The 117624-nt window shown below is 35.5% G+C and overlaps 2 protein-coding genes across 4 annotated transcripts in view; both read right to left on the reverse strand.

The window, feature by feature from the left end:
- The window catches only part of CCDC110 (coiled-coil domain containing 110), a 12919-nt gene extending 1287 nt beyond the window's left edge, over nucleotides 1–11632 (reverse strand). The window contains exons 1-7 of the mRNA XM_031943524.1: nucleotides 11190–11632; nucleotides 10507–10721; nucleotides 6089–6144; nucleotides 4465–4530; nucleotides 3585–3692; nucleotides 3417–3476; nucleotides 1–1417 (exon numbers count right to left, since the gene is read on the reverse strand). The exon at nucleotides 1–1417 is cut by the window's left edge and continues 576 nt beyond it. Of these exons, the coding sequence (XP_031799384.1) occupies nucleotides 1–1417; nucleotides 3417–3476; nucleotides 3585–3692; nucleotides 4465–4530; nucleotides 6089–6144; nucleotides 10507–10721; nucleotides 11190–11632 (2365 nt within the window). The remainder of the gene's footprint in view (nucleotides 1418–3416; nucleotides 3477–3584; nucleotides 3693–4464; nucleotides 4531–6088; nucleotides 6145–10506; nucleotides 10722–11189) is intronic.
- A 28293-nt stretch (nucleotides 11633–39925) lies between these two features.
- Nucleotides 39926–85811, reverse strand: PDLIM3 (PDZ and LIM domain 3). 3 transcript variants are annotated; one of them, XM_003773008.4, is made up of 8 exons: nucleotides 85517–85811; nucleotides 73964–74115; nucleotides 69733–69817; nucleotides 56419–56486; nucleotides 49401–49664; nucleotides 45829–45956; nucleotides 42974–43085; nucleotides 39926–40558 (listed from the first exon to the last, which is right to left on the reverse strand). In XM_003773008.4, the coding sequence occupies exons 1-8, from the start codon at nucleotides 85607–85609 to the stop codon at nucleotides 40369–40371; spliced, it is 1092 nt and encodes a 363-aa protein (XP_003773056.1). In that variant the 5' UTR covers nucleotides 85610–85811; the 3' UTR covers nucleotides 39926–40368. The 3 variants fall into 3 exon arrangements, with proteins under 3 accessions (XP_003773056.1, XP_031799719.1, XP_003773057.1); XM_031943859.1 differs by lacking the exon at nucleotides 49401–49664 and having other exon boundaries at nucleotides 85517–85808; XM_003773009.4 differs by lacking the exons at nucleotides 49401–49664; nucleotides 56419–56486 and adding an exon at nucleotides 56896–57083 and having other exon boundaries at nucleotides 85517–85807.
- Between the last annotated feature and the right edge of the window lie 31813 nt (nucleotides 85812–117624).

Consider the following 117624-nt stretch of genomic DNA (forward strand, 5'->3'; position numbering starts at 1 on the left):
GTAACACTGAATTACTTGTTTTCAGAGATTCCAGTTCCACTGTCAATCGAGTCATTTCATGATTGACAAGAATCATATCATTTTGAGTTTTCTCCTCTTTAATTTTTAACTGATTTATTAATTCAACCATATGTTGTATCTCCAAACAGAGTTGACCATTTTTTTCTTCTAGAATTTTATTGACATTTTGGAGTTCACTATACTTCCGTATTATTCTTTTCAGTTCAACAATACATTCTTTATTATCTTCTTCTGCTTTACTTAATTTAGCCTGAATGGTTTTCTTGTCTTCAACTAAATCCCTAAATTGATTTTGATAAGTTGAATTTTTTTGCATCAGGGACTGTATGGTATAAACCATGGGTTTTATTTTTGTCTTTAGGTCAAGATTTTCATTTTCCAGTCCTAGTACTTTCTTCTGTACTTCCACAGATTCTTTAAGATAATTCTGTAAATACTGAATTTTTGCAACATATTGGTCAGTTACTGGATTGATTTTTAATGACTTCTCATTTTCAAGCTTTAGTGATCCTTGATATAACTCAAACAGTTGCTTTTCTTTATCTTTCATTTCACGTTCTGTTTGGTCAATTAATGATGATGTATCTTTTAGATTGCTAGAATCCAATTGTGAATATTTAATTATGTCAGTGTTAGAAATTTCCTTATTTTTTTTCTCACTCTTTACTTCACTTTGTATAGCAATGGAGTTAAAATTTGCTGTAGTCTCATTCTCAGATAAGTTTTGACAATTCTGACAATAATTAGTACAAAATTTTGACATTGTTTCCCCTAGTGGAATCAATTTGTTTACTAATGCCTCCAACTCCGAAATTCTGCTTGATTTTATGTCCTCATTTACTTCGCCACCTATATTTTCTTTCTTAATAGATTCATTTTTTTCCAATTTTGTAGAAAATGGAATATTTGAACCATTACTCTGAACATCTGTACCAATCTTTAGCTTATGAAGTTCCTTTGCAAGAGTTAGTTCCCTTTCATGTGATCTTTGAAGCTCATCTTTCATTTTTTTGATTGCATAGCAAACATCATCTAAGTTTCCACCATAGTCTTCTTTGAGGAGAGGCATAGTACATTTAGATTCAGTTGGAAAAGCTGTATTGACAGAAGACAGACTTTGATTTATGTAAGATAGGAAACTATAAAAGTCATTGCAATTCTTGAGTAAGTTTGATTTTTCCAAGGTATTCATGTTTGGGCTTACAGTTGATCTATTTGTTTGGTTTGTCAAAGTTGATATGTTCTTAGAAATGACCTGAGATGGAGTAGTTACACCATGGGAGACACTATTGCCAGTGACAGAACTGGATTTTTCCCCTACAGAATGAATAGTACTGGACTCCTCAAAAAGATTAATTTTCTTCTTCGGGAGGATTTCTTCTGTATTCTCTGTAGGCTGATAGAAAAAGCATGCTATAAAGGTCCATTCGATATAGCTTCCCACTTTATATCAGCCAGACTATCTCCCTTTCATTCAAAATACCCTGCACATTTTTCTATTTACTATAAAATATCCTCCATTAACAAGGGGGAACAGAAAACAGAAAAATGTCAAACATTTCCTTAAAGCAACAGAAACTCTCCTTACTCTGGCTTCCTGGAAAATCCTAAAGCATAGAAGGGTAAGTTGATTGTTGCCTGATTTAATTTTATTGTCTTTCATATCATCTTATTGTTTGCTTTTGGTGTTACATTTTAAAAAGACATGAGTAATATGAGTGTAAAGAAGAGCAATGGGAACAATTACTTGACTAGGAAAAAGGGATGTTTAGTGTCAATTATATGATATTTGTTACTAGATGATGACAACCACAAGAAATAGCATATGGTAAGCAGAGTACCATTTTGAAGCTGTGTTCATTTTATGCATTATACTAGTTCTGAGCAAGTCACATATTTTTCCTGAGCCTCAGTTCTCTTTAAAGTGGAGATAAGAATTATTAATATGTTCCAGGGTTGTTGCCAGGATGCTTTGCAAACCTTAATGCACTATGTAAATGTGAGTGATGGAAAAAAAGAGGTGGTTTTCTTCACCTATAAAAAATTCCCTTAAAGGAGAATAATTTTTATTTTACCTGAAACTAAAGCAAGAAGAAACTAATTTAAATTGAACTATTAGAGTTGGATTTAAATAAAGATTTTTGGTCAGTAAAAATTTTAAAATATTAGGAATCTGAAAAATGATGTGGAATATGTAATTTTTGCAGAATTGAAAAGCTTTGCATCTCTAATTGCCTGATATCCTGCTGGCACTTTCAATTCAATTTGTTCAAAATTATCTTCCCTAAACCTTTCAGGTTTCCCAGTTTGGTTGATAGCTTCATCTAGGCTTGAAATCTCTTAGTGATACTTTTCCTTCTCCCTCATTGAACCCTCTTTTGAATCAGATATCAAATCATTCAATTTCTCCATATTTCTTTTATCCATTCTACCCACCATTAATAATATTACCACTTTAGCTTAAAGTTGATTTCTTATATTATCTAGATTCCTATAATAGCTTCCTGACTGGTATCCCTGCTTCTAGGTTCTTCCCTTTCTAATCTTTCACATAGCTACAAAATATTCTAAGGCTGATCACATTACTCCCCTCCTCAAAAATGTTCAGTAGTTCACTATTTCCCATAGAATACAAATTCTCAACTCCTATCCACAGTCTTCCCTCAATATCCCTTCGTATTCCAGCCAAACTGCACTACTTGTACTCATGCAGGGTATCCATTCATCCCTGAAATTCATTGTCTATTCATATCTCCCTTTCAGGAGTCTTAACACCTCCAACTCCATGAAGCTCTGCCTGATTGTATAGGTGAAAACATTCTTACTTTTCCCTCATAGTGTCCCCAAATATTCTGTCTCAATCATTTCTTTATTATTTTTATTTGTATATGTGTAATTTCCTTGAAGCAGAATGGAGTCATGGAGAGTTGGAAACCACTGAGATGACTCAACAACCACAGTCATAAAAGGTTATTTCTTCATGAAGACAGTTAAGTTAGAACTGTCCTCAGTATTGACTCATGGCCTAAATTCTTATCAGCCTCAGTAACATATCTGGTAAGCTGTTTCCTTACCTATATGCCAAGATATAACAAAGACGATGGCCTTAAGAATATGCTAATGTCATATTTCTTAATTTGGATGAAGTTAAGACTTCCAAAAGGAATATAGAAGGATTTGTAAATAAGCCTTCAGATTGGTTAAACTCTCAAAAGAGAGCCTTCAATGGATTGTAAACTCCTTGAAGACAAGAACTGTTTTGTCTTTATATCTCTAGCATGCTTTACATCTCTAGCACAGTTATGTTGCACAAAATAAGATTGTTAGGAACTCCTATTCACTCAGCTCAAAACCAAGTCTATGCACAGGGAAGGTTTACCTAACAATGGACTCACCTGCTTTAACATCTTTTGGCCTTGACTGTCCTTATATAATGTTCTGACAGTTTGTTCTTCCTATTAAGAAGAGGAAAATCAAGGTGAAAGTGAACAGTGAAACTATATTGGCAGACAATTCTCTGAAATTCCAATAAGCTTACAGAAATTATTCAAAGAAAAACTTACCATAAATTTCTCAACAGGTTTCTTGTTTGTCTTTTCTGTACCAAATTGTGGCGGACTCTCTACATCAATAATACTTTTATTCAGAATTTCACTAATTTCAGATTGTACCTTTAAAAGGAAATAAAAAATATCAAGAGTTTTCAGATTCAGAAAATTATATATATGCAAGAATACTGCTTATAATGACAGATTTGAAAGGTATATAAAATTATAGTTCATAAACATTCATTCCTTTTATATGAAAGAACATAAATTGCAAAGCAATTTCCAAGTTACTTTTCTCTTGAATAATTTCTTTATAAATTATAAAATTTTAATTTATACAATGTGAAATTTTTATTAAGTCAAATATTTTCTGGAAGTTCAATTTTTAGAAAATGTTCTTATTACTTTAGAATAAATATATTAAAGGCATAATGTAGCATTGGCTTGAACTAAGAAATCTTCTATCCTTTATCTTTGATGCCCTTTTTAATGAAATCTAAGGACCAAGATAGCATCATGAACATACTTTAAGAAAACAACATTGGAATATCTATATCCTCAATTCAAAAATGACAGAAAAAGCTGTTTCATTTAACCAAGAAAGTTTAAGAATTGTCATGTAGGCTCCAGATGCCCTAGTTTATTCTGGACATTCATTTTCAACTTAATTATTCCATTAAGAAATTAGAAATGTCTCATATGTGCTCAGAAAATTAAGAGGACATTTTTAGAGGTTACCTAGTCTATACTACCTCCACATTGTAAAGATGAGTGAGATGATTTGCCCAAGGTCATACAAGCTGTAAAAGGGAGAGTCAGACTCATCTTCCCACTAATGGTGTTTTATATCTGAACATAATACAGAACTTAGAAAATTAGAAAAAATACAACATACCATACTAACATTTTGTAAAGTTTGCATGCGGAGAGCCTGAAATGATTCCAGTTGGTGTTGCAGGGCCTGTAATTAATATGAGTATCAAAATTACATTTCTTCTAGATATAAATACAGACGAAGTTAGAGGAAGGCTTTGAGGTGATCTAGTAAAAGCTCTTCACTTAACAAGGAAACTGTATATCTCATGGAGGGTAAATGAAAGCTCCAGGTCAACTGGGAATGAGGAGCAGAGCTAAAATTTAAATCCACAGTCTCTGATTCCAAGCCTAGTACACTTTTCAGGGCCTAAAGTGATTTATTTATACTGATTATATATTTGTAGTTTATGCAGAATTATTTATGCTGATAAATGAGCAAAGACTGAAAGTTGTCTATCAGGGACAATAGCACTCTGGCCACTAGGACAATACTATAACCATGATAAATTGATTTGTTAAAGGCTGACTTTATGTCATGTCCTATGGGATATAAGAACACAAAACATCCCTCCCTAAGGAATTTACACCATACAAAATATAATACAAATAAAATACTGCACAAAATAACCTCGGAGGGAGCCACTAGGAAAGGCCTTCTACTCTAAGTAGAATTTAAGCTGAGTCTCAGAGACAACCAAGGACTCCAAGAGGCAGAAGTAATGAGCAGGACCGTTCTAGAATGGAAGGCAGCCAATGAAAAGGGTTGGAGACAGGTAGGTGATGGAGTGTTGTGCCAGACTGATGACTTGAGAGCTGACACCCCCCAAAGGAGGCTAATAGAACCTAAATGAAGGTGGTGGCTTTATAAATAGAAGAAGATGTATTAGATATTGTGGAGATGTAAATAACAAGATTTGGCAATTGATTAACTGAGGTGAATGAGAATTCCATACTCAAAAGATGACATCAAGTTTGTATACCTAAGTTCCAGTTGGTTTGTGTTTGTGAAGAGGGACTGTATCTCAGGATACACAGTACTAGATATATAAATCTGAGAATCATCTGCTTCAGATAATAAATGAACCCATAGATGCTGAAGAGATCAACAAGTGAAAAAAATACAGAGAAAAGAGAGCCTAGGACAGAACTCAACCACAACATAAGAAAATGGGAGTTTGGAACAAAGTGTCTGAAAAGACTAGTAAATGGGATAGGGATCAATTAGAGAAGAACAAAAAAATTGCTTTGCTACAATGAAGGCACACAGTCTTGATATAGAATAATAAATTTATGATGGACTTAATGAGCACAGCTGCACAGTAAGAGAAGGCAAATAGTGGAGGTATTATTGAGTTGTGATTGGCAATAGGAGAGTGCAGCAAGTGATTTGAGAATGGAATATAGCATAGAATTTAACTGATTCACTAAATAAGATTAGTAAAGATAGAGAGTATAGCCAGAATAGGGGTCCTAGCCCGTGCTAGGATTAGAGCTCATTGTAAGGACAAAGGATAAGTTTAGGAGTAAAGAAAATGGAGAAATAAGAGATGATTAAATAAAGTTCAGTATACACAATCAAAAGTGGAACATTTATTCTAAACATTTTTATCTAAAGCAAAAAAAAAAAAGGTACAAATAGAGCTATCTAGAAACTAATGCAAATCTTGAAAAAAATTGCGTTTTGAAATATGAAATTGACTCACTTTTAACGCTGATTGTGGCTGGTTTTGATTTTCTGTTTCTGGTGTAGAGACATGTTCTACAAAGCAAAAATGACAAACTCTGTAATCTAGCTAATATACTGAATTTTTATTGCATGGGTGACAAGGAATAGTCTAATTACCTAAGAATCATAATAAACTCGAATTGAGGATAAAGAACCCATAATATACTTGTGGCATGACAGCTTTATTTAAAAGAGAAAACAAGGAAAAACTACTTTTTTAGTAGCATTTTTACTTAGACAATAAATTGTTAACATGTATACGTTAGCTATATTACAAAAACAAAAACAATTTGGGAACTCAAACATTAAAAAATTTCTTCTGGTATATTTAAAATATTCTAAATAGTTTACATCTTTTCATTGATTTCAAGAGCTCTCCCCCACATTGTAGAAATACTAACCACCTACTTCTGCCTAGAAAAAGCAAATCTGTTTTCAGGAATACATATAACAGTCAGACCTTTGGAGCTAAAAGAGCCTTTGGAGATCAAACAGTATCTCAGAGTCCTAGGTCATTATTTAAGCAATATTCATTATTAGTCATGTATACAATGCCATACTAGGCATTAGACACAGTCTCCACCTACAAGCAGCTTATAATCTAGTTAGCAAACAAGTGATTTATTAAGTTAATATACCAGGCACCGTGCTAAATGCTGGAAATATAAATAAAGGCTACTTCTCCCACAACTTCCTTAAGGAGTTCATAATAAACTGGGGAAGACATGCACACAAACAAAATGTAAAGTTATATACACATATATGTACATAATCTCTTTAATTAATTTATGTACATATGAATTAATATTTTAAAAACATACTTTGAGAAAATATTGTAAACAAAATGAAATTTAAGGTGTTGGTGTGAATTGTACAGGGAGGATTTTGAGAAAATGAAAATATTTTGAAGTGTTCAGAAAGTCCAAAGATCTGTGCCTATGAAAAGGAGATTCCCATAGATGCAGATCAGTTTGTGGGTGTCAGATCAGTTTTGTTCCAGTCACATAGACTGATAAAATTTTAAACTGAATAAACATTGCTTCTTCTGTACAATTCAACAACTTGGGCTCCTTGCCACTTGCCACTACCTATGTCTATTCCCAAGCTCTGGTGTATTGATTTCTTTCTCCCCCTGAGGAGACTCAGGGGACTCAGAAAACTATCAGAAAACTCTCTCAAGATGTCAGACTGTCAGCAGGCTCCCTACATGCTAAACTTGTACCTGTTAAGATTTAGCACTAGCCCTCTCTCTTGTAATTTCTTCAGCCAGCTGAACAGGCAGGGGACATCTGCCTTTTTTCAAGACCTGAAACACACTCTTAGATGTCCTTACTCTCTTAACACCCATGAAAGGAGAGATAGTGAATTAACATGCCAAACAATGATCATCATTAAGTTCTTGATATCCTTTCATGACTATGGATTCTACTTACCTTTATTCTGCTACGATTCTAAATATGAACAGAAAATACTGAGATGGAGAATTTTTGTGCCTAAAACAACCTAGAATATATAGTTTTTAAGTTAATGATTTATAATGACACAGGATAGTGTACAGGAAACCCTCCATGTATATTGCATCGGTGATTTGAAGTTTCATTTACCTGAGGTTTGTTCTACTGACCCAAACTTCTTTAGAATTAACTTTTATTGAACCTTTGTGGTATATTTATAGCACCTGACAAACATGAAGTAGATAAGTGGATAGTGTATGTTAACATTGCTGGCTGAGTCCATTTATTATGTTTCCTTCTAAACTAGGCAAGGGTAGAAAGATGGATTATATGGCCTACAGACAAGTGAAATGAGTTGTCCAGCCTAGCAAAGTTAGAGAGAAAAAAATCTACCAATTAGATTCCTTGGAGTTTAAAAACAAAACAAAACAAACTCTTTTGAAATAAAAATTCCTTAAGGGTAATAAGCCTTATACACACCTTGGCATAAGGTAATTTAACTAAATTACTTTGGGAGTCAGTACAGAATGAAAATATTGTTTGAATGATGGAACAGGGTACTTAGGTAGTCAAAGGACAGGATAAAGGCACAGATGATTGCAGTCTGGGAAACTTGCAAACCTCAATTTTTCCCAGGCCAATTCAGTTTCCCCAGTTTAAGCTAGTCCAGTCCAGCCATGTCTCTCCATCTATTACCTGCATTTATTCTAATGGGAAAAAAGGAAGGGAAGAGAAAGAAAAAGAAAAATGAAATACATATATACACACTATCCTTCTACTTCTCCTTTATAATCAACATTTGATGGAAAATCTGACAAATGCTGTTCTGAATGTTGAAAGTCTGTTTTTATTTAATATTATCTTACTTTAAGGGGAAGGCAGAAGGAATTAAGAATTTATATAGTGGCTACTATTAGACTGATAATTGCTTTTACAAATATCTCATTTTATCCTCACAATAATTACATTGTTGCATTTCACAGGTTTTACTCCATTTTACAGTTGTGGAAATTGATGCAGATAAAGATTAACTGAATTGCCCAGGGTCACACAAATAGTAAATGGGGAAGCTGGATTTTGAAATCAGGTCTTCCTGAATCCAGGCCCAGCACTCTACCATGATGCCTAATATTTCAATCCTTATATTAAAAGCAATTTAGGAAGGACTAATTCAAAGTAGTTAAATCTGAAAAAATTTTACTTTGTAAAATCGGATAAATTCTTGAATAATAATTTGCAAATTTAAGTTAGGCCAATTAAATTATATTTTAAATAAAATATTTTTTTAAAAAAGAAAATCATTGTAAATTTATAAACTCAAGTATAAGTTAATTACATTTTAATTTGTCTTTTAGATTTATTTATGGTAAGGAACACTTCTATTTCATAGAATCAGAGTCAGGGACCTTGGAGAACATCATCTAGTTCTTAATCTTTGTCATAAACTCCTTCGGCAAGGAGCCTGTGGGCTCCTTGTGTATATACACATGTACTTACAAAAAATAAAATATCTGGTTATAATGGAAACCAAAGGTTTGTGAAAACAAAATTTTTCCTGTCCAAGTTCTCAAAGCCCCCTGAAATCTTTCCACACACCTGTGGGCCCCAGATTGAGAATCTCTGATATAGACTGTTCTTCAAGTGTATCACAAAGCAATCTAGACATCAGGATATAAATGCAGATGCCTTGACCCTAAAGCCATTATTATTTTTGTGTGCTTATGTGTGCTTTTCCAATTACTGCATAATATTTCAAGGGAAGTAAAAATGTGTTAGGTAGGAATGAATGAAAAAATAAAACTTTGCAACTATGATATTGAGGACTATCTTGGCTTTTGCCTTTAGGATGCTCTACATTTGCCTATGGGGCATTTTGGATTTTACACACATGTAAAGCGATTTTTTTTATCTATGGTTCTCAATGCAAAAGCTGACTATATTAATAACAGTAACTGAGAAGAAAAATATTTACAGAAATACACAGATCTCTTTGACTGCCTCTCATTGAGCCCAGGAATAATTCCGATTTCTGCTTTCTGCTCTTTACTAGTATCTCAGAAACTAGCACTCCAGAAAAAGTGAATTTAAACCCTCTAAAGGTATGCCATAAGGAGCCCATAGCCTATACTATATGTATGTGTATGTGCCCTGTGCAGCCTTAAGGATTCCTTAGTTTGTACAGTGTAGTCAACTTCTAGGATCCCTACTCAGGCATTCAAGGCATTTAATTTACCACAGATAGCAAATTTCATGATAATTAAAGGGAATAGAGTGAGTTGTATATCATCTAGGACTTTAGGAAAGCTATATTTGGAAAGATGTCACTGAAATCTTTTCAGTGACGCAAGGCCACTTATTTCACTTTAATTCAACTATAATGCATTTTTATAAAACCTTCCTGGGGATACAAAGAAAAAAAAGGGGGGGACAAGATTGCTGCATAATGCTTCCTGTGAAATGGAAGGGCTGGAGTGAGATGGAGAAGAAAAGTTGTATTTTACCTAAAGACTTTAGAAATTAGAAAGCGGCATCAGGAAAGATGTTACAGAGATCCTCCCAAGAATGCAAAAGAGGTGGGTTACGTAATTCTGCTTTACTCAAAAACCACTTAAGCATATACTTATAAAGATCTACACGTGTAAGAGGTACTGGGGGTATCAAGGTGGGAAATAATTACTCTGCCATGGCCTATTAGTCTAATTACTTTTGGAGGGAGGTGGGCGGGAAATCCACTAAGTCCTCCTAATGTAAAGTGGTGCAAATATTCAGTCTTCATGCTTAAGGAAAATTTGTTTTAAGTTCAGTGCTGTAAATTGCTGTTTTCTGACAAAATTCATCAAAGGAATTAGGCTGCTTGATGAAAAGACATCTTATTCGATGCAAAGACAAGTTAAGGAGGAGGGAGGGACTCATAATACCTTCTATTGTTGCCCATTCCTACCTGGCTTCGGGGTGGATCTATTGGGGATTCCCAAGAAATCCGGGTGGAAAGGATGCATGGCATCCGTCCCAGAACTGGGAGGCTCATGGCGGCTCCTGACCCCTTGGCAAGACATTGGGGGAGGGGGCGTGGCCTCAAACAAGCCCGGGCAGGGCTGACTTTTACCTTTTTTTGGTGCGCTGTTCTCCTTTACCCCCTCAGAATGATTTAGGAGCCTAGACACAGAAAGGAGAAGAGACGCAGCTTCCCTTTTCCGTAACAGAACTGCAGTCCGTGGCACGATTTACGGAAACGAGACCATCTTTCACTGCGGGGAGGGGGCGGGGGAGGGGAGGGGAATCCCTGCAGCCAGCATGCTAAACCGTCAGCCGCTGTGGGGCCGGCGGGCAGCACTGGCCGAGGCGGCCGCAGCCCCGGCGGGCTGGCGGCTCACGCTCTCCTAAGGGGCCAGGGGGGCGACGCCGAGCCCGGAAGTGCCCCCCCCAAGTCCAGGACGCCGGCGGGGTCCTCGAGGGTGTCCCGGGGTTGGGCGAAGACGGTCAGATTCCCACTACGGCCCCTTCTCGCGGAGACCCCTGGGAGGCTGGGGTCGGGGGGAGGAAGGGGGAGTGGGGGGGTGCTCACTTAGTCCTCATTGCCCCTCGGCCCGCCCCGCCCCAGCCTCCCTTTCTCAGCCCTCTCACCCGGCGACATCTCTGTCACCCCCGGCCCAACCCCATAACTGCCTATCCCCGCGCATTCCCTCTTCTCCGGGTCTCCCCCGCGGCTTGTTGCCAGGCAACGAAGCCTCAGCTCTCGCGATGGTGGGTAAGGCGGATATTGCGTGCGGGGCTTTCGCCCTGGGCACGCGCCGTGCCACGGGGGAGCTGCGGGCGTGGGGCGTGGGCTCCGCTCCTAGGCCTTGCGTCCTCCCTGGCGCCTCCCCCGAGAGCTTCCTCCCCGTGGGGCCGGCGGGGGCAGGCGCGGGGTGAGGACTGAGGCGCAGGGCCAGTTTGTGCGCGCTTCCACAACGGTGGTCTTGCACCCCCTGGGCGAGCACGGCTTCCGGGGGAGGGGAGGACGGGGACTCAGCCAGCGCCCCGCTCGTTCTCCCCCCTCCCCCCGCTTCTTCCCCTGGGCTTAACATGCATTGAACAGTTCTGAGTTTAACAAAGGGAGGGATTTCCTGCGCGCCCTGGGGCTCAGCTTGGAGGGCACGCGCGGGGTGGGGCTGGTGCTTTGCATCCCAAATCAGCAGTGATCCCACACTGGATCTGGTCAAGGAACCTCGCCTCTGGGGACCTCCATCACCCCGCTGGGGAGATGCGTCCTCAGGGAGCACCCACTTCCGGTGTGAGGACTTCCCTTTTCCGGCCCGCTCATCCTCCTTGGCGCTGAGCTCTCACAGGCGGCTCCTTAGCATTCCAAGTAGCCGCGCTCTGGCTGCTGACGAGATTCAAGTAAACCAGCAGCCCTCCAAGGCACTTGCGAATCCCGACCGCCCCAGTCGGGTGACGACGTCCACATCTGCTGGGCTGGTTGGGCGAGACCCCTGAAGCACGGGCCGTAGCGCCTGCAGCTTGCTTAGATATAGTGAAGACACCGAGGTGGTCCGCTGTTCTGGGCCATTGGTAGTTATCCTGACGCAGTCCTGCTACTAGAATTCAATGACTGGGAGAGAGAGTGAGTCTGAGGACTTTGTATTGAAGCGGGCTGTATTTCCTATCGATCTGTGGTTCCTTTCAGATTCCCAGCCGCTCCTGGCTGAGGCATAGCCTCCCCAGACAAGTTGTCTTTCCAGGATGCCGGAGCCTTTGATTCAGTTACAAATCTTGGTCAAAAAGCATCCCTTGTCCCAGTCCCCACTGGGTCTGAGCCAACTTGGGCTCTCCCAACCCCCTAGGACACTCGATATAAAAGAGCCAAATTAAAATCCTCGTTGCAGAGGTTCCAAACGCGCCAGCTCCTTGCTTGGAATGCCACAGCGCCCACTGGAATATTCTTTTCCAGTGCCACCCTCTCTTTACCCTCACCTATTTCCCTAACCAGACTCTATGCCTCTCTGTCAGGATTTCTAACCTTACTTCCAATGCCCATAATAAACCCTTTTATCAATCTAGTTTTTTGGGTCTGTAAATTCCTTTACAGAGAACTAATGCACCGCCAGAAGGGAGTCCCCCAAGCTCCCTATCCTTGTGCCAAATCCCAAGGGGTTGCAGGGGAGCCAAACTTCTTCCTTTGGTTCCCTGAACCCCAAATCTGCCACTGGACCTTATCATTTAACTCCCTGATCACCAGAAACCCTAATCTCATTTTGGTTCCCTGATTGGGAACTCAGAAAAACTAAACATCATTTGGCGAGCAAACAGAACCCCAAAACTCTGGACACTCAGAACCAATTTGGGTTTTGAGCTATTGGAGCAGTATTCTCTCTGGGGGAGAATATCTGCATTTTCCTTTTGTCTCAGTCTTTTCTCTAAAAGGTAATGGGCACCCAGACCGGGTCTGGGCTGTGGGCAGTATTCTCCCGGGGAAAGTATCTGCATTTTCTGGCAAAAGACAGCCTAAGGGAGAATCTCTAGGAATGGAGGAAGGAAGTGACCTATCCTGCCACAAGCCCCAAGCTTTCCAATTCTATAGCTCTCTTCTGCTCTAGGCATCCCCAGAGAGACAGAAAGATTTGACAAAAGCTCTCCTCAGGAATATATTATCACCCTGCAGGAGTTTGTTCCAAGTCCTCAGAGAGACAAATATGCATGAGTGCAAGGCTCCAGACAGCTCCATGTGTGTGCCCTGGGCAATTTGATCTGTCCCCCTGCTATAGAAGGGTGATATGGTGGGCTTACCTCAGTTGGAAAAAGCCTCATGGATGAAAACCTCCCGGAAGGGCCACCAAAATAATGAGGGCAGGATACCGAAGGAGAGATGTGATAGGAATGGGTGTGTGTTCCTTGTTCTCCAAGGCGTGAGTTCGAAGCAAAGAAAATTAGCTAAACTCAAAGGCTGTGACAAAAAGCTTTTATTGTTAAAGAGGTACCAAGAGAAAGACTTCCTTGGCGGGCAATATCATTCTCAAGAGAGAAGTGATTTGCAAAGAGATATTTTCTGAAGACCCATTTTATACCGAGTCTAAGAATGGACATTCTGTATGCAAGACCATTTGAGTTTGTATATGAAAGGAGACATTTTCTGAAGACTCATCTTCCTGTCTCCAGAGGATGTAAGACCATTTGAGCTTGTATAACTTTTTGTTGGTGATTTTACAAACTATATAGGGCTATCTCAGGTCAAACAGAGTTTTACTCTCATCAGTATGACTCTGCTTCACTTAAATCCAATTCAAGAACATCAAGAACAAACAAGAATATCACCAGGGAATGGACCTGTTAGAAACATGTTTGATATTGAAATTCAGTTATTGAGGATAATTTACCAAAAAAGAATCTAACTTTCTAGCTAGAAGCGAGCTGTACTCCTCTTCAGGAAAAAGGAGCAGTGAGCACAAATTGAGAGAAATTTATACTTGTTAGTTCACTGTGTTATGCCTCAGGTTCCCTGCCTCAGTTTCCCTGAATTGTTCTGTCTCGGTTTCCCTGGTGGCAATCCCTTCCCACCTTCCTGGCCATTAGGACTGAGATAATTAGGGCTGTGGAGCCCTGACTACTTTGGCATGCCAAAAAATCATAAAACTCCAGATGGTTTATCTTAAATACTTAGATGGGACTCTATTTTTCTGGCTCAGACTTATTGTCTCCTAAATTCTTTACTCCCAACTTATCAGAATTTATGTTCCTTCCTTCTTCACCCCCTCAACCTGTCAGAATTAAAAAGTTATGGTCTGTCTACCAATGCTCTGTCCACCCCACCCTTTGTTTCCCTGATCACTAGAGCCCTATAAGTCTCTGGAATTTCTCAATCGTTGCTGGATGCTTTGAGACAAGAGTCCCATCCAGCTAGCTGGCTATAGTCATGGCTAGTATAGCCGCAGTTCAAACTCTCCACTATTAAAATATTAAAACCCTCTCATCTCTGTCTTGCCTTAGTTTCTCTGGCATTACAACTGCAGTCCAGGTCCCTTTCCAGTTACAATCTTCCTGATATGCCCACTGCATGTTTCTCCCAAATATGTATACGCACATATCCCTGTCTTGACACACATCCCATGTTCAAAAATGGTGGAAAACTCTTATGGGGTGTTTTATTAAACAGGGGTTTTATGGAGTGTTTTTATTAAAAATTATTAAATGATTAAAAAATTATTAAAGAAAAACAAATTGTTGCCTATCAGGGCAGATGGAGGGGCTTGAGTTCTTGTAAAGAAGCTTGGATCCTGCTACAAGTTTCCATTCCTTGTTTTTCTCAAGATTTGGCCAATGGTTAAGAAATAAACATCTCCTTTTGAGAAGGGTCTAACCAATAAGCAAAGACTAAACATCTCCCCCTCCAGCTTTCTCTTTTCCTATAAAATATTCATCTTGATGTATTCCCTTAGACCACCCAGTCCCCTAATGCTGCTTGATTATCTCCACCTACTCCAACTGTCCCTCCTCCTACATTTATTTGTGTTTAATGGCACCACTAACTCCTTCAACTCATCCTTCCGATACAGCCTGAGTAATCTTCCTATTGGGGCTTCCTATTCCCTACTGATTAAAGTCTGAACTGCTGATCCTGGCTTTCAAAACCTTCCTCAGTCTGGCGCCATCATCTTTACAATCTTATATTTTTTTTCCCTTCAAATGCTCTGCCTTTGAGCCAAAGTGAATTACACTGATTATCCCACCCTCTCCTGTCTTATTTTACTTTCCCTTCTCTTCATCTTCAGAAATCTTTGCCCTACTTTTCAAGGCTCAGCTCAGGTGCTACCACCTCTGAATCCTTCTTTATCAATGCTTCCTTTGTGCCCTGTTATGAACCAGAACTTGAAACAAGGTGATAACTCAAGGGAGATGTTAGAATCCTAGGGTTAACTCAATGGAATTGATACAATGCTTATTGGTTCACACCTTAGAGTGAATCCTTACAAAATGATAAGTCAGTTGCCTAATTTAGCATGGTACTTAGCAAATTCTCTAGCTCACTAATGTATTTAAGTACTCATTGGAGTTCACACTTTTGGGAGATTCACAAGTCAGTATTCAGTATAAGATTCACTAGTCAGAAACCCACAATCCCACTCTCTCAGAGGAGGAGTCAACCTTTGGATTCACACCTTTAAGAGATCAAATATAAGGAAGTTCTTAGAGCTTCAGTAAGTTAGTTAGTTCAGAAGAAGCCACAGTCGGAGGTGAGCTAGAGCCAGAAGTCACTTCAGAAGATTGACAGAGTGACAGAGCACTCTGGGAGGAAACCCACAAGCCCACTCTCAGAGGCGGAGTCAGATTCATTCCATCTTCCACCTTTTTTGTGCTGGCTGGAGGCTGAAGAAAGCAGAGGCAGAAGCAAAGGACAAAGCTGCAAGAGCTCTTGGAGAAATAAACGCTTGGATTTTATCAGCGGGCTGTAGTTAAAGTGATTATTACTCTGAACCTACTACTCTAAGGCTGCCTCCAGAAAACCTCCCCAAGAAACCTGCTCCCAGAGAGACCGATTATATTATACAAAAGAAGAGAAGACCACAGTGTCCCCTTTGTTTTATTATTATTATTATAGCTTTTTATTTACAAAACATATGCATGGAGAATTTTTCAACATTGAACCTTGCAAAACCTTCTGTCCCAACTTTTCCCCTCCTTGCCTCACCCCTTCCCCTAGATGGCAGGTAGTCCAATACATGTTAATAACGTTAAAGTATATGTAAAATACAATATATGTATACATATTTATACAGTTATCTTGCTGCACAAAAAAAAAATTGGATCTGGAAAGAAAATTAAAAAAAATCTGAGAAGGAAAACAAAAATGCAAGCAAACAATAACAGAGAGAGTAGAAATGCTATGTTGTGGTCCACGCTCATTTCCCATAGTTCTTTCTCTGGGTGTAGCTGATTTCTCTTCATTACTGAGCAAATGGAACTAGTTTGAATCACCTCATTGTTGAAGAGAGCCATGTCCATCAGAATTGATCATCATATAGTATTGTTGTTGAAGTATGTAATGATCTTCTGGTTCTGCACATTTTACTTGACATCAGTTCATGTAAGTCTCTCCAGGCCTTTCTGAAATCATCTTTATGCTCCTTTGTTATACCACAAAGGCAGTGCTTCATTTATTTCTATCAGAAAATCCATCCTTCCTTCCTTTCTTCTTTCCTTCCTTTCTTTCTCTCTTCTCTCTCCCTTCCTTCCCCTGTCCACATAGGCTATCATACCCTTATCTATAGATGCTTTTAAAAGCATCTTTACTTTTTACATCTCAAAGCTTCCCAAGATATCTTGGTTTACTGACTAGATTTCTTTCTTAAGGAGTATGCCTTAAGACTCAGGGGTCCTCAAACTTTTTAAATAGGGGGCCAGTTCACTGATCCTCAGACTGTTGGAGGGCGAGACTATAGTGAAAACAAAAACTTTGTTTTGTGGGCCTTTAAATAAAGAAACTTCAAAGCCCTGGGTGAGGGGGATAAATGTCCTCAGCTGCTGCATCTGGTCCTTGGGCCTTAGTTTGAGGAGCCCTGCAAAACTAATCTGATTTTCATTGGCCACCCATAGGTCCTAGGACAAGGTCATTGTTTAGGTACTAATTGATTTAGATTGAATGTAAATAGCAATCACTTCTGCTTTGGCCAGAGATTTTGAACCCTCCAAGATTTAGTTATTTATTTAATTTTTTGGGGGGTAGAGGGAGGACTAGGTGAAAGAGGAGATTCTTTGCCTCAATTATCACCTATGCTTAATCACTGAATGAGTGCCACCTCAATCAAACTGAAACCTGTTGAAGACTTTAGCTTAAAAAGGCCAAGGTCTCCTATTTCATCCAGGGCCATCTCTAGTCGTCTAGATCTACCCTCCCTCATTTAAATCCAATTCACTTGCATGCATGATATTACCTCCCTGATGTCATGGTCCTCTTGGAGAACTAAGTACAAACAACAACGGCAAAGGAATTCAGAAAATTGCTTCCTGAACCCAATCTTCTTTGAAGAAGAATGAGATTTCTGAATTTCCTAGAGAATGTGATCCCAGAATCTAATTTTCTAGCTGAGAAAAGATAAGTTTCTGGCTCAGCAGCACAAGCTTTCAGAATTTTTTCATGGGAAATTGAATTCAGGAGTTCTTGAATTTGAGTTTCAGCCACTGAATTTTCTTCCTGCTTCATGGGGAAAAAAAGAAGTCAATCCACATTTCCTGAATAGTATCTTGCTTTTAAGGCAAAACTACTAGAATTTTAGCAGAACCAGAGAATAGAAGTAGTAGGGAATTCAGTGAAGCAGTTTCCTCCAGGTTAAGGTGAAATGTATTTTGTTGCTTTTCTTATTATGCAATTCTAGTAAAATGCATTTATTACCACTATTAAAGGGTAAAATTGGTAGAAATTCATTGGTGGAAACTCATGAACTTTATTTTTGTAGTACAGCTCCACATACTCAAGAAAAACTGTCTTAGGGAGTTGGAGGAGAAGGGTCTTTGAAGAGGGATTATACCAGACACTTTATGAATAACTATCCTTTTAATTAGCTTGTCAACACTTTTTGTAAAACTTTGTAATGCCAGAGAAACTGAGGCAAGGCAGAGATTGGTTTTTAATCTTTTAATGTGGAGACTTTAGGCTAGCTGACCGAATCAAACTCATTCAAAAATATTCAGCCCAGATTGACTGGGAAATAGCATTTATATAGCAAAGTAAGCAGGTAATACAGAAGCAAAAAGAATGCAGTTAGGTCATCAGGCAGCTGTTATACAAAAAAATTATATTTCTCATAGCCAATAACAATAACCGGTGCACACAATGATGGGAATGGGTTTGGGATGTATACAATAGTGGGAGTAACAGGATGCATACCATGATGCTAAGAGGACCTTCCAGGATCAGTATTTTTGGGAAAAATAACTGATCTTATCTGTAGAAGCACTTCACAAGTGTGATGCCCAAGTAAGCAGAAGAACAGAAATAGCCAAGGTCATTCTATGGTCATGCTTGTCACTTTGATCTAGTGTGGGAGGCTAAGTTCAGGTTCTCATGAGAAACAAGGTCCTTTTTGATTCAGCAACCTGTGTTGTTTCTGTTTTTGTTTCCCTGGCACTTAACACAGCACCTTAAATTTGTATTAAAGATTCTTAACTTTATTAAAAAGGTGAGAATTTTTTCCACCCGCACAACATACAACCTGTCCACAAATCTTACGGAGTTGATAGTCTCAGAAATTAATAATAATGACTAACATTTATATGAAGCTTTGGGATTTACAAAGAGCTTTATACAATTTACCTCATTTGATCCTTCCAACAACCCTCTGAGGTAGATTCTATTATTATTTTCATTTTGTAGAGGAAACTGAGACCAAGGGAGCTTAAGTGACACTAATGTATGTTGGGGGAGTATTTGACCTCACTTCTCCATCAGGTCTAACATTCAAAAAGACCTAGGATCCCAAGTTAGTGACATACCCATGGTCCTCTTACCATCTGTAAGAGACAGAGGGGGGAATTGAATCCAAGTCCCTAACTATAAATTTTGTACACCATCCAATACACCTCACTGCCTTTCAAGCCTTGCAATCAATCAATCAATCAATAAACATTTATTAAACACTTATTATGCTCTAGGCATAATACAAAAGGTTTTTATGAAGATGTATCGAATTGAATTAAAAGAACTTAAGTTTTCTAGCTCACCATCTCTCTGCCTCCGCACCCCCCTTTTCTTCTACTTGTGAATTCTACCAGGAACCTTCAACCAGGAATATTTTATAGCTTTTCTGGTTCTGCTTTTGTCTCTGAATTCTGCCATCATTCAACTATAGGTACCTTTCCTATACCATTTTCAGCTCCCTTTTATGTAATCTTTTGGAGGACTTTCTCAATCCAGAGGTATTAATATTCTCCAGAATAATCCTTCCCATATTGGTCCATTTGACAAAATGTCAGTAAATCAAGAGGCAAGGACAGGAGATTTAATTAGTTCCAGCTGATGAGGACTGCCAGATGGCTAACAATTCCAAGGAGTAAAAGGAGATAGATCTATTCAGACTTTAGCAGAGTTGAGAAAGACATTCCTGGTGGCAAAAGAAACATATGGTGATGTTGTTTGGTCACTCGGAATAGAATGTCTATACCTTGAGGTTTTAGGAGTTGCAAAGATCAGATCTGTTCCAGTGGGAGATATTTTCTCTGTAGTTATTACAATCAAAATATCTTGGTGAGGCAGGAGGTATCTAAATTAGTGGAAACTGCCTTCAAAATAGAGTCAGTAGGTTTAATTTTGCTGAAAAAAATACTGACTAAAGCTCTGTCACTATTTGCACAACACAGTTCCATTTCTATGATTACTTTTTCTTTTTTATTATTATTATTATTATTATTTTTTATTTAATAGCCTTTTATTTACAGGATATATACATGGGTAACTTTACAGCATTAACAATTGCCAAACCTCTTGTTCCAATTTTTCACCTCTTACCCCCCCACCCCCTCCCCTAGATGGCAGGATGACCAGTAGATGTTAAATATATTAAAATATAACTTAGATACACAATAAGTATACATGACCAAAACATTATTTTGCTGTACAAAAAGAATCAGACTCTGAATTATTGTACAATTAGCTTGTGAAGGAAATCAAAAATGCAGGTGTGCATAAATATAGGGATTGGGAATTCAATGTAATGGTTTTTAGTCATCTCCCAGAGTTCTTTTTCTGGGTATAGCTAGTTCAGTTCATTACTGCTCCATTAGAAATGATTTGGTTGATCTCGTTGCTGAGGATGGCCTGATCCATCAGAACTGGTCATCATCAAGTATTGTTGTTGAAGTATATAATGATCTCCTGGTCCTGCTCATTTCACTCAGCATCAGTTCGTGTAAGTCTCTCCAGGCCTTTCTGAAATCATCCTGTTGGTCATTTCTTACAGAACAGTAATATTCCATAATTTTCATATACCACAATTTATTCAGCCATTCTCCAACTGATGGACATCCATTCAGTTTCCAGTTTCTAGCCACTACAAAAAGGGCTGCCACAAACATTCGTGCACATACAGGTCCCTTTCCCTTCTTTATAATCTCTTTGGGATATAATCCCAGTAGTAACACTGCTGGATCAAAGGGTATGCACAGTTTGATAACTTTTTGAGCATAGTTCCAAACTACTCTCCAAAATGATTGGATTCGTTCACAACTCCACCAACAATGAATCAATGTCCCAGTTTTCCCACATCCCCTCCAACAATCATATGATTACTTTTTCTAGGGAGAAAATACTTTCTCCAACTTGCAGCACACAAATTTTCTCCATTGTTTCAGACTCCCTTTTTTTCCCTCAGAAGGATATAGACTCCTTGAGTGCAAGAATTCTTTTTGTTTTTGTATCTCCAGTATTTAACAACAGTACCTGGGATCTTATCAAATGCTTAATAAATGTTTGTTGGCTTACAGAGACATCTGGATAATTGGAAAATGCTTAGGAATTTGCTATAGTATTGTATTGTCTGAATTTATCTTCTTACTATCTTGGTTGGTGTTCAGTCATTTCAGTAATGTCAGACTCTTTATGACCTCATTTGGGTTCTCCTAACTTCAGACCCAGTGGTCTAAATATAGTACCAAATAGCTGCCCCTATCATCATATATTAATATTAATAACTTTTGTTAATTGAACCTTTACAATCCCTCTGTGCATGTAAAATATTTTATAGAAATTGAAATTTTCCATCAGCCTTCTTTTTTATCTATCAGTGTTACAGAAACGACAAACTTGAGTTAAATGAGCTTCAGTTTTCCCCAAATACAATTAGTCTTGAAACACTGTGCAATATATGACTCACCCATAAAATGATTCCTTTTGGGCTAGTCCCAAAAGTTCTAGTCTGGGTTATGTTCCAGTTCAAGATTTATGCTACAGTTATCCAGGGAACAGTTTACTTTCAACTTTCAACTAATCCAAACCATCTTTATATCATTTTAAATTAATTCACTAAAGGGAGAAAGTGCTATTATTTTGTTAATCCAACTATGTGTCCTAAGTGAGCAGAATAAAAAAAATTCCTATTTGTCTTTTCTGGGGTCTCCAAATCATCCTTTCTGTTCTCCAAAAATTGGCTCCACGACAGAGGGTAGGATAGGGTTGATGTGAGGCTTTGTGGGAGGATGGTATAAGTAAGAATGATTGGAGTATGTTGGACCATTGGGTTTATTATGACAAATTTTGATTTCCTCCCTACATCATCTCCCTTTCCATTTTAAAATAACCACTCAACATCAGCTTCAATGACTTTGGATATTTTTTTGGTAATATTTTGAATCAGCCCTTCTTTCAGGTTATGTAACATTTCTGTCCTTTAAAAAATTATGATCTAGTCATTCTGTTTCACATGGGTCAGACTGGCTTCTGAGTAGAGAGCTGGTCATATTCAAGGATTTATGAGATCATTGATGTGGGCATTGCCTCTACCAACACAAGTTGCAAACATTATATACCTCAGCAGATTGTGAAACAGTGCCCTACTCTATTTTCTAAATGTATAAGAATTAATTTTGGGAAGATTTTACTACAGAATGTCATTGAAAAGAGTCTTGTTCACATTACTTCATTTAGCAGCAATTACTCTTAAATAATTTTGTGATTAACTTGTCAAATCCAAAAAAAGAAAGAATAAGGCCATAACACAGAATTTAAGTATTCTAATGAAGTTTAATGAAGGGTGTTCTTTGTAGCCAGTACAAATTTCCTAAGGGAGGTCTGGAAATTAGACAAAATTATTTTTCAGATCTCTGTTCCAAGTTGAATCTTCATAAGTTAATTAAACAGTACGGAGGTCTATTACCCAAGTAGGTAGTGCAGTAAATATGGATCTGGAGTCAGAAAGACTCATCTTTCTGAATTCAATAGGATTTTAGACACTTACTAGCTGTATGAGTTTGGCAAGTCACTTAATTCTGTTTAGCTCTGTTTTGTCATCTGTAAAATGAGCTAGAAAAGGAAATAGTAAACTATTCCAGTATATTTGCTGAGAAAATCCTAAATGGGGTCACAGAGTCAGATATGACCAAAACAACTGAACAACAACAAAAAATTAATGAGCAATGGGAGAAAAGTTCCTCAAATGACTAGTTGGGGTGACAACACCTCATTGTCACCAGTCCTAGTTTTTCATTGTCTACTGGGGAATAGGGTGGCATCTTTGAGAGTTCTGTTTCCATAGGAAAAGAAAAGTAACAACAGGAAGCTGACTGTTGATAAATGAATAGATGAATGAATAAATGGAAAAAGCACTTTTTAAGTGCCTTTAAGCCAAAAATAAGTTCTGTATCTGATGGCTGAAGTACCCAATATGACTCAACAAACTTTCCTTTTTATTTAGAACCCATAAAGTCCATTAGTATTTCAATTTTTTAGCTCCAAAGTATTCTAGGGCTATAATAGGGTGGATATGAATAGGATTTATATAATTTATATAGTAGATTATCTTTCTTATTTTGGTTAAGCATAAATGTCTGTCAGCAAGAGAATGAAACAAAAAAATTCTTCATTTGGGCTTTATTTTCATAGTAACAGGGAAAGATACCAACAATTTAGTGAAGTCATACAAGAGCAGTGGATTGTCATAAATTGTAAGATAAAGGAAACAATCAAAGTATTCTAAGGATTTTTCCTTAGACTTAAAAAAGAGCTTTGTTTTTTCCTTCCTCAAGGAAAATTTACTTTGAGGTTGCTCTTAGGAAGAGATTGTGCAAAACTGTTCACAAATTTCCCATTATATTCTACATATAAATAGTGAAGAGAGAGTGAACATATAGAGGTGTATGCATTCTCCAGGAAGCAATATAGATTAGCATTCATAGAGGAAGGACTGCATTTACAATTATGAAAACCTTAAATGGCAAATCTCTCTCTCTTTCTCTGTTTATCTATCTAGCTGTCTATCTTTATCGCTATGTCTATGTATCTATATCCAATGTATCTATAAATTATCTATTATCCATCTATCTAGTGAAAAGTGTAATAAAACCAAATATTATGGAAACCTCAGCAGCAGTCATAGTTTTTTGTTAACATCAGTGCAGATAGTTTCAAATTTCTATGACAAAATACTAATTATCTAGAAGATGACTTTCTGAAGTACAGCCTCTTTGAACTTAGAGAAACCATTCTTCCAAACATAATTTATCCCTTCAAGCTATCATAGTCAGGATGTACCAAAAGCAGCTGGTAGTGCAATGGTGGAGTCAAGGAAAACTGTATTCAGATCTAGTCTCAGATACTTGCTAGCTGTGTGATCTTGGATAAATCATTTAACCTCTGTTTACTTGTTGTAAAATGCAAATAATAATAGCACCTATCTCCCAAGGTTATTGTGAAATTGTTGTGAGAATTATATGAGCTGATATTATCTTTTTTTAAAATTTATTTATTTAATAGCCTTTTATTTACAGGTTATATGCTTGGGTAACTTTACAGCATTAACAATTGCCAAACCTCTTGTTCCAATTTTTCACCTCTTACCCCCCACCCCCTCCCCCAGATGGCAGGATGACCAGTAGATGTTTAATATATTAAAATATAAATTAGATACACAATAAGTATATGACCAAACCGTTATTTTGCTGTACAAAAAGAATCAGACTCTGAAATATTGTACAATTAGCTTGTGAAGGAAATCAAAAATGCAGGTGGGCATAAATATAGGGATTGGGAGTTCAATGTAATGGTTTTTAGTCATCACCCAGAGTTCTTTCTCTGGGCGTAGCTGGTTCAATTCTTACTGCTCCATTGGAAATGATTTGATTGATCTCCTTGCTGAGGATGGCCAGGTCCATCAGAACTGGTCATCATATAGTATTGTTGTTGAAGTATATAATGATCTTTTTCATTCAATAAATTCAGTGTTCTTTCTTTGGGTGTAGCTGCTTCTGTCCATCCTTGATCAATTGAAACTGAGTTGGATCTTCTCTTTGTCGAAGTAATCCACTTCCATCAGAATACATCCTCATACAGTATTGTTGTTGAGGTATATAATGATCTCCTGGTTCTGCTCATTTCACTTAGCATCAGTTCATGTAAGTCTCTCCAAGCCTCTCTGTATTCATCCTGCTGGTCATTTCTTACAGAACAATAATATTCCATAACATTCATATACCACAATTTACCCAACTATTCTTCAATTGATGGGCATCCATTCATTTTCCAGCTTCTAGCCACTACAAACAGGGCTGCCACAAACATTTTGGCATTTCCCTTCTTTAGTATTTTTCCTTGGGCTATAAGCCCAGTAGAAACACTCCTGGATCAAAGGGTATGCACAGTTTGATAAATCTTTGAACTTAGTTCCAAATTGCTCTCCAGAATGGCTGGATGTATTCATAGTTCCACCAACAATGTATCAATGTCCCAGGTTTCCCACATCCCCTCCAACATTCCAAATTATCCTTTCCTGTCATCCTAGCCAATCTGACAGGTGTGTAGTGGTATCTCAGAGTTGTCTTAATTTGCATTTCTCTGATTAATAATAACTTGGAGCATCTTTTCATATGACTAGAAATAGTTTCAATTTCTTCATCTGAGAATTGTTTGTTCATATCCTTTGACCATTTATCAATTAGAGAATGGCTTGATTTCTTATAAATTAGTCAATTCTCTCTATATTTTGGAAATGAGGCCTTTATCAGAACCTTTGACTGTAAAAATGTTTTCCCAGTTTATTGTTTCTTATGGGAACCTTTCCATCTTGGTAAGACTTGGCCATAGCTTGCATCTTTCTATGTAGCCTATATTTCATATATATTATGGATAAATCAACAAGCATTTCTTAAATGCATATTATGTGTCAGGCACTATGACAGTTCTTGCACTTTATGAGATTATGTTCTAATGGTGGAAGATGATGGCGAGATGAAATCAATCAGGGTGAAGTATTAAAACAAAGTATTTTACAATATTTTTTACAATACTCTTAAAAGAGTACTTCAATATTTTAGAAAGACACATGGTAGTTATATGGATATTCCTTCGTCCAATACAGATTATAGTTCTTCCATATTTTAGTAAATGGTTTTAGTAATTAAATGTGAATGAAAAAATTCATCACTTGGTGACGTGGTACTTTGAATATAGCTAGGCTAGTTCCTGAATGACAAAACACAATCATTCTACTGCTGGGTCTAAATTCAAGCTCTCTTCATGTCAGGAGGATCTACCAGTGCTTATGTTATGATGGTAGACCCTTTAGGAATCCCTTGATCCTCAAAATCATGATGAGTTCTCACAGGAAGATGTTAGAGACTTTCTAAATTATTTTGTGTACAATACTCATTTAAAGTTTTCTCTACCATTTTATTGAACTTAGATAATCAACAAAGCAATAAGTCCAATTCTGATTTATAGGATTTGCTGTTGCTAATACTGAAAGTCTAGCAAATGTTTTTCAAAAGCCAGTATGAAACTGGCTTCAGCTATACCACTAACTAAAATCCAATCTGGTTTCTGTGAGTTTGTAACAAATATGGTGATGTGGGACAGGAGAATTCCAGGTTATTTATGGAAGAACAAATTGGGCTAACTTGGAAACAGAGCAGGTCAAAGCTTCCTTGATGATCAACAGTGGGCTTTAAGTAGCCAGTGGCCAAGATAATAGGGAGACCCGATTTTTAAGAATGGTGTCAATCTGCACTGGTTCCTTGCCATGAGCTTCCTGTAGTCTGATCAAAACAAATGAATACAGTTTTACAAAGCCATAAGGAACATACCTAATACAGCAAAACTAAGTCTAGATTTAGGCTTAAAGCCCAGGATTCCTATATTTCAGGGGTAGCTTCCCATTACGTCCCTGTTGCCTCGACAAAATTTCTATTTCTTTTGAAGTAACATGGAATAAGCAGACAGGGGAACAAATTCTGCCAGGGAATCTCACTCTTTTCAGTTCACATACAACTAATGTTTGAAAAGTTCACTTCTAAAGTATGGTAGAATTAAAGTTTTAGCTCCTAGTTCTACACTGAGTCACTAAGTGCCAGCAGGAATTTTTAGATAATCTCTTTTTAAGTAATGATCTCAAGGAAGCTTTTTCTTCACCTATCCAAAGACAGCTGAATATTTTAAAATGTGGACCAAGTCCCAGAGCATTACTCAATCTACACGCAGACCACATTCTTAGTAACTTACTCCTCATACAAAAATAAATGTTTCTGACCTTATTAACCTGGTAACATTTTTACATCAAGCTACAAGTCATGATTGCGACTTCTAAGATGGCATCCTCCCAATTACATGTAAAAACAATTTTTAACATTTTAAAAATTTTTGAATTGAATGTTCTTTTTCTCAATTCCATCGCTCCTCCATCCTTGAGAACACAAAGAATTTGATATCAATTATACATGTGCAATCCTGCAAAATATATTTCTACATGTTACAAAAGAAAACATAAGCCAAAAAGTGAAAAATAAAATGAAAGAAAATTATGCTTTGATCTACATCCAGATTCTATCATTTCTTTCTCTGGAAATGTATGGAATTTTTCATCATTTGGAATTGTCTTGGCTAATTGTATTGCTGAGAATAGCTTAGTCATTCACAGTTGATTATAATACAATATTGCTGTTACCTTGCTATTTTCCTGATTTATCTCTCCTCCAGCATCTTCTTCTTTTTAATACTTTATTGCTTCTGTGCTGAGTCCTGGCACAGAAATTGAAGGCTCTTCTCATTTTATTCTGTTTCCAGAGGAAAGAGGGAGAACATTCAAAGAAAGATCTGAATGAGAAGCCTTTAGAATTGAACCAGCCCTACATAAACCCAGAGTTTCCGGTTCCAAGTGACTATACTAGATATAATAATGATTTTATACTAGGTATAAAAAATGGTTAAATATCAAATAGATGTTTAGAGGTAGGTAGTATTGGGAAGAATCATTGTCCATTCTATCTGAATTTAAATAATTAACCACTGTCAAGGAGAAAAAATTTTAATGGAACTCCTTGAGCCTGGTCAGTTTTGATGTGAAATGTCAACTCTCCAGGGATTTTCTAGGAGAGGAATCTAGTTTTGTGACCTTAAAGAAGGATCTTGATTACAGACAATACTGCTCATTAAATTTGCCCTTACCCTTCAATACCATAGAGAGAATATTATAAATAGCAATGGATACAGGGGTATATATGATCCTGCTTATTGCATAAGCTATGTACAAATATCTAACAATTAAATTTGGGAGGTCATTAAAAAATTAAAAAAAAACTTTATTGAAGTCTTATTTCTTTTAATGTTTGATTCAAAAGGATTAAGGAAATTGTGTTTTTGAGCAAAAATGGATTGACTCTATAGTTTTAGGAGGAAAAAAATCCCTGCAAATAACAAAGAGGAAACTTCACTATATAAGACCAAAAAGAAATTGAAGGGACCCAGGGGTTTAGGACAGCAAATGGGTTAATTGTCAGAATTGAGTGAACATCACTGATTCCATCTTGTATTCAATTCTGGAGGTAGCTCAATTCTCTTTCTGTTCTATGGATCTAGTCCAACTTCAGTCTTTGGAGAAAACTTTATTCAATTGTAGGAATTAGGAGAAAGTCTTATTATATTGTATGTATATGATACGTGTGTGTGGCCTGAATAAGAGTGATATAATATACCAATGTCCAAGCAGTCCTGAAGCAGCCAACTCTAAACTCAAAATCTCTCATTTGTACCTTAGGATTGAAAATTAAATACTGGCTCAACTAGGGAGTACAAGGTAATATTCTGAAAACAGATCTGAATTTGAAGTCAGAGGACATAGGTTTTAATCTTACTCTAATCAAAATCAATCAATCATTTATTAAATGTATCTTTTATGTGTTAGATAATAAAGATTCAAGTACAAAGAATGAAACAAGCAATGAATTTACATTCTATTGGGGGAGATGACTAAGTCAACAAATCTGAGTTTTGACATTTGTCAAATGAAGAAATTGGGATGATTTCTGGGGTCTTTCCAGCTCTTAATTTATATTCTTCCCATGTTAATTCCAGAGCCCTCTCTGAATTAACAAGATTTCTTTCTTCTGTTGGGAAGCAATGACTGTTTAGAGGAAGGAATAGAGAACTGAAGAGTCGATGTGATTCTGATTCTTCTAGAAAGGTAATGGGGGAGTAGAAGCTCAGACTTGTTCAATATTTCCTAAATTATATTTTGTGGAATATTTATGATCTGTAATATCTGAAGTTTAGGTTTGAAGGAAAATTTAAATGCTGGTGATAATTTTTTTAGGGGGATGGTTCTGGATCTTTTATTTCACTGGCACTAAAGGGAGGAAGCTCCCTCCCTCTCCCAATCCAAAATAACATTTGTGTGCAATTTATAGTCTTAAAGAGTTACCTGATAGAATGAAAGACTGATTCATCTTTCAAAGACTTGACTAGGTCCACAAGCCAATATGTATCAGAGACTGAAATTGAACCCAGGTCATTTTGACTCAAGGCTTTCTCTCTAATTCTTCACATTAATAAAATATTAAATGTAAAATTATACTTGTATCAAAAATCCCTTCTTTCATTCTTTTTAGAAATTTGGCATGAAAATGTTCCCAAATGTTCCCTTTTTGTTCCCAAACCCAAGTTCCTTTTTCTCCATTCCTATTTATCTGGAGGGGGCAGTATTCCATACCCTTGACCTTTTGGGGTTGTCTCTATATTCTTTATACTTTATATCTTCCATTACCAAATTAGCTTGGAAAATAGTATTCATTTCTTACAGTGATTCTTCCTTTATATAGACTTAGAATTTATTCAATAGTAGATGAAGCCAAAAGGATGGTTTTACTTGTGAATTGAATGTTTTTAGTATCCAATTGAATTCTCAGTAGAACTGATAGATGGTGCTAGAACTCAAGAGAATAGATAAGCAATTGCAGTTATGAAACAACTAAAGAAAATGTAACAATTTCTGCTTCATTTTCTGATTTCAAAAGAAGTACTGTGGTTAATGATGAAAGAGCAAGAGAAAAAAGAGAAAATCATGATTTTCCTGCATGAGATACTTAGATCTCAGTTATTATTCAGTCACTTCAGTTGTATCTGACTCATCATGACCACATTTGAATTTTTCTTGGCAAGGAATCTGGAGTGCTTTGCCATTTCTTTTTCCTGCTCATTTTACAGATGAGAAAACAGACAAACAGGGTTAAATATCAAACAAATGCCTAACATCATACCGGTAGTGTGTAAGGCTGGAAATGAATTCAGAAAGATGAACTTTAGAGATCACATAGTACAGTAAATATAAAAATATAGTAAAATGTAATAAATTAGAAATGGTGTTGGCTGATCAGGAATATAGTGAAATAAAACAATTTGTGGCTAGGAAGGATTCAAATGCTTTAAAATATCTCTGATCTAATTGATATGAATATTCCTGTTACTAATAATCAATAAACACTTATTAAGTACCTAGTATGTGACAGGCACTGTACTAAGTGTTAGGGATACAAATAAAATAGAGAAAAACTGTCCCTGCTGTCAAGATGTTTATGGAATAAAAACCATGCAGAAGAACTGATGGAAAATAGAGATTTACCTGGAAAATTCTGAGCCTTCTATAAAGGAAATCTTTGTTTATTGCTACACCTTCTAGCTCTGTAGGAAGAAGGAAGAGATAAATAAGGGTTCTTAGGAGGTGTAGAGTATCAAAGTTGAATGGTTCCATGATAGTGAGATTTATTATTATGGATGGAGGCATGATCTCCATGAAGTGGGAACCACGACTGCAAATAGTAATCTTTCTAAGCCTTAGCAGAAACCCTTCATATTCCTTAGTCAAACAAAAAAAATTATCAATGTCTATCTTCTGATTTAAAAAAATTCATTACTGTCCAGCATCTGGGTCTTGGAAGATAGATAGTGTCTTGGATATCTTCAGGGTTCTACTAAAAACCTTTTGACCTTCAAAGGTTCTTCCATGATCCTCAAGAATCAGAGTTACTCTGAGTATAAGTAACAGTACAGATGATCAAATAGGGGTCTGAGTGACCACTTCTCTCTATTGTCAGAAGGATTTATGTTCCAGGTAGAAAGAGGAATTAGATAATATTGGAGGCCGTTTGCATTTTTAAAATTCTGTTACTCTGCAAATAGCATCTTCTCAAAGATAGCATCTTGTGAAATTTCAGGGAAAGGAAGAAATTAGAAAAGGAAGAATTTGGTACTTTGCAATTTTCAAGTATGAAGGAAGTTTCTATATTACATAAAACAAAATTGGAAATAAATGCTAAAATATAAAGGCTCAAGTTATTGAATAGTTAGGATTCTTGTTATCACATGACATTGGCTTTGGCAATTCTTGTAAACCCTGATACAACATTAAGAAACTCAGACATTAAGGAAAAAGCAATCACAAAACCTCAAACATTAAACTTAGAATGTATATAGAATGGAAACTGAAAGAAACAAAATAAGAAACCATCCATATGTTCCAATGGCTAGTAATCATTGTGAATAAATTATCTCCTGGATAGTTATGATCAGAGAGGCAAATTCTATCATTTGGAGGAAAAAATAAGTTTCCTATATTATATATAATCTGTTCTCAACATTCATCCATTTAACTCTGACAACTTTAAACATCCATATGATTTTATTAGTAACCTCATTTTTACTTTCACGTTGCCAATCTTGCACATTCATGATTGTGCCCAGTAGATTCAGGTAAGTTTGTGGACTAGTTGGTATCCTACTACAACATTGGTCCTGTTCACCCTGTCTTTGTAAATAACTCCTTATGCATTCATTGAATATTTTCATTGTTTGCTTTTAAAAGTCAAGTTTTATGTTGCAATTATACCCCCAAAACATAGTTCAAGTTCTTTTGGCTCTGCAAAGTCAGTGATGAGGATTAGTGAGAAAATGAAGTTATTAGATAAACTTCTTGCTGGAATGTCTACAACCACTGCAGGCAGCAAGTTTGATGTCAACAAATCAAAGATCTGTAATATCCGCAAAATGGAGGAAAGTATTCATAAAATTATTTGTAAATCTGCCCCAGAAATGTTAAAGTAACCTCTCAGAAGCTTGATGAAGAAATTGAAAAAAATGAAAAAAAATACTGTTTTTGGGTAACTGAAAGGGCGGTCATCCCTTGCTCTTGCAGGTACTAACATGACCTGTTGAACATCTTGCCACTTTCCATGCAAGTGCAGTTAGACTGCTGGGCAGAAAAATCTAATTCTAGTGCAGGGCTGAGTTTGACCAAGTCTCTTGTGCTTTTCACTGGAGAATAGTTCAACCACAGAGTGAAAAGGGAGATTAGAGATAGCAGGTTGCCTGCCCCCTTTCTCTTTTTCATCTCTTGATGCTTCCGACACCCTGCCAATCCTGTCTAGTGTTGACTCCTCTCCTCTACATTTTATGGGTTATTTCCTAGTTACTGTATTAGAAAAAAGTACATGTTATCAGAAGTAATGTTTTATTATAAAGAATTATAGGCAGAAAAAAGATATTTTTAGAAATCTTTAGAGAAAAATTAGTTTTTGGTAGTCTTGGGAACCCAACCACCTATTTCCCATAGGTTTAATGTATCAACATTTGTGGTTTTGACTTTTGCACCATTTTCTAGGAATGTTACCCCCATGAAAGTTGAAGATTGATTGTGTTGCTCAATAAAGACAAATTGGTTTTGAGTCATTTCAGAAACTTTTGTGTGGGATGTAGAAGACCCTTACCCAAAATGACTACTCAGAGATCACTCAAAATAGAAAGCAGAAAGGGCGTTTATTACACCTCTGGAGGGTGAGCCCTTCTATCACGAGATTAGGAAAAGAGAAAGCTCATGGTAGGAGGGCTAAAAAAGTAGTAAAGATACACAGTTTTATATAAGAGATTACATCACAAGTAAGAGAGCATTGAGAAGGGGAGGGAGAGGCATCTAATTGGTTGTTGCTATTCGGAGAGATTGGAATGGAAGGTTTCTGTTTCCCTGAAATCACCTGATTTCTAGGAAACAGAAAATCAGGCCTTCAGGATTCAGATATAGCTGGCCAAGGCTCAAGTACAAATGGACCTGCACATATTATACAGGTCATAGGGGAAACACAGAAATAATGAAAATAAAATACAGAAAAAGAATTCACATATTTCTGTAAGTTCTTCACCTTATCTCTCTATTCCATTCACTTTTTTCCTTTATAGAATGATAAGGTTAGAGAGAGTAAGTTAAGCGCAGACCTTGCCTGAGTTATTTTGGAGGTGACAAGGGTGAAATAGGATAATGAATGAAAGAGCAGCTAAGTGGCATTGTAGATAGAGTGCTAGGCCCAGAGTCAAGAAGGTAAGTCTTCCTAAATTCAAATCTGATCTCAGACATTTCCTAGATGTGTGTCCCTAGGCAAGTTATTTAATCCTGTTTGCCTTAGTTCCTTATCTGTAAAATGATCTGGAGAAGGAAATGGGAAACCATTCCAGAATCTTTGTCAAGATAACTCAAATAGGATAATGATGGATAAGACATGACTGAACAACAAAGTTGCACAGCCAAATCAATATCTTCAGTCTAAGAAGCAGTCATGGTCTGCTGAAAGGTAGGCACTTATTTGCCTAAGTGTAATTTTGCCCATGTATTATACCCTGTGTCCAAAGATTATAACTGCCACTGCCTCAATGACTTATGTTGTAATATTCTTCACTGAGATCCATTTCTCTTGAAACTCCTATTACCTCTAGCTAGACAAACACTTATGTACACTCTGCCTCCAGTTGTGTGAAGGTAAGACCCATTTGTTTTTATTTTTCTGTCACTGTCTCCAGTGACCAACACAGTGTTTAGAGCATAATGGATATTTAATAAATGCTTTCTGGTAACTGAAAAGATAACAGCAGTTTCATTGTTTGTATATATTCTATAATATGCAATTGCATCTATTTTAGTTCTCATTAGCTATTATATATTCATTAATACCCAGTGTCAAAATCATAAGTCTTTTCCCCAGCTAATCTTAGGCTTTATTTATAATCAATCAAGTGACTGATATGTAATCAGGTATTTATGAAACATTATATGCTAGGCATTATCAATACAAACACAAATCATGAAACAATCCATATTCACAATGAACTTATATTTACTGGAATATGATTAAACACTTCAAAACAGTTTTCTGAATTATCTGTGTTTGACATAAAAGATGAAACTGGACCAGGAGAATTATCCAAAAAAGGAGACTGAGGAATGGCTAGATAGGAAAAGAACTAGCTGAGAGCAGCACCACACAATCCAGGGAGCAGAATATTCAAGAGAAGACAGAATGGTCAGTAGTGCTTGGGGAGGTCAAGACTGATAAGTATGGATAAAAGACTATTGAGTTTGATAATAAAGAGATCATTAGCACTTAACATATAGTGGAGTCTTAATAAATACTCGTGGACATGAATTAAGTTATTGGTAGACTTTGAGAGCATAATTCAGGCAAGTGGTAGGGATAGAAGCCAGATTTCAAAAGACTGAGAAATGAGTGAGAAGTGAAGACATAGAAGCAAAGAGTATTTTTCTAGGAGTGTGATAGGAACCATATCTACCAGAAGATTATGCTCTTTCTTCTCCTCTTCCTCCTCCTCCTCCCAAACATGATTTAGGAAGGTAACAAAACTAGAACTTGCTTGAGCTAGGGCCCAACACTCAAACTAGGCCTCCTTCAATTTCTTGATAGCTCTGACTTCTTGGTCACCTCAGGGCATGATAGTTTCCAGCCATATGGTACTGGGATGCCTCTGGCTGTCTGAAGACCTGAAGTCACCAAATTCTGCACATTTGAACCCAATCATTTCCAATTAAAGATGAAATGAAACGCCAAGACATACACACAACAATATGCATTGTTGTATATATGTGCTATGTTAGAACTCAATAAACCTCTTATGGTTAACTGTACAATGACTTGAGTGTCTCATTTTGATCCAATATCAAACTTAAGCTAGCAGGGTGCTGGTATCAGGCCTTTCTCTAACTTCCACCATAAATAGGGTATATATCTTGAATTGTTTTTGATAGTGGTAATGAATTCATAATGATTTCCTTGTGACTTATTTTTTGGGTGACTAGCCTGGGTTTAGAGTATAGTTCTGTGATCATGGAACAGAGAGAAGCTTAGTGTTCTATACGTATAGTAAATAATGGATTGATGTTTGTTAAATTAAACTGAATTAAATGACTTCTGTAAGAATTGGGTCTATAGTGAGACCTATTCAGATGAATTGATGAAGTTTAGTGAGTTGTACCAAATGACCTCCATTTCTCCTACTACCTTGTCTACAATTTTTGCCTACTATCTTTAAAATTCCTGACAATAAAATCACTCCTTAGGGACAAGTGAGAACAGGACACAGAATATATAACTGCTGATTTGGGATGGGGGTGGGGAAGTTCTAGAAAACTGAGGCAAGGAGCACAGTTTGAAAGGATAGTCCCACGTGTGGGGAAATAGTGGAGAATTTAGGGAAGTCAAGATGCATAAAGATACTGGCTGCATTAGGGGCTTAGAGAAGAAAAATGGGAATGCTGAAATGAGAGACAAAGGAACATTGTTGATCAACCTCATCTACTTTATAAGTTTTTTAGACTTGCCACTGTGACCTGTTTTATTTATTGTTTATATATATATATATATCATTTAGAGCAAACGATCGCAGATAAACTATATTGAATGTATTTAAAATATTTCTGTCTGGATATTTTTATATAGCTTCATATTTTGTCCTTGGTTCCGTACCTTGGTTAGAAAGTAATGAGAAGTAAGACTATAGACTGGGGAGAAATACAGCTTTCACAGATACAATCTATCAAAATAATTTTGCTATTAAAGCAGAAATTGATGGCATGGGTACACTTTTTACACCTGTTCAACAGCTGAAGGATCAAAGAAATAAATAAATAAACTCTATACTTAGTACCAGATCCTTCATCTAAAAATAAGTACTTAGCACTCTATACCTGAGTCACTTGAAAAATATGTAAACCCAAGAGCTATGATGAAATAGGATTTTATCTATCAAAATGGATACATATATTATTCTTTTTAAAACAAATTATTTATTTTATTTTTCCTCAATTGTCTATAATATAATTATAATATTCTTTTTTCATATTTATGTATATTATTTTTGAGCCAAAATTTAGCCAAATTTTGCTTTGAGTATTTCATAAGTGGAAATGGCTTGGTGTCTATGGTTGTTTTAGAGAATTTAACTCTTAAAACTTTCAAGCTTGCCTACTTAGCCATCTTTAGCAATGTCATCATTAATAATTGAACACGGTTATCTTAAAGCTGTGTGAAATGAGGGAAGGGAGATAACATTTCACCCATTCCTTCCCTCAGGTTTTAGCCAGAAAAATGTATTGTAGGAAATACTAGTCTTCAATATTTCAGGTTGACTACATTGACGAGGCAAGTTTCTTTTTATAAATAGGGCAGGATTTTGTTGATCTAAAACTGATTCCTTAAAAGCCATATTTATGAGATCAAAGAGAGTTTTAATTGGTAAATAGGACAGGACTCTCTCGACTTACAACTTTCATTTCAATTTTTCACTGGAAAAATATGCATATGTGTAAGTTCTGTATATATGTATAATTCCTTAATTTTCAAATTTTTAGAGCTTAGAATGTTGAGCAATAAGATGATACAGTGGATAGAGCATGGAATCTGGAGTGAAGAAGATCTAAGTTCAGATTTGATCTCAGACATTTGTGTGACCCTGAGCAAGTCACTTAATTCATATTTGCCTCAGTTCCTCATCTATAAAATGGGGACAAAATGAAGAAGGAAATGGCAAACCACCCCTGTATCTTTGCCAAGAAAATCCTAAATGGAATCATGAAGAGTTAGACAACTAAAATAACTGAATAACAACAACAATAAGAGGAACTTAGAATATAAGTAAATTAAGAAATTTCCTCTAAACTTAAGGAGAAAGTGGCTAAAGAATATATAAGGAACATGACTGGAAGTGGTTGCCCTGATTGACTGGAAACAAACCTTCAAGACATGAGTCTTCTGAGCTCTCTTCTTTTTTACTTTGTTCTTCTTTTGTTTCCATTTGCTCAGTGATCAAATTATATTTGTCAGTTCTTTCTAATAAATCTTCCTTGCTTGCTTTATTTTTATTTATCACAAGCCTGGCACCCAGAAGACACTTAATAAATATATGCTTCTATGCTCCCTTCCTTCTTTCCTTTGAGAAGGTAATAATATTGTTTTATATTTTTTAAATTTCTTAAAGGCAGCCAAGACCTGGTCTTAGTAAAAGATTATTGATTATCTTGGTACAAAGATTTATAGTGAATAAAGATCCACTATAAATAATGAGCTTACCTGAGCCACCAATTAAATATACAAACACATTAGAAAATGTGTGATTATTATTCCATTCCGTGTTTCAGGGTCGGGATAAGAATGAAATGAAACTTTCATAGACCATTTATCATTTAACAAAACAAGGTCAGTCAACAGTAAAACGGAAAAGATTTTCATCAAAGATCTGTTCTATGGCTATTCAGTTAGAGATAGATCTATTTGCCTCTTTGTTTGCCAAAACGGTGTTCCTAATTGGAAAGATGTGTTGATTTAAATGAAAATCAGAAGTTCTTCAAATTTGAAGAAAAAGCTGATTTTTTATGCCTTGAATGACCACAGAGCGACTTCAACAGCTCACCTTTCATGCACTAGACTTAGAGGTCTCAAACAGTCCCCTTTCCCCTCCCACACAAATACACTGAAGCCTTAACCTTTCTAAGCAGCAGAAAAACAGATTCAAATTTGAATTCAAATAGGAAAATATTCAAGAAAATAAATTAAAATACAATAGAATATAGATAAAGCTAATGTGAGGGTTTTTAAGTCAATATGCTGGTTGTGGAGATCCTTATATGTTGCTTAGTGGTCATTTTCTATTTGAGTTTGATATCTCTGATCTAGATCATTTAAGTTTCAAAGATGATATAATTTTTTTTGAGGGGGTTATTTTTGTATAACTCAGATTTCCAACTTTGGGCATTATGATGAATATGCTGAGTAGGAATTGATAGTTTGCACTTGACCTTTGTGTGAGGGACAGAATTTTGGAAAGCAATTTTTTTTTCTTTTGAGAGTTACATGAGGTTTTATGAAAGTTACATGAGATTTTCTCGGGGAGTGACTTCAGACATGGGGTGGAGGAGGAGAGAGAGAGGAAGAAGGAGAGGGAGGGAGGGGAAAGGAAGGAAAGAGGAAGAGAAGGGGAGGGAGGAGAGAGATGGAGAGAGAGAGACAGAGGAGGAGAGAGAGAGAGAGAGAGAGAGAGAGAGAGAGAGAGAGAGAGAGAGAGAGAGAGAGAGAGAGAGAGAGAGAGTTGGTTAAAGGGAGGGAGGGGAAAGAGAGGGAGAGGGAGAAGGAGAGACAGGGAGGCAGAGAGACACAGACACAGACAGAGAGACAGAAACAGACTGACAGATGGGGGTGGGGAGTGTGAAGGGAGTGGGAGAGGGAGAGAGAATTGTAGACATGTAGGGGATGGTTTCTCCATGACTAGAGGCAGTTTGCCTCGAGAGATTTGGGGAAATTTCCCATTGGGTGAAAACAGGGATTTTCTCTTTTTTGAGCTAAAATCTTATTTCACTCCTATCTAATGAGCTCATTCACTCTATGTATTTTCTGTTATATCTTAACCTGTATAATGTTTCTAACTTCTTTTTGCTATTTATTTAAAGGATTTTATTCAATATTTGTAATTTATGATGATCTTTTGTGTAAACAATATTTAGTGAAGAAAAAAAAGCCTATATATATGAGTTTAGGATAACTCCTCTTAAGAACAATTAAGGAAATAACTTTATTGTTTTGAACCTATTTTATGCAGACCAGTAATATTCAGGGAACAGATAGATGTATTCTAGTACATTACCCATGCAAAGAATGGGAAAAATTACTAGCTTTTTACTCTGAGGGTAAGGTGAGACTTATCATTCCCTCTTGGCTGGCTTTTCTCCTCTCTGAAGGGAGAAGTCCAGACTTCAGATCACATCTATCACTGAGGAACTGCAATTAGACAACCTATGTGGACACATATGTCTTTCATGAATAGCACAAACCTACAATTGCAATATGTGTTTTTCAGACTTTATTATTTTAAAATTCTAATATTTTGTGTGACAATTTATTTTAATTCCTTTATTGAAAATGAGCATTTTATATACAGGGAGCTTAGTTTTGATACCATTTACTGAAGGAGTTCCTAAGCTGCATTGTATAGTATAACATTGCATAGTATAACAAATTAATTGTAAACTCACTAAATATATAAATTACAGACTCTGTTCTATGCATTTGAATGAATGTTCATTGTAGTTATAAATGCTGTTTTAATTCATGAATGCATATATATATTATACATAGTTTTTGGCAAATGAATCAATTTTAGAAGTTAAAAAGAAGTAGTTGGCATTTCCTTCCAGTCCCACCCACTTGAATATTGTTAACTGTTGGAATCTTTACAAATTGTTACGCCATTAGAGTTGATAGAGAAAATCTAATTTAGATGGTTAAATTGATTATTTGATCTTAGAAGGAATATTTGGGGGGAACTTAAACAAGGTACTAAGTACAACATAGAAAAAAGCTTGTGTTCACATTTTTAGAGAGCTATAATATCTGTACCAATGGAGTTCAACGCTTGGGAGATTTCAGGCTTAGTATGAGATATCCACCATACTCCCTTTAGGTCCAGAGAGCATCTGGGAGAAACCCAGAATCCCTCTCCAGAAGGAGGAGTTAACCTTGGGAGATTTAATATATATATATATATATATATATATATATATATATATATATATATATATATATATATACACAGGAAGCTCTTAGAGCTGGACGGAGTTTACTTGGGAACATTCCCAGGAGTTGGAGAGGAGCACTCTGGAAGAAAGCCTACAAGCCCTATCTTCGAGGCAAGAGAGATTCATTGTATCTTCTACCTTGGTGCTGGCTGAATTCGGAAGGACAAACCTTGGATTTGGAGACATTCTGGCGGAGCTCTTAGAACCAAGCGGAGAGATAGGCCTCTGAGCTAACCGGACTATATTGAAGGACACAGTTAACTAATGTCAAGTGTGACCAAATTCTTGGGGAGGCATTAATTATATTATTATATTTATATGTATATATATATATACATATATAATTATACCAGAGTTCAATGAAAATGCACCCTACTTCTTTAGTTATTTTAAACATATTTATATGGGTTTATTATGCATATTTAACTGACCTAATTTTCAAATTTCAAAAACCTAAAGAAATCTAGTCTTTTCCCCCCTAGATGTGTCATAATAATTGAAAAAAGACAAACAAAAGTTCAGATAGCACTATAAAGCAAGGTTATTATTACAATCTACTGATTTGTAATAGTCTTAAGGAAACAAAATTTGAATAGACATGTTATCTTGATTATATTTTTACATGTAACATCATTCTAAAAACAATTTTAAATAGGATAGTAAAGCATATAAAGTATTACTGCTTTAAATGCCATCAAGTTACTTTGTTAGCTTCAAAGATAACATACTTGCAAAATGTAACTAAATATATGCATTACTTTTCTCCCCTTCCACCCTCCCACTCAGCTGAATTTGCTTCCTTAATGCAATTCTTCAATTGGTAATAAAATCAACTCTCAAAATCCATTATTTTTGATTTAGAATAGACATTTCACTATGACTGCCCAAAGCTATTAATGTCTTCCTGTGTACATGCCTGAGGGTGAGTGTGTGTGTGCTCCCTAAGCATCCACAGGAGACACTTAAGCTTTTGGATAAATAGTAATTGCGTCATATCCTTCTGGCGGGCTTGTTCGGGCTCTTGCATGGGTTTCACAGTACAGTTGTCCTTCCACAAAGAAGTAACCTTTCTGTTTGAGATTAAGGTTACAGTCAGCACACACAAAGCACTCTGGATGTCTATACTTATCACGTGCCTTCACAACAGCCCCACTGTTAATAAAAACAAACAAACAAAAAAAACAAAAATAAATAAATAAATAAATAAACATTACAGGATAGGGAGTACCCTACAATTAGGCTGGGTTCTCTTTTTATTATAAGAGAAACAATTAACCTCCAGCTGTAAAGATAATCTTACACAACTGTGAAATTGGAAACAGTTGTATGAAAAGACTAAGATAACTGTAGCAAATTATTAATCCCCACCCAGGTTAAGGTTTCTGGTTGATGTGATCTTTGGAATTAATTATGCTCAACAGGGGTCAACTTTAATTTTTTTTAAATAGCTGTATCTCAGATAGCCTAAAGAAATGATTTCTGGAGAGACTGAAAGGATACATTGTGAGATTTCCCAAACCCCAGTTCTTTTGAAAGTGAGACATTGATAAGAAAAACACTTAAATATCTTTGGATGAGATTCTAATTCTGGCTAAGGGTGTGTCTATAAAACATAAATCTTTCCAATTATACTGTATGGGGTGGAGGGAAGGTACTAAACGATTTTCTTTCTCTCTTTCCACATAAAATGTATAGACCATACTAATGCAACAAAAAGTATTGCTCATGAGTGATCTTTTTTCTCCTGTGCAAACAAGTTGCTAAGGTATTCAGAATAAACATGTTTTTGGTGCTGCCCTGGGAGTAATCTCTGCCTGTGTTACCTATCTACCTCTGCTCTTCTTTCTCCCATTTTTGGTTACTTTAATTCGCCATCCAGTGATGGATGGATGGCAGGATGGTTAAATGAGTGAAGTAATAGATATCATGTCTGAGAGAGAAACTATTAGATTTTGTTTGATATGTTATTTAGAGTATTAGAAATCCATGGGAGAAAATGAACATTCCTGATGAAACCTAAATCGACTGCTACATTTTAATATATGTGTTCCTTACATGCCTCTGCAAAGCATAATTTGCCTAACTTTTCTTACAGAGTTTATGCAGGAAAATTAAAAAAGACTCTAGACTATATTAACAAAAACAGAGTGCTACTTGAAGTAAATTTTGTGATTATGAAACATGAGGCTAAAAATTCTTTGGAACCAACTTTTAAAATGAGACTGCATCTCTGAAAACAGTGGAAGTCATAACGACTGCTAGACAAATATTTCTTTTACATTTTTTCAGCAATGCAATACACATAGAATTAAGGTTATATTCATTTCTTTTTTGGTACAGTGATTTTAGAGTGGATAGAGCCCATCTTGGAGTTAAAAAAAAATAACAATGTTAAAGTCCCATATTTGATACCTACTGGCCACGAAACCCACTTAGTCCCTTAGGGTTTCCAAACAGTCTTTAAGATTAGAAGTAAAACAGTTTAGGATCTACTTTGGTAGAGGCAATTTCCTCAAAAAGAACTCTCTACATTAGGCATCTAGACTAAAGTAAAATAAAATAAAGCATAAAAACCAAAATAAAACCCGACCCAAACCAACTTTACAAATCTAATTAAATGTTACTTATTTCCTTTCATACTTGCATATATTTGGACACTTTGAATGAGCTGAAATTTCACTGGTAACTATGGCCTCATCTACTGATGTAGGTAGAAAATGTCAAATTTCTTATAAATTGTCATAGCCAAAACCAAAACCAACAAATCAATCAACCAACCAACAAACCCCCTCCTGCTAACCCTTGATGGGTAGCCCTTAGGGGACGGATCAGTTTTATAGAACGTGGCCAGGTTGCTCTTCAGATGTGTACATTTTTCATTCTGAACTTGATATTAATCTTGTCATAGCTTCTCTTTTGCTGGTGTATACCTTTCTAGAACCAATGGTTACCTCCATGACAAGGATGAACCATTAGAGGAGGGTTACCATGAGGATACTTAGATATATATATATATATATTATAGGGGCAGTTAGGTGGCACAGTGGATAGAGCACCAGCCCTGAAGTCAGAAGGACCTGAGTTCAAATCTGGTCTCAAATACTTAACCATGTGTTATGTGTGACCTGGCTATGTGACCCTGGGCAAGTCACTTAATCCCAATTGCCTCAGCCCTCCCCCCCTAAAAAAGATATATACATTATAAATTCATAAAGCAGCTGGGTGCTGCAGTAGATAGAATGCATAAAATGTCAGACAGGGAGACTGGGTTCAAATCCAGCCTCAGCTACTTCCTATCTATCTGACTTTGGGGGAATCACCTAACCTCTGCCGCAGTTTCCTTAACTATAAAATTAGGATAATAGTACTTACCTCTCAGAGTTGTTATGAGGATAAACTAAGATAATAATTGTGAAGTACTTTGTATACCTTCAAATATTATGTAGATATTAATGATCATTATTATTATATGAAACAGAAGAAAGTAAGAATTTCTCTGAAACTCAAAAAAGTCCTTCCTTGGTGAAGATTTATAGTAAACATACAAGTCAAAAAAGGGAGACTTACACAATGCCACTTCCACATTTGTCACACAGTGGCAGCTTTTGTCCACTCCCAGCACCAGCATGAGCTTTTGTGACAGGGGCTCTTACACTTCTTGTCCCAGCAGGACGGTCATCTGAAAAATCAAAGCATATCCATTTATGGCATAGAAGTAGCTCTGCAAATTCTTTGGGGAAAACACTAGTTGCTATTTTAAAAAGATTTTTTTGGTTCTAAATTTTCTCTCTTCTTCTAGCCCTTTCCCCACCCACTGAGAAACTGAGAAATACAATACCCATTATACACTTATTTTCACATTAGCTTTGTTGTGGGTGAAAGTCAAGAAAAATAAAGTCAAAGAAAACATGCTTCAATATGTGCTCAGTGTTCATCAGTTCTCTCTGGAGGTGTATAGCATTTTACATCTTGGGTCTTTTGGAATTATTTTGATTTATTGTCTTGATCAGAGTAGCTGAGTCTTTTATAGTTGATTATCATTACATTTTTGCTGTTCCTGTGTACAGTGTTCTAGTTCTGCTCACTGTACTTTACATTAGTTCATACAAGTTTTTCCAGGTTTTTCTGAAACTATCCCCTTCATAAGTTCTTATTATACAATAATATTTTTTAATCACAATCATGTATCACTTGATGAATAGCCCTTCAATTTCTAATTCTTTGCTTCCATTAGAAGAGGTGCTATAAATATTTTTGTGCATGTGTGTCCTTTCCCCTTTTTCTTTGCTATTTTTGACATACTGATCAAGTATTAGTATTATTGGGTCAAAGGACATGCACTGTTTATATAGACCTTTGAGTAGTTCTGAATTGTTCTCCAGAATGATTGAACCAATTCATAGCCAGCTGCTATTTTTGAGGTATTTTAACCTAAAGAATTCCTGTTTTGTGCATAGACTCTTATTTCTAAATAATTCCATGCAAAATAGCTTGTTTTTTAAATTTAGGAAGAGAGACAGACAAATATACAGATCTAGAGAATTAATTTAATCTGCATTAGTAGAAGATGTGGGGGAGAAAGTGAGGCGTTTACCCAATAAGGATATTGGAGACCAGAGAAAATCAGGGAGAGTGTTGGCTTAGTCTTTCTTCATGGACTTTTAAAAACTGTATTGTCAATATGATTGAGTCACAAATCATCCTTTTAATTAATCTTTTTCTGTTTTTGTATCCCTAATTGAGGGTCCATTTCGCAGCTAGCTGACTTTTGGAAAGGATCTAATATTACAATTTGTATGTTAATAAATTAAGGCATTGTGTAGCCTCAAAATGACTCCTCCAAAAAAAAAAAGGATAGATCTCTAATTTTGGAAATTCAAGTATTGTGGAAGACAGGGGTCTTCCCTTTTATTTCAGGGCAGGGACTTCATCAATACATCTTACATTTTGTGTTCTCACCGAATTTGTCTTTTTTACAGATACTGAGAACAGACTTATTGCAATACTTTTATTTTTTAAAAACATGAACCTGATCATTCTCTTACCATCCCTTTGTTAAAGTAGGCTTTCCATAACCATCCATTGATTGTGGATACCATTATCCATGAGAATAGATTTATAAATATATCTGAGCTTTACCATTTTAATAAAATTTTTTGGCTTTATACCTATTGGATTTCTATACAAGACATTTTAGAACAGTCAAAAAATCACTTACATCTTTGTATTTTTAAATAATTATTATTTGAGGTCTTATGAAGCATAATATCCCCCTCTAATAGCTGAAAGCCTTTTATATAGACAGAAAACTGATCTTTTGGAATATGATTCTGAATTTTACAGAATTTGTTATTCACAGTTAGCTAAAATTGAAAAATTTGACAAATAATTATAAAATGAAAGATATCATGCTAGACTCTAGGGACTTAAAATTAAAAAAAAAATCCCACCATCATTAATTTATAGTAGTTTACTATTTTTTAGAGGAAATATATAAAGACACCAAAACTATAGTGTAGAATGATTGGAACAAAAGACATCTTAATGAAATGTTCCAGGAACATAATTTTCACCTGGGAGCATCAGAAGATGCTTCATGGTGGAGGAAGCATCTAAGATGAGCCTCTAGGAAAGAGATCTTTGTCCAATGAAGATAAAGACCTTGGGAGCAGGAGAGTTCAGGGAAAGATCCAGAAACACTTATTGTTCAGTCTGATTAGAATATAGAAATAGTGGGACACAATAATGTGACAAGAGGATTGAAAGCAAGTTAGGGACAGGTAGCAGAGGGCTTTAAATGTCATATCTTATTCTACAGGCCAGAGGTTCTTAAACTGTAAATTATAACTATTTTAATACAATTGTTTCCCAGGTAATAGTATAGAATGATTATATTTAAATTACATCATTATGTTTAATATTTAAAAACATTATTCTGAAAAAGGGTCCATAGAGTTGGAGTCTGCAGACTACCAAAGAGTCTCTGAACTAGAGGGTCCCTGGTCCCTCAACTAAAGAGCCTGGTTGAGAGTCAGGAAGATATGGCTTCAGGTTCTATCTGTGAGACATACTGGCTTGTGATTTTGAGGAAGTCATTTAGACTCTGAGAACCTTAGACAACTCTTTTAAGACAACTCTCTCTGTAAATTATAGAATAGTTGCAGAACTAAATAAAAAAAAAGTTTCCTTACCCATTATATTGAAATCATAGGTTTGGCCAAAAAAAAAAAAAAGTAGAGTTACTCTAATCTTTTTAAGCAGTGAAATTACATAATCAAAGAAATAATGTCTTGGTCAGAAAAAAAATCAGATGTTGATTTTCTTTAGTTGTTGCGTGAGATGGATTTTTAAAAAAATTGTTGCCTATATACTTTTTATTCTCTTGTTTTCTTTTCCTATGACCAATGCTACCAATTGCTCACCAGGGTCATCCACTAAATCCTGGAGTACCCTAAAAGAACCTGATTGGCGTGGCTGAGTAGGTCCATCTCGATTGTCATGAAGCATCCTATATACATCTGACTGGGGAGGCACAGAGGCTGTTGATTCACTAAGAGGGAAAAAAAGGAATTGAAGTAAAGAAAGGCATTAGACATCTCAAGCAGTGCACCTTCATTAAGAAATGACTACAACACTCATAATCCCTGAGTAGCATATATTGATCATTATCTTCCGAGTGATCCCACATCAGCAGCAAAATGTCATGTGATCTCATCTATCTTACCTTAATAATGTCATCCAATAAAACTTATTCATTCTCCCCCAAAGCTTTGGAGATTAGACATTGTCAGAGTAGTTTTGTTACTGATAAATATCATGATGGAGGCAGCAACATTACAAAATTTTCAGCAAAATTCTGTCCATGTTTCAGAACATGATGAAAATAAATGGAAGCTCTCAAAACTGACAGAATCTGAGCTCTGAAAAGACCTTAGAAGTTATCTAGTTCCTCCAATTAGGAGAAAGGATGATGTAATAGAGAAAATGATGGATTGGATGTCAGAATGTCTAAGTTTGGAGCTACTATTTAGCCGATATTACCTTAGGCAAAATAACAGCCTCTTTTGGTCATAGAATAATCTATTTAAGTTGAAGTGAATTAGACTAGATGATTTCTAAGATCACTTTCAACTTAATAAGACCTATTGATCCTTTTTACAACATCCTTGACAGAAGACATCCATTATCTTACAAAATTGCCAATTCAGGATAGTTTCAATTGTTAGAAAATTTTTTCTTATGATAAACTAAAAATTGCCTCATATAACTTTAATTTCATAAACATTCATTAGTATGTGTAGGTCACTGTGCCAGGTATCTGGGATATAACCAGGGTATCCTATTAAATATTTAACACTCAGCTTTCTGAAGTTAAAAAAAAGTGCCTGCAACATACTTTAAAGTTTAATCTTCATAATTATCATGTTCTCCATTGTTTTCTTAAGTCTAGACAATCAACATGACAATAAATCAAGTCCTGATTTGTCCTTTGAGTTATAAAATGTTAACTTTGAAATAGAAATGTCTCCTGCATACTTCTTGATATAAAGATGAAATCAGGCACAGTTCCCAACCTAAAAGAGCTTAAAAATCTAGTAGAGAAAATAAGCCATGCACAAAAATAGCTACAAATCAAATGGCAAAGTGAGGTCAAAAGTGAATTTAAGTACCATCAAATTTTTTTTTTAAAGGATATCATTTGGGGGAACTGGGAATGTTTCTTGCAGATAGTGGGTTATGAGTTGGGCACTGTAGGAAAGGGAAAGATGTCAACAAGAAGAGAGAGAGTAGGGGAGGGAGTGTCTTTCAGGTATATGGGAGAATATGAGTGTAGAAATAGGAGAAGGAAGAGTAGTCCAGTTGATGGGATGTGAGATATGTGAAGGAAAATGGCATGAGTTAATTTTACAAGGTAGGTTCAAGCCAAACTACAGAGGGCATCTTAGGCAAGACTAAGCATTTTAAACTTTGTTTAGGCAACGAGTTAAACCTTTAGAGCAGGGCAGTGATGTTATCAAAATAGTCCTTTAGAAAGGTAACCTAGGCAGAAGTATGGAAGATGGATTGAATAGAAGAAAAACTGAAACATGAAGAAGCTTGAGGACATTATTTGAATCATTCCAAAAGAGAAATGATGAGGAACTACTTTGGAATAGAGGCAGTGGAGGGGAGGAAGGAATGGATTTGAAAGAGAGATCTAAAGTGGGGGCAATAGCTTTTGGAAACTTGAGTTTGAGTGGGTATGAGTGGGGTGGAGTTGGTTAGAGAGAAGGAGAAATCATTCACTAGTCCTAGTTTTGTCTTCTAGAACAACACAGTATAAGCCCCTCTCCGTCTTACATGCGGTTTTAAGCTAAACATCCCTAGTCTCCTCAGTTATTCATCAAGAAAGGTAATTATATTTTATATTATATTGTCACAATTGGACTTCATATTTCAGATGGAGTTTACCCATCAAAGAATGCATTTGAATTTGCTTAATCTATACTGGAGCTAGAGATTTCATTGGTTTTCTTTTTCCCTCCCTTCCTCCTTTCCCTCTTTTCCCTCTCTCCTTCTCTCTTCCCTCCTTTCCTCCCTTTCTTCCCTCCTTTCCCTCCTTTCCTTCCTCCCTCTCCCTTCCCCCTCCCCCCTTTCTGCCCCTATCTTTCTCTATGTTTTTGTCCTAAATTAATCAGGTGTATCCCTACCATTGTGCCAATGAACAAAGGGAGCCTTGGTTGAATTGACACTAGGACAATTGCCAGATTTGCCTTATTTGTCCCCATTCTCTTTTTCATTTGCTCTCTTTTTTGTTGTCCTTTAAAAAAGAAACTGAATTCTAATTCCACATTCAAGTCCTCAGTTTCTCCTTACTATTACTTTGCTGATAGTCATAAGAACTATCTTCTAATACTACTTCATGTTTAATCTTTTTTATTTTTTCTTCTGGAAGCTCAGAAATGTTGATGATCAGCTAGCCTAAGAAGTAGCCAAGGAAGAGCCAGTGTAGGAGCCAAGAAAGGCTAGTAGTGAGTATCCAAAAACAGTTTGTCAGTTGTATGACTTCATAAGCACTCAAATTCATTACAATTCTGGATGTGACTATTACTGAAGTGGTTGGTTTTTCTACTATCTAGTTCTGATGCAAATTAATATGTTTGCTGCCTCCCTGAAGGTATCCTTGAAGAAAAGTGACTCTATTCATCTATGGCATCATGGCCTTATCCAAATCCCAAGACTATAGAGCTCATATGGCTATCACAAAATAATTACAACCCTTTGTGACAGAATAATTATGTGCCAAAGAATATTAATTAATATTTTAGGTTTGTAATCTCAGGGCTGTTAGGAAGAAAAATCAAGTATATTTAATTTCCCAGTTTTTCAAAAAAATTCTCCTGATATCTCCTCAAAGTATAACTTTCTAAGATTTTTTATATTAGAGATATATTTTACAGTAATACAGCTTTTATTTTTTGAATATTCACACTTTGGACCATGGGTATCCATGACAATGTTATTTAGAATTCTATTTGTAAATAGTTCTGTGACAAGCAAAAATGAGGGAAAAAAATGCAGCATTGATGATTGTTTCAAGAAAGTTTGACTAGCTGTACATTTAAAAAAAAATTATGCCTTTCATTGATTACAGTACTTTGTAAAATGACCAAATTCCTAGTCTGATTAGGGTCACTTGCCATTAGAAACAGCAGCATCCTATAGAGGCAATGAAGCTATTATCTAGAAAAATATTGTCAAAGGATTTTATTTTGAAATAGTCAAAAAGCTCTTAACTAAAAAGCCAGGCAGCTGGTACAGGGGTAAGCAGGACAATGTATTGACTCTGATTGCCTTTCACTCATTGGCTTTATCTTTATTACTTCTCACAATTATCTTTCAATTTTGAGAAACTCATATAAGTCAATGTGAAAACACATCATCACATATGACATCCTTCATGCATTTTAGTCAGTGTGCATGCAGCCAGTCAGTCCATGCAGCCAGTGATTACCTCATTGGGGGTGTTTCCCCTAGGGCTGTAGAAACCTGACCCTGCAGGGTTTCCATAATATTGTCATCTGAGTACAATTGCATGGGTGTATTAAATTGAGCATGAACAATCTTCACACCTGGAAGTTCCATTTCCAAGGGAATGTTAGGGGCCATCTTGGCAGCAACTTTCAAGTCACCTGGGCAAATAGTGCTAACAGTACTGATAGATGAAGGGGTGCTACGTCCGCTGCCACAATCAATGCCGGAGGGAGTGCTGCATCCACTGTGTTAATAGTAACCGGTTATAGAAAGATGACCCAGAAAATCAGAGTATACAGACACAAAGTAGAAGAAAGAACATATGCAAAGACGTTAAACAGAATTGAAAAAAGAATGGAAGAAGTTAATTACAGCAAAAACAGTAAAGCAAAAGAATATTGATTCCAGCCCAATCTGAAATTTTTTTCTTAAAGGACAGGAACAATAAAAGGAATAATGGGGGGAAAAAACCTAAAACTAAGGTTTTACTTTAAGATTGAAAACTGAAAGTAAATTAAATCAGAGGAAACTACTAGCACTCTTTTTACATTGCTTTGCTATGAAGTATTGGTTGAAAATTCCAGGAATTTAGAAGAATTATTTTTTTTGGGGGGGGGAAATAGAATAGAATGGGATTTCTTCAGTTTGAGGCATTTCCAGTGTGGAAATTCCTTTCATTGATGTAGATCTTTCTCATCTGTGAATTATGGACTTAGAAAATTAACTGGCACTGAGAGATTATAACTTGCCCACATTCACAGAACTAGTATATATCCGAAGCAGAATTTGAACCCAGATTTTCTGAACAAAGTTCTCAAAAAGAAATGCACACTTCTATTCAGTGAAAAGACTAAGCAAAAGCAACAGAAATAAATGGCTTCAAACTGCTTTTTCCATTGAGGATGAATATTTTAAATGATCCTTTGATGAAAATTAAACTAAAGAGGGATTATGAACTAGCTTTCTTTTAGGCTGGGCATTCTTTTGCAATTCTGAATTGCCACACTTAAGAAACAAACAAATAATCTTTCACAAATGGTTACTAAGCATAGCAGGCAAGAAAACCTGTTTAAATATTTTGTATTTTCATCTGTGATTAAAAAAAAAAAAAAAAAAGAAAAGAAAGTTTGGACTCCAGTTGGGCAAGTCTCTGGTGCAATTAAGTTGTTAGTGGTTGAATTTTGAGATGTTCTGAAAAAAGATATTTTTAAAATCTTCTGTCTCTGATAGAGCTATATTTTTAAATTTACCGAATATAGTTTTACTTGCTGTTATTTTACAATTTTAGGTTCACTAAAGAAGGGCAATGTCAACAATTTTGTAACAATACAGTTTTTTTTGGTGGCCCTTTGCATTTTTTTTAAAGGTCTTTAAACAAAGTCTTGATGTACCAATAGCTTAAGCTTCATGTCCCAACAAACACAAACTGTGTTTAAGAAATTACCCTGAAGAATCTTTAGAAAATTCAGATAACTGGCTAAATTCACTAAGTTTCATGTAGGTTGCCAATTTTATAACATCAGACCATGCATTTAATCCAAAAGCTGCTTCTGCCAATTTTAACATTTTGCAGTTACTTCTAAGCATTAGGGACTTGTGTAGAAGAAACTTTCTATTCCTACAGAATGTCAGCAGGCTCCTCCTATGTTCTAACTTCTAATAGAGAGCCAAAAGGTCCAGTCTGAATGATCCAAACTTTCTTTTCCCATGTTTGGAGTCCCATGCGTGAATTTTGGGAAGATGTAACATGAGATATTACCATCCTAAACCATGGAAATAATTTGAAGACTTTTCTACTGAAGCTACAGAGTCATTTCATAGACAGTCTTACCATCAGAATCAGAACGTTTAGTTTTGGTAGAGGCTTTAAAGAGATTAGGCAAGTAACTCCAAGGGAAGTAAAGGAATTTGCTTAGGATCACAGTGGTAATAAGTGGTACAACCCAATTTTAAATTCAGGTCTTCTAATTCAAAAATATAAGCTTTTTTGCCATATCACATTTTTGAGAACTCATATCATAGAATCATAAATTTAAAACTAGAAGGAACTTAAAAGCCATCTAGTTCAATTTCCTCCTTTTACAAATAAAGGATTAGAGCATAGAGAGGTTACATGATCACTTGGTTGAAAGTCAGAATTTGAACCCAGAGCCTCTGACTCTCAATATTGTACTCTCCCCATTGAACTATGCTGAATGGTTTCCTTTATACATGTACTCCCTCCCCCACCCTGATATTTATTTTCAAACAAAACATATCTCAAAACAAATGCGAAGTTAGCTATTAACTCAATTTCCATTCAATAAGCAATGATAATTGTGTACTACCAGAAAAATTCTAGCAAATTTGAAAACAAGGAGCCAGTGCCACATCCAGTCAATAATTAATCAATCAACATTTATTAGTCATCTACTATGTGTCAGATTCTGAGCTAAGCATTGGTTGTTTTCCAGAGCCAGGCAATAAGTGAATCGATAAGTCACCCCAAACCTGTATACTGCTGGCAGAAAGCAAAATGATAGATGATTTTTGAAAGAAAACATTGATGAGTACATTTTATGAGGAAAAAAGATCCTATTGAAGGATTTTTTTAAATAATAACATAATTATATAATAAAAAGAAATCTATTCACAGAACTACCTAGCAATGAATAGTACAATTTTAATATAAGTATTTCTGTGCTTAATGAAATGTATGTCTCAAGTATCTCACAATCAACATTCTCTTGGGAACTATATTAGAAGCTTTTGCTATCTCTCTTCTCTCTAGAACTATTAGGCTACTGCTTAATCTTAGCCAACAAACCATAAACTGCAAAAGATATGTTTAGCCTCATTTGATAAATGTCGATAATTTGGAAACTTAATTTAGATTTGTTCATTGTATAAAAATGTTAAATTTTGTAGTGGAATGAAGTATGTTGGGGGTTCACAGAATGAGGTTTTAGTTTCAGTTATAATATTTATTAGTTGTGTAACTTTAAGGAAGTCATTTAAATGCTCCATGCCCCATTTTCTCATCTGTAAAAAGAGGATAATTATATTTTTGAAAGCATCAGTAATATGGCAATTAATATTAACAGAGAGGTGGTATGGCATAGTGCATGGATAGCTAGTCTTGTCTGTAGCATATACTGTTGAGTGACCTTGAATGGACAAATCATTTAATTTCTCAGTACTCCAGACAATTTTCTAAGGATATGAGTTGTGGAACACTTGTTGATCTACATTGGGAGGGAAGATTTCCTCTCTGATCCTTCCTTTTACTGTTAAAATCACAGGTGCTATGCAAAAATATATATATAATTAATAATAATCATAATTCTTAAGTGTTTATCATGAGCAAGATAATGTACTATAGTATAAAGAAACATAATATAAATAATTTGGGGATTATAAATATAAATAAATTGGGAATCTTCATCTCAATTTTCTCTTCTTTGTAGCTTAAATTAGAAAGATAACAATTAATTCTTTCATTTATTCTATATAGGGACAGCTTAAAATTAGGATAACAAAACTGTTGTTGAAAGTGATAGACCCGCCCCAAACCCAACTGGTTCTCTGTACCCAGAGCTGTCTCAATACTGAATAGATAATAGGACTTGTATTGCTAACCTCCTACAACTTGAGTTGACTTGCTAGAGGAGCTGGAGTAGATTTTCTATGTGGTCTGCTTTGATCATGGCTGTGTTGATTTGCCATCACAAAGTGAAACTATAGCTTATGAAATTGTTAGCTAAGGCTAGCTGAACCAGTTGCTTTTAACCCTGGGAAGATCTCTGAACTAATTATACTTTTACCAAGAGTACTTTGGGATGATAGCTCTGTTAGCTTCTTATAAACTGAAAAGGCTGTGAAGGGTCTTTAAAGTCATAGCTACATGAACCAAACAATCTAGGAAGTGAACAGATGTATTCCAAAATTTATGGCTTTTCAAAGACTATCCTCCAATGTACCTCTTCCTTTTCATTTCTGCCTTCTGGATTCCTTTAAATTTTAACTAAAATTCCACCTATTACAAGAAGCCTTTCCAGATCCCTTGTTAATTTCAGCACCTTCCTCTGTTATTTCCAATCTATCCTATACATAGCTTATTTCTATACAATTGTTTGAATGTTGTCTCTTCCATTACATTGAGAGCTTCTTGAAAGCTGGGACTAATTTTTTGCCTTTCTTTGTATCCCAGCACCATGGTTGGCACATAATAGGTGTTTAATTTATTGCCTGATTGATTTATATGAGGTGATATGGAAATGGAATAGGTATCAGGATAATAATTCATTGGATATAGATGTGCTGCAAATTTTGCCAACCAACTAGAGTTGTTGAAACTTATTGAAAAGTCTTTCAGACACATAACTTTGAAAAATTAAAAAACTCTGGTCAATGATAATGATTAACAATGAAGTATACTACCCACTTTCTAAACCAGGGGTCCTCAAACTACTGCCCACGGGCCAGATGCAGCAGCTGAGGATGTTTATCCCCCCTATTTAAAAAGTTTGAGGATGCCTGATATACTTAGGGTAATGATTATGGTGTTTGGAAACTAGTCTTCAATATTTCTGGGTGTGCCCATGAAAACTTTAGGAGTACTTCATGAAAATTATATAGGAAGAGGGAGAACTTCCTTGGGATGCCTTCTGAGACTCATTTGGAAGTAATCATTCAAAAATTTTTGTCCTGGTATAAATTTATATAAATATAATATTATGTTTAATATATAATATTTATATTTTTGCTGGGGCAAAGATTATACAATAATATATATATATGTTTATATAAATATAAGGTATAATATACTTAATATATTATACATTCTCTTTATATAAAATACATTCAATAAATAATGTATTGAATAAAACATGTAATATAATATAAAATATATGTTTTCTATATGTCCATGTGTGTATGTATATATTCATATATATGCACACACACACATACATACATACAGTTGTTAGGATGGGGAGAACCCATAGAATCATTTTAAAAAATTGATTGTTTCATGTAGAGATAGTTTTAGATTGAGGACCTAAGCATATGAGAAGCATAAACAGGCTAGTATAAAGAATTCTGAACTGAAGTTGGAGCAATCTTAGAAATTCAGCATTGTGATAATGAGAAAAATCACTTAATTTACCTGACCTTCAATTTTGTCACCTGTAAAATGGTATAATAATTCCAGTGGTATCTGCTTCATAGCATTGTTATAAAAATTGTATGAGCTTCAATTTATAAAGTAATTTAAATACCAGATATTATATGATATTAAAATTGTAATATATTAATAATTCTTACCATTAATTAAATAGTACAATGTTAACATTTTATAATAACTGTTTTTCATAGTATATTATATAAATATGTTAAATTATTGATATATAACAGTTAAAGTATTACTTTATGTCAAATTTTAATTTATCATATTAGTTTATGCTATTACCTATACTGTATTTGTATCTTTAGTATATACTATGGAAATTTAATGTCTAGGTAATGGCAAAAATCATGAAACCATAAGAAATTGCAAAATACAAGGGAGTCTATTATAGTCACAGTGAAATATATATATACATATATATATAATAAAACTAGTTAGTGATGGATAAGATATTTGAGAATGACAACCTTGTAATTGTAGAAATACAAGAATGTAAAATTTATATAATTACAGACATGTTTAATATAAAATGCGAAATCTATGTGTATCTATGATGAATTTTTTTGAGTGTATTACCTTCATAAAGCTAAATGTGCATATGTATTTAAATAAGTGCATGACATTATGCAACTATTGTAAAGTTATAAGTGTCATTTTAATGGGCAATCAGCAATGCTACGCTAAAAAATTCCAAAAAATTAATCTTGACAAGTAAATTAAGGAAATTCATGAGAGCATAGACTGATAGTTAATAATAATTACCATATGGTGCTTTAAGATTTCCAAAACACTTTACAAATATCATCTCAGTTTATATTCACAACAGTCTTGGGAATTACATGTGATTAACCCCATTTTGCAGATCAGCTACAAAGTTTCCATGGTATTATGGAATCAGTTAAGACTATCTCAGTGCTATTTCTGGTTGCTTGATAAAACAACTAAGAGAAAAGAGACTAGATCATGAAAGTCACTGATATCCCTACACTTCTCAAGTTCTTAACACAAGGAACTGGTGGCTTCTATTTTGGGTGTAATTTGAAAAGACTCTTATCAATTGTAAACATTCCATTTCCCTGTTTAGAGAACTCTGTTAAGGCATTCGGTCAGTCTAATGTGAAAATTACTCTATCACCCATTTTAGTCCAACCCATTATCCAAATAATTTCCCTATTCCTTTTCTTGAGCCACTTCTACCATTCCCCTTTTGGATTCAACACTAATAGACATGTACTAAAATGTGAAAAATATTATGGATACTTAGATGATCTAGAAAAATGAAAATTGCTTTTTACAACAGGGACTAGAGCTTCTAGTAGGGCCTTCCCAAAGGTATATGCGCCTGTAAGAACTAGAGATTGGAGTGATATGGTTAGAACGTGTGGAAATTGGTAGAATTATATTTATAATAATACAAAAATCCTTCTTACTGTGTACTACCTGGCTTCCTTACAATTTTCAAAGATGTTTCCCTTTTCATTTTTGGCTAGACTTTTCTGCCCAGTATCATGTATACTGTATGACTCAGAAGGTCAAAGTATTTTAGATATGGTCTCCAAATGTGCAAGCTCCAAGTTTTTAGTTAAAAATATCTGTGTTGATAGCTGAAAATTTCACAGCTCCATAAATATCAGTATTTACTTTTGAAAAGGGAGGTTATTTCTATGCTAATTTTTGAAGCAAGCATTTTCCTCTTTAAATAAACTTTAAAAATGAGCTCATGTCACTCAAAGACAATGTCAGAAACCCTAAAATCACACTTCTCAGTAATTAGTAAGAATTGGTTAAAACAAGCATGCATTCCCTAGTGCACACTGGTAAAGCTTATGACCTGCTTCGGCCTGGGAGAATGAAAGGTTTGGGCCGAATATTGTGCTTGTGTTCGAAGTAGTTCACGTCCTATAAAAACAAAGGATTAAAAAACAACCCCACAGATTAATTTTAAGACACAATCAAATGAACTTAAATTTTATTTATTTTTCCCCAAATTGGATACTTGAGATACCTATATGCTTTAAAAATTATAAATACTAAAGAAAAGTCGTGAAATTTTTATGACTATGGGAAAGATGATGGTCTAAGTACCATGTTTTCATCATGTCCAGATGTTCAGATGTATGGATGCTTTGGGCACTTGAACAATAGAGCAGTGCTTTGGATGAATATCTATTCAAATATCTGATCTGATATGAGTTTTCCTGGAAAACTCAGGAAAAAAAAAATTGGACAAGAGCTGGACTTTTGGTGCAAACGGAACAGTAACATCAACATCAAAAACATAATTGACAGAAGCTAAGTCAATACTTACTTTTGAGGTGAATTAGGAATAAGACCCCGAAGCTGTCCATGCAGTGCATCTTGAATATTGCCTGAAGAATAGAGCCCAATTGGCGAATTATAGGAGGAGCTCACTACCTGCCTTTTGTCATCGATATTTGCTGCGGCAACAAAAGGCTGTGCCCTTCTGTTGTGAGCGGTACCAATAGGCTTGAATTCCTGTACGTGTTGGGCAGACAAAATACACAGAGCCACAAATACATAAAGAAGCTGTTAATGTGCAAAAATTGATAGCCCCATGCTTGTTAATCTTGGTATCTTTGATATCTACTATACCATTTGTGGACCGATACAAGAAGAAGCAAGTAAACATCAAAAAATTTTGTGATTTTTCCATACAATTTTACCTAGTAAATGGAAAAATCCAGTGTCATCTAGTATCTAGTGTCATCTAGATACACTAATGGCAAGAGGACAAAGGAAGTGACATGGTTACAAAAATCATCCAAATGCTGTTATCTGTTAGCACTATGTGGACTTCTTTCATGTGTACAATTCTTTTTTATTATTTGTTTTCATTGTTCTCTCTCTCTCTCTCTCTCTCTCTCTCTCTCTCTCTCTCTCTCTCTCTGTGTGTGTGTGTGTGTGTGTGTGTGAGAATTGGAGTTAAATGACACACAGCTAGTAAGTGACTAGTATCTGAAGTCATATTTAAACTCAGTTCCTCCTGACACCAGGGCCACTGTTCTATCTACTAAGCACCTTAGTAGCCCTCATATGTAAAGTTTTAAGAAATTGTTTGGCAAAAGTTTGTTGTCAGAAAGGGCAATCTGAATTTGATACAATAATTATCCTATACATAAAAATCCAGTATCAAGACATTTAACTAATGGAAAATTAATTGGCAGAAATCTAAGTATCATTTTTAAACCAGTTGAGGTAGGAGAAAAATTGTTGCATTTAATGTCTGATGTCTCCTAAGGCAGGTCAACTCTGGGTCTCAGTTTCCTCATTTATATAAAGAATTGAATCTACCAATGCCCTTTCTAGCTCTAGCTTTCTGATTCTATAAAATGTAATTAATTATGGACCATTTAAACTAAGGTTTTTATTCTGATTCAGAATAATTGCTATTTCCTCTAGTAGGTCTAAATTTGAGGGGGGAAGAAGGAAGGTGGAAAGTTTAAATTAACATCTCCCCAAAAGCTTTCTGTTCTTAAGTCTAATGAAGTTAAAGTTTCTTGTACTACCTTTTTAAAGCTGCTTTGTGTTTTGGCTCTAGCCTTGGAAGATTTTTTTTGAGAAATATTGCACATCTATTGTAGCACCTGAAGGGCTGTATATCAGAGATAGCAATTTCCCACAATGTGCCAGTCTCTAAGGAAACAAAGAAACAGATGAGTCTTGCTTTGATAATTCCATAATTGGAGTTTGAGTCAGAATCATTTCCTCAAAGAAGCAGTGTAATTTGTGGGGGTTTATTCTTTCTTCCCTTCTAGAGCCATATTGTTGTTATTTTCCTTCAAAGTAGAAGGAAATCATTAAAGCTCACAAGAATGCTATAATGGATGGGGGCCAGTTCCCATCTAAATCTTTCCTATTCTGGCACAATTAATAAGATAAATTTTTATAAAAATATTTTCATTCATACATTTTAAATGGACAGTAACTATATCTACTTTTGTGCTGATTTTATATTGCAAAGTGTTGTAGAAGTCTGCCAAATGTTTGAAAAAAAATATTAATCCAAAGCATACATCTTTGTCTCATGACAAGATGGGAGAAAAAGCACTAAGCAGCAGTGGAACTCTTAGCAAGTTCCACTCTTTCTCTTGTTATAGGAAATCTCTCCAACTCTCAGATAGTTGTGGGTGGGATGGTGACTATCTACTAGAAATAAGAGGTTCCCTTCCCTGGACTTAATTGTGTTTTGAAAATACCACAGATATAACTCTGAAAAGAGGGACAGGAACAGAGTTGGGAGGTACCTTCTTCTAGCTATTTCTAAATAATACATGCATGCCTTTGACAACATACTTTTTGTATCTTTAGGAGGCCAGATGGAGGATGGTTTTTTCTAGTAGCAAATCCCAATATACTGAGGAGTTCAGTTTTAAATTAAACATCTCTGAGGCCTTGGAATGGACTATTTTTTTTGCCTCAACTTCTTCTTCCTAGCGTCTAGTGTTGACTTGAACTTTTTGTTTGTTTGTTTGGTCTGTACTTGTTAATTTACCTGTGCTTCCTCTCCCAGTGGAGACTGATAACTATGAAGTAACTTTTAGTCTTGGAGAGCTCTCTGAGGCCATTGAAGTTAGGTGATTTGTCCAGAGTCAAAGGGTCAGTTTTTTTCTCTTATGCTAAGGCAAAATCCTTATCAATCATGCCATGATGTCACTACATTAAATCATTAATACAGATGAATGACTAGATGGAGCTTAAGACAGTTTCTGAATCCTAACCCCTCTAGTATAATGGCATACAATGTTTTCAACACATGCAACTTCAAAAGACTCATCTTTTACTCTGCTCATGTAAGAGGCACTGTGGTGTAGTAAATAGAATGTGGGGCTTGGAATGATAAAGGCTCAGGTTCAAATCCTGCTTCAGACGCTGCATTACCTAGCCAATCATTTAACCTCTTTGCCTTATTGTCCTTAGCTATAAAAGAAAGGGAGGTGGACTTGATGGCTTTTAAGTTCTTTTCCAGATCTAAATTTATGATCTATATATAGGCATTATTACATTCTAATCCTCACCAACTCATGGAACTGCCCTGATTATTAAGAAAAAATGAAAATAATTTCTTCATTTTTCTTAGTATTAAACATAAATAGTACATTTTGGCTGTAGAACCATGGGTTTAATCGCTCCATATTATTAGGCAATTCTCTAAGATTTGCTTGATTGAAAATTTGCTTACATCCATGTAAGAGGGTATTTACTCCCTGGGAGCCATCCTCCACCTCCACCTCCCCCCACTTCCCAATAAAATCATAGCTCATAGGGTAATAGATTCAGAGTTAGAAGAGACCTCAGATATCACCTGTTCCCACACCCTCACTCTATTGATAAGAAAATAAAGCTCAGAGAGGTCACTAAGGAAGTGAGAGGTAGTATTTAAATTCAGATCTTTTAATTCTAGAGTCTTCTATAGACAAGACTCTTCCTTTCCATTATACCACCCCACTTCTGGACAAAATATTTTTAAAAAATCACAAATAGATGTATAATTTATTGAAGTGAGGACTCTAAAGGTCTGGGAATTAATGACAAATAATTAAAATTAAAGATTAACTTTATAATTATACAAGTGCTTGGACCTGTGACCTCACTAACATGGAAACTCTTTTTTACTCATGTAAATTTGCAACCCTCTATAACTTGAGGTCTTATAAGTTGCCTGGGCAACTGAGATATTAACCGACTCATCTATGAACAGCTAGCCCATGTTAGGAGGAGTATTTGAACCTAGGTCTTTCTGATTCCAAAGTCATCCCTCTCATTAGTATGCCAAACTGATTAATAAAATGATTAAAGGGTGGACAATATGAACTGTTTCATGTGGAAAGAACATTGGACTTGTAACACAAGAAGCAACTTAATAGCTTGTATAATGTTGGCCAAATAATTTAATCTTTTAGGACCTCATTTCCTCATATGTAAGATAGAGTAAGACATGATCATCTTTTGGTTCCTTGTAATGCTACAGTGGATGATTTTAGAAGCCACCTAAGGAGAGTCAAACCAGGGTACAGAAATTAGCTAGCCTCAGACTGGCTCTTTGAGAATAACCATTTCATGTATATATATTTTCATATACATACATATATATTGCAAAGGGCTAATATAAAGAAATTGTATAGTCAGTTGTTTTTCTACTTATGCCTTAAAATTTATGAAACAATTTGCAATTGAAATATCAGTATTTAAAATTAGATATTTACAGAGAAGTAACTATTTACTGAAAAGAAATATTTAAAAATATTGCTTCCTGAGAGAAGTTAGAATTATCCAAACTACATATTGAAAAGTCTAGGTCACAGAAAAACAGAATAATTTAGCATTGAGGTTCACCATTCTGATTACTTTTCACTTTATTGTTGACAAATAACTCACCATCAGATAAGGCTCCTAACAGTTTAGTGAAGTGGGCACTAGTGTTAGCTTTATGTTACAGATGAAGAGAGTAAAGATTGGAGATCTTAAGTGATCTGGATTTGAACTTAAATTTCTTATATCTAAATCTAGCTCTGTTTCTAACACTTTGTCTCTCATATCAAAAAGGCACACAAAAAAAAAGAACAAAATCATTCTATAGTTAAATTAATTTTATAATGTTATAGTTCATTGCCCCTTTTGCATACCTTTTGTTCTGAACACATTAGTAAAACAAAATGTTTATAGCAAAACAAATAGCAGGAAAAATAGTCCAGCTCTTGTGTTTGTCCAACCTAAACCAAAATTTTCAAGTTCTTATATTTCCTAGTAGCAACCCATGAGTTTTTACTTTATTTTGGAATTTCCAAATATTAAGTGATGAAACAAAAAGGAAAATGAATGGAATACCATCCAAAACACTTTTTTTTTTTTTAAATTCCCCGAGCAAAGGAGACTGTTGGTGTTGGAGAAAACTAGCACATTATTAACATCCTAGCACAAATTTGGCTGAAGACTCCTCCATTGTTCTTCACTTTTAATTGGAATGACCCAATAATTCCAACCCAAATAATTTGTTTGACAATGCATGTATGATGAAAATTGATTTGATGATGAATACAACAGCATATTATAATTCTTAATGGCAAATCTTAAACAACTAAACTAGAGAAGGCTGATAAAATGTTGACTCAGTGTTATGGAAACTACTGCATATTTGGATGTTTGAGAATGCTCTCAAGCCATCTTCTCTCACCAATCTTTGGTGTGCAATGATGGGAACGTAATTGTGAATGCTTGTACTATGTATGCACCTAAATTATCACACCATTTCAAATGAAAGATTCTTTCTGCTAGACTTTTCCAGATTAATTGCTTCAGTTCTTCATTTCACTTTCCACGTACAGACTCGGCTTTATTTTTAGTCAGTCAGTCAGAGTATCAGTTAGCATTTATTAAGTACCTACTCTGTATGTGGCAATATGTTAAGGAATCATCTAATAAATGAATAGGTTTCTCTCTTGATGCTGTTTAGTCTCCGTCATTTGATCTTGATCAAAATTAAGTATAACTTTGGTGCCTGAAAATTGTCTTTCCCATACTTGTGAATTAGGCATTCCAGATACTCAAATGACATTTAACAGTGAGAACAATAATATTTGATTTAAGAACATGTAAATAAAGGGGAATGAGGAAAGAATTCTTTGGCTGTATCATTAATGTCTTGCTTTAGAAAATGAACATTAAATTATGTGTAAGGATTCCTAGACAGACTTTCTCACTAAGTAGGAGATTGAACTAAATGACCATATAAGATCTCCTTCAACTTCAATATTTTGAGTCTACTTCAAATATATTTTTACCACTGAAGTTAAGTCTTGAGATATGTTTAACCTTACATTTCTCTATAGGGTATAGGGTAATAATGAAAGAAAGATAATTAATATACTTCTTTATTTTAAGTGTCATATTTTACTTGAGTCTCTTTACAATGTTAGGAAATGTATAGAGAAATAAGCCGAATCATATTAGGGTTATGTCTTGCCTTGTATTGTTATTATTTAGTTGTTTTCAATCAAGTCTGACTCTTTGTGACCCCATTTGGAGTTTTCTTGGCAAAGATACTCGAGTTAATTTGCCATTTTCTTCTCCATCTCATTTTACAGATGAGGAAACTAAGGCAAACAAAGTTAAGTCACTTGCCCAGGGTCACATAGTTAATGTTTGAGTCTGGATTTGAACTCAGGTCCTCCTGACTCCAGTCCTTGAGCTCCATCCACTGCACCACCTAATAGCCCAATATTACACTGGCATTTTGGTGATGGTATCCAAAGTCAGAACCATTCTTGGACAGTTTGAAATTCCATTCTAGAACACTTTATGAACATTTTTGGTCACTTAAGAATTGAGAATTATATATGATTTGGCATGTTCAAAAATAGGCATTCTTAGGTGTGTAGAAATTAAAGAATTCTCTGGGACTTTATATCTTTTGTATATACTTAAATGAATCTGGATCTCCTCAATTTGGATATTATCTCCAATGAGAGACAATGACTTATTCTTGATTGTCCATTGTTTTCCATGTCTTCCCATAAATTCACTACAGGGAGCCTTGTAAAATTGATGTTTATACAATTGATTGAAAAATTCTTTTTACCTTAGTTGGCCTGAACATGATGAGGTCTGGAGAAGTTTAATTCTTTAGTGTTAGGCTTGTAGTAGTTAGGAAAGGAGCAGGAACATATCAGTTATAAACATGTCAAAAACAAGAAGGGTTTGGCTCTAATTGAAGGGAGGGCTGAATTCCTAGAACTTACAAAGTCCAGGGACTTGGACATCAGAGAGGACCTATCTAGGTCTGGCCTATGTATGGGCTTTTTTTTAAATCTGGTAAGTGGAACCAACCAAAGAGAAAATGGAATGCTTACTATGAAATCTTAGAGCCAAGAAGCTGACACCTGCTTTATCTGTAGTGATGGCTGGGACAAGAATGCAATTCATATTCTAGAATACAATTACTTATTGTCTAGATGATGATGATGACTTTTTTAACCAGTGACAATAAGATTTAACAACCATTGATTTTGACTTCAAATATGTATCTTAAAAATTAATTGGCAACAAAGGTCTATTTGACAAGAGCCTTTAATTTGGAGATCTTGTTTTATTATTCACTACCACACAGTGTATATAGTCTTAGAAAAGCAGCTGTTTATCATGTAAGGCATGGAAAATTGATAAGACATTTTAAATAATAATTCAAATTAATTAAACAAATATTATTTGTCAAATGTCTGTAGTATGGAAGCAGTATGACATGGTATAAATAGCTTTAGTTTTGAGATCCAGTTTCAAAAGCCATCTTTGAAATTTAACTCCCTATGGATATGATTTTATCCTCCCTGTTCCTCAGTTTCTTCATTAATAAAATGAGGAGTTTGGATCTCTACAAAGTGAGAGAGTCTAAAGGAACTGCAGGGGACCATCCAATTCAATCTATACACGAAAGGGTTTCCCACAATGACATTCCTGACAGTGGTTGAACAACAACCTTTGCTTGAAGACCTCCAAAGAGGGGGTATTCATCACCTCTTGAACTAGTTCACTTCACTCTTGTATTTACTTTTTGGACTTTCTTTTTATGTTTCTGATACTTATTGCTTTTTCAGTTCATGAAAATCCCCAGAATTTTTCAGAAAAATTGTTTTCCATGAAGGCATCTCCATCTTATTCTAGTGAATGTGGTTTTAGGTACCCAAGAGCCAATCAATACCTAAAGAACTTTATTTATTCAATTCATTAAATTCATCCCAGTGCTTCAGCCTGTCAAGATTCATTTGGATAATAGATGTTTCATCCAGTATGTTTCTTAGCTAGTCTTCTTAGCTTTGTTGCAACTTTGATGAGCCCATCTGTTATCAATATCTTTATCCAAATCATTGATAAAAATGTTAAACAGTACAAACCTAAGCACAGATTGAACAAAGTAGGCATTTAATCACTATTTGTCTGATTGGTTGAAAAGTTTCATTCATTATAGTTGGCCTGCGCATGGAGAAACCTGGAGAAATTTTTGTTTTTTAGAGCTAGGTTTGTGGCAGTGGCTGAAGAGGCAGCAGGAACATCTCAGGTATAACATGTTAAAAGCAGGTCAGGGCTTACTTACCTCAGTTAAAAGGGAAAGCTCAACTTTTAGGGTATACCAAATATACTTATTTGGGGAGGATTACTCTTTTAGAGCTTTGTCCATTAACAACTTATCTTTCGTTATAACTAGGACCAGTTAGTACCCTAGAACAAAAAAGTGCTATCCCAAAAGCCAGGAAGATTCATCTTTCTAGATTCAATTCTGCCTGAGACACTTTCTATCTAGGTTTAAACCTTAACCTTGTATGTATTAGTTTCCTCATCTGTAAAATGAGCTGGCAAAGGACCACTCTGGTATTTTTGCCAAGAAAAATCCAAATGGGATCATAAGGAGTCACATATATCTTAAAATAACTGACTAGAGGGATTCAGTGGTCTCTAAGTTCCCTTGTAGCCCTAAATCTATGATAGTCTAAATGTTCAGCATACAAAACTGAATAAATTGGGTACCACTGACTAAGGAACTTAAAATTTGAATGTGGTAGAAAGAGGAAAATAGGTATTATATATAGAATAAAATAGAAGCAAAAAAGTCTAGGCAAATGTGCTATGAAAAATTTGAAGAAGTGAAGATTTTAAAAAAATTATAAGTATTAGAAATTTATTTAGTACAATGTAACTTACTACACACTTAGGAATTTCACCAAATTATTCATAGGTCACATAAGTCAGAGATACTTAAATGATTAACTTAAAATGTGACCAAGACTAGAAAATCAAGAGAACTTAGTTCTACAAACTGTTAAACTGCTCATAATAAACTTCATTTTCAAATACTGACATAAGTTTATTCATCAAAGATTAGTTCATTTGTATAGCTCATTTAGAAAAGATCTTGTTGCCTAACAAAAGTATGGAAGAAAAAAATCAATGTAAAATAATAGTTCAGTTTTTCTTAGAGACCTATTCTACTTAAACAAACAACATCCCTGATTTTTTGAAGTGTAATGGGGAGGGGGGTAGAGCATTTCATGGCCAAAATTATACACTGATCAAATTTTTTTTTAGCCCTTTCATCGTTAAGCCTAAAAGTAAAGGTTTAACAGATATTTTAGGCCCCTTATTGAGACTAGTCTCCTTAGTCCTCCAAAATTTCACAACAGAAATAGCCAGCTGCCTTCTCTAATCTGGATGGTCACGCCTGGCTTTTGCTTCTCAGCTAAAGAAAACCAAGGGAAAGGAAGTTATTTAGTTTTAAGAAATTTGCTTTGCAAAGAAAGGATTGAACTGGAATGTTCTGATACATTCCTTCTCCTCTCCCATATTGATTTCCTTTGTGGTAAAGTTTTTTTTTTTTTCCTAATTTAATTTTTTTTTACAGACTTTGTAAACTCGGAACTCTGTATGATTTAGCAGGTAGGTCCTATGAAGTTTTCTGAAGCTCAGGTGAAATGAGTTTCTCAGTGTCATAGGACTCTTAGATGAAAAGGTAGTTATTTGAACCCAACACTTCCTGTCTCTAAATTTAAGAATAGTCTATATAATTTTTGAAAGTAATGTTTTTTGAGAGCATGGATTTTTTTTTTTGGAAAAGAATATGCAATATTTAACTCCTTTTTAACTTGAGAAGAGCTAGTTCAAAATCTTCTTTAATGTGGTTTGTACAAAATACTACAAGATCATCAGGTATGGAATCAGAAAGACTCACCTTCCTGAATTTCAAATCTGATCTTAAATGCTTGCTAGCTGTGTGACCCTGGGAAAGTCACTTAACCCTATTTGCCTCAGTTTCCTCATCTATAAAAATTTGAAAGTAACTAGTCTAGGATATAGAACTAATAATAGGAATAAGAACTAATGGAATAACTCCATAGGCTGTCTATCCAATTGTGCCCTAAGATCAAGACAATAGACAGGTATTGTTGATATTCTTGGTTTTTCTTGCACCAATTGCTATATTTATCTTTTTTTTAAAGTGATCCTGGCTTTCACTGAAGTAACTTTATAGTATCTTGGGACTTCTTTGCAATCAGCATATCATTCACAAACAGGAGTACCTGGAACTGATCTATAAGGAATCCCTTTTCTATTTGGAGTCTGCACAAACTATCTTCGATTGTGTTTTAAATTGCAATATTTATAATCAAAGTTTTGCGGAACAATTACTTCTGTGATTCCACCTACCAAGGAATCTTGTATAGTCTTAATATATGAATAAGAAATATTTATTGGAAGAGGTCTTTAAGGTTGCATTTTTTTTCTTGAATAAAAAAGGTTTCTTTTTAAATAATCAGCAAAAAATAAATGAATGGAATTTTGTATTCTTTATATTTCTTAGCCAATTTTACAGTCACAATTCATGTGACTGTGAAGAAGTTTTCTGACATTGACAATCATCTGCAAAGACCATCTATTCCATTATCATAGTTTCATCAATGATGCCTTTAGAGAGATGAAAAAGTAAACAAGAACAGTGATTGTTCATGAATTCATGTTTGACTTGGGGGGGGGGTGTTGTGTAATAATATCATCTGTCACTCAACTTAAAAATCTCTATTGCTTTGAAAGATCTTGCTTCCAGTATGAATTTCTTCTCTGTTTGTTTTGTTTGGTTCCACTTCTCTTCATGAATTTATTTTTTAAGTGTAATTTTCTTTTTCTCAGATGGGGATGAGGTATTGAGTCCATGGCTTCAGTTATGAGAATATATTACAGTCCTGTGTTGTTCCATTTTGCATCTATTTGTTGCCTCCTTTAGATTTCATTTACAAATGCTTTTGAGATGATCTGGAGTGGATGAGTTTTCTGCAGGTTTTCTGCACTTATTTTCCTTCTATTGGTCTTCCATTGTTAAATCACATTAGTCTTTTTTTGTTTTTCATCTTACAACATTTCTCAAATGAGCTTGTTTTGTCACTGCTGTCACATCTTCCTGCTTGGTAAGAAGTGCTGGCTAAAGTGGGTTTCAAATCCTCTACTCTCATTGTGGTTTCTACCTTACATAGAAGTATAGTTATAGTTATTGTCTGTGTTCTATTTTTTTTAAATCATTAAAAACTTTCTTAAATATATGGGTTTGGGGCTGTATAGTTTCATGCACTATCCTTTCATTTTTATTCTTTCTTCTCTTTAGATGTTGATTTGCACTTCTACTGTAACTGATCCCTTTCAGTCCCAAATCTGTGATTCTATGATTCTAAACAATGCTCTAACTGAATACATTTAAAAGATTCTGAAACCACTCCTGTATCACTAATTAGTCCTTTCCTGTTCATCAAGATACATTTAATTTTATCTTTTTTTTTTCATCTTTTTTGATTGTTTGGTTTTTGCCACATTTAGAACTTTCCAACTCTGACCAGAGCAAAGCATTCATGCTACCCCAGAATTAATAGTCTATAAACCTTTGACTTCTTTTTATTCTTTATCTTGAGCCTTATTTTCCAACAAAATTTTTTAAAACCTTTCTACCTTATTCCTATCTTTATTTCATAGTTAACAAATATCAAAGTATATACTGAATTGACTCCTGAGGATCTCCTGAAGACTTTTTTAGACTTTCTTTACTTGACATTCTTTACAATAGATGTTGGTGCTTAGCCTGGAACTAACTTTGTGGTAGTTTTTTGATTGTGCTCAAAATAAGCATTGTAAGTTCAGATGACCAAACACTTCCACAAACTTATTGTCTTTGTGCAAATAATTAAGCAATTTCAATCAATCCATTATTTTTTCATTTTTTTGTGTGTCATGGACCATTTTTGTAGTTTGATAGAGCCTATGGACACTCCCTTCTTAGAATAATGTTTTTAAATGGATCAAATAAAATATAATGGTTTAGAAAGGAAACCAAATATGTTAAAATATAGTTACTTAAACACATTTTTAAAAAAGGTACATGAACCCACATTGAGAACCCTGCTTTTTAGACTCTATTGTGAGCCTTCTGTCTTCTCTTACCTTTCTTTGGTAAACTGATGACCTCTAAAGTATATTTCAAGTCGCTGTCTATGAATGTGTGATCTCATGTGTTTCCAAGGGTTTAACTATCATATCCACAAAGGTGATTATTTCTACTCTTCTCTTTTATTGATGCCTTCGTGGAGAATTTATAAGCCATTCTTTTCTATAGCTTCAACTTCCTCTTATATTCTGACTTAATTTATATTAAGAATATCAATATTTATGTGGTTCTTCTAGTTGCATGTTGAATTGTTGATTATTAGACAAAAAGCTCATATATAGAGGAGTATTATCCATTGCATCCATCCATCTATCCATCCATCTGTCTATCTATCTATCTATTCTTTATCTCTACCTATTTATCATCTCTTTCTCTTTCTATATCTCACATATACATATATATATATAATTTTTTAAAACTGATTTTCTTAGCACCCTGAGATTTTCTTTTTTGCCTTTTATTATCGAAGGAGGCCAAATCAAATGTTGGGCCATTTGTATCAGTTCCATGGCCATAGAGCCTTCACCTTTTGTGATGAGCATTTTTCTACTTAGCCAGGTTGATCTTAGAGTAACATGCAATTTATAGTCAGTGTCATATTGAAAGAATTTGGCTGAAGCTTTTAGAATTTGAAAGTTAGTGGCATGGTTTGCAAGAAACCTAGGTCAATTCCATGTCATGATAAAACACTGAAGCAAGGGGTTTTTTGTGTTTGTTTGTTTGTTTGTTTTGGCGGGATGTGGGCTTTGGTTTCTGATGTTTTATTCCACTTCAAAGTTGTCCACAATATGAATAGATATAATCAGAAGAGAACATTTAAAAGATATAAGAATAAGGGAAATATTTTCATTCATTCAGTTTCACAAATGATGTAAACAGTTCCAAGAAAAGTAGACTAAACCTATAACTTTATTGACAAAATACTTTTAGTATGCTTAATTTAAAATCTATTTTTAAGTGTGCAAACTTTGATTAAAAGTTATTAGGTGTTGGTGTAGAAAGTGGTTTATAGGAAAGAACTTAAGATAAATGGAAAACCAACCAATAGCAAAATGAAAATAGAAAATGTCAATTTTAAAGTATTTAAAAAAAAAAACACCCAATGGGATAGTGAAGGTAGCAAAATACCAGAATGATTTACTCTATAGTTCATACCTGAGGTTCAGATTCTAAGTTGATTTTAAAAGGATGTGCTTTCCCATCTTCTGTAACTTGTGGAGACCATAAGCGAGTTTCTGCCCTGTGAGTAAAACAAAATAATTGGACCCTAAGCTTTTAGAATACCTCCCTGTCCAGCCCAATGAACAGAGATCTTTTCCCCCACAGTTGAATACTAACAGTATAACTTACAAGAATTTAATAAAAATTATTTACTCTATATCCTCATCCTATTTAGTTCTGCATAAATAATGCCATGTCTTTTTTTTTTTTTTTTTTTTTTGTCATCGGGAATGTATCAATATTTCCCTTGAGGATCTTGTGCAGATACTGGGGTAACTAGTTCCAAATCACATGTTTTAAGCTATTTGGGAATGTAGAAAGGCCTAGAAGAATAAACTTTCAGTATTCATTGAAATGGTATGTATAAATTGCTTCCACATTGCTCCTTTCCTTACCTGTATTGTTCAAGGTCTGGAGTTGAAGGTCTGGAGGTCCATATGTGGTATAGGTTATTGCTTAGTGGTCTGGAATTACGGGAATTTGGTTGGCCTCCACTATGGAAATTTGGTTTGCCTAATCCTACTTTTTACTTTATATATTATCTTTTCTACTCATATGTCATCACTCTAATCTAGGCTCTCATCAGTTTTCTCTTGGATTACTCTAATAGTAGCTCTTAGGTTCTAGTTTCCATCTTTTCTAATTTATCCTCTGCAAAGCTCCCAAAATAATTTTCTTAAGGCAAATATATTTATAGCCTTCATTTATTATTTATAACCAGCAGAGAATTTCAAGGCTGTTTAGGTTCAAAAAAATTAAGTGGTTTGCCTATGATGATATAGTTAATAAATGTCAGAGCTAGAATTCAAATTCAGGTCTTCATACTGCTTCCTTGTAGCAGGAATTGCAGGTGTAAGTCACCATGATTGACCCACTTTGGGTTTTACAAATCACTTTCCTCATATCAGCCTTGTAAACAAGATAGTAAATTATTATTATCTCCATTTCATTGATGAGGAAACTGAAGCAAAGATAGTTTAAGTGACTTTTCTAGGTTCATTCATCTAATAAATAAAATGGTGTTCTCTCCAAATTCAATGTTCTTCCCACTAAGTAACTACATTAAGGAATTATATTATCATATGCATAAGAGAAGTCACACAAAAAAGTATGAAAGACTTGAATAGGGAGACATCACTATTATCTGGAAGGAATTAGGAAAGACTTCATAGAAGAGTTCAAATTTGAAGGACAAAAATACATTTCAACAGGCAGACATCTGTATGTAATCCACTGGGGCTAACCTGAGAGAATAAATGAAAGGTACAAAGTAGAGGATGAAGTCAAGAAATAATTGGTAGCTCAGTTTGCCTGGCCTATGGAATGCATAAAGAGGAGTGACATGGAATAAGTAAGGCTGCAAAGATGGATTAAACTCAGATGGCAGTCATGATGTCAAATGAAAATTTCTGAAACAGAATTTCTGAGCAAACTAGTTTAATAATCAATTTTATTAATTATGGTTAGCAGATAATCAATAAGATGAGTTCAGTTGTTCCTCTCAGGAGGATCATAAAAGGAAGAGAACATGTAAGCTAAGGACAAAGACTGTACCAAGAAGGAAAAGGTGGCTCAGTGTCAAATACTATAAAAAGGCCAAGGAGGACAAGAATTGAATCATTGCATTTAACAATTAAGAAGTTATTTATGACTTCAGAGAAAGCATATTCAATATAGTGGTAAGGACAGAACTATTGCAGAGGATTAGTTTTGACAAGAATGTTTGCCTCATCCTTGCAGACTGGATAGAGGGTGAAGGAGATGAGTGAATACAGGTTTTGGAGTATGGAGAAGGAAAAAAAAAATAGAGATCTCAGAATCACAGTTCTTGCAAATGAGAAGGGACTCTAGAGGTCATCAGTTTTCTCATTTGCAAAATGAGACTCTAAATTCGCTGATATAATTCAATCCCTTCACTTTACAGGGGTCTCAGAGAGATTAAATTGCTTGCTCAAGGTCCCAAAGTTAGTTACAATGAAGTTGAACATCTATTTTCTATTCCAAATTCAGGCTCTAAGACACCTAATAGGATGGCCACAGTCTTTTCATTAAAGCAAAAAATAAAATCATCTGAGAGAGATTAGGGTGGAGGTGGAATTTGAGAAGACCTGAGAAGGTCTGGAAAGCTGCAATAGGGTATGTGGCATATAAAGTTAGTGAGTGCTGAATAAAAGAGTTGTTATTTATCATTTTACATTTGTCAGCATAAGGTTGTAAAAGACTCAGAGGTAACTTTCATGATTTTCTTTAGCAATGTTTCACTTCTTGAGAGTAGAATTAGAAAAAGAATACATGATTGGGATGACCCTGGGTTAGGGATTAGCAGAGTGGGAACATCAAAAGGTCAAAGGGGAAAGGGATTTTTTAAATGGACATCATTGAAACGGCTGACTTTAACCAGCTATTAAGCACTTACTATGTGGCAATGTGCCGAGCACTGGGGATAATAATATGTAAATATGAAATGTGAAAAAAGGCAGTCCCTGCTCTCCACAAGCTTACAATCTTTTGCAAAAAAGATGACTTCACATGAAGAAGCTGAAGAGTGGGAGTGGAAGGGTAAAAGGTACCTATGAAGGTATAGTAGAGAAATCAGAGAAATCCCAGAGTAGTGTGGCCAAAGAATAGTCTTGTCTCTCATTGAGCTTGGAGTTCATTAAGAACCACAGATTCTTTTCCAGACGAATGGCTACTTGATCTTGTACTTGTGAAGTTGAGGCTTTAAACCCTAGTATTGGCACATAATTGTGGCAAAGAAAGAGTCTACAATAGTGATTTCTTTTGTAGTCTGGGGATACATATATGGATCTCTTTTCAGAATAATCTTTTTTTTTTTTTTCAAAAATCACTCATAATTTAAGGAAATACTAAATTTTTAAAAATTAGATGTTAATGAAAAGTAAAGATATAATTTTATTCTATCCAAGTTCACGGACACTCTAAAATCTATTCACAAACTTTGACCCCTTGAAGATTAATCCATGGACCTCAGGTTAAGAAATTTTAGTCTAGAAGTTACAATGGGGAAAAGAAGTTTAACTCTCCCGTTTGTCCCAGAGCGTAAATAAAGGAGAGGGGAGGGGAGTAAAAGAATGAAAACATTGAAGAGGTTAAGAAATGTCACTTAAGAAAAGATAGGTTTCTGCAGATGTTAAGTAGAAGTATAAGAGGATTAAAAGGAGTTTGTTGGCATTAATTCTGGTACCTTCCCTCTGTTGATTATTTCCTACTTATTCTGGATATGCCTTGCTTTGTATATATTTGTATGTATTTTGTTTTTCCTATTAAATTGTAAGCTCCTTGAGGTCAAGGATTATATTTTGTTTCTGTATCCCCAGTACTTAGCACAATGACTGGCATATGGTAGGCACTTAACAAATGTTTATTGAAGATTGAAGATTTCCAAAAATTACATTGGAAGGAGGAAAGGAAAGCAGGTATGAACTGGGGACAGGATGACCTCAAACTAGGGATAAGAGTAGTGAAGAAAGGAAAAAGTAATCATAGCAACTGTGGCCTTGCCTTGCCCTTTGCATAGCAGTACGTGCCTAGATGTCATGGATAAGTCTAGAAAGAGTTGTATCACTGCAAATTTACTTACCTTGGACCCCAGCACTGCACTCTTGTGTGAAGGTTGAGAAACATGGTTTCCCCTCTGCCCAGAAAACCCTATTCTTCTCTCTGCCTAAAAGCCTAGACACATCCCTTTCTCTCCTCATAAATCTGTTGTTTTTTCATATTTAAATGCTCCCTCAGTTTCAATGTTTTGAGGGGTGTGTGTGTGTGTGTGTGTGTGTGTGTGTGTGTGAGAGAGAGACAGAGAGAAAGAGAGAGAGACAGAGAGAGACAGAGAGAGAAGGAGGGAAGGAAGGAGAGAGATGGATGATTTGGATGATTTGAACCTCAGGGATATTGTGATGAGTAGAAGCCTGGGATATAAGTTGGAACAAAGGGAGAGAGAATGTTGCTAGCCCTGGCATGGGGCAGGGAGAAGTACAGAGTAGACAGGAATTTCAAGGTCCTAATTAGAATGATAGGACCTTCATGAATGCATCTCATATGGTAACCAGCCCTCTCTCTTTATACACTGACACACACATTTATGTCTCCTTTTCAGATTTTCTCCTGAAATGGATCAAATTTAGATGACATTATTAATGGATACCTGTCAATTTTAAGACACAATTGATGACCTGCTGCCTTAATTCTGTCCTGGGCATCAGCATGAGTCATGGTCTCTGTTCCAAAGCCATCTATGGCCAGAATGATATCTCCAGGGCACAGGTTGGCAGCTGCAGCCTTGCTTCCTGGAGTAATCTGTAAGAAATCGAAATAGTATTAAAATTGTTATCCAGGGTGATGATAAAAAATAATTACAGATTATTCTGCATGGAACAAACTGACTCTTAGTAAAGTGAGTAGCACCAGGAGAACAATTTATACAATAACAGTATCGTAATGGAAAAAACAAAACAAAACAACTTGATAAGACTTTAGAACTCTGATTGATTCAGTGACTAGTGATGTCCGAGGGGACCTATGATGAAACATGACATAACTTCCTGTCAGAGAGGTGATGGAACATAGCCAAGGAGTGGATTTCTTTTACTTCACACTGTACTTATTTTTAATAAGGGTTTTTTTTCCCCCTTCTCATTTTCTTGATTTTTGAGGTTGGCATTAGGAAGAATGATAGTAATAGTAATACCCCCCTACTCCCAAATGAGAGTCATTGTAATATTTTAAAAATTTACAGGAAAGTGGACAAAATGAGGTTCAGAAGGAAGCATAGATAAGCAGGAAAGTTTTGAAAGTAATGTGTTGAATTTAAAAACAAACAAATATTGTGAAATGGAGAATCATGGTTTTATATATAAATCTCTTTTTATGTTGTATTAGAAAATGGAAATGCTTTCTTTTGGTTGGTGTTCCAGTTAAAAAAATGAATATTTAGATATGTTAAGGCTTTTATGCTTGCATTTGTATTTCAATTCAGTGTGAAGGCAGACATGGAGTGAAATGTAATTAATACTGGGCTAAGGGTCAGGAGATCTGACTTTAGGCAAATCATTTAATCACGTTGTGCTTCAGTTTCCTCATTTGCAAAATGAAGTAATTGGATTAGATAATTGCTATGATTCTATGATTTATTCTTTGTAGGGAACTTCTCACAAGAAAAGTACCTTTTTCAATGCAAATACTCTAATGCTTTGCAATTTAGAATTATAGTGGCTAAGAGTCATATAAGTAATATATGCCAGAGGGACATTTTGGAAAGCATTTTGGAGCTAAACCCCCCAAATTACCAACTGTACATATCTTTTGACCCATTTATACCAGGACTATACTTATACCCTAAAGAAATCAAAGAAAGAGGAAAAAAAATATACAAAAATATTTATAGTAGCACTTTTTGTTGTAGTCAGAATTTGAAATTAAGGGGCTGTTCTTGTTTTGAGGAATGACTAAACAAATTCTAGCATGTGAATATAATAGAATATCATACCATAACAAATAATGGAATGGACATTTTCAGAGGAAACTGGAAAGACCTTTATGAACTGATGTAAAATGAGATGAGTAAATCTAGGAAAACAATTTATACAATGATAACAAAACGATAGAGAAAAACAACTTTGAAAAAACAATCTTTGAAAGATTTTGGAATTTTGGTCAATGCCACGATAATCCATGAGTCAAAAGAATGAAAATGAAATAGAAAGAAAGAATGAGAGAGTGAAAGACAGAAGAGTGGAAGAGGAAGGATGAAGAGAGAGAAATAAGGTGGAGAAGAGAAACAGATTTTCTTTTTGTATATTTTCTCAGCATTTAGCCCAGTTTCATTCATTCCTTTATTGTGATTCATTAATTTTTATTTTACAAGAGTCTCTTGTTTATTTTCATAAGGCCAAATGCAAAGATGTTTTCAGTTTTGGTTTGAAATCATTGTCAGCAAGATGATGCTTCATCTTTAAAACTCACGTTTTGCATAAAGTGTATTTGACTGTATTTGAGAGGAGAAGCAGTGGAGACTAGGAAAAATAGGTATATGTTTTAGAACAGGAAGCTGTAGAGACTGCTGGTTCTTTGCAGTCAACCAGCCTAAGCACCACACTCACATGACTGACTACCCTACTGAAATCTTCACTCTGAAAAGTTATTGAGACAATTAAAGCTTGTTCCCATATAGTAATACATTCTAGCTATTGGTGCCAATTTGAATTGGTTGTATGTAGGTGTTTGGACATGCCTCTTATATCAGGGCAAAATAATAGTACAGTTTGTCTTTAATTCCAGACTTCTCTGCCAAAGAATCTTTGTAAATCTGAAGGACTAAAAAAATATGTGGAAACCAGCATATCATGTTCATTTGTGCAATTAAATTATCTTCAACCAATAAACTCATTAATCTATTAGAATTTATTAAAAACTATATTACTAGCAAAGTAATAAGCATTAAGGATATAGAAAAGGGGAAAAAAAACTGTTTCTTCCCTCAAAGAGCTTACATACTAATGGAGAGTGTGTGCGTGTATGTGTATGTGTGTGTGTGTGTGTGTGATGAATAATATAAATAGAATGATACATAAAAGATATATATGAAATAAGTGGAAAATAATTTGCCCCCTCCCAACTAATCCCGAAACTGAGTCACAATGAATTCTTGAATAAAGAAATCATCTAGATTGCTTGTAATAATTCTAAATTTGAATTATAATTACTGAATAATTCTTTCTAGATTTCTTAGTTTAAAATCAGTCTACTCTTATTTTATAAAATAGGAAACTGAGATCCCAAAAGGAGGTCAATAAATCTAATATTTATTAGGTACTTTAGTATGTGCCAGTCATTGTGCTAAGAGCTAATGAAATAAAGAAGGGCAAAAACTAGTCCTTATTCTCATGAGAAGTAAGAATGATACCAGGAATTTGAATCTAGCCTCTTCAACTCTAAATTTGCTCTTTCCATCATATGCACATGCCTTATTTTAAAATATCATATGATCATAATAACTCTATTAATATTTTATTCTTATGGCTCATAATTGATTGGACTTCATTCTCCCTCACTTCTGCCTCTCCCCATGTCCTAATGCCTTCTTGTACCCTCTCCCAAACAAGTTGTTTTAAACCTATTTTGCACATACTTATGTTTGTATGTATTGCATCTTTCAATAGAATGGAAGCTCTTTGAGGACAGAGATTATTTCATTTCTCTCTTTGTAGTGCTTTAAGAGCACTACTAAGTAGGCACTTAATAAATGCTTGTAGTTGAACATGATTGATTCTTCTTTTTTTTTGTAATTAATAGTATTTTATTTTTTCCAATTATATGTAAAGATAATTTTCAACATTCATTTTGGTAATATTTTGTGTTCTAAATTTTTCTCTCTCCATCCCTTTTCTCCCCTTCCCCAAAGACAGCAAGCAATCTGATATAGGTTATATATGTACAATCATTTTAAACATATTTCCTTATTAGTAATGTTGAAAGAAAATCAGAACAAAAGGAAAAAAACATAAGAAAGAAAAAAGAAAAAATACATTTAAAAAAGAGAAAATATTATGCTTCTCTCTGCATTCAGACTCCATAGTTCTTGCTCTGAATATTGATGGCATTTCTATCATAATAACATGATTGATTCTCAAAGGTTATATCAGCAGAACGCAAATCCACTAAAGGCTTGCATTCTGTTGATATATTCATAGCAGTGTGTTTCTAAATCCAGGACATCTTGAAGAACAAGTTTTTCTCTTTTCTTCTCCCTGTTTCTCTTCTTTCCTTCCCTTCTTTCCTCCCTTCTTCCCTCCCTCCCTCTCTCCCTCCTTTCCTTTTCCCTTCCTTCCTTCCTCCCTCCCTTCCTCTTTTCCTTTCTTCCTCCCTCCCTTCCTCTTTTCCTTCCTTCCTCCCTCCCTTCCTCTCTCCCTTCCTCCCTCCTTCCCTCCTTTTCTTCCTTCCCTTCCTTCCTTTCTTCCTTCCTTACTTCCCTCCTTTCCTTTTTAATTTCTTAACAAACCAAACTGTTTATATATATATATATATATATATCCTTATACACACACACACACACACACACACATATATATGTCTACATAGTCATGGACCTCTTTGGCAGTCTGAGGAAACCTATGGACCCCTTCTTAGAAAGACTTCAGTAACAAGGGTGGAAATAAATGGTTCTCCCACGTCTAATTAAGTTCACAGAAGAAGTTCATGACCAGAAAGTTGGCTCTCAGGTTATTATATATATATATATTTTTTTGACCAGCATCTTGTGAAAATCATCTGTTGTGACATTGTGTTTAGCACAAGTATGGTTACTCACACCAAAGAAAGTGTGCATTCTAGCAAAGGAAATACTTACTGTGATTAGTATGAACATTTACAACATGAAATTTATTTTGCTCTCAAAAATGTACTCTAATTATGAATGAGCATATATGGTGAAGAGATAACAAATACTCCTGACTCTGGGAATAATTAGCACTTTAATATTTTCAAAGAACTCTACATTTATTATTTAATTCAATCTTCAGACAATATTGTGAACTAAGTACTATTATTATCTCTATTCTATGGATTAGGAAATTAGAGATACTACTAGTTATTGACTTGTCTAGGATCATATTGATCATAAGTGATTGAACCAAAATTTGAATTTAGGATTTTCTGACTCCAAGTACTGTGGCATTTTATTCCTTACGCCATTCAACTTGTCTCATTGACTATTCCCATTGAAAAACTTTCTTATTACCATACTAATTATTTCTTATATATGCATAACAGTGTATTCCTGGGTCTAGAAGAACAACAATTGAAGAGCAACATTTTTGATCAAAACCAGAGGGTGTGTGTGTGTGTGTGTGTGTGTGTGTGTAGTGTGTATTTGATGAATCCCCTTGGCTTTCTGGGGTAGCCTTATAGACTCTGAAAATAGTGTTTTTGAATAATTGAAGGAAATGCTAAATTTTGGTTAGGTGAAAATGATGTCATTTTCTTCTCATTCAAGTTCAGACCTTCTGAAATTTTTCAGCAGTCCCTTTGTTGGTCTCTGAATTCCAAGTTAGTGAAACTCTGATGTAAACTGTGTTTATAGGGATAAGAAGAAATTCTAAAATTTCAGTATACCTTAGACATATTTGGTGAAAGAATAAGCTTTTTCTATTTTTAAATGTACAAGACTATGCCTTTATTCCTGGTAGTCTAAACATGAGAAAGTGTGATCTTTTCTCTTTTAAATATTTAACTTTTCTGACATTTTAAAACAAATATTAATCATAAACATACGGTACTGATTTTGGAAATCAGTTGGGCTTGGATATGTAACTTGTGGGAAATGAAAAATCCATTTGTACAAATGCAGAATGTGATTTGTGTCCTAGAATTATGGATTTTTTTTTAGAATATTAGTTTTGGAAGGAACCATACAGCTCATCTTTTGACAGATAAAGAAAATTGAGGACCAGAGAGGTGCTTGAAAAGTTGGAATCAATGTTTAAGTTTTTTAACTCCAGATGATTTGATATGAAGTGGTTTTTATTATTAATCTCATTTCTTGAATCTCTCTGAAGACATTGGAGTTTGGTGGGAGAGATCTTTGATTCGATTCTATCTTGTCATTCAGGAAGTTGACTAGACTTTCTTACCAGATTGGGGGTTGTTGCTTGGGAAGAAAAAAATTATTTAGAAAGAGAGTAGAGCTGTTGAGAAGAAGGATTATCTTGCTCCTTCCTTTTCTGGGCTTCTGATGTAAGGTTGATCATTAAATTGCCTTATTTTAATAGTACTATGTCAATGGTTGGAAGTCATTAATGCAGCAACTTCCTGTATAACTTTGTGGTGAATGACCTTAGATATTTTGTGCAACATGTTTCAGTTAATTGTATAATGTATCACTAAAGAGCAGTGCTATGGGAATCTTTTTGAGCCTCTGTTCTGTCATATGCAAAATGAGGATAGCATACTAGATAAGGTTCCTTCTAGTTTTAAAAACTGAAGAAAAAAATCTTTTAAGTTTTGTAAAAAAAAAAAAAAAGTCATATACATTTCCATAAAGTAATGTAGTGAGGGTATCATGAGACAATGATATTCAAACATATTAAATACAGCAACAGATAAACTAAATGAAGTAGTAGAAAGCTGAAGAAATTATGAGTATAATTTAAAATCCCTTGTTAGAATTTCTTGTTAGCTCATATTTAGTTCAGACTCCACTTTTTATGTGAATCCTTTCCTACTTCCTCCCAGCTTTTAGCACTTTCCAGCCCCTTGCCAAATATCTTTGTGTAACACACACACACACACACACACACACACACACACACACACACATCTCTCCTGAAAGAATATAAGCTTCTAGAGGGAAGGAATTGTTCCATTTCATATTGATACCCTTAGTGCCTGGCATACAACATGTACTAAATAAATGTTTGTGGATTGATAATTTCTGCCTATTTACCCTGAAATAGGGAATTAAGTTAAAAAAATTCATAGATTTAATGTTTTCTATGTGAAGAGATTCATTCCTTTCCCCTAATAAGTGGGTAGGCTACATGTTGACATAATCTACACATGTGATTTTTTTTTTTCAGAGTATGCCTTAGTGCTGAAGACAGACAGCTAAAATGAGGTGGGTTTTTAATGATCTGCTTCTCTAATCTAAAATTAAAATTTAAGTGCCTACCTCCTTTATTCTTTATTCTCAGCTTTAGAGGTCTATTCCCCTTCATTCCAGAATGGGATTCCCAAGTCCCATTCACAGATCCTCTCAGCCACAATAGTCTGGCTTGAATTCCTTGGTCCATTCTTTAATCTGAAGACCACTCAGTTCTCAAGAAATCTGGATCATGGATACATTGCCCACATTACTATGAAATTAATTGCTAGCTAACTTCCCCCTCCTCAAAGGAAGAAGGAAATATAAAACAGGTACTATGTATCCATAATCTCAAAAAAGTCAAATTTACTCAACCTGACAAACCTGTTTACCTCTCCCTGAAATTCACTGAACATAGGTTAGACTTTATGTTATAGTTCTCATCCTTATATAAAATGCATCTTCCATTTTTAAAATGGAGAAAAGTTGACTACATTAATCGGTATTGTAATTGAAAAATATTGATGCCAATCAGTGATTTAGTTATGTAAGTTTCCATTCTTTCCTGTGGAATTTAATATAAAACTTTTGATTTGCAATTTTTCTCCCCTTCCCCCACTTTACATGTTTTTTTCTTACAACTAAATTCCACAGCTATCAGTATAAGTGATGGCACTTGATTATTCCAAGTAGTTAGGTAAGAGTTATTACTAGGTTTGTTGTCCTGATTTAAAGATGTCTTCCTCCCTCCCTCTTTCCTTCCTTCCTTCCTTCCCCCTTCCTTCTCCCTCCCTTCCTTCCCTCCTTCCCCCTTTCCCCCTTACCTCCTTACCTCCTTCCTTCCCTCTTTCCCTCCCTCCCTCCTTCCCTCCCTCCTTCTTCTTCTTCTTCTTCTTCTTCTTCTTCTTCTTCTTCTTCTTCTTCTTCTTCTTCTTCTTCTTCTTCTTCTCTTTCTCTCCCCCTCCCTTCCCTCCTTCCTTCCTTTCTCTTTCTTTCTAAAATCACATTAAATGGAAAAAATAGTTGTCAATTCAATTACAAATGTAATTAAGTGACTACTTGTGCAAGGCTGTTTGTTGTAATATCAGATGTAAACATATTCACCACACAGCATTGCAGTTTAGTAGGATAGAAACAGGACTTGTAATTTCATTGGTATTAGGAACTTTGATATGAAGAAACTCCTACTTTTATAAATTGACATCTTCTCTGCAACCTAAAGTCTTTGAAAGTTATATAAACAAGGCTTCTGAAACTTTTTCCACTCATAAGCCCTTTTTGCCTGAAAAAATTTTATGTGACCCTGGGAATATAGGTATATAAAATAGATATACAAATCAAACATTTATTGATAATAAATTATAATTTTGTGATTCTCCACATTCAGTTATAAGGTCCAATATGGTTGCAAAACACAGTTTAAGAAGCTGGGGCACTGAGAAATTAAATGATTTATCCAGTATCACAAAGTCCATATGAGTCAGAGGGAGGGCTTTGAACACAGATTTCATTCTTTAGTCACTATACTACTTTGTCCCTATTGTGCCCCACTGTGAGTTAGTTAGTAGGAGGAAAAAGAACATATAGGCATAATTATGTTACAAAATAGGGAATTCTCCTGATAATCAGCTGGAGATAAGCTGTGCTAAAAGCAAAGACATTCTTGACTTTCCTTGCTGTTAATTTTAGCTTTCAGAAGGTAGAGAGGAAGTGACAAAGAAAAATGTTGTTCTGGGCCTGGGTTTGGCTAATAAGGAATAACTTGTTAGAAGTGTAGAGATGTTGGGAAACTTGAGGGCAGCAGCCATGTTATCTTAGAATTTTTGACAGATAAGGAGTAAAACACCAGACAGAATCTGACATGTACTCCAGATTTGGGGAAAATAGATTTCAAAGAGTTTAGTGAGATGACCCCAGGGACTCTGAAAGGGATGTCCGATAAAGAAGGATGGATACAGAATGGAATTTTGGTGACATAGTCACACTTGATTCTAATGAGGCAGTAAAGGAGGTGGGTATCTACATAGCCTAACTGTGACAGAGAGCTAACATTTCCACCAATTTAGATGTTAAAATAATAGATTTGGATATTGTTATAGTGGAAATGAAGGCAGGTAACTAAAGATTAATGTAATTTTTAGCTCTTATGTGGAGGTATTTCTAATTAATTTTTATCTAGAATATATATTTAGGAGAATGACTAACTGTGGCTGCATCTGTGTAGCAGTTCCAAAATAGTTTTCAGTTTAAATCAATTATGGAGTTGGTGATTGTGTGAACATTGTCATCCCAAATATGCAGCTTTGCCTTTTAGTGAATTTACTGACTACATGATTTTTTAGCCAGGTTAATAGCTGAGCCAAGATGGCTCAAAGAAATAGCAATAGCAATAGTGATAGCAATAGCAACAATAAAAATATTTTGGTCAGGGACTAGGTCTTTGATATATCAGTGGTGTATTGGTTCTTTTACCTACCTTTTGTCTTTGAATGGTGAAGACATGTATTCTTTTGAGGTGGATATGCTAGATGTCTTAGATCAGGGGGTTCCTAAGTCAAGGTTCAAGAACACTTAGTCTTTCCATACATAAATTTCAAAGGGTTTGTGAATTTGAATAGGAAAAAAATTACATCTTTATTTTCTCTCACTTCTAAATGACATCTAGCATTTCCTCATGATTAAATTCTGTGTTAATTAAATCCTCAGTGATATTTTGAGAAGGGACTCCATGGACTCCCAGATTGTCCAAAGAAGTTCAGATTGTGCTGGGCATCATAGAAAACAAGAATTTGACAAATGGTAGAGAAAACTGTTCAATCATTTGGTATCACACAGATGCAACTGTTCCTTTAAGCCACGCTGCTCCACATGACTCATGATGTAGAAACATGAAAGTGGAAAAAAAACCCAACAACAACAAAAGATTTTGTCTATGCAACACCAAAAATTTGGAAATATATGGATAATAATTTTTTGCTTGTTTAGGTGCTAACTTAATGAAGCTATTATAGTTTTTTTTTTTTTTTTGCTTTCTTATAACTTCAATGGGAATAGTCACAGAAATAGTTGTGGCTTTAAACATAAAAAATTACCGAACATTTCTTAACTACCTACTTTATGCAATGGGATCCCTAGTTTTGGGAGATGGGGTGGGGGGAAGATACAAAGCAGATGGAGAATGTGGATTCTGCCCTTAAAAATTTTATATTCTATTTAGAAAGACAAGATATGCACATAAAATAATATATCAGCTGTACAAGTCATTTCCTTGGAATAAAAAGTATTATAACATCATGGTAATCTTTCCAATTATATGAATAAAAGGAATTGGCACCTTACATACCAACATGTCAAGAGCAATACCTATTTCTTTAGGAGTTGATGTAATTTATCCTTTGTTACATTTGAAGCCTATTTCGTCAATTAAAGTAAAGGAAAAACAGTGATCTAGAAACTACTAAAATAGTTTTGAGAAGAGATAATGGAAACTTTTCCCCTTTGTAAATCCATAAAAGGTATTGCTTGGTCCAAAGTATCAGAGTATTTTCTGCTTAATTTGCCTAAGAACATTTCTTGGTTTCAATCAACTTAGCTTGTTTAATGTCACAAACTTGCATTTATGTTCATATATTTTTCAAAATGTGTGAAACAAAATTTGACATGGTCCTTGATTTGCTTCTGTATAAAACATTGTTTCTTAAAGATATCTGAGGAAGACATTTTCTCATTCACTCTCAGGAAAGTGAATGAATAGGACAGAAATAGAACACAGAAGTGTTTTCTTTGTACAGAGTATTGTGCAATGAATTTTCAAATTAAATTGTCCCCAAGTTGTTAAGAATGTTTATAATAAAAAATAAACAGAAACAAAAATTATGGCACAATATTCTAGTGTTTCAAGGATTCAAGAAGGTTTTGTTAAGAGTTTATAACTAAAATATACAGATAATTTTCTATTAGAAAAGGTGAAGCATCATATTCTTGAAAAAAGCCAATTAGATTGGGATGTACTTTAGAATTCACAAATTCTAGATTATTTGTCATGGCTATGCGTCATAGCATCATTGATGCAGAATTGGAAGGGACATTAGAAGCCAATGAGTCCAACTTCTTCATTTTACACATGGGAAAACTGATGTAACAGAGTTAGAGTTCACTATGCAAAAAAAAAAATCCCAAGTGTGACTTCCCCCTTCTCCCTCTTTTACTCCCTACCTCTGCAATTCTGAGGAGACATTTAAACCTAGGTCTTCTTGGCTCTGAGTTCCATGTTCTACCCAGTTCTAAAATCTTTTACTTGTGTGATAATACTTGAAGTATTTCTAAGCAAAAGAAAGATGTATTTCAAAAGAAAAAAAATTTTTTTTAATATTATATTATTAGGCAGGCATATTACTATTACATCCTCCCAAGACACTTATCTGATAGTTTTTCATGGTAGTTCAACTTAACAATTTTAGTTTTAGAAAATTACTCAAAATGTTTGGAAAAATAGGAACATATAGTAACAATATCTTTCCTATCTGTATTAACGATTTGTCAAGCTTAAATTAGCTAACCTAAGTTATGCATTGCGTATATCTCCCAGATAAAATTTACATCAGAAGATAAACATGTTTAATCCAAAGGAACAGCTGCCAAATCTCTGTTCTTTTCTCCCCTTCTTCCTTCCTGCCAGAGATCATATAGCCATGCAATTAAAAGGAAAGGGAATTGAAGGCTGGGGAGTAGGTATAGGAGATCGTAGCAACTTGGACTTGCCAAATTCACCTTTTCTGAATTCTGTTGTCCCTCCCCAGGGTCTTGACTTCAAACTAGTGAACTTCCCTTCCTTCCTTCAGCAACCACGGACTGGTTGCTGTCATTCTGATAATGTAAACACTTAGCAAGCTCATTCCCTTTTCTGTCATCATCCAAAGCCCATCCTGCCTGATTTATTCACACTGTCTTCCTACCTCTGCAAGCTGATGCCCAGGAAGCAATAGCCCCTTCCCATCTCCTCCCGGTTAGGTCTCAGCCAGTGCTCACTGGACAGATTTCTGCAGCTCTTGGGAAACTGAAAGACCAACATGTGAAGCAGAAAAGCCTCTCAGAGAGAAAGTAAGAGAGGGAAACACCTACCCTGGTGATGATTAAAGGTTGATTAAAATCTATGCCTCCTGAAAGCCTGAATCCCCAGGGCGCAGGGCCTGGGAGAATGACATTCTGTGGCATGATGTCCTTCGGGTTAGGCTCCCACGAGTGGCACCTTTCCTGTCTCCACTATGAACAGGGAAAGTGTGGAGGAAGGTCTTGCCAACAGCACCTCTTCCCAAAAGGACAGCTAACACTCTTAAGTATCGGAAGAGTTTCCCTTCTTGTCCCACAGTGGCAGCTTCGCAGCCTCTCCACTTTATCCTTGTTAGGGAGTGACGTCGCTACTCCCCCCTCCTTCTCCCTCTCCCCCCACCCCCACCCCCCAAAGGAGAGCGCCAACTTTGGTAGTAAGAGAAAGTCTGGACGCCAGGGAGTTTACAAGAAATGCATTTGCTCTGTGCACGCTGCCTCTGCCCATTCCTGGGCAAGAAGTGAGGAGGCTTCAGGTTACAACTTCCTATGACTTTCTTAAAGCAATACCTGGCCTCTTGTTGTTTCTCTTGTTTACCACCTATTTGATACACAGCTAGGTACTTTAGGCATGAGCAAAGGGAGGAAGGGCTGGGTACACACCCTGGAGAGCTTTATGTGAAAGGCATTGTAATTAGAATGGGTTATTGAGCATATGCCACCAACTCTGCCTAACTGTGTTTACCTACCTATTTAGATAAGATGTGTAGAAGAAAGATAAAATATATGTGCATATCATGTATGATGGATATTTTATCCTAGAAGCCTCCTGGGTAGGAAATTCCCTCTATTCAGATTGATAACTGCTTAGCAGTTTCGGTTCAGAGAATTGCCTGGGGCATTGAGAAATTAAAGGCTTGCTTTGAGTCACACACATATATACTGATATATATGTATGTATTTATGTATATTTATATATGCTGAAAAATCTATAGGTGTTTTTATATCTAAGCTTTATTAGTATATATCAGAGTAATCTGTTTCTTTGGTTCTAAGATTAGTTTTCTATTCATTATGGTGTACCTCTCACTTTGTCACTGCTTTCTTGTCTATCTCTGCTTCTCTTTCTGCTGTTACTCTTTCTTTTGGTGTCTTTTTTCTTTGTGTCTGCTTTTCCCCCTCTGTCTCTTTCTGTGTTTGTCTCTCTTTTCTCCTGTCTCTTTCCCTTTCTCTCCCACCTCTTTTCTCTTCACACTTTTCTTCCTCCTCCCTCCCTCTCCCCTTCTCGCTGTTTTACTCCTCCCCTCTCCTTCTGTCCCCTTCCTCCCTTCCCACACTTACACATACAGAGTCAAGAAAGATTTACTAAATACCAACTACATGCCAAGCATTGTAATAAACACTGGGGAAACAAAAAAGAGCAAAAGACAGTCCCTGGTCTCAAGGAGCCCACACATACACATACATGTCGCTGTTTGTCTTTGTTTATGTGCAGGGTGTCCCAAAACTATTAAGCTTTTAAATTGCATTAAGACTTTTGAGACACTCTTCATAGCCTACATGATTCTTGCCCTTTATTAACATAGGAGTATACACAGACACATACACAGGGACATAATAGTGAAATGTGACAGGGATGACAGACCATCAAGAGCTGTGTTTTGGTGAAACAATATTACTGCTCTATTAACAGCTTTCTTTTAGATACTCTTGAGTGGAGTGTTAAGGTGTTAGTCACTGGTTAGAGAATAGTACCATAAGATCTTAGGTTTAAAGTTGGAAGGGAACTTTGAAGTTATTTAATCCAAAGCGTTCCATTTATATATGAAGAAATGAAGAACCAAAAAAATTGTTTTGCCCAAGGTAACACACATATTCCATAATAGAACTTATGGAAAAGGGTATCGGCCAAAGGGGCTGTTATGTTTGGGACTAGAAATTCTTTTGTTGTCTCCCAAAGAATTGTGAAATTTAACTTTCTGGTTCTTAAAAATAATGGGTTTAAGTAGTTTCTGGAGAATGAGGGAAGTTGTGTCCATAAATCAGGGAAGAATGTCATTCTCTGTGTAAAATGTGGCTGCTGGATAAAAACATGAAGCTGAGGGTAGATGGAAAAAAAATGAAGGTGTGCAGGTGATGGGGGCGATGTAATAGATATTACTAGCAAGTCCAGGGTGGTTTGGTGGAGGGGGATATTTAGAAAAGAAATTGGTAGACTAGACATAATTCTGGACTTAAAGTTTGCAGATCTAAGTTTACATCTCATAACCAACACATTCTATGTGATCTATGTGATCACTTTATTTCTGTGATCCTCAGCTTTTTTGTCTATAAAATGGGGGTGAAAATAGTTACATTATCTATCTCTATGGTAAGAAATGTATTTGGTAAATCTTAAAGTATTACATAAATGTGAGTTGCAAGTGTTGTCCAATGATTTCTTGCATCCCTACAAGTGGTGCTCTCCTGTGTGCCCTCTGGATCATGCACTCATACATTAAAAATTTAGATGGACCTGAGAGACTAGTCTATTCACATCCTCTCATTTTACTAATCAAGGAATTGAGGTTCAGAGAAGTGACTTTCCCAATCACATGGCTAATAAATGGTAGAGCTGGGATTTAAACTCATATTCTCTGATTCTGTCATGGATTCTTTTTACTGTGCCAGTCATACCAGAGGGGAATGGGAATAGGTTATATAAGGTGGTTGGAATAATTACTCTCTTCCATTCAAATAATTGGTAGAAACAAATCATTCCATACATGATGAAGTTTATGGTGACAGAGACAAAACACACAGACATACACAGACACACAGCAACAAGAGAGGAGAGAGCTTAGAAAACATTCTTGCCCTTGTTGGAGATATCAGTTGATCAATAAACATTTATTAAGTGTTATGCCATCACTGGAGATAAAAATACAAAAAAAAAGACTATCCCTGATCTCAAGAAGCTTGCATTCTACTACCACTGAAACATTAGGAAGGTTACTTTTTAGCCAGGGATGATGGAACAAACCTGTCATCCTGGCTATTGAGGAGGCAAAGAATGATGGATTAAATTTGGGAATTCAGAGCTGCATTGGGATTAAAAAGAGATCTGCACTGTCTGGCATCATCTGGCATTGTGAGATCCCAGGAATGGAAGACCACAGGGCTGCCTCAGGAGACCAACTGTCTTAGGTTGAAATAAAATGGGCCAATGGTTCCATGGAGATCAATAGTGGGAATAGCTTCATGGATGGTGGTTGTGTTTCCAACTTCCATGAATATCTTCAAAAAGTATGTGTGTGTGTGTGTGTGTGTGTGTGTATACACTTAAAGAGATTTACCATCTTGTCCTGAGAAACTGCGGACTAGATAGTTATACCACAATCTTTTAGAATATCAGGAATAAAGAAAGAAAAAAAGAGAGTTGAACTTTACCTTTGGCTCTCTACCTACTTTATAGTTGCTTAAGGAGAATAGTACTTATGGAGAAAGGTGTTGGCCAGAGGTTCTGTTATGCTTGGGACTAGAAAGTGGAAAATGCATGCCTCAAGCTGCATTCAGAGTTTATCAGTTCTCTCTTTGGAGTTGGATAACATTTTCCATCATGGGTTCTTTGAAATTTTTTTTTGGGGGGGTCAGTCTTGATCTCACACTTGATTATCATTACAGTATTACATTTATTACGTACAATATTTTCCTGGTTCTACTCATTTCAGTTTGCATCAGTTCATATAACTTTTCCCCAGTTTTTCTGAAATAGTTCTGCTTATCATCTCTTATAGCATAGTAGTATTCCATTACAATCATGTTCTGCAACTTGTTCAGCCACACTCCTACTGATGGCCAATTTTATTTTACAATGTCTTTTTAATAGGTTCTCCATAGATATATGTGACTGTTACATCTTTGTAATATGTTTTTGCTAAATATAGTATTTATTTTGGTCATGAATATAATGGATCCTCCTTCCCTCCCTCCTTCCCTTCTTTCCTCCCTTCCTCCCTCCATCTCTCCTTCCCTTCCTTCCTTCCTTCCTTCCTTCCTTCCTTCCTTCCTTCCTTCCTTCCTTCCTTCCTTCCTTCCTTCCTTCCTTCCTTCTTTCCTTCCTTCCTTCCTCCCTCCCTCCCTTCCTTCCATTTATACCCATTTGTTGTGATACGGGATCCACCTGCCAATGGCTGCCAAAGGTCTAACTCAGACCTGTAGAATGGATCTCTTCAGGAGACTGAGAGGCAATTGCATTTTCTGACCTCTCTCCTTTTTCCCTCTTGCCTCCAATTTATTTCATTCCCAGTCCACAAGGAACATCTTCGAAGGCTGCTTTGCAAGTCTTTCAAGTTTATGATTCACAGCTGTGGAGGCTCTCGGAGATTTGATCTGTCCCTTCACCTAGGCATTGTCCTTAACACCCATTGTACCTTTTCTTCCTTCTGTTCTTCTTAGTATGTACCTATCATGCCTAGTGTACTTTCTTTCTTTCCTTTCTTCTTTGGCCCTATAGTAGGTATTCTGAATATGAAGATGCAAAAATAATAGTTCCTTCCTCAAGGAGCTTACATTCTAGTAACAAAGTATATAGACAACTAAATTGAATATAAAGAAGAGATGTAAACCTGTAAATATTATAAAGATAAAAAAGAAATTCAAAGAAACTTCAGAAAAATTTGATGAGGGAAATATTTCTTCTGGTTTGGGAAATCATATGAGAGATGCCATTTAAGCTACATCTTAAAGGAAAAAAGATTTCAATTGTTTGAGATGTAGGAATATATTTATTTCATGAATGTATAAATAGACAGAGACCAAGGAAGAACTTATCCATTTTCTCCTTGAAATCTTCCAAATTCCAAACCATTTGGAAGCCCCTTAGTACATGTATTATTTTGAGTCATTTAACTTTTTTGACAACCCTTCCCCCTCCCCCCAGTTCTTTTGTAGAATGAGAGACTTAGGCATAATAAGTAGATGGTCTCTAGGGCCCTTCCTGTTCTAAATCTAAGATCTTTTCTCTGGATTCCTATTAGATTTTGTCATCACCACTATTTAACATTGGTGTTAATTTTATTTCACCAACAGATGATAAACTTTTTGAGGCTTAGGATGCATGTCTTAAACAACTATTGTTTCTTGCGTGTCGTGTAGTACAGTTCTGAGTATCAGTTGATATTGAAATATTATAACAATTTTGAAGTTAGTCAAGTGTTAGTTACTTCCCTTCTTTCCTCACTCATTACTGAACTAACCAAGAAGGATTTTTTTTGACAGTTGTGATCATGTCTGTTTCCTTCATCTTATCAGTTATCACATTTCATGTTGCAGATGCTATTCTGTGTGGTTACCCTGTTGATATAGACTATACTGGATAATTCAGTTCAACTGAACTAGTCCAGGTACTAGGTTTTGACATTCTCTTGGGTAAGAGCCAAATTTGTCTCTAAAGTCTATGTGATTTTCATGCTCTGGTTGATTGAGTTGTGGCAGAAGCTTTATTGAGGAATTAGTTATATAACATGTCTTGTATCTTCCCCCTAGCTGATTATGCTGTTTTATTTCAAAAATTCTTGTCTTTATACCTGATGAGAACATACAGATCAAACTTACTTGTATATCCTTCTGGTTTATGTTAGAATTTTTACCAGTATTTACTGTGAATTGACTCTTTGTTGTACATGAGAACTAGTATTATAGATGAGAGTATATTGGGTCAAAATAAGACCTCCTTCCAAAGTACCTGTCAGTGACTATGGGAAACAACCATTATTTTGGTCATTTACAGAATCAGAAAGATGAAAGGAAAGAGACGTATCATTCTATAGGATTCTATGGAAGCTCTCTTATCTTTTCTAAAAATGAGAATAACATCCTGGCCATGCTTTGCATTCCTTTTGTCTTACATGATATTTTTCTTTAAAAAACTTTCCCTAGACTACAATATGCTGTCCTTCTTCAGGGAATTTACCTGGAACTTTTCTGCCCCTGAAGAAATGACTTTTATTTGAGCTTTGGGTTGTATTGTTGTTTATATCTTCCTACTGCCAGCAGGTCTACAAAGGCTCTTCTTTATTTCCTATTGATCATTTGTCTTCTTTGTTCCCTTTTTCCTGCAAAGGTGAATATGATTAAGAGGTACGTTTGATGGCATTTATTGCTGTACCTTTCATCTCCTTTATCCTTTTACAGCCAGAAGAATGTTTTAGCGATTGTGTTCTATCCACAGAGGGGGTTTGGAAAGCCAATAACAATTCCTTTTTCCATTGAATTGCATACTATCTAAACTAGTTCAAGACTTTCACTGTGGGGCTCTAGATTCCTTCTTTATCTCCTCTCCAGGTACCATACAAGGGAGGAAGAATTTCATTTCAGACTAGAGGAAAACTGACCTCGACTAGGTTTGATTTCAAGGTCCAGAAGACAGGAAAGGTTACCTTCTCAAATTTACCAATTATAACTTTCTTCCCAATAACTATACAGTAAAAGTCAAACAAATGCCAGTTCTGATTATTACTTTTCCAGGGAATAATAGTATGAGAGCCTAATCCTAAAGCACTGACCCTAGAAGGTTGGTTCTGTGAAAGTAATACTGACATATAAATGAACAGGATTGCTAGAGATACCAGAATATTATTATATTTGAAAGTCTGAGGCATATTCTGATTTGTAAGAACTGTAGTTTACCTGGTTCTATGAATGCTTCTCTCAAAGAAATCACTGCATTTCGTAATGATAACTTGTCCTGAGAGAATGGAGAAAAGTTACAAGTCAGATCACCACCATCAGGTCTTGCCAGTTACTGGATTGGTAAATCTCCTGCCATCAGGATTATACCAACTACAGATGAATCACCCACTCAGATGTTCTGTCTATAGTTTCTTCCTTTTCCCTGATCATTAGACATGTTTTTCCCTTCCTCCATGTCAATATTTTAATTATTTTCCTACATATCATACTTGAGGAATGGGACTTTCCCTGAGTTCATGCAGGTTTTGTTTTTATTTTGGATAGCCAGATCCATTATATATCAATGCATAAGAGTCAGTGATTTTATTTTAAGGAGCTGTTATTTTATTTCATTGTTCAAACGATCTTAGTACTACATTGGGGCACAGCTAAGCTATATTAGCATGTGATATCTAAAATAGCATTTATATGTGCATAGTTAATTAAGCCTGATTCAGTTGTTAAGAGCAATGTTTATAATCTCTGGCGCCCATGTGAATTTCATATTTTGGTAGACTGTTTTCTACTTGTAATTTTTTTCTGGGAATTAGTCACATTGAATTTCATGATTTACAGTTGCCAAATAGTGCTATTTGCCTATCTCTTCTAGCCTTATTGAGCAATGAGCAACAGAAAAAAAACTAATCTCTTCTTAAAATAAATGTCTGAATGTGTACTTTGAGAAGATTCCTTGTGTTAAAGAGACCCTTTAAATATCAGTCTATATATAGCTAATATTTTCATGCTTCCAAAGGACAACATGGGAGCTTGGTATAAGGGTGAAGATGGAGAATAGTTTTTGGCCATGTATCCTGGAAGTCTTCTAACTGATTGATTAATCAGAAGAACTAGTGGGGGCAGCATGCTAAAAAGTCCTTTTCTACCCCCCTTTTGAAACTTCCATTATTACCATCTGTAGGATTATATGTAAGAGAGTCAGACAAATACTGTCTTTTCTTTTTGCACCCCAGTGTCATTAATTCTTCCAAATTAGCAACCAATGAATGGATTCTCAGTTGTATGCTGACTGCAGCCACTATCTACGAGTTTTCCATACACTCCAGTGGAAATAGAGAATATCTATTCATGCTTCAGGGTGCTATACAAGGAACACAATTCACTTGTGCTTTTGGGATTAACCTAGATGCTTCCATGAATTATTTCATTAGTTCATATCTTTTCATCTTGTGCAATTCTTGGAAGACTATCACCTTCCATAAATCTCCTGTGATGGATTACCCAGAGCACTAAAGGCCCACCTTTAAATCTAACATTTTGTGGATTTAAATGCAACTGTCCAACTACAATTATTATCCCTGACTCGAGAATAATTTTCAGTAGAATTTTTGTCAAGTCTGTTCCATTGTTAAGTGTGAAGACCAAGTTAGCACCTTGCCAGAGTCGGGATAAGCAAAAGTCCTTGGTCTTTAGGGGTAGAAGTGAAGGGAATGGACGCAGGATCTCCATAACCTCCTTTCTCTTCATCTATCACCAAAGTGACTCTGACTTGTCTTATTCCACCCCCTAATCCTTCCCACAATTCTCTGTATACACCAAAAGATAGGACTAGCACAGAATAGTGGGAAGGACCATTTTCCAAGCATACGCTAATAGAGTATTGTCCAATCGGCAATTAGCCTTAAGTGCTCGGTTATCAGACCCCAATGCATCAACTCAGAGTTTCAGCCCTTTACAATTAAGTTTCTAAGTTTTATCTATAAATGTTCTTGGGGAGATTTGTGGGGTGTCATTTCAAGCTTTTTGAATATTTGATTTCTCCTGCATTGCTTTTTACTGTTTTTTTTCCCTTGGGCTGATACCATATTCTTTCAACACTCCTTTTTACAAATGAGCTTTTATTCTAAAGTAGTGTTTGCCTTGGTTACCATAGTTCTCTGCTTGTCAAGTAGATCAAGCATTTATTGGGGAAGGCAATTTCTAGGATCGTTTGTCCCCTTGTTGTGATTGCCTATCGTCTGTTAAAATTTCTCTTAAAAAAAAATCAATGACCAAAGTCAATTTTTATTCATTTCCCATTTTGAAATTAATTGTTCATTTAAACAGGTCAGATTGTAGCTATTAATTATAGCTCTCATAATTATCTTCCCTTCTAAATTGGTGCTAATTTTGACCTTTGCTTTGCTTAGTCTTTCTTTTAACTACACAAAAGACAGCTAATTTTGAAATAATGTCCATATTAGTAGCCAAACATTTCTTGATTTTGAAGGTTATAGATAATTTCATTGGGGGAAGGGGTAGATGGTATCCCTATTTATGTTCAGTATCTCCCAGTTCTCTTCTTGAATAAAGCATTTATGATATAGACATGAGGCTTTTGAGTTATCTGCAAAACTTTTAATCTCTTCCATTTTTTAATCCTATGTCATATTTTACATCATGTATCATCATTATGTCTGTACACCTTTTCACAGAAGACTCAAAGTATATTTTGAGATATGTTTGCCTAGAAAAAGTTAACATGCTCTAAGGCTCTCTTTACAAGAAGATGGTTATGCCTGCTTTATTCTGCTCCAATTAGACCTTGTCTGGAGTGTGGTGCTCAGTCCTCAGTACCATGTTTTAAGAAGGATGTTTATAGAGGGCAGCTAGGTAGTGTAGTGGCCTTGGAGTCAGAAAGACCTGAGTTCAAATCCAGCCTCAGGCACTTACTATCTATGTGACTCTGAACAAGTCACTTAACCCTCATTTGACTCAAAAAAAAAAAAAAAAAAAAAAGGAAAAGAAAGAGAAGGAGGAGGAAGACGACAATGGTTACCTTAAAGTATTTGAAGGATTATAATGTGGAAAGAGGGACTGGATTTATTCTGTTTGTCTTTAGAAGGCAGAAGAAAACAAGCATCCATCAAATGCTTGCTATTTGCCGGTATACTCTAGGATACACACACACACACACACATACATATATACATATATACATATATGTATATATAGACAAAAAGAAACTTAGTCACACCCTCAGGAAGCTTATATTTTAATGGGGGAAGACAATACACATAAAAAAAGAACTGAAAAAATGGGGTGGAGAGAATGATTCCAAAGTTCAAAAAAAGTCAGAAACAAGACAGGAGGAAACTGAAGGGAGACCAGCCTGGGCTCCTTTACAAAACAGAGGCTCCAAAGGGAGCCTCTAGCATTAGTTGGGCTAAGCTGGGTCTCCAGAAGAGATATTCCATGGTGAGTCTGTCACCAGCATGGTAGAGTACCCCAGAGTGGAAGAACAATGCGTAGAATACATAGCACAGAGGAAAATTAAACTTAGTTGTAAGGGGAAAAAACTTCCCTGTTAGAGTTGATCAAAAGTGGTATAACACATGATAACCCTCAACTCCTAGTCTGTGTCCTGCAGAGAACAGCTACTATAGGCTCAAAGTACCCCATAGGTCATGCGTCCCTTAAAAGCACAGTTCATGAGATACATTGATGTCTTTAGCTTTTTAGTGGTCAGACAAGGTACAGAATTAGCTCAAAACAAAAACATTTAATGAAATTGAATGGTAAGAAAAGTAATAAATTCTTTTCCCCATAAACATTCCCAGAAATACAACACTGGTGAGAAGAATGTAGCTAGAAAGGTATCACATGTAGAAATAAGGATCAAATAAGGACCACAAGTTGTCATAGCACACATGGACAGGACTACATATATGGGGAATAAGTATGGTCAGACAACTGACCTTTCATACTGCTAGGAAATTAATGTCTACTAGTGATATCACAGTTCTTCTCCAGTGTGCTTCCTACTCATCTTGTGGTCTGCAGAGGACACTGACTGCTGGACATTGCTTAGTAACTTAGGAAGGGAGGGAGTTAGGTAGCTAAGTGGAGAGCACTCTGGACTTGGGGTTAGTAAGACCTGAGTTCAAATCCTATCTGAGATACCTACTAGCTGTGTTAATTTAGGCAAACCATTTAACCTCTCACTGCCTGAGAGTTCCCTTATTTGTAAAATGAGTATAATAATAATAGTACCAGTGTTATGAGGATAAAACGGGGTAGTGTTTGTAACAAAAAATTTTTTTTTGCCAACGTTAATGCACTGTATAAATGCTAGCCATTATGATGGTGATGGCAAACTCATCAGTCTCTACGAAACATGGCTCAGATGGATCTAATAAGAATAGCTAGAATTTATTTATATAATGCTTTTTTGCTAAATGCATTAAAATATGATTTCATTCTATCTTCAACACAATTCTTGTGGGTAGATGTTATTACTCTAGTTAATAGATGAGGAAACTGAAGCAAAGAGAGGTTAATTGATCTTTCCAGAGTCATGTAGCTCCACTAGACACTTTTTGGGATGATGCACAGTTTCAGATAGATGCAGCTTATTGTTTACAGACTGTGGCTCATTTGAAATTCTTGGCTAATTTCTTCCTCAAGGAAAAGAAAAGTGCTCCCACCATGTTCTTTTTTTTTGGGGGGGGGGCGAGGGGTTACTACAGCACTTTTAGAAAAGGGCAGAGGAGAGAATTTTGGGACCATGACAGAATAAATCAGAAAACTTTTGGCTTTCCAAATTTCCTCTACTGAAAAAAATAGAACATTGCTTCAGAGAGAATGTAGAATAGTGGAAATAAACAAAAATCAGGGGAAAGCAATTGGTCTAAGACACCTAGAGAAGACCCTAGGAAAGAACTGACCCTAGAGGTGTGGAAAAGTTTGCCTTGAGTGAAATACTTATACCTTCAAATCAATAAACAACAAGCCCTCGGGGCAGATGCGGTTGGGAGGCAGCCCCAGCTTTAGAAACTTTGTCTCTGTGAGGGTGTGACAGTTGAACAGGTGAAAATTGAAGGATCTTCCATTGTCAAGATATTCCAACCACAGCTGTGCTGATCAGAAACATCCTAGGTTTGGGCTGCTGCTGAGAGAGTAGAAGGAGTTGTCTGGTACACACCTGGTTGAGTGCAGTAGCATCAGGGCAGGGACTCTGCTGGCATTAGCAGGACAGCAGTCCCAGGTTTCGGTCTAGAGAAGAGAGGCAAGCCACTGTCCAGGCAAGGAGTAAGCTCATTTGCAGGATGGATAGTGTGACACTTCCCCCAAAACTGCCCCTCCCTCATTTCCAGCAGTGACTTAGGAGTGGACAAAGGAGCCCAAGACTGAGCCCCAGGACAGACCTCAGATAATAACAGTAAGAAGGACCTGAGCCTTGGGGCATTATTTCCCATACCCTGGAACTAATGAAGGGGGTATAGTTTCTAGGGGAAATATAGGAGTAATCCTGAGGTCCCTTGACCTTAGAGTGCTAGTGTTCTAACAATCAATGATCCTAAAGTCTCCTGGCTGTAGGAATATTATAGTAGAGTCCTAGAAACTTTCCTTTCAGCCAGATAACAATCTGTTGGTCAATGATAAAAGAATATCTGAGACAAATGGTGAGGAGCTACCAGATCACTTTTCAGTTCTACTTCTGGGCCATACAATTAGCATATCAATGACATGAAGAACCAGATCTTTGTCTTTTCCTATAAATTTGTCTTCTTACTCTTAGTTCTTTGTTAAATCCTTTTGGAACTTAGTCCACTTCCATTGATGTTACAATGATAAAACTTTGCCCCTTGACATGGATCTCCAATGGGTTCAAGCCTGCAAGTTCTTTTGAGATACCTCATGACACCAGACTGTGACCCCAGACTTTTGGGGTCTCTTTTGAATCTCAGCACTAGAACTCAATCACACTAATAGTTGCTAAAAACAAAATAAAACAAAAATTAAATTTTAAAAAAGAAAACTACTTTGGGGATAAAAAGATCTGGGTTCATATTTAGAGGAAGATAATAGAGATGAAAAAGCCACTTTTTAAAAAATGAAAAATGTCAAATAGTCCCAAGCACAGAAAAATTTCTTGGAAGAACTTAAAAAAAACTTAAAAACCAAATAAAAGAGATTAAGGAAAAATAAAATGAAAGCAATCTAAGAAAATTATGAAGAGAAAGCCAATCAACTTGAAGTAGAGAATCACAAACTTAAGGAAGAAAATAATTCCTTGAAAACTAGAACTAGGCAAAGGGAAGCTAGTGACATTCTCAGATGTACAGGAATAATAACACAAAATCAAAAGAATGAAAAAATAGAAAACATCTCAGAAAAAATCAGAACATCTGATAAAAAAGTGATCTAGAAAACAGATGGAGAAATAATATAAGAATGGTCAGACCACCTGAAAGTTATGGTAAAAAAATAATCTTGATACAGTATTACAAGAAATTATCAAGGAAAATTGCCATTAAGTTCTAGACCAAGAGGGTAAAGCAGACATAGGGAAAAAAAAAATCTACCAATTACCACCTGGAAAAGAATCCAGAAGAAAAACTTAAAGGAAATGCCAAATTACTAAACTCCCAGATTGCGAAGAAAATATTTTCAGCAAAAAGAAAATTCCCCTTACACAAGAACATAGCTACTACCTTGAGACACCTTTGGTGTTGGAAAAAAAGAGCTGGTGTTATGACCAAAGGTAACTTGCCCAGCAAACTAAGTATGATAATACTGACTTAAAAAAAAAAAAAGGATATTTAACTAACTGAAAAACTTTCAGGTATTTGTGATAAAAACAGCAGAACTTAAGGGAAAATTTGACATAACATCCAGGAGAAATAGAAAGTAAACATTAAGGACCAATTGTGAGGAACTCAATAAGGTCAAATTATTTACTTTTCATGTATGAAAATATTATCAATTCTTTTATAACTGTCATTTTAATTTGGATAATTTGAAAGAAAGGGTTTTGCTGAGCTGAGTATAATAAGGTGATTCTAAAAAAATAAAACTAATAAAAGATAAAGAGGAACAATTATCTCAGACAAATGAAACAAAAAATATTACACAGAAGAAACCAGTGTGGGGAGGGCAGGCAATGCTGAAACCTCACTCTCATTTTTAACCCAGGAAAAGGTTTAAGAGGGAACAATGTATAAAGAGGGAAGGCTATGAAAGTCTTCTAAATTCAGAAATAAACAAGAGGGCAAAGGGATATGGTAAGAGGAGAAAATTTCAAAAAGTTTTATTTGTGTGGATTATATCTATTGATATTTATTTACCATATTAAAGATAAAATTTAAAAATATATACTTATTTGTTCATTTAAAATAAGGAACTCATTACATTTCAATGTAAACATAATTTTAATGAAAAGAACTCTATTTTCTAGAAAAACAAGAAGAGTGGAATTATTTTATATTCTTTTATAAATCGCTCAAATGTCTGGCTTAATAGAAGACAACTAGATAATCATATCTGCTTCTGCTTTCAGTCTGTTGTGAGATGTTGTTTTGGTTGAAGTATATGAAAAAAATTCGGCTTCACACATATATGTAGAGTTGGAAAAAGGAGGAGTATTTTCATAACCTTTTTAGATAATTATGAATTTTCTTCTTTGATACTATGCCAGACATCCACAAGTGGTAGTTTTTAAAAAGTTAGTTGCAATGTAGAATCTGAAACCAGATCAATGAACCTTTTGTATTATGTTACATTAAAACCCACTGATCTGTCTTATATTTCATGTGGATTTTTCACCCATGCATTTTGTAAAGTCATGTATTGGTTTTTGGAAAATATTGGTTGATTGAGTTAGATATGTCTTCCAAAGCCAGGTGTATTTCTTTATACTATATAAAACATCATATTCATTATTATCACTATTTATATCATCAGAAAAGTCTTTAAAAGTATTGGAAAGCTGTTACGCTCATAGCAACAGACATTTTCCAAAATTCTAATTTTCACTTGAAAGCTTGATAAATCATTGTCGACAAATAGTGTTGTATTTTTTCCTTCAACTGACAAGTTTGTCATTTTTGAGAAAATGTTTTTCAGATACTCAAGCCAGAATAAACCAGTTTGTCCATGATTCTTTCTAATAAAAATGATGTTCTTTGAAAAAAGTAGCAAGTTCAACTCACAAAACAAACTATTGCATAAGAGCTTTTCTTTCAGTCACATCATACTTTGGTATAAAGCAGAAATGTGTTATGTATACTTCCTATTTTTTCATACAGATTTTAAAAATATATGTATTTAGGGTTCAAATTAATAAAATTATTAATTTTTGTTGCTTGATGAAGACATTCTTAAGTGAAATAAACTTTTGTATTGAGTTTGTGGTAATGAAGATTACAATGACTACTCATGCAGTTTGGTGCCTCTCTCTTGACTTGTGATAATTTTAGCCACCATCACTTTTGTGCCACTGATGAAAATGTCAGCACAGCTGTTCCAGGATAAACTGTGAGATTCAAAAGTTATTCAACACTTTGAATGATTCAGCACCACTTGTGTTTGTTGCCAAGCCTTTACATAAAAGATCCTCAATAATTGATTGATGCTGATAGCAAACAAATACAAACAAAATACCATGTCCAGTCAAGCCTGTAGATTCATCATTTTGTAAAGCAAGTATACAATTCTGCAGGCTATATATTAACTCAGTCTTCATATCTGTAGACAAATCTTGAATTCATAGGTTATGTAGACTCTGAAAAACACTGTACAAGCATAAGAAAATGAGGGTGAAAAAGGAAAATAAAACCTTAATATTATTTTGAAAAGTTTTGACCTTGTGGGCGGCAAGAAAGGTCTTGGGGATTCACAGGAGTATGTGCACTTTTGAGAACCAATAACATAGGGAAATGAATATATCAACAAAGATGTCCAAATATTCACAAGAAAGGAACTAGCAATTAAATTCATAGTCTTAGATGTCTATGTATAAATATATAGCAGATGAGCAATATAAGATAAAATAAATATATTAATGTGGAGAGGCAAATTTGTCTTCATAGATTTCGATTAATAAACCCTGTTACTTAGGGGCAATTGGGTGACATGGTGGACAGAGAGGTTGGTCTAGAGTCAGGAGGATTTACCTTCATGAGCTCAAATCTCTTCGCAGACATTATCTAATTGTGTGACCTTAGGCAAATCACTTAATCTTGTTTGCCTTGGTTTCCTTGTAAAAGGAGCCAGAAAAGGAAATAGCAAACTACTCTAGCTAGTATCTTTGCCAAGAAAACCTCAAATGGTATTACCAAGAGTCAGCCACAACTGAAAGGAACCCACCACATTTCAGGCATTGTACTAAGCTCTGGGTACACAAAAGAAAAAGAAAAATAGTCTTGCTCTCAAGCAAGAGGAAGCCTCTAGTAGTAGGGACCAACATAGTCTCCTGAAAATACTGGCATCTGAGCTGAATCTTAAAAGAAGTCAAAGATTCTAGGAGTTATAGGTGAGGAGAGAGAATGTTCTGGATATGGAGGAAGTCTTTACAAAGTGATGGAGGCAAAAGCTGAAGCATCTTGTGTGAGGAATAGCCAATGTGGCAATATGGCTAGACTCTTGAATGTGTCCAGGGTAAGAAGACTTAAAAGATGGGACAGACTAGGGACAAACACTTGGTGATAGCTCTTATATCCATCATCAACTCTGATTCGAGGATCACATAAGCCTTTGATAAGTTGTAATACAACCAGAGAAGGGGAACAAAGATGGTGATGGAACTCAAGATCATGTCATGCTTGAAATTGGAAGAACCGAGGAAGAGAAAACTTAGGAGAGAGAACATGCAGGGATATAAGAGCTATCACCAAGTGTTTGAAGGAACTGTCATACAGAATAACAACTAGCTTTTATATAGCACCTAAAGTTTTGCTGTGTTTAACATATTTGATTTGCATAACAATCTGATGGGGTAGCTGCTATTATTGCCTTCATTGTTCAGAGGAGGAAACTGAGACTTAATGAGGTAAAATGACTTGCTGAGGGTCACATAGCTAGTTAGTATCCAAGGTAGATCTTGAATTCAAATCTTCCTAACTCCAAGCTCACGGCTCTATCAACTGTGTTACCTAGTTGGAAGAAGAATCAGTCTTTTTTGTTTGTTTGTTTGTTGATCCTAAAGGGCAGTCAACAAATCAATAAGCATTTATTAAGTGTTTATTATGTACAAGGTTTGGAACTGAGTACTAAAGAACAAAAAAATAAACAAAAAGTAAGACTGTGCCTGCCCTCAAAGAGCTTACATTTTAATAGGAAAAGAAAATACACAAAAAATAGCAGAACTAGGAATTCTGAACAGATTGAGGTTTGAGATAAGGACAAACTTTAGAATTAGAATTATGGTAGAGGTCATGGCTACCTCCTCATTGGAGACTTCAAAAGAGTTGGATAACCACTTCTCAGGGGAATATTGTTCAGGTATTTGTTGAGTCAGATGCTCTTTAAGATCCTAATTCTGAGAAGAAATGAACTTAAAATACAAGATGAGACATACATTTTTGGACATAGCCAATGTAAGATCTTATTTTGCTTGACCAGACATATTTGTATGAGAATTTGCTTTCTCATTTTATTTAATTGGAGGAGGGGAAGAACACAATGTGGGAGGGAAAGAAAGCAAATGCTTGTTAACTAAAAAAAAAAAAAAAAAAAATTAAATTAAGAAAGAGATTGTAACCCTGAAAAGCTAAAAAAAAATTTTTTTATTTTCATCTTCACAGGAAGCCCTTTGTGGTCCTTTTTTCTGACCCACTGCCATAAGTTATAGGGCTTCTGATCAACCATCCATTGAATATTCCATGACTCTCAGTACCATTCCATGAAACCTTGCCTCACTTGATTTCTGGGAGCACTTTTAGCAATCCTAGTCTCGTCCCTAGTTCTCATTCCTAGCAAGTTTAGGTTATTCAGGACAAGTTAGGTCTCTTTGAATATTTGTTTGGCCAAAGGAAAGTACATGTATATGTGTTAAAAAGTCATTAATACTTTAAAAAAGGTATGTACTTATCCATATCCAACTAAATTCCCACATTTTAGATATTAAATGGACTTTTTATGAAACTTAGTATATAACCATTTAAAATAAACACCAGCAAGAGGTTCTAGATATGCTTCTGAAGGTTTTCCCCCCACCCTGAGGCAATTGGGGTTAAGTGACTTGCCCAGGATCACATAGTTAGGAAGTGTTATGTGTCTGAGGACAGATTTGAACTCAGGTCCTCCTGATTTTAGTACTGAAAGTTTTTATGTGTGGAAAAAACTATTTTCCTTATGGATAAGGCTGATAAAGCTTATATAGAATCCAAAGGTCTACTTTACTAACATGTTATAGCTTAGTCCATGGGGTAATTTGGATCATTAAATCACTAGTTATTTATTTTACTTACAGAAGGTATCCAGCAAGGCAATTGAAGTCCGTTTAGGTCTTTGGTGAACTTACTACTGTGATATTCATTTGATTCCTGTAGTCTTCTTTGTGGATTTGCTGATTGTTCACACTCATTCAATGATTTCTTCTTGTTTCTGTTTGCCTGGAAGTCATTGGAGTAACGTGAACTGACCTATGTAATGTCACCATATATCAAAAAATTCTTCAAAGAGGAGTTACATTTTTATTTTCATTCTGAATACATGTATAACATATAACTCTATGTGCACTTATATTTGTAGTGTTAGCTTCTTGAGAGTAGGAATTATTTTGTTTGACCCAGAGTAGGCACTGTCTATTGATAAATTGAGCTAGTTCTGGGCTCGTTAGCAGGAGATCTAAATTAAAATCCTTGCTTCAGAAGAGGAGCCAAGATGGCAGGAACTTGCCCAACCTTTCTCCCAAACTGCTCCAAATTCTTTTAAATAATGATTTTAAACAAATTTTAGAACGTTAGAACACACCCCAAAAATGGAGTAGAACATTTTCTAGCCTAAGGCAACTTAGAAGCCCAGCAGAAAAGATCTGTGACATCAGGATGGGCATCCAGCCTATAATCCTGGAGAAGGGCAGCCCCAGGCCCGACCTGACCTCTGAATAAGCAACAGTACTGATGGCTTTCAGATCTCTCAGCTCAAAAACACCAAAGAAGAACTGGAAGGTCAGCAGAAAAGGTTTGTAGACCCAGAGTGGGAATCCAGCGAGCAATCCCAACACAGACCTGCCTTCTCTTCTCCCCTTTCCCCATCAGTGAGGCAGGATCTCTGACTCAGAAGCAATGCTGAAGCTTCTGGACTTCTCAGCCTGGGGACACTAGGAAGGACTCAGAAAGTCAGTAGAGAGGGTCTGTGGCAATGGAGTGGGAGTCTGGGGTGCAGTCCCAGTGCAGCCCTGGTCAACAGAGACCCAGCCGTGGCCAGCACACTAGATCTTACAGCTACAGTGAGGCAAGGACACATCTAACAGCTCCAGTGAAGAACCAAGGGCTTGTGGTCAGATTCCTAGAAGGATTTCTGAAAGCAACTGTACAAACCCCTGAAGCTTGAGACAGTGCACCCTCCACCCTGGCAACAGAGCCTTACTTTAACAAAGAGTTAAAAGCAGAGTAATAGGCTAGAAAAATGAGCAGAAAACAAAAAAAGTTTCTGACCATTGAAAGTTATTATGGTGAAAAAAAGGATCAAAACACATGCTCAGAAGATAATAACAAAGCCAAAGCTGCTACATGCAAAGCCTCCAAGAAAAATAAGAATTGGATTCAGGCCATAGAAGAGCTCAAAAAGGACTTTGAAAATCATGTAAGAGAGATAGAGGAAAAATTAAGGAAAAATTGAGAAAGGTAAAAAAGAAAATGCAAAAAGCCAATGAGGAGAAGAATGCTTTGAAAAGCAAAATTGGTCAAGTAGGCAAGGAGGTACAAAAACTCACTGAGGAAAATAATCCCTTAAAAAATAGAATCGAGCAATTGGAAACTAGTGACCCCAATTGATAAATGATCAAAAAATATGATCGTGTCCAAAGGACTGCAAATTTATGCCTATCCTTTGACGTAACAACAATATATAATATATGAATACCAAAAGATTTGGGAAAAAAAACAGAAAAAAGGAAAATAACCTACATGTCTCCCCCCCCAAAAAAAAACCCTATATTCATAGCAGCTCTCTTCTCAGGATAAAAAAATTAGAAATTGAGGGGATGCCCATGTGTTTGTGATGGGATATTATTGTTCTCTGAGAAATGATGAGCAGGATGCTCTCACAAAAAAAGAAAAAACCTGGAAAGTCCTCCAAGAACAAAGTGAAATATTTTGTATACAAAGTAACAGCAGTGTTTGGGGATGACCAGCTGTAAATGATTTTGTTATTCTCAACAGTACAATCATCTAAACTAATCTGAAGGATTAATAATGAAACATCCTATTTATACCCAGAGAAGGAATTGATTCTGTCTGAATACAGATTGAAGCATTCTCTATTTCTCTTTTAATTTTTCTTGAGTTTTTATTTTCATTATAATGGGAGACCTATGTTTTCTTTCACCATTTGACTTTGATGGAAATGTTTTCCATAACTTTATATGGGGTTTCTTAATTGTGGATGGGGATAAAGGAGAGAGCCTAGAACTCAAAAATCTTAAAAACAAATGTTTAAAAAATTATTTTGAATATCACTAGTGAAAAACAATAAATGAATAAATATTTTTTAAAAAAAATCCTTGCTTCATGTGACTATAGACAAGTCACTTAACCTCTCTGAGGATCTATTTTCATATCTTATGGGGAAAATAATACGTGTGATGGAAAGATTGTTAGGATTGAAGCCCTTTGTAGACTATAAAGTGCTTTATAAATGTAAATGGATATTTGAGTGGGTTTTTTCAGCAGAGGTGATGGGTTGCCCCATACTCCATTATTAATATTCCTGTAACCAAAATGTACATTTGTAGCATGTCTAGCTGAATTAAAGCACAAGAACTGTGCCCAGGAAACTCCAGCCATGAGGATATACAAGTCCTAACTTGGACTTGATTAGTTTTCATTCTCTACGCAATCAGTTAGAGATTATAATTCAGGGATTCTTAAGCTTTTTCCATTCTTGACCCCTTTTCTCCTGAGAAATTTTTATGTGACTCCAGGCATATAGGTATATAAAATAGGTTTATACTGATAATAAATCATAGTTTTGCAACCCTCACATTCAGTTAAGAGAGTCCATATGGGGTCATGAACCATAGCTTTAGAAGCTTGGGGTTATATAAATGCTAAAAATTAAACTCAATAATGACATGAAAGCTCATCTGTGATGTTTCAAATCTTGACTATTATAGTGATATTTGCTTCCTAGAAAAATAAACACGTCAGAGCTTTATTGGCATTTCGCAAGTAAGATATAAATATTTAATTATACATTCCTTGGCAGCATTACTTTTTAAAGAAGCCAAAATGGAGGAGGGGAAGGACACAGAGAGAGGCTAAGAGGGAAAAAGAGGAGAAGAACAGGGAGAAGGGGACAAGGAGAGGGAGAGAGAGGAAGGAGAGGGAGAGGAACAAAGGATAGAAGAAGAAGAAGAAAAAGAAGAAGAAGAAGAAGAAAAAGAAGAAGAAGAAGAAGAAGAAAAAGAAGAAGAAGAAGAAGAGAGATTTTCATGCTCTTAGTGTCACTGAGAAACAGCTAAAAGAACTTCCATTTGGGTTTCAATACTTTTCTAATCCATTCTATTTGATAAATAAAAGCCCTTTGGTGCAAATAATTTCTCAGTAGTTAGGAGAATTTTGTTTGATTGGTTTGCCTTTCTTTAAGTAGCCTGGTTCTCCCTAACCCTCTGTCACTCACAAAAGTTTATCATGGTTTTGCAACAGTGTGTATAACCAATAAGCTTTTTAGATCACTGTAACTCAGAACCCAGAATTCAAGAGATCTGCCAGAATGAACTTCCTTCAGCAGCATATAATCTATATACTCCTCCACCTTGATATCCAGTAGCTAAGTAACAGATACTTGCTGATTCATTGGTTGATTGAGAGAGGTAGAAAAATATGGAGAGTGTTATTAGAATATTGTAGTTTGGGGCAGAAAGTTCATGAAGAGAAAATATTTGGAATGGGTTATAAAGATCAATTTCAACTAAAAATCTAACTGATAGATTGAATGTGTTTGGAAAAAATAAAATAATTTTATATTGAAGGGCATAGAAAATGCTTATGGAAAGAAAGCATATATTTGGTTATATGATGGGTCATCTATATTAACTCTTAATAAACCTGTCTGGAACACAGAAGGTTGACACTAAAGAAATGTGATTATTTTTCAGTAAACAGACAAGAACTTAAATCTATTTAAAGTTTGTCCATTATATAGTAGTCAAGTATGCTCATTTCAGAGACACTGCTACCATTTGGAATATTTGGGAACTTATCTTTAGGGATTGCCTTCCGAGTCTGTAGTACTTAAAATAAACAAAATTAGACCTGTGATTTAGTTCGTGTAAGGAGCAGAGGCATTGAAAGTTCAATGGCTTGCCCAGATTCACACAATCAATGTATGGCAGTGGCAGGACTTGGACCCTTATTTTTCCTGATTCTAAGGCTGGCTCTTTATCTATTGTACATTGTTTCTCAATTATTTTCATACTTTTAAGAAAATCAAAAGAAGTTAATATTTCTCTCCTAACATTCAAGAGAATCTATTATAAACAAAAAAAAAAAATGGCTCTTCTATACAAAGTCTTTCTTATAAAGCTCATAAAAAGATTCTGAAAGTAAATCACATAGATCCAAAGATTCCTAAACTGTTTTGAATTGGAAAGAACTTGAGACATTATTTACCTCAAACCCCTCATTTTGCAGGAGATGAAATTTTGGATTAGAATGAAGCAGTGACTGGCCCAACATTACATAGTTAATTAGTGTCAAAATTATAGTATAGTTTTTTAATGGCTTCATTGATTTATAGTCATGTCTGGAATGAAAATCAGGTATGCTGTGAATTTTAAAAGAAATACTTTTTAAAGAACTCTGGGAGATGACTAAAAACCATTACATTGAATTCCCAATCCCTATATTTATGCACACCTGCATTTTTGATTTCCTTCACAAGCTAATTGTACAATATTTCAGAGTCTGATTCTTTTTCTACAGCAAAATAACGTTTTGGTCAGGTATACTTATTGTGTATCTAATTTATATTTTAATATATTTAACATCTACTGGTCATCCTGCCATCTAGGGGAGAGGGTGGGGGGAGTAAGAGGTGAAAAATTGGAACAAGAGGTTTGGCAATTGTTAATGCTGTAAAGTTACCCATGTATATATCCTGTAAATAAAAGGCTATTAAATAAAAAATAAAAAAAAAAAAAGAAATACTTTTTAACATTTTCCCCTAATAATACTCAATTGATTGCTGTTTTGAATAAACTATCAGAAATGTGGAATTGACTTTGGGATACTTTGGTTTTCTTCCCCTCCTACAAACAAATTTGGTTTTAATGTATCCTTCTGGATGGTAGGTAGTTGATGGATGTCTTTTAAAGGCGAGCATGGGAAAATTGGGTAGAGGATAAACATAAAGAAAAAGGGCAGATTTTGGTTTTTTTGTTAGTGTTAAATAGTATTCCTTGTGAGGGAGTAGATTTTCTATTTTTTGAGGTATTATAGCAGAAGCTGAATAACCACTTTGGGGGATAATACCGAGGTGTTCTGATCCACATGCAGGTTGGACTGGATGATCTTTGAGGTCTCAATCAACACCAAGCTATTGTATGTGTCTGCCCCTACTAAAATCCTTCTTCATGGTCATCTGAAGATGACTATGGATTCTCTATGATTAGCCCTGTGAAATATAGGCCTGATGACAGACATGGCTGTTGTCCAGTGTTTATCTGTAGGTTGATGATTTTTAGTCACAGAAACACTGCAAGATTGTGGGCTGAATAGTGAAAGGGCTGTGGACTGTGCCCATAGAGAGGCTATAATGTGGTGCAGCAACTAGATAAGATGTAGAACAACCCTAAAGTCACCTGGCCTTGGGAGTGATGTAGTTGGAAATGATGCATTTCTTTCCCTAGGGTGTCCTGCCCCAGTTTATGATCAGGATGCCAAGACCACAATGCTGGCTGTCATATAACAGCCTGTTGGGCAGGAATAACAGAGTTTATGAGACTAATGAGCAACAATAATGAAGTGCTTAAAGTTAATGCAGGTGCAGAACAAAATTAGGTGCCCATCACTTGATCTAGTGACATCTCAGGTCTGAAAACACACCTCTGCAAGGTCCCCCTCCTCTTCTCTTCTCTCCCTTCCTCTCCTTTTTCTCCCCCATCCCAGCCGTGAGCTCTGCCCAGAGAATTATGGGTATTGAACCTGCATACAAAGTCAGAACCAGATCACTCCTCAAGTCTACCTCTAAGCCATAAAATTAGTATGTCACTGATATGTGACATGAAGTACCTGAGTGCTCCAACTTTTCTCTATAAGGTTATCTTCTTGCTGATTCTTTTCTAACTTCTTTTGGACTTTGGCCCAATTTAATTGGCATTACAATTATAATAAACTTTGCCTCTTGACTTGGAGATGGGTCCAAGCCTGCAAATTCTTTTTGACACTCATGACACTGGTCTGGAACTCTAATATTTTTGGGGTCCCTCTTGAACCCCAACACTGTAACAACAAAATCATAAATCTTTGAAGCATTAAAGTTAAGAATAGACTGTAAAAGGGGTGAGTGTGAATGTGTGATTGAGAGAGAAAGAGAGAGAGAAAGAGAGAGAGAGAGAGAGAGAGAAAACTTCCATGTGTGAAAATGCAGGTATGCCTAAATGTGAACATCTGTAGTGGCGATGAATATTCTGTATAATTAAAAGGAAAAAATAATAAAGTAAATGAAGCTGACCAGTTATCTGCTTTCTTTCAACTTGTTAAAACTGAAGTAGGTTTCATTATGACTTATGTGTTATTTAGGGTATGTGTATTGGTATATATTTTATATATTTATATATATATATAATACATACATATGTAATACAAATGTGTATAAAATATTATTAAATTATAATATAAAAATCCTATAATACATGTGTGTTATTTTTTACACATACATATGCTGTTCGGTAATTTTCAGTTGTGTCTGACTTTTTGTGAACCTATTTGAAGCTTTCTTAGTGAAGATACTGGAGTGGTTTGCTGTTTCTTTCTCTAGCTCATTTGACAGATGAGGAAATTGAGGCAAACAGGTTTAAGTGACTTGCCCAGGGTTACATAGGAAATAAGTATCTGAAGCCAAATTTGATTTCAGGAAAATGAGTCTTCCTGGCTCCAAGCCTAGCACTCTATCCACTTTTCCACTTACTTGCCATATAATACACATAATATCAGTCTTTATGAGGACATGTACATATGTACATATGTACATATATGTGTGTGTACCAGGTATTATATTAAGTGCTAGGGAAACAAATAGAAAAAAAAGGAAACAATTGCTACTCTCAAGATGTTGACTTGCACATAGCAGAAACCCAATTAGAAGTGCTCTTTCAAATGTATAGATTCACCATGTCACTCTATGGTTAAGAATCTTTAATGAATTGACTTACTGGGACCTGTGATTCCCATGATTTTATTGGTTTAGGGAACAACTCATGAAAAATATCACTTTATCAAGGCCTATTGGCAATAGTTTTGGAATTTCTATTTTAAGATTGTTACCAAAGGAAATGAAACCAGGGTCACAAGCCAGTATACAGCAGAGACAGAATTTGAATTCAGGTCCTCCTGACTATGAGGCCAGATCTTTATCTATTATACTATGTTGCCTTTTTATGTGGTATATAGAACCCCTCCAGCTTAACTTGCCAAAGTTAACTTTGTTGACTAACTTGAATCGACTTCTTTTACATACTTTATATCTAAATGACTACTAGCTGTTACCTGATCTTGTTTTTGCCCTCTCCCTTATTATGTAGTCACATAAGCTTTCCTCAAGATCAACACCATTTATATCTTTTGCAGCTCTGAGTGTCTGCCAATATCTTTTTTCCCCCCAGGCCACTGCTATGGTATCGTGTTTTTCATGAAGAACTCTCTGGTCTCTCTTGACTGAAAGTGATTGTTCTCTACTTATATTTTTATGACTATTTTGCATAGATCTCTCTTTTGTCCTTATAAGAGTATTTGTTGAATTGAATTTAATATTAATAGCAATATGCAAATATATTTAGATAAGTTTTAATACTTTGAAAGACCCATGGTTTGATCTCCGTAGGCATTCTCCAAAATAGCTGAGATCATAACCCTTCCTTGCTTGATTGTTTCTTTGAGTTACTATGGCAACCCTCTGGTGATGTTATGAATACATAGAAAGACCAGAGTTCAAATGTGATCTCAGACTCTTACTAGCTGTGTAATTCTAAGCAAATCACTTAACACCTGCCTAAAAAACAAAACAAAACAAAACTGGAGAAGTAAATGGCAAGCCATGAAAACTTCATGGATAGTTGATCACATCACAGAGTATTGGACATGGATGAATAACTGAACAATTAAAACCATGCTTGAAAAGACAATTTAGATATATTCTGTCTTTAATTTTAAATCCCTTAGGGTCTGTTTAATAAAGTAGTGAAAAATTATTCAGAAGGGGAAAGGTTAAGGGAGACCATCAAAACTCTTCCTCTGTTATTTTTTCTGTTGGCTTTTTTCCCTTTTCTTTCTTTCATATGTGCCATGGATTGTAAGGTTATCATAGAGCTGAAATAACTATGTCCACTCCTTTCATCTCACAGGTAAAGAAATTGAGGTAATATCAGATTTTCTGATGCTATTATATTTTTACTCTCTACAACATTTAAAAATACAAGAATAAAATAAGAACATTTTTAGTATTCTCACAGGTTAGTGTCAAACTCTAGGTCCTCTTAGAGACATTAGGACTGTAACCCTGGAAATAAAGAATCATTCCTTTTGCACTTTGTCATTCACCAACCAGTGTCTTTGATTCACATTAATAGCTAAAATCAAACGTCACCTCCCTATTTGGCAAGCAGCTGCCCCTGCTTGGTTTAGAGCTAGAAGCTCTTACTGGCATGGATATTAAGCTATTCATTCCAGAAGGATTGATATGGAATGACTGGATGTCTGCCAGAACAATGGGAGAACAAAATAAAGGCTGAGAGAAGTACCAGAGAGTCTGACATTAGAGCAAGAGAAATTTGCAAAAGCTTCAAAAGCCTTAAGTGTAAAAGTTTCAGGAATCTCACCTCAATCCAGTGCAACAGATAGAAAAGTCATATGGTCCTAATCATATTCTTTGAAATAATATATGGAGAAAAATAGCTGTTCTAAGATAATTAATCTATAAGCACTTACTTATCAAGCACCTACAAATTGCCACACTAGATGCTGAGAATACAAATATGCCTAATAGTATATAGTCTACAAATATATTCCTATGAGGAGAAGTGTATTCATAATTCTATCTTGTAACACTAGAGCAACTTTTCCCTTTTCTGTTTCTGATGCCAAATGGGAGTTTTCTCTCTCCTTATCTCTGCCTCCTGATTTCCATGGTTTCCTTTAAGTCCCACCTAAAATCCTATCTTCTATTGGGAAAGAATCCTTTCCCAATCCTCCTTGATGCTTGTGCCTTTCTTTGTTGATTAAGTCTTATTTATCCTGTATATATATTGTGTTCATACATGTTGTTCAGTTGTTTCCAATCTGATTTTTCGTGACTCTCCATTTGGGTTTTTCTTGGCAAAGTACTAGAGTAGTTTATGATTTTCTTCTGCAAATCATTTTACAGATGAGAAAACTGATTCAAACCAGGTTAAGTGACTTGCCCAGAGTCACACAGCCAATAAGTGAAGTCAGATTTGAACTCAAGAAGAAGAATTTTCCAGAGTTTAGTTCTGCCTTTCTATTCCCTGTGCCACTTAACTGCCCTTGTTCATACATAGCTTGCTGGTTTCTCTTCCATTAGACTCCTTGGGAGTGAATAATTTCTTTGTAATCCCAGATATAAAGTACAGTGCCCAGCACACAAAAACCAATAAATTTTTGCTGACTTGACTTGAGAGTTCTAGTGTCTTGGGAGTGGGGGTCCAGGAAGTACAAAGGTGATTGGGTTCAAGGGATAAAGAATGGTAGAAGGAGCATGGAGCAAAAGGGTTGTGAAGCTAATTATTATGTTGGTATAAACCTTTGGGAGCCATTCTTGGTCTGTGCCAACTCCTATTCCACCCCAAATCCAACTTGTCAGAGATGTCATAGAGCTGATTTATACTTTAGGAAAGAGTTTAGACCAGATGACCTCTGGGGCCCCTTTTGATGTTGGTATGCCTGGAAAATCTGTTCCCTATTATAAATGTGGAAGACTTTATTTTACTAACCTCCCTTGCACCCAGCATTATGATAGTTGTAGGAAATGAAAAACTATTTAGAAGACCTGAGCCCTGCCTCTTAGAAGCTTGCATTCTAAGAGATAAGATAAAACAATAAATAAAACTATTAGAGATCTTTGAGAGGCAGCATATAGCCCTAGACTACAGGATGGTTCTAAGCTTGATTTTAGATGAGGTTGGGGATGATATCAATATCTTTAGGTGGTTGGAATAATCTCACTCATATATTTAAAAAGAGTAAACTAGGGAGAAAATTGAAATGCTTTGTTGATTTCCTGACTAATAAAGGTTATTTTCTTGGGAGGGATCAAGATAACCAATCTTAATATTAAAATAAGGACACCAAGATCCATGGGATCATTGGAGTAAATCTATCTAAAAAGGACTTGAAATATCATCTAATACAACTTCTTTATTTTACAACCTCAAAATATCAAAAATTTAGAATTGGCTGGGACCTCTGTCTTGTCCAGCTCCCACCTTTTGCAGATGCTTAGATTTGAATCTAGATCCTTCATTTCCACAACTAGTATTCTTTCTACTGTCACATTGGTGACTTAAGAAAAGTGGTGTCCTAGCAAGATTGATGTGGCAGTGTCCTATTGTGCAAGGGTACTATAGAAAACAGCAGGAGAAAGAAAAGAAAAACAGACAGGAAAGTCACTATTATAGTGAGCCAGAATCTGAAAAATTGTCACACAGTTTCCTGAAGTGAGTAACTACACACAAGAGGATCTAAGAAATGAATTTAGTAACATGATGAAGCACAGTTAGAATGGGTACAGCTCCGACATGCTGGAACACAGCTGCAACCAATAAACCAGCTTGACCTCAACAAGTAAGTGTCCTACTTTCTTAATAAAGGTGAATCTGAGGCATAACTAGGAGCAAATAACAGATATTGGGAATAGCTGAAGTATCTGCATAACAGTTGTAGTATAGAAGGAACCACTGACTTAAATAACCATTATCATTATTATAGGTGGCATAAAAACTATACTATTGAACTTCCTGGAAAAATCTTTCTGGGCTGAAATGATTCAGCTTGTAATCTAGGAAAGCCTGATGATGTTGATATGTTCTTGAAATACCAGTGATTGTATTGGAAATTCTATTGTAAATAGTCACATTCTCTCTATTTGCTAGATATAGCAGCCTGTCAGTACCAATGGAACTTACTACAATGGAACCCAATGCAAATCAACCTAGCAGCCAGCAAGTTCCATCAAAATATAGACCACACTTTCTAAAATGAGATCTCTGAAAATAATATGTATGTACTGGATGTTCCAAAAAACTTACTACAGTGTTAAGCTCCTAGAGTTTAAATATACACCAAACAGTATTTCTAATTTTAGACTTAGATTTTGTTCAAGGCACACGTAAAATGACAAATACAGTATATATATATATATATCTGAAGCATCATGGATGTCAGGGGTGGCTCTGGGTACTTGAAGACTGGATTGGTTGTCCTTCATTCTTGAAGAGGACCAAAAGGACATTGCTATGTTAGAGACAGGTTACAGTGTGTCCAACTATGGCTGATAAGATCAGTAGGAGCTTAGAATGTTTTTCCACAAATCAGAAACAAATAGTCCCTATGAACATTGGGGGTGGCTTCTCTAATTTTGTGCATCTCTCTTTTCTTCTGAGCTAATTCAATTTTCTTTGCTCATAAAGCACAACACTTTCTCTGATGAGGGTACACTATGCTGGGTAGTCCTATGCCAGTGTCTTTCATGTCATAAATCAATTGTAACATTTTGTTTTTTTTTAAATAACCTTTTATTTACAGGTTATATGTATGGGTAACTTTACAGCATTGACAATTGCCAAACCTCTTGTTCCAATTTTTCCCCTCCTTCCTCCCACTTCCCCCAGATGGCAGGATGACCAGTAGATGTTAAATATATTAAAATATAAATCTAACGTTCTTTAAAGAGATCTTGAGATTGTCCTTATGTCACTTTATAGAACATAGAGTTGAACCAAACTAAAAAGGGGATGTCTGAAGATCAGACCAGCTCAGTAAGCAGAGGCTTCTTACTAGCAGAACTTTTTGGCCATGGAAACCCATGAAAAAAAGAAAATTATAAAATGGATTTACTTCAGTTCCGTGTAGTAGTCACTTTCTTTCTACTTTTACAGTGATGGCAAAATGACAGAAAAGGGGCTAGAAGATGCTAAGGCATTGCTCCTATTTTAGCTTGTGTTTAAATAAATGTTGGTACTTTCAATGTGAGATCCTTTATCCTGTGGCCAGTGAGGTGGCAAACTACTTGAGGATTTGAGCCACAACAGTGTTGACATTTTTGCTATAAATAAAAATAGGAGAGATATAAGGAAGTTGGAGAGAACTAGTAGGATGTTATAGCGGATGAAGAGACAGAAAAATTTATGAAGACTATGACAAGATACTTTTCATCTACCAATATTTTTAATACATAAAATGCATAGCATTACAAAGGATTATATTCCCATAAAAGGAATTTTTAATACATAAAATGCATAGCTATTCCTTTGTAATGCTATGCATTTTATGTATTAAAAATACATAAGGAAAGGGTCCATAAGATTCTACAGACTGCCAAAGGGATCTATGACACATTAAAAAGGTCAGAATCTATCCTCTAAACTAAGCCTTGACTTTAGTATGAAGGTGGGTACACAGTGGGAAAGGCTTTGGAAAATATGGTTCAGGAGTAACAACTGATGCCAAGTTTGCAGATTATTCAGAAGATTTATGTCCACATATTATGAGTATTGTCTTCACTAAAAGACTAAAGCTTAACACATGAGAAATGATTGATTACTGATGTGAAAGTTATTTCCAGATTAAATGTCCATGTGCAAGCAAACAATGGATTAAATAGAACAAAGGTAAAAATCAACATCAAATTAAAGAAAGAATAAATAATATACCAAAGGGCATGTATAATAGTTCTATTCCAATTTTTTTTTTAAACCAGAAATGGATACAGGAAAATATATTTGACTCTGACTATCACTATTCTCTCTAGATATTTTGCTAACATAAAGCATTTGCTATGATGAAGATCCAAGGAGGTCAGAAATCTTTTCACCTAGGAAATATTTAATCTTCTTGCCAATCAGACATGCATGTAATAGCAGCACAAGTTTGGCATTTGAATTCATTTGCAGATAAGAGAGATTGGAAAATTTGAGCAGTATTACTTCACAAAAACAAATATAAACACTAGAAGGGAAAATTAGTCTTGGCATGAAAACTTAGTGTAAAACACCACTAAATTAGTTCATCCCAGGAACATTTATAAATAAGACTAGAAAGAAGATAGTAAATACATAAAAATGGAACAAATCTGCCAATACTTTTTAGAGTAGTTTATTTATGACAATGGAACTGTTAAGGGGCAGGTCAATTCTCCAAGAGCCTCCCCAGCTATGGATCATAGCATCTGAAGGAGCTGCAGGGCAGCCTTTGCTGACACAGGTGTTGCAGACTGGGAATGAGATAAATTGGAGGGAGAGGGAAGAGAGGTCAGACAATGCAATGGCCTGTCAATCAAAGAGGTCAGAGAACAGCAATGGCCTCTCAGTCTCCTTGTATCATCTCTCACACGAGGATTTCCATTCTGCAGGTCTAGGTTGGATCTCCGGCAGCCACTATCAGATGACTCCTGTGTACAACAGGAACCATTACATTTGCACTCTTAACACCTCAGTTCCTGTTGTGCTATATAAAGAATTGGAACTAGCACAATGAATACAGTGACTATAGTACTGAACATGTAGATGGAATCCAAGCTGGAAGTAGGATAATTTGGAAAGTATTGAAGACTGATTTTTTCAAGATGTCAGAATGAGGGAAATTTGTGAAATGAGTGGTGAGGAAAGTAATGGTAATATTAATAAGAGACCTTTGAGAAAACATCTATTTCTCATTTCTATAACCTTTTTTTACAGCAAATATCTGCATACCTATCAAGGGTATCCTTGATGAAAGTATTTTAATTGAATAGATAGATTTTGCTGACAACTTTCTACACATCTTTATTGTTACATAGTTGACTGAAAACGTTAATAAATATAAGCCTTTGTAAAGGTAGCAAAGAAGGAATTAGGATTTTAAGGTGAAGGAACAGCTAGAAGGCAGTTTGATTATAACAGGACTTCTTGAACTTTTTAAACTTGTGACCCCTTTTCACTCAAAATTTTTTATATAACCCTATTTTATATATCTATAGATATATAAAATAGATATACAAATCAAACATTTATTGAAAATAAATCATAATTTCATTATTCTCATATCCCCACATAAAGTTGAGACCCACAGTTTGGGCTTTTATATGTAGTACATAAA

Source organism: Sarcophilus harrisii, chromosome 6, assembly GCF_902635505.1.
Source record: "Sarcophilus harrisii chromosome 6, mSarHar1.11, whole genome shotgun sequence".
Lineage (NCBI taxonomy): Eukaryota > Metazoa > Chordata > Mammalia > Dasyuromorphia > Dasyuridae > Sarcophilus > Sarcophilus harrisii.

Coding starts and splice junctions, on each gene's coding strand:
- PDLIM3 (XM_003773008.4), bottom strand. CDS start 85,609: ATGCCACAGAATGTCATTCTCCCAGGCCCTGCGCCCTGGGGATTCAGG. Junction 49,665..56,418: donor ATTCTCCCAGGCCGAAGCAG/GTCATAAGCTTT, acceptor CTATTAACACAG/TGGATGCAGCACTCCCTCCG. Junction 40,559..42,973: donor AAATGTGGAAGTGGCATTGT/GTAAGTCTCCCT, acceptor TTTTATTAACAG/TGGGGCTGTTGTGAAGGCAC.